Raw genomic sequence first — 113,931 nt, forward strand, 5'->3', positions numbered from 1 at the left:
CCGCCCACGTTGATGACGGCGGCCACCGCGGCGTCGCCGAGGCCGACCTGGTCCCCGTCCTGTTGGCGGGGCAGCAGCTGGGCTCGCTTGTAGAACAAACCCTTCTTGCTCTCCACCTCCTGCGGGTTCTCCACGGTCTTGAAGTGGAAGGGGGTGAACTGCTGCTCGTTGCTTCCGGCCAGGAAGGCCACCTCCTGGTACATCACTGCCACTGTTGCTGGGGGACCCTTACCCGCACGATGAGAGATGGGACGGTGGCTTCACAGGGAACGGTTCCCATTCAGCGACACAGCATGTCTCTGCGGGACAAAAAAAAGAGTCAACATTCAAATTTGCTTCATCTCAAGCAAACCTTCAGGTAAAGTCAGTCCATGAAAGGTCTAGAAGCGTCCGAACGCCTCAATCCAAGTCCCCGTCGGTCGATGAAGAACCTCCGATACCTTTCTGACGTCCAAACTGGGACATTCGATGGATTATTGTGCCTCGCCACTCTTTTAAGGCCCGGACACAATGCTGGTTATCTCTAGCAAAGCTTCAGGACAAGTCAGTCCATTAAAGGACTTTAAACACATTCCAGTTGAGTTGCCGACATTGGTGCATCCGCTCACGGAGGCGATCAAACCGTGAAGACCCACGTCCAGGACAAGTTAGTCCATGAAAGGTCTAGAAGCGTCCGAACGCCTCAAACAAAGAACTCGTCGGTCGATAAACAACCTCCGATACCTTTCTGACGTTTAAACTGGGACATTCGTGTAATAATTGTGTCTCGCCACTATTTTAAGGCCTGGACACAATGCTGGTTATCTCTAGCAAACCTTCAGGACAAGTCAGTCCATGAAAGGACTAGAAGCGTCCGAACGCCTCAAACAAAGTACTCGTCGGTCGGTGGACAACCTCCGATTCCTTTCGGACGTCCAAACTTGGACATTGTAGTGATTATTGTTGAGTCGCCGACATTGATGCGTTCGCTCACGGAGGCGATCAAACCCGTGAAGACCCACGTCCAGGACAAGTCAGTCCACGAAAGGTCTAGAAGCATCCGAACGCCTCAAACAAAGAACTCGTCGGTCGGTGGACAACCTCCGAAACCTTTCTGACGTCCAGACTGGGACATCCGTGTGATTATTGTGTCTCTGCACTCTTTTAAGACCGGACCCAAGAAAGCCCGGACCCAATGCTGGTTATCTCGAGCAAACCTTCAAGACTAGTGCTGGTCGGCGACATCGGTGCATCCGCTCACGGAGGCAATCAAACCCGTGAAGACCCACGTCCGGAGCTGTGGTCCTGCAACATGTACCGAAGCTTTACTTTGAACTCTTAGTTTCATGCCTTCAGGATACGAGAAGAAACCCAGTCGAACCCAATTTCAGGAAAAAAAACATCAATAAACTCGATGAAAGCGATCCACAGAGTCCTAACATCATTGTTTTGTTTCACTCCTTTTCTTGTTGGACTGTAGAACAGAACACAGAAATAATTGTGCCGACAGCCCACAAGTCAAAACACTTTTCTCTGGACTCCTAATTGCAAAAAAAAAGATCCAAACATAAGCAACTAGATGTCAAATTGCAGATTGCATGCTGCGAAATTCATAATATTGTTGTTTTTCTTTTTACAGCTGGCTCTGAAATGAGACAATTTAGAGTGTGTGGGTGAATCAACCTCACAATGTTGACTTTCACACTTACAGACTAGAGGAAATTATCACCTTAATGCCACCGACTCGAGGGAAATAGAAAGTACAGAAAGGCCGACTCGTACCCAGGTTTTAGGACTAATTCTCGTATATTCTCGATAGAATATAAAAGGTCATAAAAGGTCGTTTTTTGCCGTTGTCTCATCACTTTCTGATCACACAATAAAATGTCTGTGTGTATCGACTCTTTTCACATCTTCAATTTCGCATTTTCAACACACCGAGGATGACTGTGCTGGCACCCGATGGAGCCGATGTGGGAGAGGTCGGGCACAGCATCACAACTAATTAGGAGCGGGACCCCCCTCCGGCTAGCCTCTATTGTGAGGCCAATCATTTTTTAGGCCACTTTCTCCGAAGCAGTGAGAGAGGGGTTGGGGGGGGGGGGGGGGGATATGCATCTCTGACAGCGACTCAGCAAAGTGCTTTTGATGGGAGCAGTTTATTGAGCATGACACGAAAATGGAAGAGCTCCACGGAGAGAGGCGACACGCCGAACAAGGCTTTTTGAATCATGGGAATATTATCTTTATAAATGCACCGGCAGCAGGGTCGTAGTCTAAAAGGTATATTTAGGTCAGTTTGTTTAGTCGTGAGTTGCTTTCTTCACTTTCTCGCTGAGCCAGGAGACGGTTAGCTTAGCTTTAGCATAACACTGGATCCTGTTGGTTGAATCGATACAAAAACAAAAGTATTAAAAAACGCAAAGTTGCGGTTTTAAAGCAGAGGTAGCAGCTCTTTGTCCTAAAGCAACAGTTTTGTGAGCTTTAGAGGAGCTGGAAGGCTTTTAAAAAACCTTTTTTAAGAGTCATGCTAGCTGTTCCCCGGGACAGCCGTACTTAATGCTAAGCTACGCTAACTGTCTCCTGGCTGCAGCTTCATATTTACAACACAGAGTTTATCCCAAGTGGATTGTTTAAGGAAATGGGCAGAACAGGTAGCTACGCAACGTCTGGTCGGCCTTCAATGAGGTCACTTGAGTCGGTTGGAGCTGAAGACGGCAAGTTAGAAACTGGAAAGAATCTGGAGGAGCTCAGATGAGCTCACCTCACCTCTAAAGTCATCTCCTTATGCATAATTATCTCCTGATAAAGGATAAATGATCTTATTTCTGTTTGAGGCTAAGGGCTCAATGCTACTCGCATAACACACAGAACTACAGGGGGTGCGTTGCATTGTGGGTAATGCACAGAGGCAAGATTTTGACTATGAAGAAGATGTAAAACAAAAAAGTCGATATATCCGGTGTGATGGATTCTCGATGTCAGAGGAATGCGATGCTGAATCTGTGTATTTTATGCATTTTATCTCACTGTTATGTTTTTCTGAATGTAATTGTCACAAATATTTCACTGATAAAAACAGAATCTTCATTTGAGTAAATATGACACGCCTCCAGTGTTTGTGGGCGTGTCTCTGGGTTTCCCCTCGTTGTCTTTCTGATTCACAGTTCACGTGGTTTTTTCTACGCCTCCTCGAGTGTAAACGACGCTTTAACGGCGCAACGGGCGAGTGAGGAAGATGTCAATCAAACGCTGTGGGGTAAACACACAGGTGGAGGTGAGCTGGGGACTCTTTAAATCTCACACAATATGTTTTACGTATCGGGGGTTAATAATGTGGCTGAACGCTCTGATGACGCAGTGCAGGGATTCTCAATGTTTTTGGCCCAAGCAGCATCTACTTTTATCTACATCACAGGTTAGAAGTTTCGTGGAGACTTTAAGTTCAAACAAAGTGCAATTTTTTTTACATTTGAAGGATTTCGAGCCGTAGAAGTAAAAATAACCTGGTGTTTCCCGAGAAAGAAACATTGGTCTGTACCCCTTTACTAATCTTATATTTTTTCTATGTGCCATCTTCATTTACTCGTACCCAGTAACATATAGACTGATATGTGACTGAACGAAAGAAAACATGTTTAAATAACGTAAAATGTAAAAATGATTATAATAGCCCAAGTGGTTGCAGAGTTACTGCCTTTTTAGTTTGGATGTACAATTTTCGGAGCAGAGGCCTAAAAAAAGCTTGGTGCCTAAAAGGTTAAAAGCCGCATTTGTCTTTAAAAATCAACAAAATCGGGGGAAATCGAATGCAGGTGAGGATTTGAAACTCAAATGCTTTTTTCCCCTCCGAATTTAATAAAACCAGGTCACTAATGCAACACTTTACTCCTTATTAAGTGGGATAAGTGGGATTTTTAGAAAAACCAAAGCTACCATTTCAAGTGCTCTACATCCCTCTCACCCTCATTAGGGGGGGTAAGTGAAGCGTATTAGCGCATGTTTTCCTCTCATCCTCAACACAACACATTTCCTGTTACTGTGACCCTGAACGCCTCATTGTGTGTTTCAGACACTGGATTTGTGACAAAGGAGTCAACAAAAAAAATAAAAAATCTTCCAAGGTGGATTCTTTCCTTTCATCAGGAATAGAATACGTGGACAAATGTGAAAATATTATTTAAATGCCTCTTTGCATACATCTGCAGCTCGTCCCACATCCACTCTTCATCCACTCTCGTCTTCATCCGTGTAAAAAGAGAAAGATACAAGGGATCGAAGCGGAAGTCTTTTCGAGGGGAGACAGAGCTCTTGAACTATCACCTGACCGCCTCCTAATTCAGACTGATTGGGTCTCTGTGCTCGAGGGCGTGAGGACGATCGAGCAGCGCGGCAATCAGCCCGAGAGAGAGAGAGAGAGAGATAAAACGATTTCATGATCTGGAAATGACGCAAAACATCTTTCTTTCTTTCTCTCCATCTGCAATAATCACGGAGGCAGCACTTCTCACGACATGATCACATGCGTAAGAGTCTGAGGGCCAGGGATGAAGAGCACCTTTCAGACTGAGTCACAGGAAGTGATGGTGTTGTTCGACCAGCTGGGGCTTGTGTCATGAAAGAGATGAGATGCTTTAGGACAGATTCAGCTCGCAAATGGATAAACAGTGTGAATCTTAAACGGGCTGATCGGGGTTTTGATCCAGAGTATTTCTATGATCTCAAATCACAGGATTAACTTGAACCCTAAAATCACCCTGAAAATCAAAAACACATGTTTTCCTCTTGCTTTCTATCAATCAAAGTTTTGCTGTGAGTTGTATATATATATCAGGCATGAGAATCCCTCACCTTTCGGCGAAATTCGCCGTTTTGAAACCAAAATAGGTGACTGACGTGAATCGTGTAGATCCGAAGTTTTTGTTTTGGGGGAAGGGGGGGGGGGTCAATTGGCCGGCCGGCGTTTATGAGATTGGAGTGGGACACGGAGAAAATGTGGAGTGGTGCTTTTCGCAATAGAACATCTTTGATGGGCACGTGTCGCGTCTCGGCCAATCAGCGTCAAGATGTCTTCAGCGTTTGGTGGTTTAGGTTAGCTTGAATGTTAGCCCGCTATCTGCTGCTGTCACGCTGCACGGTGTAGCGATGCTAACAAAGTACCCGTACGTTAAGAGCGATGTGATTTAGCATATTTTTAGTATCGATACTTCATTAAAAGAGCGATCAGAGCGCACGCGCTGCTCCGTTTCGAGCTGTCTGCGCACACTACGCAGCGAGTGCCGTTAAGTGGCGGAATTTTCGGCTTTAAAAATTAAAATTAAAAAAGATGCCAGAAGTGAAATGTTTAAGTTCAGTCTGTAAAGTTCTGTTTCTGTAACTCTCCAGCTGCTCATCCTGATGAACTCTGTATCATCTGGTCAGATACAGACTAACAGTCTCATAGTGATAATCAATGCTATGATGGCTCCATGTAGTTTCATTAATATCTTGTAGGCTAATACTAATAATACTGCCATTTGTTAAGTGTTGAAAAAGTTGGTAAAAAGTGAACCATACAGATATTTTATTTATTACTATTATAGATCAATATACCAGGATCGTATTTATGGTACTGTTTTATGGTATTGTATCAGTATCATGATATTTATGGCAGGTATGGCATAGATTAGAACATACGTGTCAAACTCATGGCCCGCCAAATGTGGCCCGCCACGTCATTTTATGTGACCGCATTCTTGTGTCCTTAAGATTCACTTGTTGGTTCATAATTGACTGTAAAAGGGAATATTACTAAATAGTTGTGTTGTGCATACTGTGATATTCTGAACACTCAGGTTCAAACTGCAACATCTTTTCATTAAATACATTTGAGAAGTTAAAAATATCCCTCAATTTAGGTCTCAGCTTGTCATTCAGGGGTGATAGTGCGTCCCAAAGCCAGACCAGTGGAGAACCACTGCCCAAACCAGTGGAGAACTACTGCCCCAAACCAGTGGAGAACTACTGCCCCAGACCAGTGGAGAACCACTGCCCAGACCAGTGGAGAACCACCTGTCTCAACTGTGAAAAAGCTTTTAACAAAGTTAATGCAATAATGTTTGTTTGATCTTTGATAAAGTAATGTGGGTTAAAATAAATATAATTAAATTAAATAGATGTATTGTATAATATTAAATACATTTGCATATATAGTTATACATTTATATAAGTACACCTAAATAAACAAACAAATGCAAAGACAGTTATTTAACAATATGTTCTGGAGTAGTTAGAATTATACCGTGTTAGTGACAACCGCCCTTTGAGGGCAGACATGAGGCGGATGTGGCCCTCGGTGAAAATGAGTTTGACACCCCTGGATTAGAAGATCGTGACAACCAGGTAGAGGCAGAACAGACTCAAGGAACAGACTCGAGGCTCAGCAGAGCACAAGACTTGAAGACTTGTTCACGCCAAAAAAAAAAGGAAGTTGGTTCATGAATGACTATATTATATACAATATTACTATTATTATAGGGCCCACTGACTTGGTGTCAGAATGGAGGAACTATAGATTATCATACAACGTCCAACATCGATGTTCGTGGAAGTCACCAGCATCCCCCCACCGCGCCTATCCTTCTCACCTTTTTCACCCCTGACCCGTTTTCATGCCTGATATATATATGTATACAGGACTGTCTCAGAAAATTAGAATATTGTGATAAAGTTCTTTATTTTCTGTAATGCAATTAAAAAAACGATTCTGGATTCATTACAAATCAACTGCAATATTGCAAGCCTTTTATTCTTTTAATATTTAATATTTTTTAATTGCATTACAGAAAATAAAGAACTTTATCACAATATTCTAATTTTCTGAGACAGTCCTATATACACATATGTATATATATATATGTATATTTATATGTGTGTGATGAGCAATATGAGTGATGACAGACCCATATCTCCAAAACATATATATTTATACACAATATATATATACATATATATACACAGTATATATATATATATACGTATGTATATACAATATATATATATGTGTGTGTTTTGGAGATATGGGTCTGTCATCACTCATATTTCTTATCGCTCTGATAAAAATACCTTTTTTTAAATGAAGCAGCTGTGTCCTTATTCCAAAGTCTTGACCCGGTTCCTCCTGACAGTCCACAGACAGCGAGTTGTGTTTCACGGAGGGAAGAAAATAGTTCCCGACATGAAGGCCGACGTCCTTACGGCTCACCGCTCCAGAACTATGGCGACCGGGACCTAAACCATCTCTAATGGCTTCTCCCATTTTACATCCAGCTCTGAACCTCCAGTGGTACAGAGTACCGGCCTCAAAGTGAAGAATTAAAGCCCGACAGCTACAGCGTCCATCAGGACGATAAAAACACGTCAAGAGCTGCATGTAATACAAACAAGTGTGAGATAGGGGAGGGCGAGATGAACCGGGTTGAATAAGTTGCTGGAAGGGAAAAAGGCGTCTGTTCGATGCTGAGAGGATGTGATGTGAGCGCCGGATATCAGAGAGTTTGGAGATCACCGACGAAGACGAAGGAAACTAAAGAAAAACACAGCCGAAGGACAGCTGCCCTCTCTCTGCACTCTCCTCTCTATTTCACATTTGTTTTATGTGTCTTTGCAACAAACAAAAGAACAACAACAACAACAAGTGCAGCTTCCCCATCATGCAGCTCACCTTCAGGAGGACACACACACACACACACACACCTTAGACTCAGAGAACAGACTGCCATGTCCTCATTAGTTCATCCTCTCTTGTTTTGAAGGGCCCACCGGTGCAGTGGTGAAGGAGAGCGCTGGCCTCCACATATCAACAGGTTAATGTGAGGAGGGGGAGGTGGGGAGGATGGGGGGGGGGGGTGTTTGTATATAGTGCAATCCATACGAGAATAAATAAAAAAGCCTCTAATGAAGATGGAGCTCCTCTACTTAGACGCTGACAGGTGAATGTTATTGATGGAGAGGTATAGTGTGGGGGGGGGGGGGGGGGGGGTTCTCGGGAATGCTTTCCAAACAAATTCGATGACATTTAAAGAGATTTGAAGAGGAGCAAGTGTTTGGGAGTCAAACGCAAACATGTGATGACAGGAAATCCCTTAAATGTAAGGGAGCAGCTGCCTGGAGGGGAAGGGGGGACGACATCCCGGGAGGAGGAGATGGATTTAGTAGAAGAGGAACGTCTGGGAGCTCAGAGTCCATTCAATAATTATTATTATAGTGAATAACAAATATGAGGACGACAAGGAGGTAATACGTGAGAATGATGAGCTGCTATGGCCCCTTCACACCCCTGAAAAAAAACTATTCCCACCCATTAGTGGGGTTATCGAAGCAGAAGCCAGTGATGCGACTACAAATAAACAAGCAAATAAACAAGAAACACACTCAGACTCACGCGGTGTGCGGCGGAGCTCGCGGGTCCGCAGCCCGCGACGCGCGGCGCGGCGGTGGCATGCCGGGAAGTTTTCCACGCAGATGTTCCGGGGGCTCGATCCTGCGCAGAGTTTTTTATTTTTTATTTCAAGGCTTAAACATCCAGGATGTCACCGCGCAGCCCCCCCCAAAACACCCCGACTCGGTCCACGGGAGCCGCCAAAGAGGCAGACGGACAGACGGAGGGACAGACGCGTTACTCCACATCAACACAGTCCGACCGCTCCGCTCTCCATCAGAGACGACGTGGCAGATGTTGCAGAGCAGGTTGTGTGTGTGTGTGTGTGTGTGTGTGTGTGATGGTCACACACACACCCGCCGCTCTCACTGAGGTGCGTCCGGAGCTGCGCGCTCCGCGGTGCGCTGCGCTCAACTGCGTCTCTGGGAAGCCACGCAGGCTTCAAGTCCAACCCGCCCGCTTCAGGGGGGCGCGGGGGGGGGGGGGCGGTATGTATTTCACCTCTCTGTTATGGGATGCGCATGAACTCTAATTATGTTTTTCTTTTCCATATCTGCTTTTTATTCCTCAACCATGGCACCAAATTCTGCTCATATATATATATATATATATATATAAATAAAATAAGTTGATCGGAGACCAGATATTACTGAAACTGAGCTGAATGCAATTTTACTTGCTCATCACATTTGCTTCCCAAACAGGAAAAGAAAAGAAGAAAAAAAGAAAAAAACATGAACCCAAAGTCAGAGTCAAGCCACGCCCAGCTCACCCAGTGGGCGTGGCTTCGCTGATAAAAAGCCCGTTTTACTGGCTTGAGCTTCCTCTCTGGTCCTCAGCTCCGGTCTGTCAACACCACGTCTGCTTAATTGGAAATGAGAGACGGCGGAGAGACAATGATTTGGAGTCTGATTGATGGCGAAGTAAACAGCGCTGACGCCGGTGGAAAGCGTCCGTTTCCAGGAAATCTGCTCTGCCAACAGCGCGGGGAGCTGCGGATGGGGGGACGTAAAGAAGAACGTCCCTGGCCAATAAAAAGGACGTTTTCACGAATTAAAATTAGGTGGTTTGTTTTCAGGGTCCGAACCAACCCGCCAACAACATGACGCTGGTAAACTATCACGCTGAACACTGGCCACGCCCACAAGTGTTGCTCTGTGGGTGTGAGTTTGACCTCTGACCTCTGAGGGATTTTTTTTTCTTCAAAAAGAGGATTTCCCAGTGATGTATAGATACATATATATATGATATATACACTACCGTTCAAAAGTTTGGGGTCAACCAGACAATTTGGTGTCTTCCTTGAAAACTCACTTTTATTTATCAAATGAATTGAAAATTTAATAGAAAATATAGTCAAGACATTGACAAGTTTAGAAATATTGATTACTATTTGAAGTATAAATTTTGTTCTTCAAACTTCAAGCTCAAAGGAAGGCCAGTTGTATAGCTTATATCACCAGCATAACTGTTTTCAGCTGTGCGAACATAATTGCACAAGGGTTTTCTAATCAGACATTAGTCTTCTAAGGCGATTAGCAAACACAATGTACCATTAGAACACTGGAGTGATAGTTGATGGAAATGGGCCTCTATACACCTATGGAGATATTTCATGAGAAACCAGACACTTCCACCTTGAATAGTCATTTACCACATTAACAATGTATAGTGTGTATTTTTGATTAATGTTATCTTTATTGAAAAAACAGTGCTTTTCTTTGAAAAATTAAGACATTTCTAAGTGACCCCAAACTTTTGAACGGTAGTGTACATATAAAAGGAGGCTGAGTAACTGGTCGGTCCTGTCCGGCTTCAGAGCGGAGCCTGGACCTCGGAGGCCTCCAGGAAAGAAAGATGTGAGAGTCGTTTAAGGTAAGTGGAAAAATGTCCGTGACTCGAGTCAGAAATGACCCACATGAGAGGACTTTGGGGAGAACAGACCATAAAGATTTGATAATTAGCCACCCTTTAAATTCCGGGGGAAAGTTAATTGGACTTTTTTTAAAGGAGCGAAGGGAAAACTCACACGGCCGGCGGAGAAGAGAAACCCTTCGGATGTCCCCTGGAGGAGCGATGAACTCGTCTCGTTGTTGCCGTGTTTCTACTTTTAATTCTCGCTCACATGAAGTCGAGAGATCCTCCCTGGTCTCCTAATGTCTGCAGACAGACGGTATTAATCTGCCCTCCGTTCCCTTGCACTCCTCCCTCCCTCTCCCTGTGTGTGTGTGTGTGTGTGTTACTCAAGGCGTTTTTTTCGCTCACTTGATGAAATGAAACTGGAAGTTCGCTGTTGTGCAAATTCATATTTAATTCAACCATTCTGAGTCAGGCAGCTATTTTAGGTTTTTATTCTCGACGTGAAACACTTGCATCGGCTCGCCGAAGAAAAACAGAAAAATACACACACACACACACACCTGCAGGAAGACGCAGTGACTGGACCGTGGGCAACGTGCGGCTACATACCTGCGATTACGACACAACGGGATCCATTGCCTCTCAGGCCTGAAACTGTCCTGGAAGCACACAAACATATATACAATGATATGAACTTTTCATTGTCTAATTGAGGAGGAGGAAGAGGAGGAAGAGGATTAGAAGCAGAAAGAGAAGGAGAAGAAGAAGAAAGAGGGGGAGGAGGAGAAGAAGAAAAAGTAGAAGGAGAGGGAGAAGGTGAAGAAGAAGGAGAAGAAGAAGAAAAAGGAGAAGAAAGAGGAGGAGGAGAAGCAGGAGAAGGAGAAAAATGAGAAGAAAGAGGAGGAGGAGAAGCAGGAGAAGGAGAAGAAGAAGAAAAGGGAGAAGGAGAAGAAGAAGGAGAAAAAGAAGAAGAAAGAGGAGGAGAAGGAGAAGAAGAAGGAGAAAAAGGAGAAGAAAGAGGAGGAGGAGAACCAGGAGAAGGAGAAGGAGAAAAAGAAGAAGAAGAGGAAGAAGAAGAGGACAAGAAGAAGGAGAAAAATGAGAAGAAGGATAGTGAGAACGAGAAGAAGTAGAAGGAGAAGAAGAAAAAGGAGAGTGAGAATGAGAAGAAGTAGAAGTAGAAGAAGAAGAAGAAGTAGAAGATGAAGAAGTAGATTTCAACAATTTTTTGGGCTAGTTGAGCGACAGTCTTTCCACGTATCCCGTGGCAACAGAAGTAAACCTCACGGGTGTCCACGTCCTCCTGGTGGGAATTAACTTCTAATCACAACTCCTTGTTGTTAATATTAATGCTTTCCTCTCAGTATTGATCAAATCACACATTTCTTTGTGAAAGGCTCTGGATGGGATATCGATCCATGACCCCTTCACAGATGGTAGTTTTTTCAAGGTGCGCCGTGGCTCAACCTGAGCGAACATGTTTCAGCCTCATGATTATGAGATGTCGATATGAGACGCTCACCTTGTGGACGACCTATATATATGTATATATATATACATATTTATATCTATATAAATATATAGAAAACTTACAAAATAAAACAATTTAAATATATATATATATGTAAATAAATATTGTATATATATATTTAAAACATTTGTTTATATAAATATATATATTTAAAATGTATATATCCATTTTTTATCCACATCATATTGATATATATTTATATATATATAAATAAATAGAAAAATTACCCAAAAAAATGTATATATATATAAATATTATTTTCATATATGTATATATATATTTTAAAATCTTTTATATAAATATATATATATTTAATATATATATATTTATATAAAAATGTTTTTTGAATCCACATAATATTGATATATATTTATATATATATATATATATATAAAGTATGTTGCGCTGCGCTCCAATTGTTGGGATTCATTTGAAATCTGGAATCAATCATTTGAAAGCTACAGGTTGAATAACGCTTTTCTTTATAATTGTGTGAAACAATGTTTTAAGACATATTTTTTCTTGTCAAACCTTCAAAACAGGTTTAATAAAAACATGTCATCACTCTACCAAGTATTGCAAACCAGAGTCCAGCGGCGCAGCAGGGACACAGAGATCTAATCTGTGTGGATGAAATCTGTCAAACATAATGACATTTAAAAAAAAATTCTTCTGAAGACCGCGGTGAGAAAAGTGGTAAATCGAGCGAAAGCACGATGTGGATCTGAAAAAGATAAACGCTCCCAGGTCTCTCAATCCAGACGTCGACCTTTCGGCTGCGTTGACCCCGGTGAAGACATTGTGTTCCTCACAGCCGTCATCACGGGACGACCGTCTTTAGAAAAACACATTCCTCCCCTTTCAGACTCTTTCCCCCTCAAATGTCACTCAACTATAAACACGAGGTGCGTTCAGGAACTACCAATCGAGCCCAGAGCGGGAAGGTGATTACAATGCTCTCGTTCCACATTTAAAGCTGCACGAAGGAGAAGAAGAAGTAGGAGGAGGAGAAGGAGAAGGAGAAAAAGGTGGAGAAGAAGGAGAAGGATGAGAAGTAGGAGAAGATGAAGAAGAAGAAGGAGGAGAAGAAGGAAGAGGAGAAGAAGAAGATGAAGAAGAAGGAGGAGAAGAAGCAGGAGAAGTTAGAGGAGGAGAAGTAGGAGGAGAAGGAGAAGAAGCAGGAGGAAGAGGAGAAGAAGGAGAAGCAGGAGAAGAAGTTAGAGGAGGAGTAGGAGAAGAAGGGGGAGAAGAAGAAGTAGGAGGAGAAGGAGGAGGAGGAGGAGAAGGAGAAGGGGGAGAAGAAGGAGAATAAGTAGAAGGAGAAGAGCAAGGAGGAGATCGAGGATAAGAAGTAAGAGGAGGAGAAGAAAGAGAAGAAGGAGGAGGAGGAGTCTTTAAAAAAAGAATGTTCTCCCCTTTCACAGACTTTTTTCCACCCTCACTTTTAGAGTCTTTCATTAGTTTTGGGCGTTTCCTCTTCATCACTCACTTCCTCTCCTCTTGGCTCCTGCTGCCTCAGGCACTTCCCTCTTCCTGGAAGTGCTTCCTGGCAGGATGTGGTCAATCAGTCGAGCAGCGCTGAGTTTATAACAAGGTAATAATCCTGCTCTGATCCCCTGAACCAATGTGTGACCTCATCGCTCCACGCCGTCAGGGGGCGGAGCCAGACAGCTGTGATAACGTCTCCTTAAAGGATGAAGAGCGTCGAGCAGCCTCCTCTTCCTCTGAGGCCAGACCTCACTTCAAATAGATTTTAAATAATGCCTCATATTACTCGAGCTGGTCCGGCTGCAGCGATGACATCATCACTCAGTGCACAGGAAGTGGATTCCTCTGAGTGGCTGTTTGTGGCTTTCATGTCAGCGAGAAAACAACAACAACAACATGATGTTGAGGTTGTGGTTCAGTTTAAGTAACAGAGTAATCTGTGTTGTTGTTGTTCTTCTCCTCCTTTTTCTCTTCTTCTTCCCCTCCTTCTCCTTCTGCTCACTTTCTTTCTTTTCTTCTCCTTTGTTCTCTTCTTCTCCTCCTTCTTTTTCATCTTCTTTTCCTTCTCCCTCTTCTTCTCTTTCTCCTCCTCCTTCTCCCACTCCTCTTCCTTCTTCTCCTTCTCATTCGTCTTCTTCTCCTTCTCCTCCTTATTCTACCACTCCTATTCCTTCTTCTCCTCCTCCATATTTTTTCTCTTCTTTTTTCTCTTCTTCTTCTTCTCCTTTTATAAATCTTTTACAAATATTTTCAAAGCGAGGATGACACCCTCTTAATGATGGCGCTCATACAACTCAAATTGGAATCGAGGATGATTTCTTTTGATTCGGAGAGAGAGAGAGAGGGAGGGGGGGGGAAGAAAGAGGGGAACATGTCCGAGTGCCCAACCAGGAAGGAGAGAGAAAATCTCCGGCCTCTGAAGAGTGTGTATGTACTTCAGCTGAGGTTCACACACACACACACACACACACACACACACACACACACACACACACACACACACACACACACACACACACACACACACACACACACACACACACACACACACACACACACACACACACACACACACACACACACACACACACACACACACACACAGAGAGAGAAAAGGGGAGTTTAATGCGAAGAAATTGTCTCAATAATTCTCATCCTGAGCTTTTAAAGATGTATTTTTCTTAAATAAGCAGATTGCCGTAACAAGATAACCATTTTTAAACAAGCTGATTTTATTATAAGAATTATAATAATAATGTCACCCTATTAGCAGATGATCTATACGTTTGTCAACAAAGATTTTGGGACTCATTCGTGGATTTTTGTCGTCATAATAAAATGTTTGCGTGAAAATAACTTGAAATTTAGATTTAAAATAAATATAAATGACATATAAATATAGATTGACCAGTGACGTTTAATGTGCTGCAATAATTTGCAACATATCGTATAGGCGCCATAATCCCACGCAGAGAGCGGAAGTGGCGCGTGCGTCGGCTAATTGGCGTCCGCTGCGACATTCACGCGTCGCCGATTCATCGGCTGCCTAGAAACCGGCCGACGAGTAACGACCGGTCCCATTCACATTGGTTACTATGGCAACCTTCAGCTTAACCTCCGACACAACAATAGGAAACGTTTCCCTCTCATAACACGACCGAGTCGACGCGGGTTTCTGTGAAGCACGGATAGCGCGAAACGCAAGCGGCTACAAGGAACTTCCATTTTTTATTTTTATTTTTGATCAGCTGTTGGACGGATTACCGTGAAATTTGACGCATAAATTCAAGGCGTCATGTTGTATTGGAGAAGTCTTGAAAATCGCTAGTTTCAACTCTTTTTGCTTCTCGACATCGCCCCCTGGTGGCCACTAGGAAGAACGCACATCTAAGACACTTCCTCGTCGTCTTCACTTTTCAGAACCGGAGATTGCGAATGTTTATAATACTCTGAAGATCAGTTTGATTTAACATGGTCACACGGAGGGATATATATATATATATATATGTATATGTGTATATACATATATACACATATATATATGCATATATATTTATACATACAAATAGAGATATATATATACATACATATACATGTATAATATACATACATAAATTGTTTTATTTTGTAAGTTTTCTATGTATATATATATCTATAGAAATATATCTCCATATATCTATATCTATGTATATAGTATGTTTGTCCCCCTCCCAGCCTGCCACAGCGTTTGGGTTTCATGTGTCACTCGTCTGTCCCCGGCTGCAGGAGACGTCTCATAACTGGGGGGAGCTGAGCTCGTCTGTCGCACAGCAACACTCAGGAGGGCTCTTAAGCCGACGCCCCCTCCTACCGTCACCTCCTCCCACCTCCTTCCCATAATGGACGGGTCTTACATTTATAGCCCCATCATCAGGTCCAGGTGTTTCCCATCCGATCCTTAATGGGTCTGGTCTTGAACTCAGCTGTGTTGTGTATTTAGTGCTAAAGTGCAGACGGTTATATAACGACGTGGAGGCTGCAGCTTTGAAGAAGATGAGCAATAGTTACAAAAATATAAAATATGTCTCGAATACTTCCTCTCGTGTTCTTTTTAACAGGCCAGTAAAACAGCTTATTTGCACTGAGGTGTAGAGAACTATGTAATGAACACGTGGTCATAAAATGTTCTTTTATAGTAAAACAATAACTCCTGCAGTCATTGAGACAATGAGGAGTAATACTTATTACCCGGTAACGTCCGGCTTTCTTTCTGGTTCATTAAATCTGTTCTTTTGGGGGGGGGGGGAAACTGGTTTTATGAATTCTGTAAATCAAAAAAGTGGCACAGAAATGTAATTTAAATGGTATGACTTTTTTCTTATACATTTTTTTTAAAGTTTTCAGTTTTCTTCTTTTTTATTGCGTAACTCCGCGGATGAATCGTCCTGCCGGTGCACCTGCTGCTCGTTTTGGAAAAAACGGCCCAAAAAAGAATACGAAAATTAACTTTCGCTAAAAGTTCCCGTGATATAACAATAACGAGGTCGCTATCCCAGCTGCTGTGTGAAATTATAATTAGCGACATGCATCACCTCCATGATTATCTCATTAAAATATCAGCCGTCTAATCAAATCTAAGAATTGTTCATGTCATCAACGGGGACAGGACGGAAACACAGGTCATATGAACATCATATTAGAAAAAGAACATTTCCTGCTCCCTTTCGTGTCAAATTGCTCGTTAGCGTAATCATCAGCATCATCACGTTGCATGTCTTTTTTTAGGATGGCGATGGTAAGAGGAGAGCATTATGATCGGGATCTGTACGAATGGGATGATGTTGCTGATCTCCCGGATGCAGATCCTGGATTTTAAAGGTCACCTGGAAGGCGATGCACAGCCGGCTCGTCACGGAGCTGTCTAGTGACCGGCTCGTCCACATCGGTGTTGAGCGCCGTCACATTTCACTGCCACCAATAATAACACACGAATAAATCCAGCATGCTCTGAAGGAAAGACAGCATCCAGGGAACAGCCTCTATTTTTTTTGCCATTGTCTTGAAGCCATTGTTTGTTTTTGTCTCGCCAAATCCTTTTAAATCTGTTTATTAGGCTATTAAAACCATCTTGTTTGGTTCTTGTGCAGAAAATGCAAAAAAGAAAAGAAAAAAAAGAAAGCCGAGTCAGCAGTTTTCGGTGAAGTTGTTCCAAAAAGTGAAATGCAGTGACAAACTTTTAAAGAACAAACACATTAGTGTGCATTGCAATACAGTTGAAACTAGAACGGGCACTCGGTAGAGCGCATACCTTCGCATATCACAACATTGGGCATTGAATTATGAACATTTTGGCATTAGTTGCATGCCAATTGGATATAAATTGCCCGCGCTATGGTAAAAAGAAGATTTTGACCTATCAATGACCTTGACCTTGACCTTTGACCCAATCGATCCCAAAATCTAATCAAATGGTCCCCGGATAATAACCAATCATCCCACCAAATTTCATGCGATTCGGTTTAATACGTTTTTACTTATGAGAATAACACGCATACAAATAAATAAATAAATAAATAATGCGAAGGTAATAATACGAGTGTGAAGACAAACCGAAATGCTAATGTGGATATTTTAGTCTAGCTTTAATATCTCTTTGCAAAGCTCCCGTGGCGTTTTGGAAATCCCAGTTAAATAAACAGAGCATAAAGGTTATGTTTACTTAAGAAATAAACGGTGTATGAAAAAAAAAGATGTTTTTCTAAAAAAGAAGCGGACACAAATACCCCGGGTATTACCGAGCGTTGTATTTCTGGAGGAGCCGGAAATTAACCGAGGTGTGGGATTTTGATTAATATTGCCAGTCACTAATGAGTCATGACCGGAGAGCTGCACGCCGGCTGATGAAAGCGCGATAACCCCGCGAGAGGCGTCTGATCCGAAACGCTTAGTCATGGCGATCCGATGCTATCGAGCGGTGACACACATGTACCGACAGTGAAAGATTTAAAGTCGATATTCATATTAAACGGTGGGTGCAGTGAGTCAGAACCCTGCGTTGATATCTGGCAGAGAGTTAGATGAGAGGATTGATTCCACTAAATATGAAGCTGGGGCCGGGGGTCGATTAGCTTAGGTTAGCGAGCTACTAGCACCTCTGAAGCTCACTAAGTAACTCCTTCAAAACCCGCTTCAGGGGCATCACCACCAGACTGGAGACTCTCAGATTAATGTATATATTTTAAATCACATGTGGATTTAACATAATATGTACAGATGTGTTTCTCCTCTTCCTTAGTCTTCATGCTAAACTAAGCTAGGCTAATCCTCTACCGCGCATAGATATTGCGCAGACACGAGAGCCGCGTCTGTCTTCTCGTTTATCGCCGAGCAACAAGGAGAAAAAAATAGGGTGGCCTACCCCCCCCCCCGCCCCCCAAAAAATATGACCCCATACCTTCAAAGTGTAAGTGGTGAAAATTCTCAATTTGGGCTAAAAGACGCGATATCCAGTCGCACCTGATTAGCATTACAACGCGAGGTTGACCTGGCCCAGTTATCTGCTCCACATTTCTGACATTTTGCACATTCGTCTTAAAAATAAGTGCCCCTCGTTTATTTTTGGAACTTGTTAAAAACTGAACTTTTACTCTTTACTTCATTGACCTGTTTTTTTAAAAGCATGCGATCGTCGCGCCTCGTCTTCAAAGTGACCTTCAGCGGGAACAAAGGTCAGCGTCACTGTTGTTGTTTTTTATGTCGTACATACGTGTTGCTGCTCTGTTGTCTCTAATGTCTGTTTTTATATTCATCATGCTATTTGGAAAGGGGGGGGGGGGGTCCACATGGGGAGTCAAAGGGTCTAGAACACAGGTGTCAAACACAAGGCCCGCGGGCCAAATCCGGCCCACCACATCATTTTATGTGGCCCGACGGCTTGAAAGACATTTGATTACCTTTTCTTCAAGAAATCTAAGACAAATATCCTGTGCTTTTATTTTTGAAGGTTTCAAATTAAATGGATTTATGTTACAATATTAAAGAAATGTTATTATGTACAATATTTCTACACTGAAATAAACAATAATCAAATGCAAAGAGTTATTTAGCAATATTTTTGAGTAGTTCATACAATATTTTTGAGTAGTTCATACAGTGTTACAGTTACAACCGGCCCTAAATTATTATAGAACAAACAATAAAACATCAACTTATCCTCTTCTTTTTCCTTTGACCGGCTCGGCTTCAAAGATCAAAGGAGCCGCCTTGTTGTCGTCTCTTCTTCTTCTGCAGTATTTCAGCGCCACAACCTGCTGCATGGACACACACTTTTAACCTTTGACGATTTCACTACATGTTGGGTTGTTTTTAACTATATTTGATGTTATAATACAGCGTATTGATCGAAAACATCTTCACATAAACTTACCAAAATGTTGTTGCCTAAACCTGACTGAGTTTCCTGTGAAAACAGGAAGTGTATAAAAAAAGAAAGAAGACCAACTGAATGATTACGTGATTTTTAACTGGTGGGATATCATAGAAACCGCATATGAATGAGGATTCCTCGGTATCAGACACACGGCTTATTTATGATGACGGACGTTAATTGTCATGGTAACGGTCATAACGACAATAATGGTGACCCTCCATTCATTTAATAAATGTAAATCAGTTTTTTAAAACTCGCTTCATGGGCCTAGGAGGGTTTTTAACTTTGTGAGGATCATAAATTGACATAAAAAACAGCTGCAAAATGGAAATTAATTTAAATTTAAATGTGGTCCTCAAAGCAGCCGCTGCTCCTCTCCGTTTATCGCTGTTTGCTTTTGGCTTTTCAAAAGGCAGCGGATCACGCTCTCAATAGACTTCATGACCGAGGTGCTTCCTGTTGTGTGTGATCGGCGCCACACCGGCAGCCCCGTTGCTATGGCAGCATGAGACAAACATACATCCAACACCACGGGTGTAAATACAAAATGTCTTCCATTCGGATTTCAGAATCAGAATCAGAATCAGAAACAGGTTTATTGCCAAAGAATGAATGTTTTCACAAACAAACGAGGAATTTTTTTTGGTGGAAGGTGCAACATTTGGACATGACAAACAACAATCAACGCAAGGAGGGAGGAGGAGGAGGAGGAGGAGGAGGAGGAGGAGGAAGGCGGGAAGAAGGAGGAGAGGAAGGTGGAAGAAGAGGTGGTAGTCCAGGGGGTGACAGTCTGTCAGTCCGGGTCCATTGATGAGCCCGACCCGCCTCGGGATAAAGCTTTTGGTGTGGCGGAGGTCGTGGCCATGATGGACGCAGCCTCCTCCCGAGGAGGGACTCGAACAGGAGTGTCCAGGGTGGGAGGGTCGGCGACAATCTTTCTGGCCCGCTTCAGTGACCTGGAAGTGAACAGGACCTGGAGGAAGGCAGATTGCAGCCGATAACCTCTCGGCCGAGCGGATGATGCTCTGCAGCCTGCGCTTGTCTTTGGCTGTGGCTGCAGGGTGCCAGACGGTGATGGAGGAGCAGATGATGGACTCAACGATGGCCGTAGAACTGTACCATCATCTTCCTGGCAGGTTGAATTTCCTCAGCTGCCTCAGGAAGAACATCCTCTGCTGGGCCTTCTTGGAGATGGAGCCGATGTTCAGCTCCCACTTGAGGTCCTGGGAGATGATGGAGCCCAGGAAGCGGTAGGACTCCACAGCGTCGGGAGTCACACAGGATGAGAGGGGCGGGTGGGGCTGCATTCCTCCTGAAATCCACAACCATCTCCACTGTCTTCAGAGCGTTGAGCTCCAGGTTGTTCTGGCTGCACCAGGTCACCAGGTGGTCAGTCTCCCACCTGTAGGCGGTCTCGTCCGCCAGAGATGAGTCCAATGAGGGTGGTGTCATCCATGAACTTTAGGAGCTTGACGGACTGGTGACTGGAGGTGCAGCTGTTGGTGTACAGGGAGAACAGCAGAGGGAGAGAACACAGCCTTGGGGAACCCGTGCTGGTGGTCCGGGAGCCTGAGACGTGTTTCCCCAGCCTCACGTGCTGCTTCCTGTCGGTCAGGAAGTCTGTGATCCACCTGCAGGTGGAGTCGGGCACGTGCAGCTGGGAGAGCTTGTCCTGCAACAGGGACGGGATGATGGAATTGAAGGCAGAGCTGAAGTCCACAAACAGGATCCTGGCGTAGGTTCCTCGGGAGTCCAGATGCTGGAGGATGTAGTGAAGGGCCATGTTGACTGCATCGCCGGCAGACCTGATGGCGCTGTAGGCGAACTGCAGGGGTCCAGGAGTGGGTCGGTGATGGTCTTGAGGTGTGACAGGACCAAGCGTTCAAAGGACTTCATGACCACAGAGGTCAGGCGACGGGCCTGTAGTCATTGAGTCCTGTGATCTTGGGTTTTTGGGGACGGGATGATGGTGGAGGCCTTGAAGCAGGCTGGAACGTGGCATGTCTCCAGGAGGTGTTGAAGATGTCGGTGAACACCGGAGACAGCTGGTCAGCACAGTGCTTCAGGGTGGAGGGGAGACGGAGTCCGGGCCCGCTGCTTTGCGGGGTTCTGCTTTTAAACAGCCTGTTGACTGCTCTCTCCAGGATGACGAGGCGTCGCTGAGTTGATGGAGGGTGCTCCAGAGGTGTGAGCCCCTGATGGGCTGGGGAGGGTGGGCTGATGGTCTGTGGCTTGTTGGTGGGGCTGTGGGGATGGTCTCAGGACTGCTCCATTGTCTTTCAAAGCGGCAGTAGAACTCATTTAGCTCGTCTGCCAGAAGCACATTGTTCATGGAGTGGGGTGATTTGGGCTTGTAGTTGGTGATCTGCCTGAGCCCTCTCCAGACAGAAGCAGAGTCGTTTGCTGAGAGCTGCTGTTGCAGTTTCTCAGAGTACAGTCGTTTAGCATCTCTCACCGCCTTGCTAAACCTGTATTTGGACTCTGTGTACAGGTCCTTGTCCCCACTCCTGAATGCCTGGTCCTTCTGCAGTCTTAGCTTCCTGAGCTCCGCTGTGAACCAGGGTTTGTCGTTGTTATAACTCACCCTGGAGCTGGATGGAATACAGCTGTCCTCACAGAAGCTGATGTAGGAAGTTACAGCCTCTGTGTACTCATCCAGGCTGTTGGTAGCAGTCCTGAAGACATCCCAGTCAGTACAGTCAAAGCACGCCCGTAGATCCTCCAGAGCCTCACTGGTCCACTTCTTGAACTTCCTCACCACAGGTTTGCAGAGCTTTAGTCTCTGCCTGTATGAGGGAATCAGATGAACCATGACGTGGTCAGAGTTTCCCAGTGCAGCTCGAGGGACGGCGTGATAGGCCCTGCTGATTGTTGTGTAGCAGTGGTCCAGAATGCTCTTCTCTCTGGTAGGGCATTTAATTAACTGTCTATATTTAGGAGTTCGTGGCTGAGGTTTCCTTTGTTAAAATCCCCGAGTACAATAACTAAAGAGTCCGGGAAGGTCCGCTCCACACACCGTATCTGTTCAGCGAGTGTCTGTTGTGCCTCGTTCACGTTCCCCTGCGCGCATGTAAACTCCGCCAGGATGAATGAAGCGAACTCACGTGGGGAGTAGAAGGGTTTGCAGTGGATGATAAAGATTCCAGGTCCGGCGAACAGTGCTGTAGAATCACCGTTACGTCGTTGCACCAGCCGTTGTTGAGGTAAAGCAGATTCCTCCACCCTTTTTTACCGGAGAGCTCCGAGACCCGGTCCGCCGAACAGCTGGAAGCCAGCGAGCTGGAGCGCAGAGTCTGGTATCGAGCCACTAAGCCATGATTCCGTGAAACACAGAACGGAGGATGAGGAGAAGTCTCTGTCTCTCCCACCAGCAGCTGGAGTTCGTCCAGTTTGTTGCACAGTGAGCGGACGTTGAGAGAAATATGCCCGCAGCGCTGTACGAGATCCCGTTTCCGTAGCCGCATAAGCGCCCCGAACGTTCCTCTCCGCCGGCGTTTCACCACGTGGGCGAAGGTGAGCACACCTTTTACAAAAATGTCCAGTAACTCCACAGAAGTTAAAAACGTTGGAAGTAAATCCGCTGGAGTTGTTCCCCTGATATTCAAGAGCTCCTCTCTGGTGAAAGAGCTCTGGGAATCCCAGCAGAAAACAGTATTTAAAACGAAAACAATAAAAAACATCGCGCACCAACACACCGAGGCGACCTTTCGTGGCGCCATCAGAATAAAATGTTGGGCGTTTTCAAACCTGCAGAAACGAATCTCCGCCTCTTCCCCCTCTTGTGCGTCTCCGACCTCTAAGTGGTGTGTTGCGGCGTGTGTGCGCTCCTGTGACGTCTCGAGTGTAATGACAATCAGGAGAAAGCATGGCTGCCACAAACGCATCGCACCAGAGAGGCCTAATGGTTCTGCGCGTTATGATCCCCGACGTGTGGAAAGAGACTAATGGGCTTTTATCTGGAGGACAATTTAATGTTCGGAGAATACTGGAAGCGTGTCAGAAAAAAATAGAACAATTTAAACCATTTGTTTTTTGTTGTTTCTTTACTTAGAAACATTTTTTATTTGACGAAAGTATCTTTTCTCTCAAGTAGGAAATAAGACTTTACAAATATTATACAAGTCAGTTGGTTTGATTAATACTCAAATCACCACAATGCACAATCAGAAAGGGGATGACTGACAGCGTCAAAAAGAACAAAAAGATGGAATAAGATCATCTAAATGTAAAGATGAAATCGTGAGGAAGAGACCCCGGTACACGGGAGGTTCGAGATGGAAGCGTTTTGATTGACCTCCTAAAATGTGTGATACGCGGCGTGGTTGTATTTACCAACCGGGGTGGTCCGAACCCAGAAGGAGGATTCAATTTTGGAGAAAATTATATTTATTTTGCTCACCTCAAATGACCAAAACAATTTTTTTTAATAAACTACCCGTTCAGTTCAGTTTGAGTTCCATATTGACGTTTAGACTTTTTATTTTCTTGTAACACATCAGAGATATGAAAAGATGCATAACCTTAAAACAAGACTATCTGAATTAAGAGATAAAGTGAGAGTGTGTTTTTGTAGTTTGGGGTAACTCACCCTGAGGGGTCACGGGGCCTCACGCTGAACCCTGGGGAGGATGAGCCTTTAAAACTTCTACAAAAACTCAAGAAAATTAGACAAAAACGTGGATTCAGTTGTGGCGACGCGGAGCTACCCACAATGCACCACGACGCCATCAAGCGTACAAACACATTCAAACGTCTCGATCTGCTGGTTTTGCATTTACGACCTGGAGGCCCCCCCAAAAAAAAAAAGTAAAACTGGAAGTCCAGAGTAAAAATATTTAGCTGCACACCGTGAGAAAAAATAATAATAATTCCAATAACTCTTTGGCATGAACGACCATTTTTATAAGTTTTCATTTATCTTTTTACCCGTCGATATAAAAATTGATAGAAAAAAAGAAAAGTAAAAACAAACAAACAACAACAAAAAGTATCAAATGTTACGCCTCCTGCTGTTTATCTTACAATAAAATGTAAAACATCAAAAATGTTTAACGCCGAAAAAAAGGCCATTACATCATCAACGCTACAAGAAGAAAAAGAAAAAAAAACTACGCCTTTATTTACACAGCAACACCATCATCTCTGTACAGGACATTCATCGTTCTCTCGGCTCTCGCGCCGATTCCAGAAGCAGAAAAATAGGATTCCCCCCCCGATACCTCGTCTTGGAGCCGATGTTCGGAGTCTCTTCATTTCCCACGTCACATAAAGTCATTGAGCTCCAGGTCGAGGGCCGCGGCCATCTCGTCCGCCTCCGAGCTGCTTCCTCCGCCTTCCTCGTTGGAGTCCTTGGACGACTCGTCGGCGGATACCTCCCTCGCCTCCTCCTCTTCTTCCTCCTTGTTGTCGTCCTCTTCCTCCCTGGCTTCATCGTGCTTACGCTTGTGGCCCCTGGGGGACGAAGACAAAGACGAGTTAGAGTAAAGGGAAGCGTGCGCGGCTCGGACCTGCGGCACGCCGCTGCTCCGCCGTGGAACAAAGACGGGCGGTTAAAAAGTCGAATTTAACAAAAAGGTCAAAACTCGAAATCTTTAAAGATTAATTATTAAAAAAGATGTGTTAAAAGTAGGGCTGTCAGCGTTAACGCGTTAATCTATGCGATTAATTTGGCCGCGTTAACGCACTAAAATATTTTAACGCAATTAACGCAACTTTGTTTACTTCCGGTGTTCGTTGAAGTTTTTACACTCAAACCGAGTGTCAAACCGCAGCAGTACGGTTTAACACTGTTTCCGTTTTTAAAGCAATTATTTCTCCGCGAAAATAAGGAGCAGAAATCAGTTTAAACTCGTGGATGAATCAATCGGGTTTCCTCCTGCTCCTCCTTCCTCCCGTCTCCCCCTCTGATACACAGAGGAACGGAGGGGCGACGTGTCGGGTGACGCGGCGCGGAAAGAACTCGTCCCACGAAACCTTCACCGTGATTGGTCAATCCGTTTGTCTGTCAACATTTTGGGGAAAAAACAACCAATGAACACTCAGTAAATCACAAAGGACCTCCCACCTCACAGGTAAGGCTCATTGGCAGCCTGTCAGTCAGAGAGCAGAGAACACGGCAACAGGACAATGAGCCTCATTGAATAGAGCTGAGATTGTTCTGGAATGTTTGATGTAGAACACGTGGGGGTGTGTCATATGCAAACGCCTTTAAAAGGTGACATTTTTTGTGTGTGTAAAATGTATAAAATGCCCCCAGCCTCCAGAGGGTTAACGTGACATATTTGAATGTCAGTCAGTTACCAAGGCCACTGGTTCTGCTGTTCAGTGTTAAAGATGACAGGACCAATGGGGTCTCAATATACTTCTTTTTTTTTACTAATCTGATGTTTCACTGAAGAAACAATTTATCATCCACAATATTAAATACCTCGCTGGCACTGTATATGTAGGAGCCTCTTTGAAAACACAGCTCTGTGTGAAGTTTGGTCTTTAAAAAGAATGAACTTTTCACTTTTAATTGCGATTAATGAATTTCAAAATGTGTGATTAATTAGTTATTTTAAAAAAATCGATTGACAGCCCTAGTTAAAAGTGTTAGAGACGTCACAGAACGAGATTCTAATATCAGGATTATCATCAGCAGAAATATCAGTTTTATCAGAATATAGATAAAACACCAGAATATGTTGTATCATCATCATAATCATCATCATCATCATCATCAACTATATCCAGTTAGTTTGTTATCATGTACCACTTGGCTTCTTAAAAATTATTTATTATGTTTAAAAATGAAGTTATGCAGAACTACACAGACAGAGAGAGACAGTAACCCCCCCCCCCCCCCCCCAGTTGGTGATATGAACACCTGCAAGATTCATTTGAAGTCACTTTGTAGATATCCGAAATGCTGCCAATTAAAAAAGGGACTTTTGTGTTGGATATATATATATATAAAACTGGAATGTTCCAAAGCGAGAGAGAGATTATATTTTTCAGGACATGATAGATATCGTGTCTTCTGTAGTCAGTCATCTTTATTGTCAATTCTTTCTGAAGGAATGCCGCTTCTAAATAATAAAATAATAAAATAGGAAGTGGACGTTGTTCCACCCGGCAATGAGACACCGAGCTCTCGAGACACGGTGAATGAATTGAGTTTAATAATGAAATAAAAGAGCAGAAGCAATATGGTACCCTCGCTAGTTTAAGACGATATGAAAGAAAGGGAACAACTCGCTGTACTTCCTCCTCCATCATCTCCATCAATGTAACAGCACTTCGATGGTGAAGAGCAGAACAGTGGCGGAGGAAATAGGAGGAGCATAAAGGACGAGATGAGGTGGTAACACATCCACATTGTTACATTCCTCTCATGAAACAACGGGGTTAGCCTAGCTTAGCATCAAGCTTAACATCGTGGTTAGCCTAGCTTAGCATCAAGCTTAACATCCAGCCAGACAAATAAAATAGTGAAATAAAGCCTCCAAACTCTTTTTAAGTCGACCAACTAACTCGTTGCGTCTCGTTTGTTTAACCGGGAAGACAAACGGTAAACATCGTTAAACATTTAGCTACTTTCCCGTCATATCTGGTGACTTTCAAGACAATGTCTCTCTCTCCTCATGTCTATATTTAAAGTGTGTGGAACCGGACGAACGTTTCAAAACAACGAGTAATCCCCGAGTGGCAAAACCGTTGTCTCACATGGCCATAAACACGCCATCCCTCTCTCCGTGACGCGGAGCGGCTTATTAGCATGACGCTAATGAGGAGTGTCGGTGTATTTTCCTCCCGTGGTTATTGTGGAGGACTGACGGGCGGCGGCGCTCTCATTAGGCCGCGGTGACGGCTCTGCCCCGTCTGTTCATTAGAAGGTCAGATGTCGGCTAATGTGAGAGCGGCCCGGCGACGCGGCGGGCGCCCCTGTGGACCGCGGGGGCTCAGACCGCCGGGTTTGCTGTGGAATCTGAAGAGGCTTCAATTACTCCGGAGCCTCCGGTCAGAGGCCGAGCGGGTAACGAGGATCTCATTCGGCGACGGCGTGAAGAAATGAGGCGATCCCAAATGTTCACGCCATCAGTGACACTGTGCAGGTCATTGACACTGAGTCATTGCAGTGTTGTGTGTATATATGTGTATATATCCATCCATCCATCCATTATCAATACCGCTTATCCTCATTAGGGTCGCGGGGGCGCTGGAGCCGATCCCAGCTGACATAGGGCGAAGGCGGGGGACACCCTGGACAGGCCGCCAGTCCATCGAGGGCACATATAGAGACATACAACCATTCACTCTCACATTCACACCTATGGGCAATTTAGAGATCAATTAACCTGACGGCATGTCTTTGGACTGTGGGAGGAAGCCGGAGAACCCGGAGGGAACCCACGCTGCCACGGGGAGAACATGCAAACTCCACACAGAAGGACCGCCTCGACCGGGAATTGAACCCACGGCCCTCTTGCTGTGAGGCGACAGTGCTAGCCACTACACCACCGTGCAGCCCATGTGTATATATATATATAAATAAATCAAAAATAAATACATATCTGAATATATATATAAATAAATCAAAAAATAAGTAAATATCTGAATATATATATATATAAATAAATCAAAATATATTATATTATAACAGGCGTCACCCTGTTATAATGGTAGGGGAAACACTGGAATATATATATATATATATATATGAAACAAAAATAATAATACAAATAAATGAATATATAAATAAATATATATAATAAAATAAAATATATCAAAATATCAAAACAATTATATATAAATAATAATAATATCTAAATATATTCACAGAATAATAATATATATATAAATATATATTTAAATATACACATACACTAATAGAGGGGTAAAAAAAACCACATTCCCACTGCTATTTCCAAATATTAATAGTTGAGACAGCGGGGGGGAGGGGGGGAGGCTCCTCCGCTGCTTTGCGCCTCGCATCATTTCATCCAATCTAAATCTAAGTCTATTAATCCAACCGCCCACATAAAAACCAACTCGGCGAGACACTTCCACCATGTTCACTCACGGCGGTCTCCTCATCGAGCTTCAGTTGTGATCCACTTTTATGAGATCGTGCTTTTTATGTGCCGATAAATTGCACTGCAACGAAAATGGGGGAAGAGGGCGGGGGGGGGGGGGTTCTTATTTAAACAAACGCACTTTAGATAGATAAACTTTAGATTTAAATAATCTATAAAGAACGCTATTGTTTTGACATAAACGTTAACATTTTACGACTTGCATTTTCATTTAGATACTAAATAGTTATTATGGTTCTGAATTGTTTATTAAAACAAACTGATGAAGTGATGGCAGGAGGAGAAGCAGCGCAGAGAAAGAGGATTTATTTTCATTCTGGGTAAGAATTAGGGACCCATCCATCCAACATGGGGACAGATCGTGACCTTATTAGGGGATTTGCCCTTCAACGCCGTCGTTATAGTTTAACACGCCGCCGCCTCAGTCCCCTTGTTTGAAGTGGACGAGCCAAATCCCCAAAGAGGAAGGTCACAAAGCAACTCTGAAGTCCCGAAAGCCGGAGACACGAATCAGGAAGCGGCTCGACAGGAACAGAAGGTGTCGGAGTCGAGAATGGGGCTGTCGAGGACAATCGGCCATCGCAAAATAAAAATGGCTTCGACCGTTGCCAGAGCGTCTGCTGCAGCCGCCACCTCGTATAAATAATTCACCTTCCCCCGAGAGAGCACTTTAAAGGAAGCGGCTGTTAGAGAGACGCAAGAGGCACAGCGGGCCGACTCGTAGGGGGGTAAATATTTACGCAACTATGTATAAAAAAAGGACCTCAATTTGGGGCTGAAAACGGGGACAAAATGTCCCGATGTCCAACGACATGTTGTGCTTAAGTGTCGGTAGTCAGGTGTCCGTTACTATGGAGACGGACGTCGAGGCCACCACTCGGAGATGTTATCATCTCTTTGCACCACCGGAGTGTGATTGCATGAGGACGACGCCACGGAGCGCCTGAACGCATCATTACAGACGCACAAGTGTTACGGAACGGCTCGCAGAAGAAAGGAAAACAGACGCCACGAGTCGAGACGCACTTCTACGAGACGGTGACGCCGGGGGGAGCGTGCAGATGGCGGAAGACCGTTACAGATCGGGCTGGACGGGGGGTTTCATCTGGTCATGCAGAGGACGCATCACTTCTAACTGAAGTCTGAGGCTGTGAACTCCAGCAAAGGCCTCTCGCTTTGGGGCTGCAGAGGAAGATGAGGAGAGCAGAAAGAAAGAGACTTCAAACGCTTCTGACAACTCTGTTCGCAGCCGGAAGGAAGGAGGGGTTGAGGGGAAAGAGGGAGATGGAGGGCAATAACGAGTGAAGGAGGAGGAACCCGAGCGTGGGAATGAACCACATAATGAACTCAACTTTCGGGGACTCTAATCGTCTCGAGTTTCCTGCAGAGTTTCTATCTCCCGTCGTGGGAGGGTCAACATCCGATGACCTCATGGAGATCAAGAGATCTCATTGGAACAATGACCACGAGCACATGTTGAAGAGTTAGAAAAGGCCTTGGCTGTCTCTGGATGAGTCGTGGGGTCCATATGTAACTGTTAGTTATTAGAAGTAGTCTACAAGGGGATAGGGATACGACTCAGCATTGCCCCCCATTTATCCCATATCATACGCAGCAGATGCGTCGGTGCAGTAGTCGTGAGCCGTAAACCTCCCCGTTCCTCACGCTCCATATGCGGCGAGCTGATAAGCGAGCGCCGTCACCTTTTAGTGTACACCTGTGTGGTCAAGGAGCCAATAGACAACCAGAGCGGGTCAAAGGACGTTCCAAAGCGGATGAACTCATCGGGAAGCTCACGTCGTCCCCGCTCATTAAATATGAGTTTCTTTCGTTGCTTTGGGGCTTTCCAGCTCCATTCTCTGATGGGAGAACGTAAAAAAAACCTAAATCGTTGGGTAATCGCACGCTTCACTTAATTCACGCGTTCGTTCATCGGGGAGCCACTCGGTGGTCACATGGTCAAAGTCGAGCCGCGTTCAGGGGACGTGGTGAGAATCTAGAGTTTAGAAGGGCTCTTACACTGGAGCTCTCCGGACTCTTGGTCTCATATCAAAACACTAGATCCTACAATTCAGAATAATGACGGAAATGTACTGTACACTACATCACTCAAAATCTACTTCCTGTATCACATTTGAAATGATCATTGGCAACAGAAAACCCACAAATAAGTAAATACAGCCAATCGACTCGTGACTCCTGCACTTCGAGCTAATCACTCGACAAAATCCAGACTGTCTGCTGTCCTGGCTCCTCATTGGTGGAACGAGCTCCCCACTGACATCAGGAAGTCTCGACAACTTCCGCCGGAAACTTAAAAACACATCTTTTCCGACTATATCTGTATCAAATAAATTAGCACTTCAGTGGCACTTAAATGACATTTACGTATGGCACTTGTATTTTGACTGTCTTGAAGAAATGTTACTTTCTGTATTCTTGTTGTTCCGAGTTTTTACTCTTGGTTGTTGAAATTATTGTAAGTCTTGTATGTGATGTAAAATACATGTCAAAGGGCCTCATGAGTCATTCCAAAGCCTTTTGAAGGATTGGCGAAGCACCCCGTCGCCTTTTTACGTCACACTTCGATTCAACATTTGGGGTGTATTTGAACTTTGTAGTCATCGAAATGCTCCGGCGCAATTATTACTGTCCCTATCGCCGTGGAGCTGAATGAACTCTGTGAGGGCGTTGGTCTCGTGTCAAAGTAAAGTCTCACAAGCCCGCCGCCTCTCTCGCACCGCTGGGCTTCGTTTAATCGGGGAGCGCCGGGATCATCGGCGTGCTCTCCGGGGGGGGGGGGAAGCCGAGCAAACGCGGACCGCCCGCCGGCGTTCTTTTAAACCCCCGTGTTACCCGGCAGGCGCCGCTCCGACGCGCCGCCGGGACTCGGGCGTCGGGCTTCGCTGTCGGTTTTAACGGGACGGCTTGTGTCCCGCGAGCCGGAGCGAGACGAGACGTCTTCTCCCGACGCGTCGCTCGCGAATCTCTCGGTGGCTTCGAGAAGCTGTGATGTGGTCGCTCGTAGTTGAAGGGAGAACACAACGTTGGAGCGAGGAGACGAGCGAGGAGACGACTGAGGAGGAGCACTGAAGAGCTGTTGGCAGGGTTCTTACACATTTTGACCAATGGATTTTTTCTATGACTTTAAACCAAATTTCCATAACCAAACTGAAATCTCGGTATAAACATGAAAAATTTAGAAAAATGTACGTGGGCTTATATTTTGAGCGTCTTTCTTTAAAAAACATATTCAATCTTTCAAACTCGGGCTTAAATGAACATGTGACTATAACACATTTCCATGACTTTTCCAAAACTTTTAGGATTTACGTTTTTTTCCCCCCCCATGACTATTCCAGGCCTGGGAGTTACAATTTTTAAATTCCAGGACTTTTCCAGGTTTTCCATGACCGTGCGAACCCTCTGTTGGGCACTAACGACGATGCACGTGTGCTAGTTGGGCGTTGATGGGCGGGGCGACAGTTTTCAACCGTTCCTCATCAGTCGAGGGGAACCACAGGACACTCCTCACACAACTCACCCCCCCTCAACTCATCTGACAGCAACTCCAACCAACTGGAGACTCTTCTCCAGGCTACAGCTGCACGAGAGTGTTTGTACTTGGAGAAACAGCAGCAGCAGCTCACTTAATATATAATAATAATATAAACAGCATCCTGCATTATTTAGATATGCATCAGATGAGAGGAAACATTGTTTATGGTGCCGTTTGCATCACACTCCCCTGCATGAGTCCCAGCTGTAATGGCACAAACATGTGATTAATCTGCTGCCTTCACAAACGGAGAGAGAGACGAAGAGGGGGAAGAATAAAGACGCCGCGGTCACGTCTCTCTACGAGTTGGAAACGGCGTCCGTGAACGCAAATGGAATCATTTGAGCTCATAGTGGGGCGATAAAGGGCTGTTAAGGCGGTCTTTAGGGGTCCGATTCTTATTAACAATTACCCGCATCGGGGCCCTCGGGGAGAGACGTGGTAATTGGAAAGCGCATGGAGGCCAATTTACAATAAAAAGGCATTTTCTTAACAGTCCTGCAGCCTTTTGCCGGTGAGCTTTTCCACGCACCAGATACTCAAATGAATGCACCAAATAATCACGTATTGCGTCATCATGTATTGGGTAATCAGGCGGCGGATAGCGTGATCCCTCCTGGTGGAGATTAACGAAAAAACACCCTTGGCTTGCAAATTAATTATAAAATCGGCTAAACATTTTTTTTAAACACAACAATATATTAGAAAGTCCTTAATAATGGTCTGAAGGAGTGGATTATCAAATACAATTTGTTTTTTATGGATAAAAAAAGTTACCCTGCGGAGTACCATTTTTAGCTTTACCCGAAAAAATATGCAGAGGGTGGAAATACTCCCCCCCTTCCCCCGCCTAAAATCATGCATTTAGTCAATCTCAACGACCCGAAAAAAAGTTTTTAAATTGTGAATGAAGACGTTTGCCGACTCGTGTTCGATCGAGTCCGAGGAAAGAAACCAACGAAAAGAGAATAATTCGAGAAATTTAATGCGGCGGAATTTGTTTTTGGCTTTCGTTCAAAAGATAATTGTTTTAAATAACCGGAGGATCCAGGGGAGATTAAGACCAACAGTAATTATTACATAACTCCGGGAAAAGGAAATCGTGTTTCACACCGAATGATGAGAAAGCAGAGAAATGAGGACATTTAATGAGCGCGTGGAGTCCGGCCCGACACACAAGGCCGCTCCGGTAATCCTCAGCCACGCGAGAGCGACAGATATCGGGCGGGAGAAGAAGAAGAGAAGAAAATAAAACAGGAGAATATGCACACAAAAAAAAAAAAGGCACTAGGGTGGGAGTGACGGCAGACCGAGAAAGAGAGACTTTTATCTCGGTCAAAGCGAACGCCGCACAAAAAGGCGGCAAACGAGAGAGAGGAGATTTAAAGCCGTGAGATTTAAATAAATTGAGGTTTTTTTTGCGGTTCTATACGGAAAAACAACGGCAGAAAGCTTTGAGATCTCGGTGAAGTTTATTTTTTCTCTCTCCCTCTTTTGTTTCTTTTGCTATCTGATTTTTAAAAAGGTGTTTGAAACAAGTGAAATTTTAAAAGAACTTAAAAAAACTTTATTTTTTTTCGGTTTCACTGAATTAAAAAAAGAACGTGACAAAACATTGTATTAAATAAATAGAAAAGAATATATAATAAAAAAAATATACAAATAAAGAAAAGAGACATAAGTAGAACATGTGTAATAAATCAATAGGGGGTCATCAATCGCTCTCTGATGTACGTGGACTGCCAGGCCTTCACCTACAGTGTGTATTCCTTTTAATTAATCTTTATTTAAATCAACATGTCTCTACATGTCTGTGTGATTTTCAATATTTCCCCTCTGCACTTAATTGATCATAGTCTTTTGGCTGGCTGTGTGTTTACATACATTGGGTACGGAAAGTATTCAGACCCCTTTAACATGATCACTCTGTTTCATTGCAGCCATTTGCTAATATTAAAAAAGTTCATTTAATTTCTCATGAATGTAACTCAGCACCCCATAAAGACAGAAAAAAACAGAAATGTTGAAATTTTTGCAAATGTAGTAAAAAAAAAAAAAACTGAAATGTCAACATTGTATTGTGTAGATATAAATGTAAGACAAACTAAAATGAAAGACTACAACTAAAAAGTTGTTGGAGTCATCGGACATTAAAAACATCTTTTAAAAAATCGAAGATGTTGGCAAATTGTCCAGTTTTACCAGGTCCGAACTGGAGGTGTGGAGCGGAGCGCTAACCCGATAATGCGAGCTGTCCAGAGAATATAGGGGGGGGGGGGGGGGGAGAGAGAGAGAGAGAACAACTCTAAACTTGCTCTCCTCTGTAGGTGAGCGACAGAAGCTTCCCTTTAACGAAACGAAAGGAAACACGAAATAAAGGGTTTACTTTCTTGACGCTCCCGACAAGCAATTTGACTCTAATGACTCTCGGCTGCCAGGGAGAGCGGGCCGCACTCGCTTCACTTATGTCACGACGCCAGCACGAGAGAGAGAGAGAGAGAGAGAGAGAGAGAGGACGAACGCATTAAAACCCGGGCAGTAGAGCTGGTGGAGAGAGGTTTTTTTCTAATCCAGACACTTTTCAATTTGAACTTTGTGATATTGGGCTTTATGACAAACTGAATTGAAGTTAAAATGAACTTGTAAATTAGATTTAAAAATCTAAATCCTCGTCAGACATTAGCCGGTGGGGTTCCACATGGCTCCGCCTCTTATGCTCTCCACACAAGACTTGTTTACTCGTATCCAACTAGGGCTGCAAGTGACGATTATTTTAATAATCAACGATCTGTCGATAATTTTTTTAGATTAATTTCGGACAAAAGAAAATGTTAGACAAAGAAAAAAAAATGTTCGAAAAAAGAAAGAAAATACAATTTATATTATTTAAGCAAACAGAAGTGACTTTTGGCTTGCAAATTCATTATTTTAAATAATTATTAATATATATATTTTTAGGAGAATGTCCTTATAACAATAATTAAACATGCATGAGTGGATTATTAAATACCAGCTCACAGAGCAAACTCAAAATACTCAAAACATCTCCGCGACTCATTGCGTGGCGGAATAAATGTCGCGACAACAAATCGATAATGAGCTTCATCACCAACTCTTACAATTAAATTGTATTGATTCGTTTGCTCCAACGTGATTAGCCGATACAACTCGGGGCCAAAAAAAATAAAAGAGAAACCAGAGCGCCCCGACACCAACGCAGGGTTTCTGCAGGAGAATTAAACTATTCAATAAAACACAGAATGCAGTTTAATAAAAAATACAAATTCAAGACCGAAAAAGCACAACATGGCCAGAGAGACAAAACCCCGTCTGCCGCTCCGCACACGAGCTTTACACCATGGTGGACGCCATCATCTGATAATGATACCTAATCTATTCTTATTTCTTCTCCTCAGTGGACATGAAATACAAAATGCAGAGCTCTGCTATAAAAGAAAAGCGCCGCGAGAAGCCTCACGACGACTTAACATCCACGTAAGAGCTTTGATCATTCATGTACACGTTGTGCAGAGTCGGCACAAACGCTGAAGCCGCTTCCCCTCCGACGACAGCGGTCCATTTGGTCGAACCCATTTCCAAAACGTGCCCGCGGGTTTATCGCCGTGGCAACGAGAGCATCGGAAGCGGGCGTGGAACATTCCCCCGACCGAGCACCTTCCTGGGTCCTCGGGTTTCTTTTCCTTAGCTGTATTTTATGAAGAGGAAACTCTGCCGAGTCAGATTCGCCAGTTATTTATTGACATTAAAGAGCGTCAAGAACAATAACCGTCAAATCACGACCCGATGGGGGAGTAACTTAAGACGTGAGTCGGGTCAGAGGAGTGGGGGTAGAAGCTGAATGAGACACGGTCAGCTGCAGTGAGAAGTCACGACCTTTTAACGAGCTGTAAGCGGAGTTTTAATCTATTTAAATAAATAAAAAAGGTTCTTACTTCAATCCGGCTCGCAGGAAATGGACAAAGAGACTAACAGAGAGAGAGAAAGAGAGAGACAGAGAGACAAAGGGGGAGAGACAGAGAGAGACAGAGCGAAAGACAGAGAGAGACAGAGCGAAAGAGAGAGAGACAGAGCAAAAGAGAGAGAGAGAGACAGAGGGACAGAGAGAGAGACAGAGCAAAAGAGAGAGAGAGACAGAGACAGAGAGAAAGAGACAGAGCGAAAGAGAGAGAGGGAGAGAGACAGAGCAAAAGAGAGAGAGAGAGACAGAGCGAAAGAGAGAGAGAGAGAGAGAGACAGAGCGAAAGAGAGAGAGAGAGAGGGAGACAGCGAGAGAGACAGAGAGAGAGCGAGAGAGGCCCCGGGGGACGTTTCATTAACACCATGAATATGTAGTACCGTATTTTTTGCACTATAGGGCGCACTGGATTATAAGGCGCACTGTCAATGAATGGTCTATTTTCGATCTTGTTTCATATATAAAGCGCACCGGACTATAAGGCGCATTAAGCGGGAAAAAACAGTCAGATAAGTCAGTCGATCAAACTTTATTAAACGCGTTCACAATAATTCTCAACATTATTCAAACGTTAATGAGCGTATTCACAATAACTACCAACCTTATTCAGTTGTATTTTGGGATCCTTATACACACACTGTAATATTATGGTGAAGCACAGTATTGTAACGGACTGAGGGAAATGTTATGTCCGGATGTAACTGAACGTCTCACGAGCTGGTAGCTGTGAGGCGTGTCTGTGATTGGACAGCGAGTGATGTTGTTGTGCGTGTGTTGTGTTCCGCGGGTTCGGAGCGGAGCTATGACCCGGAGCAGACGTGAAGCTGGTTTTGAGGTTTCACGGCGGTTTGTTGTCGTTTTGGCGAGGCTACGCCAACAGTAGCTTGTTCTATGTTCCTTGAATAAACACCCTATAAGCCATCTACGTCTCGTAGCGTTCCTGACCCAGGGTCGCTACAGTATGTATTACTCCGCGACGCTCCTGGCTACGGTAGCCGTAATGCTGCAAGCGGTGCGGCTTTGTAGTTTACCAAAGTCGTACTAAAACATTTTGATTTAGCGCCGTGAGCGCCTTGTACCACACAAAATCGCTTAGAGGTCAGTAAACAAAACCAGAATTGATCCATATATACGGCGCTTCGGATTATAAGGCGCACTGTCGTTTTTTGAGAAAATTAAAGGCTTTTAAGTGCGCCCTATAGTGCAAAAAATACGGTAAGTCAAAAAGAAGACTTCATGCCTCGCTGCACTTTGCATCCTACGAGTAACGAGCGGGCAAAAAAGCTGAGTCAGCGGCTTCTATTCAGGAACTTTAAAAAAAAGAAATGTAAAGACTCCTCAGATCTGAGGGACTTTCAGTCGTCAATTACCGACGTGAGCGGAGACGTTTGAATGTTCTCCACCGGAGCAGACGCTTCACGTACCTGAGCTGTGGAACGATTTCAGGTTTCCAACCCGGCTTTGGAAAAATCAGCTTTATTCAGGGAGAAAGCTCAGATTGTAAAAATACTTCTAGTACATTAGCATATCCAGTAGTTTCTCAAATAAATGTACTTAATATAACTCGAAAAGCTTGAAAATATGATTTGACATCTTAATCCTTATATTGGCACCAAAAAAAAGCAATTTTAAACATGAAATGGTTTAAATGTTCTCTCAATATTAAAAGAAGATAATTTTATGGTAAAATATACTTCTGTCGTGTTTTGTGAAAATGTTGAGGAGAGGGACCGTCCTCCGTTTCTCTCCTGAAGGTTTCTTCCCCCGTTTGGAGGGAGTTTGTTAGTTCGATGTGAGGTCAAAGGTCAGGGATGTCGTGTTTCAGTAAATGTGCCAGAGTTAGCCAAGAGGCTATTTTTCATCTGTAGTCCCAAAGCGTGGAGCGTGTACAGGTTGTAAAGCCCTCTGAGGCAGATGTGTAATTTGTGATATTGGGCTCTGCAAAATAAACTGAATTTAATTGATAAGAGAACATTCTCACACACACACACACACACACAGGGCGAAAAAAAGAAAAAAAAGAAGAACGATAAACAGATGAAAGTCATTTTGAGTTTGTCTTCCCGACTGGGATTTTTTTTTAGTGAGGTGTAAAAAAACGATAAACCGAAGATGTGTTTTTTTGCGACTGCGTCTAATTGCTGCCCAAGTCACGTGTGCGTGAAGCAAAAGCACATTGTGTTAATGTTATATGTATATACATATATAAATAAAAAAAGGTCACTGATGGAGAGACGGTAGTTAATGAAGGCTTCCCGCCGCACCTCTGCATCTGGCAGCCAACACATCCGTAATGTGACGGACTAAAAACACGCCATAATTGGCACCGCCTGGCCGGCGGCTACCGGAGTCATGGGGGGGCTATCGTTTCAAACAAGAATCTTCACCAATTAGAGGAGAAGAGTCCCTCAAACCGAGCGCCTGTTGGTCTGCGGACGCGTTCGCTCCGTGGCGGTGAGGAGGAAACGCTTCCTCACTTCCTCCAGCGTCCTCAGCCGGAAGCCTACGCCCTGCTCCCGCGTCTGCAGGCTCAGAGCGCCTCGTGAACAGAGCGTGGTGATGTCACACTGCTTTTTTATAAAAATACCCACCCACCCCCGCCCGACACCTCGTCTCATGGTTCTCCCCGTTTTTCTGTTTTCATGTCGTTACCGTGGTTCTGTGATCGGCTCCCATTGGCCAGAAACTTTCTTTTTTTTGAAGGAAAGAAATACAAATGTATTCATCCTTTATTCCAGCTTATAAAAAAAGAGTCGGCCTTGACGCAAACGTCGTGGTTCGAGCCGTACGACGTGGCTTTTAAATCTTTCACTTTTCTCTTGCTCTCATGTAGCATGTCAGGCCTTTCAGCGGCTTTGCTTACGAGGTGGAGAAGAGACGAGGCGCTCGCCAGATGTGCGTTCATTATTGACGTTTGAGAATTCATTTGTAACCAGTTGCGGAAAGAAAAAGAAAAAGGAAGAAAACAGAAAGAGACAGAAGGAGGTGAAATATGGTCGGGGGAGGTGATGCAGAGGAGCTCCCGCCGGGGCCTCGCAGTGGCTTCGGGCTGTGATATTATTAGACCGTGTCACTGGTGTCCTTCAATCCCCACGGAGCCAGCGCCGCTTCAGGCTCCGCTCATTAGCAGCACCCAAAGGGGTCGGGCCAGGACTGACCCAAAGTCAGGAATAAAAAGGAGGGAAAAGGAGCATGGAGCTGCTGCCTGGTCAGAAAGCCAGACACCCCCCCCCCCCAACAAGGTATTCATTAAAAGGTGAAGCGATCAGAGCCGTGAGGCTGCACATGGACTCACGGACTGGAACCCGTGGCTCAGCAGTGGGACGAGAACCCGGGGGGCCACGGGGGCCGACGTAACATGATCCGCCCCCTTGGTTACTCACCTTTTAACAAATGACCTGCTACATTAATTACTGAAATCATTCACGAGTCATTTAGAATGGTTCCTGCCCCCCCCACCCCCATTAAATCGTTGTTGCATGTCGTTTGAACATCTTCCATATACACGTACAGCGGGTAGGGGAAGTATTAAGACCCCTTTAAAATGTTCGCTCTTTGTTTCATTGCAGCCGTTTGCTAAAAATCAAAAAAGTTCATTATATTTCTCATGAATGTTCACTCAGCGCCCCATCTGGACAGGAAAAAACAGGTATGTAGAATTTTTTGCACATTTATTAAAAAAGAAAAACTGAAATTCAATTTTTTTTTAAAGAAGAAGAAAAAAGGAGACCATTGCAAAGCTTTCTGCACCGCCCCCCCCCCGAATCAAACTATTGCATCATCTAAACAACACAACGGTCACCTGGAACAAATCAACTGCAACCGTCTCGTTTATTCATCCTGTGCAAAGCTTTTGGAAAACGTTAAAACTGTGAACATCTAACCTGGCTCACGTTGCAACAACCGATGAAACGCACGGCGCCGTAATCACTCCGCCGGTCGATGACGGGACGCGGAGAGCTTTGCAAATGGCTTTTTTACCGATTACGGACCTTAGATGTTACAAATGAGAACCGGCACACGTGCGCACGACGAGGAGGTTACGCTTTTCAAATAACTCGGTAACACAGTTTTGGAAAAGGTAAAATAGATTAAACTAAAGCTAAAAGCTCAAATGTGTCTACGCACCAATACAAACGGTTCCCTCCTCTTCCCGGTAAAGATAATGAACGCCCTCTCTTCGCATGCGGTCTCTTTTCTCCTGCATGACAGAAACTGGTGTTTATATTTTTAATTATCGCACTGTGTTTATTGCCATCGTCTATTGTTGCACCACCCGCCATGACACATTCCTTGTATATGTAAATATACATGACGATAAAAAGGTTCTGATTCTGAAAAGGTTGACGCGAGTGAGAAGATATCAACTTATCACTCATTATGTCATTGTGTTGTGTATTTATTTACAACACAGTTGTGATGTGTTACCGTATTAAATCTACTGCATACATCTACTAATGTTTTTTTGCCGATGCATCGTTACATTTTATGCAAGAATTAAATCACGACTCGATTGTTATTACAAAGAATCGCCGAAATTCTCATTTTTAGAGTAAATAATTGAGCGTCTGTGACACGGGGACATGTGCACATGAGTCACGGTGGACACATTTTTCGGAGTGTGATTCATTCAAGGAATCAAGATGCCAGCGAGCGAGAAGAAGCCGATGAAGACTCCGGTTCATTAAAATGTATTCAAAGAGCAAAAAGAAAGACGTGAAGCAACGACTACCTGTCGGATACAGAAGGGTTCAGGCGTGGAGGGGCTTTCCCTTTTTACTGAGGACCCCACATCATTCTAATTATTGCCAAACAACTGTGTGTGTGTGTGTGTGTGTGTGTGTGTGTGTACGTGCGTGTCTGTATTACATTTCTTTCCAGGGAGCAACACAACAGTCCTGATAACGAGAGATCCGTCTTTAAAGAAGCCACTACAGGTGTGTGAGGCGAGTCGTATGTTGTAACCATGACGACGACATCAAGCCCAAATAGATATCGAAAAATATACATTATGCAAAACGTCAAAAATAAGAAGAAAAGGGTGCAACGTATGCACAGTTACAATGCAGTAGCTGTAGACATGCACATTTGAGTGAGACGAAAAGTGTCTACTCAGCGTGTTGATCGGTTGCGAATTTAAAGAAACTGCAAAAAATGAAAAATGAAACGACTGCACGGGCGAATATTATAGTAATGATAATAATAATATTCTCTGGCTGCAGAAAAGAGGATCAAATAGCCCGTCGCTCCGCTCTCCTTCGGCGTGGAGAGACTCCCGACGCGTTCAGAAGTCTCCGACCGCCCGCTGTCGGTTTCGAATCGGTCTCCATGGCAACGGACCAGACCGTCTGGCATCACGCACGGTTTTATGAAGTGGCGTGTTTATGATAATAGTCGGAGAGGAGAAGGAAAGACACACACGGGTACATTTATTTCAGGGACATTCGGCGTTCCCCCCCCCCCCCCGTTTCTTGCCGACTGCGTTTAAATAAAGACGAAAAATACAAATGGAGTGATGTTGATATCTGTGTAAGTTTCACCTAAAGTCCCAGAAGTTGGAGCGTCTTGAGCTTCCGTTTTGGTTTTAAACATCTCATGTGATATTAACCCCAAATATTCAGTCGAATAAGCTGGTAGCTCTGGAGTTTAGAGACGGCTGCATGCACTCCTCGCTACTACCCTCGTCTTCCTCCTGATCCAACAACAGGTGGAAGGTGTGGAAGTAAGTAAAGTTAATTTATTTTTGCTTTTATCACAGACAAAGTGTCACACAGTGCAGTAAAGTAGTCAATTAAAAACAATTTGTTGATAAAAAAGGTGCCAAAACATTTCAACAGTTAAAAGAGCAAATAATAGACGGTGCAAACGGTCCTCCGTCGCACCTTCTTGCGCTTAACTCTAGGCCCGCCCCCTTTTTAGTGGTCCAATCAGATCTGTAGGAACTGTACACTCAGTTGTTTCCCTGTGAAATACGTCACAGTACGCGACATCGGTTTCACCGGGACGTCAGGAAGGGGCGTCGAGACCGGTGTTTTTCAAGCTTTTTTGAGCTACGGCACATTTTTTGACAATTTTTTTTTTTTCGTGGCACCCTAACACCGAAAACAATTACAAAATCAGTCAGTTCGAAGTCTGCATTTTTCTTTTTTAAATATTTCTCCATCGTCGCTCTTCACCACAGCCTCTCCACTACATCATAGCTTAAATGTTCAAGTAATTTGTGCGTTACCTTCCGCCACGGAGGAGTATTTAAATACCAAGCCAGCCGCTTTATTACAAGCTCAGACGCTCAATGATGGCACATCATTTTGCGACAAATAAATAAGATATTTTTTGAACCTATTAAGTTAAAGTGGACATTTTTGAAATTTTTTGAAAATCCCTGGTCTAGACGGACGGGTTCTGAGAGGAGTTCTGCCTCACCTTTTCACGCCGGCCTCACCGGACGCCGTCTGGATCGTCTCCTCCGCGGTCACCGCCTGAGGGCCGAGCTCTCCTCCTGGTGCTGATGATGATGATGCTTCTTCTTCTTCTTCTTCTTCTTCTATCTGTCCAGCTCCATTACCACGCTTCTCGTTCGCTCGGCCCTCACCTTCGTTCTCGCTCTCCTCGTCCAACATGTCGTCCACCTGTTTTTTTTTGAGGAACGCAGATTCCAGTTAATCAGCTAATTAAATCTGGAAAGTGTTTTTCTTCCTCACTATAACAATTGGGTTCCATCACGTCGTGTAATCTTGGAATTTAAGCAATTAAAGACCAATTAGAAGATCGTAAAAAAGATAGTTATTTCGTTACGTTTAGAAACCCACAACATAAAAACGATTTCTAAGGATCCCTTTTAAAGGAATAATTCTAAATTTTTGGCTATACGCTTATTTCCTTCTTTGCCGAGAGGTAAATGGCGAACCTGTTGCGGCCCTCATGTCTGTACGGTAAATATGAAGCTACAGCCAGCGGCGGGTTAGCTTAGCACAAAAAAATGCAAACCGCAAGCCGCCCGGCTCTGTCTGATAAACACAAATAAAAATACACATTTAAAACCACGACGTGTCATTCTCATTCTGGAGTCAATAAACAAGAAGCAACATGTTCATCGATGAGTTTCACAGACACTGGTACAGCGTGTCATGGCATCACCGTTTCTAAATGTCCTAGAACAGATTTTGGGGCCAGTCAGTCACGCTCTGAATGTAACCCATACATGTGGACACCATATTATAACCTGTGCAATAGTTATGTCCAATACAAGGAGACAAACTATGGGCTCAAAGGCACTGGAGGGCTACGGTAATAAATAATATATTGATCGGGGGTTGATTTAATTGGTCCTAATGTTTGAGAGGCTGGGCAATTTAACCATGAGAAAAACATTGGTGGAGGACATTCTGCGAGCAACCCGGCGACCTCCCCCAGCTCGTCAATCTTGAGCAGCTCATCATTGACTCTTCCCCGTGGAGGTATTGATTATTGAGAGCAGGTCGGCCAATTGACAACCAACCAATCGATGGAAAACGTGAGGTGAATGTAGCCAGAGAGAGAGAGAGAGAGACGTCTCAGGATGTGTTGGTGGTGGTGTGTGTCCTCCAATCCCATTGGCTGGATCACATGTGAATGAGAATGACCTCTCAGGGCAACAACAGATTACAGGCTGGGATACACACAGGGGAGGACATTTACGCATTTTTTTAGGGGGCAAACTTTGCCCCGACTGACTGAAATCCAGGGGCATTTAAAAAGAAATTGGAGGCAAATAATAAATATTCTTATTTAGTAGTGCTGTGAAAAATAACGCATTAACGCGTTATGATTAAATTACAGGATTAATTAGTTTTTAAAAAATCCCGCATTTAACGCATGCGCAGAATGAGCTTCCAATCCGTCTGTTGTTGGTCGTCTCTAATCAGCAGCATGTCATTCTGTCTCTACGTGTCGCGTTAACACGACTCCGATCTCCGTCTCGCGCGCGGCAGAGCTCCGATGCTGGCGCGCGCACTGGTGAGCAAGTTATGTGCCTCCCTGTGTATAAATGTATATATGTGATTAATCATGATTAATCCACAGAAACCTGTGATTAACCTGATTACAAATTTTAATCGTTTCACAGCCCTATTATTTAGACTTAAAGGATAATAGCAATTGTCATAAAAACGGCAATAATAAGACTATTAGTCAATAATAAGAATATTAGTCAATGATAAGACTATTAGGCAGTAGTCTTCAGATTCAAAGTACAGAAAACAATCATATTCAATTGTATTCTTACTTCTTTGTGATTATTTATTGTTATTACATTTTTTTAACAACTATTAACAATTATAAGTTTATTGAATTTGTTATATAAAATTCAAAATTATATATACATATATTTTTTGTTGTGTACCTACCTAGTACAGGCAGTACAGATTAGACACACACAACAAAGAACAAAAACAAAACGCTATTAAATTATCAGAATTAATAGAGGAAATTATGAGGTCATTTTTTGCCTCTCCTCGTGATATCAGGGGCAACATTATATTTCTTAGGGGCGGTTTTGCCCTTTGCCCTGCTGGATTTCCGACGCTGGATACACAAACCGGGCTTTCGTTGGCTCCCTAATGTTTTCCGACACAAAAAGTGAGGAGAACTCACATTTCATGAAACTTTAAATTGTCAAAAACACTTTGAGCAAACGGGTCTTTATGTGCAGAAATAGAAGAATACAAATAAAGGACAAAAGTCCATTTCGCTGATACTTTTCCTCAGGCAGTGGCATAACGATGCTTTCAGAACACAACACATATATATATATATATATATAAAAGAAAGAGCAAAACACAGGTATCTGAGGAGTCTTTATCTCCCGCTGACAAATACCACTCGGTCCAAAATACACGCAGCAATTCCAGCCTCTGAAGTTGCCCGTCAGCAGGGGGTCGCAACCATCACAGAAATGGTGCGTTAACAACCGCAGCCATCAGCGTCCCTTTCAATGGAGGTAATCAACAACAACAAAAAGGACGTGGACCTTTTTAAACGCACATGCACGGCATCCACTCGGGTTATTACCGGCCTCAGAGTTTAGTACGAGTGTGCTTCCAGCGCACAGAGTATACATATTTAGGAAAACGCTTTAGCTGTTAAAAAAAGGCTCTCAACACAACACGGAGAGCAATAATACAGCAGCACACGACTCTTATTGAAGATACAGCAGTGACGTCTCCGAGTGCGTTGCAATTCGGGACAAACAGCGAACACTTTAAAGCTCTGTTGGCAATATTTCCCTTCTAAACTCCGGTACACGGGCACACAGTTTGAAGTCAAAATGTCTGGAGGTTCTTACTGAAATATTCATTTGTGGCGAAAGCGGCCGGCAGTCATTACATTTTTTTAAAAGTGAAAGCCAGGCAATTAGGAGGAGTCGCCGAAGCCCGGGGGCGACGAGTCTCGGCCGGAGCCGACCGGGGACGAGAGCGACCGAGTTCCCGCCGCGTCGCACGCCGAAACCGAACGTATCGACGCTCATCGTCCCGAGCAACTTCCGTTACTCCACGAGGAGCTCGCAGGGATAAATACACAGATCGCAGATTCCCGCTGAAGGGGGCGGGGCTTAATCCCGCTTTAGTACTCCACACTGCCAAAGGGTAGTCAGGGGTGGTAATAGTGCAGACAGTTGATTACTGCATGGAGCAAATGATTGGTTATTTAAATGTGGACCGAGAGGAAGAGAAGAGATTTCAACAAAATTGTAAATCGATGCATCGAAAAGCCGAAATACGACGCGACTACCGAGTCCCATCGCGGAGAAACAACCGCAACGAGAATTCACAGCCGTTGACGGAGGAACTCAACCGGAGCGTCTTTAGAGGACAGGAATCCTGAGACCGGAAGACATTCTGTTTGTCTTTTCACCATCGTCTTAGAAAAAGGGTTTTACACAACGCTACACTGGAAAAAAACGAGAATTTTGGAAAGGAACAGGCTGGACACCTCAAACGGTTCAGAGGAGTTTGCTTTTCTTTCATTTTTTTTGGTAATCAGTGGCATACTTTTCTCATTCTGTATGGCTTAGAAAACCCTCCTGATAGAATGGATGCCGCCGTCAGGTGGCTGAATATTCCCCGCGCTCGTTGTCCCCGACAACCTGAAATATCTTCTCGTGTTTCGGGGACTGGAGATCGAGTTCTGGTTTGGGTTCTGCACCAATTTGCTGGTTGCGTCGTACAACTCACTGCTTACTGATGCATTCTGGGCATTATTAATCGTTTCTGTTCTTTCTTTTTATTGGCAAGAATGCCAAAATACAAATTAAATCCAGTTTCTTATACGTGACAATAATCTGACGCCGTTCTATCGGGCACATTACATAACAGCGTCACTTCCCAGCCTACTTATCTGCTCTGCAAGGCCTTCACAAAAAGGATTCTAATCCCCGAGGACAGCGTGACAAACAAATGCAATTACCGCCCGAGCATGTCTAGGTCTTCTTATCTTCTCATCGGAGCTCGGGGAGTGAAGCCCGACGCCGCCTCGCAGTTCGAGACCCACGCAGACGCTTGTCATCCCCAGTAAATTCAAATAGATATCTCACCTCGCACGTGTGCGATCGATACCTGAAGGCGAGCTGATATCGAATGTGACTGATGAGTAGCCGGGTCTCCTGTGAGGCCGAGCTTTATGAGCACTGACCCCACATCTGAATCTACAGCTTCATCTACATATATATAAAAATAACATTCACAACTAATCTGCTCATGTAGCATCTGGTTTTCATTTCATTTTGAGGGACGGGGCAGTTGAAAAGGTTTGAATGAGGCTCACATCAAGTTAGAGTTGATCGAAATGGACAAAATCAAAGTAAATATTTTAAAATGGATTAAATTTAATGCTATGGCCAGAGGTCAGAAGGAAACAGTCAGAGTTGAGTCTGGTAAGCCAATTGTACGAAATAGACAAAATAAAAGTAAATATTTAAATTGGCAAATATATATATATATAAATAATATATATATACATTTTATATATAGAAAAATGGAAGCCTTTAAAAAAAAAAAAAAAAAAAAGAGTTAAAGAATTAGTGTTGCTTGAATTAAAAGAGGCTTTTTTCTCGTGTTTTAACTCTGAAGAGGTACGTTGGCAGTAGACCAATAAAGAAACTTCAATCCTGGGTCACTTGGACACTTTAATCAGTTGACGGTTCGATACACTTTTTTACTACCATGTATATATATAAAAAAGGCATCCCAATAACAACTGATTAAGTGGTGATAAGCATTTTGGATTCGACATCAAGGAGGGATAATTTGTGGAAAACGGTAAAGCTCTGTGCCGAGAATTTTAGTTTGGAGGCAACATGCCTTCAATTGTATTTGAATACATTATAAAATCATTCCGATTGGTATTTTGTACCCACGATGCAATGCCGTCTTTTAATGAAAGAGGTCAAACTCTAAAGAGCGGAGAGCTGAAATAGAGCCACAGCACATGGTTTACTTCTAAAATAACCCAAATCCAAAAAAAACTTAATGAGGCAGTTTTACCTGCAAGGGTTGCTAAACCCACGGGGCTTTAATCACCACCGTTTGGCCCCGTCAGCAGTTTTTAGTTAACTGTGTACGATGAATAGCAAACAACTTCCTGAAGACACGGTGCAACTTCTGTATCGCCGAGGTCTGGTGAGGTCGAGAAGAAAGTCGGCTTCGGTTACGTATTGAAAAGGCCGGTCTTACTTAGTGTGTGTAGCGTCATCAGTAAAATAAGCTATTGTTCTCATGCTCACTGGAGAACAATAGCTACTGTAGCCGGCGTGGCGTCACATATAGAAAAGAGAGAACACATTTTGTATATGTATATAACTATATGTAATATGACAATAAAAGTATTTCTTTTTCTTAGTATTAGCTTTCTGGCATCTTTTAATTTATTTAATTTATTTTTAATAAAAAGCCAAGGACAGTCTGCAAAAGCTGCACGTCGTCTGTCGGCGCCGGTAAGCCCAGCCCCCTGGTAAGCCCCGCCCCCCCTGCAGTCAACGCGTGCAGGCAGCCTGACATGGAGCGGCTCTGATCGCTATTTTAAGTATCGATAAAAAAAAAATATATATGCAAAACTGTGTTGATTTGAGCGTACGGGTACCGCGGTACCTTTTTAGCATCGGTACACCGTGCAACTACACGGAGCATCCGTTTCCTGCCAGATAATATCCAACGAATGACCGACAGTAGAAGCTATAGGGGCGTGTGGCGTGTGGCGTGCGGCCAGTCGCGGGCGTCACTCAGCCAACAAGAGAACAGCAATTTCCCGGTAAAGGTCAGCCGGTCGCTACACGGACGTGATTCTTTACTTCTTCTCCCGGCCAACTGGTGCGCATGTTGCTCCAGGTAAACTGACACATACCTGCGTGTAACCACCGGTGACATTTAACATGTACGGCGGTCAGCCACGACTCAGACGTGCACTTTGTTCCAGCCAATTAGGATCCTTCACGTGGCCCTGAAGACCGAGAGTGGTTGAAACATCACCGGCTGCCCTTTAGCCGAGGCAGCCCGAGGAGGGTGACATTTGAAAATACAGTGCGTCTACAAAAGAAGTCACTTTCTTTACGTTTTATAGAGTACAAAAAGGTGTTGGACAAGAATGTAGTTATGCTTACAAGAAGTACATCACGCTTTCCCTTGAAATACCACCAAACTTGAGCTTTGATGGTGGGAAATGTCCCAAATCACAAATATATGAACCACGAATATCACACGGGGCTCGCTCCATCACAGGTCTCTGAAGGCAGAGCCACTTATCTTTGTGATTTAGGATTTTAGGCTATTCAAAATAAATTTAAATTTAAAAAAAGAAAATGAATTAAATGTAATGCTATGGCCAGAAGGAAACAGTCAGAGTTGAGTCTGGTGAGGCAATTGTCAATAGACAAAATAAAAGTAGATATTTAAACTGGTAAATATATATTTATATATATATATATATATAAATACACATTGAATGCACAAACTGAAAGCAAAACAACCGTATTTTTTTCATTTCTTTCTTAAAAAAAATAAAATTATATTGACTGGAATTTGTCGGAGTTCAGTCCAGTCTTAACGTGTACAGATTGAGTTTCACTCACATAACAATTTAAACATTTTAACATCTGACATTTTCATTTGTAATATTTTATAAAATTAAGAAAAATATTACACCTTGGCAAAAAAGAGGAAAAAAATTAGCGATGCCTGAATTAATATCGGGCTATTTTATCATTATAATTATTTATTTTTTACATTAACAGCTGGGACAAAACATGATTAAAATCTTCACTCTAAATGTCACATTAACACCGTAAGTGCTGCTGCTGTGCTGCTAAATTAACATGAGGTTGGCCTTTAATTAAAAATAATTGCTGCCATGCGATTACTAGTGCTTCTGCACTCAAGGAGTGGGTCCTTGTTGGTGCAAGATGAGACGCAAAAACAATATTGTGTTATCCATGTAACAAGATTTAAAATAGTCAAATACTCCGGCGGTTTTTTAAACCTCTGAATTTAACCCATGCCGAGAATTTAGGAGCAGTGGGCTGATCCACTTCAGGACACGTTGACATGCGGACAGGAGGCGCTGGGGATCAAACCGCCAACCTTTTGAATCAAGGACGACCCGTTCTGGCCCCGGAGCCACAGCCGCCCCATTTAGTAGACAAATGACCACATTAGTGGCATTAATTACTCAACCTCTTTCATAAGAGGTTAACCCGTACAGGATTAAGAGACCTCTATAATCTGGTCGTAAAACACACATCATAAGTGGGGACAAATCGATTTGAGATCAATTATTAATCCCAGGGTTAATACACATGTTGACCAATGGAAATCAACTAACTAATATATATATATATATATATGAAATACATATTAGATATATATTATATATTTAGATATATACTATATATAAAAAAAATACACATTATATATATATAATATGTATTTTAGATATATATATATTATAATATTGAATTCCAAAGCACACAGTATTTATATATACATTGTGTAAATTAACATATGAATATAACACATTTCCATCATAACTTTTCAAAAACTTTTGGGATTTACATTTAAAAAATGATTTTTCCAGGCCTGGAAATAACAATTTCAAAATGCCAGGTTTTCCATGACCGTACGACTACTGTAACCAATATCCATAAACTGCCCCTAGAAAAATCCACAACGCATTAAATTCATGCGTGTGGTCAACGACGACTCAAAGACATCTTTTCCATGAACAAACATGTTGTAAAATGCATGAAAAAGTGAGAAAATGTCAAATTTATACTAATAATGAGAAATCCAAAGCGTACAGTAGATATCGTGTAAATGAACATGACTTTTCCAAAGAATTTGGGATTCCAGGACTTATCCAGGTTTTCTATGACCGTAGGAACCCTGTAATCCATATCCATAAACTTCTCCCAAAAAAATCCCGAATGCATTAAATTCATCCGTGTGGTCAAAGACGTCCTTAATACAGCGTATAGGTAACATTCGGCTGACTCGTATCATCAAATAAACAAACCAGAGAGAAGCGTATTCGTCCTCACCCCCTCAGCTCTAAATGCAGCCAACCAACAAACCCGAACCGACCTATGATATGTGTATGTGTGTGTGTGTGTGTGTCGTTTCCCAGATTAACAATAGAAAAACAAATTCCAGTGTGCTTCCTGCTGCGGCCGTCATGTCCAATCGAGACAAACACAGAGGTGGTCTTTGGAGACGCGCTCCGCTATTGGCTACCGTGAGCTGCACCGAGAGAACGATGACCTGGGTGGATTGTTTCCATCTGCCATCGAGCAAAGGGAGGATCACTGGGAGGGACGGTTGACCCGGTGGTTTATTACACGGAACCATCGGAGAAGATGTTCCTGCAAACCGATTTTTGGAAAAGGGCACGTCGCTTAAAATTAATATATAAATACTTGGCAGGAGATGGGATGAACCAGAAGAGCGTAAACATCCCATCGAGACGAGTCAGTGCAGTTGTTTGCTCTTTCAACAAAGACATATTTTACAGTTCTGATATCGGTTTGTCGAACTGTGGGGCGCGTCCCTCTAGTGGGGCGCCAAGGCATTACAGGTGGGGCGCAAGGGGAAAGATATGCAGTGCAAAAAACGGTTAATTAGACCCACAATAAGTAATTAGACCCAAATATTAGTTATTTTTTTGCACAGATAGAACCTTTTTTGTATTCTAATAATGTGATTGAAAACATTTAATAATTTTTTTTGTCTGATGGAGCAATCTGGTTTAATTTAAAGTGATTAGAAAGTAATTATATTATTTGAAAAAGCACCAATGGAGGAGTCCAAAAAATGTCAGCGTGGACCATTTAGTTAAAATGTCGTAGAGGTGTGAACATCCTTCTTCCTCCGAAGTGGAGCGCGACACAACAAGTTTGAGAACCTCTGATCCACGCCAACATCTTTAGGAGCCGCCATTGTTGTTTGCCCTCTGTGTTGTTTCTTACACACTTTAAGCCCCGCCCACAGCCGTCGGTAGCTCCAACACCGTGAACTCTTCTGTTTCTGATCTAGTTTAAAAAAGAAAGATTCGTAAAAATTATTTTGATTTTGTTTTTTATCGTGAGCAATCGAGTCTTTCCGGAGACGATGTTTCCCCGATGACGCAACAACATAATCGGTGTTGAAATCGGATAAATCGTTGAAATAAACACGCACAGCTAACGGCTCGTGTATATTCGGCGGGCGGGTGACATCCTTTAGTCGTTCCAAAAAGCAATGAATAAATAAATAAATAAAAATAAACCGCCGTGACAACATTCATGCTTCATCAAAAGAGTATATATAAGCTTCAACCCAAACACAAAGACACTTTTTTTCATCATCAGCCTCTTGAAATCTGGGGAGATATGGATTTAAATAAAGAGCAATGCGTCTCCTTCAAACATAAATGAGTGGGAGAATAAAAGAAGGAAAGAAGAAGGTCTATTCCCAGAAGAGGCGACGCTCAGCCTCAGCCGTCGCCTGCAGCTAACGGATTACTAAATGGAGTTATTAAGGGGGGAAGATGTTGAGCTTCCCCGGTTCGTCATCTACAGCGTGACGAATCACACGGACTGTTATTATATTTCCATTATATTCAATTAAAGTTCCACTTACAGGAGCGTTTGCTTAAAGGACCTCCAACCTGTGGTCCGTCTCACGCAGCATCAGAAACACAGCAGGGCAAAACTGCCCCGAAGAAATATAATTTCCCCCCCGATATCACGAGGAGGCAGAAAATGCCCCCAATAATTTCCTCTAATAATTATGATAATTTAATAGGCACTTGTTTTTGTTCTTTGCTGTGTGTGTCCTATCTGTATTGCCACTACTGCACACACACAAATCAATAAATATAATTTTAAATTATAAAAAAAAGAAATAAATAAGTTATACTTGTTTATAGTTGTTAACAACATTTAATAACAATAAATAACCACAAAGAAATAAGAATAACATTGAATATGATTTATGTTTTCTGTTTGTATTGTGTTGAAATAATCTAAGAACTTTTTTAATCCGTAGACTACTTCCTAATAGTCGTATTATTGCCATTTTTATGAGAATTGCTCAGATACTGTAAGCCTAAGCCCTATTTCTTTTTAAATGCCCCTGGATTTCAGTCACTGGGGTCAAAAGTTGCCCCCGAAAAAAGATGTACATCCTACCCTGACCTCACGGTTTAAGGAGAGGAAAAGGCTCCTTGAACTAAACCAGCAACTTTTAACTTTTTAAAAGGTTGAGCATTGCTGTATATTTAAATGACATATGTATACGTCCGATACCAGATATCAGAGAATCTCAACGTATTTTCTACACAGTGATGTCATCCATTGTCACTGTGCTTTTCATATAAAGTAAATCAGATTCATACCTTTTGAAAGTCATTTGAAGGGGAAACTAAAAATATTTTAATGGCAACGCACCGATGACATCCCGGAGATGAAATGACGACCAACACGTGCTCGTCACATGTCGCGTCCCACGTGAACGATTCATAAAGCTCTTTCTTCAGAATAATCACCTGCAGAGGGGCCCCGACAGATCCCAAGGATCCACTTTGCACATCCCCCCCCCCCACCCCTCCCTCTGATCATGTATTAGCAGAATCCAGACACCATTAAGGAGTATTATCTAAGCGGGAGGTTCAGTGCAGTCAGACGTTAGTAATCGCTTCACCTGGCTTCGCAGAGCGCAGACGGGTTTGAGGATTTGTATATCGAAGTCGGCCGGGTTACGAAACTTTAAAGACGCATCAGAGTACAAACAAATGACAACACTGGCAGTCAAAACAACGGCATGCAATGACGCAAGAGAAAAACGACGCACGTTTCCTTAAATTCATATCGAGTAAACTGACCACCAGAGCAGAGCAGACGGCTCGCATCAAGTCGGGGTGAACGAAAAGTCCGAGGACGCCTCCGGAGGTTTTGAATCTACACAAAGCGAAGGAACGCAGCGAGTCGTCCGATAATCGAGACGCTCGCTGCGACAAAGACCGTTTGATTGCTGTGGCGCTGTGTGGCCCTCCAACGCAAGGCAATAAAGATTGCAGGTGGATGCAATTATACCCCCCGCTGGGAGGAATGCAATGGAAATGTAACAACAAGAAAAGCCACACGGAGAGCCACTGCTGAGACGAGATGGTTTGATTGCCTTGGAAACCATGTATATAACACATATATACACACATATATATACATGTATTATATATAGTAAATATATACATAATGTATATATATTAATATATATATAAAATACATGTTATATATCACATATATATATAATAATATTTATATATAATATGTATATATATATATAAATATTATTATAATATATATATCCCGGTATTATATACATATATATATATATACTATATACAGGACTGTCTCAGAAAATTAGAATATTGTGATGAAGTTCTTTATTTTCTGCAATGCAATTAAAAAAACAAAAATGTCATGCATTCTGGATTCATTACAAATCAACTGAAATATTGCAAGCCTTTTATTCTTTTAATATTGCTGATTATGGCTTACAGCTTAAGAAAACTCAAATATCCTATCTCTAAATATTAGAATATCATGAAAAAGTATACTAGTAGGGTATTAAACAAATCACTTGAATTGTCTAATTAACTCAAAACACCTGCAAGGGTTTCCTGAGCCTTGACAAACACTCAGCTGTTATAATTTTTTTTTTTACTTGGTCTGAGGAAATATTAAAATTTTATGAGATAGGATTTTAGAGTTTTCTTAAGCTGTAAGCCATAATCAGCAATATTAAAAGAATAAAAGGCTTGCAATATTTCAGTTGATTTGTAATGAATCCAGAATGCATGACATTTTTGTTTTTTAAATTGCATTACAGAAAATAAAGAACTTCATCACAATATTCTAATTTTCTGAGACAGTCCTGTATATGTATGTATACACAAACACACAATCTTTCATAGCTTTTCTTACAGACCAGCCTGCTACCGGTGTGACGTATGATTGCACATAGAAGGAATCTGATTTAGCGATTGGTCCATAACAATAATCCCAACAGTATGAAGACATAATCATCACGTGCATCCTCCTTCTCTCCGTGAACAAACAAACAAACAAGCGGCAGCAGGCCGACGTACCTCTTTGTCCATGCTCTCCAGATCCTCCTTGCACAGCGTGTACAGCGGCATCGTCTCCGACATGCTCTGCTGTCGCGTCGGTCGAGACGGTCCGGGCTGCTCGTCGTCCTGCTGGTACTTTGAAGGTCCACTGTGGCAACGGATGAGCATTAAAAAAAATGTTAAACACTCTGAATGTGCAGCTACAGAAAGACGCTTTGCATACATCGATTTACGTGAAAATAAAAAGGGTCATTGTCTTTAGAATTAATAACAGGGTTCATACACGTGTTGACCAATGGGCTTCTAGGACTTTAAACCAGATTTACATGACCAAACATTTTGTGAAATCTCGGTGTATACATGAAAAAGTGAGAAAATGTCGTATTTAAACTAACAATGAGAATTCCAAAGCAGACAGTTTATAAACTAAAATGACTCAAATGAATGAGAGACAATAGTTTTGATTAAAAGAATAAACATTTGTCTTTTCAGTAAAGGTGCGTTCACTTGCAGCGCGGAAAATTTGCACTGCGAGTATTGAGAGCGTATGTAGGCTTATATTTAGAGCGTCGTTCTTTTAAAAGCATGTTAATTATTTAAAACTCTGCGTAAAAGCACATGAATATAACACATTTTCATGACTTATCCCCAAAAATGTCGGGATTTTTTTCCCCCAAAGACTTTTCCAGGCTTGGAAATAACCATGTTTTAAATTCCATGAATTTTCCAGGTTTTCCATGATCGTACGAACCCTGAATAAAAAAGGAGTGCCATCTTCACAGGAATAGCAAAGGGGAGGAACATGCATTTGCAAAACACTGAATATGCATAATCAGCACTTTCTCGAGGCCGGGAAAAAACGACGACGATGGGGGAAACGTGAAGTCTCTCTCTCTCTCTCTCTCTCTGAACGCCCATTAGGTGGTGAGAGGACCGCTCCGAGTTTCCTCCTCAGCTTAATTGAACAGATCTTTTCCGATGATTAAATCCACGTTCACGCAACTCTCTTTGAAACTCCACCGTGCCTCCATCTAATCCAGAAATTTATGTGGGCTCCCGTTTATATTTCATGCGTGCAGTTATTAACTAGTTTAATCATAAACACGATTCATGAGCGTGACGGTCGAGTAAAAGAAAAAGGGGAAGAATATGGATAATTTAGCTTTTAATCCTCTGGAGTGTGAAGAAGAAGAAAAAACGACAAACAGATACACAGAGAGGAAAACACTTTTCCCTCGAGCTCATCACAAAACGAAGGGGAAGATCGCGGAGGCGACTGAGGAGCCGTGAGGCCTCTCGCGCAGCTGCCACGTCACTCTGGTCAAACGGTGGGTGAAGGTCAAATGAGGTCATGACTGGAAAATCAGTGGCTGAGTTTTTAAGCCCCAAGTCCCCCAATTGGGCACTTTTTGGACATTGGACAAAATAATTTAAAAATATATATATTTTTTTTAAATCAACCCAAAAAAGGGAGGAAAAGAAATAAAATTAAAATAAAATCATACAGATACAAATAAAACATCCATAAACAGGACAAACTGTATAATGCCGTTCTCGTGGCTGGAGGAGAAATTCAAACCGCCTGCTTCAGTTTTGCGTCCTCATGACAAGAACCCAATCTTACAGAATATTAAAATAAGATGTCATTGGGTGGATGTGTCTATCATGAATACGAGAAACTATAATGATTTTTAACATCAAATTAAAGAACACAACTTGCGCTTTAAGAACCAGTAAACCATGTCAACACAAAATAAAATAATCCTTAAAATATCATGATCAGAATTATGGCCCACTCGGAACGTTTCCGGAACTAGCGACAAGTAGCTACATGGTATCGGAAAAAGCGAGATGTTAGAAAGCAAGAGGACTTCACACAGATTCTGAATATCTTTCCAGAATCCTTCTGCACCAAAGCATCACGGAGGTATGAGCCAAAGAACGCAGCCACATGCATCGCTTTAGAATCAGTTAATGCTGCTTATTTTTCTGGATTAGAAGAATATAAAAAGATTTTCTCCCATAGATTAAAATCGACCTATGTTCCGTGTATGTCCCTTTAAAGAAGAGTATTTTACACGGTTGTCGGGTCTCTCAAAAGCCTCAACTGAGCCAACAGAGTGATACGAGGTATTTTTATGACAGTGTTTGTATGTTTTTTTTAAACAACAAGTGACTTTTTAACTCTGTGTCCTCGTATTGTATTTTTATATATTGTTGTTGTATTTGTTGCTTTATGGACTCATGAGTCCGGAATAAAAATAATATATATATATCATCTCCCTCTCCATCTAGTTGTATAAAGTAACCTGAGTTTTATTAGGATGTTATTTACAGATGGAAATAGAAATCCGACACAAATTTGGGAGCTACGCTACACACTGTGCCACCCAATGCTATAAACAATGGCGACAATAAAACGCCCAGCTGGGAGGTTGTTATGGAGCCTCAGTTATAGACGACTCCTGTGTTAAGTCACAGAGCGTTGAAACGAGGCCCAGAGGACAAATCAATACATTTAGGATCTGTTGTAAGCCTTTCTGCAGTCTATACATACAACAGAGAAGCAGCAGCAGCATAACTCACTTTTAAGAGCATTATTTATTATTTTAACTCGTAGTTCTGCAGCCACAAAGGGTTTTTCTGGTTCTACCAATTCTTCAATCTTCAGTTTACCCACAACTGAGAAGTAATGCTGTCGAACATGGTGGAAACATAGAAGTAAAGGTTTGAGACGTTCACGGTACAACGATCATCTCAGAAAATATGTCACCTTTTTCAATCTAGTATACACGTAATCGGCACTATAGCATGTTAAATATACTTCTAAATGAAGCTTTTAAAACAATGGCCTGTGTCTATTCACTACTAAAATATACTGTAAGTCGGAGACTGCAGTTACCAAACGATATCTTTTAATCTAAAATGGGACATTGTGTTCTCCAGTGGGATCAAACATGGATGCTTTGAGTTATCGTGACACAGCACGACTTGGCAGTTCTACTCGGCCTGTAAGAAACTGTTGCGTAACGTCTGGTGTGGCTCCAGAGGAAGCTCGGTTATGTCATCCGGCTCGTCTCGTCTCATCTCGGGGCTTCAAGTTTGAAAGACACGATGCATTTACGCGGCCCGGGAGAACCCAATGTCCATTCTGGGACGTGCAGTTCTGCAGAAGTGTGTTGGATGCCTGAAAGTCAGGACTTCCTGTTTTCACGCCTGGGTTCGGTTAAAACCGTCTCAGACTTACTGTAATTCTCATTCCATGCCGTGATTACACAAACCAAAATCCAAAAGACCTGCGTGTGTCCCGTAGCATCCTCACTTTAAAAACCCTCACTACTTAAAGTGAGCATAAAAGAGGAACATTATATAAATTTTTTTTTTTTAAGAGGAAGTTTCCTATCAGTATTTCATCTTTATATTCCACGTCTCCAATGACGCGTCCTACCTGAGACAGGACTGCTCTCCGGACCCCGCTCCCTGGAGGTAGGACGGCGGCCGCGGCGCCTGGGGCCCCCTGCGGTTCAGCTTCCCAGTGACGGGGTCGTAGGTTCGGACCTCGGGCGCTTGGGGAAGCGGCCTGTGCTGGACGGGCGCCGGCTGGAAGACGTGCGTCTGCAGCGAGCCGTGGAGGTCGGGGAACGCCGTTGGACTGTTGCTCCTTGAACAGGCAAGAAAATGAATGAATACACGATTTATTAAAACGTTGAGCGCAATATCGGAAGTATTTCCCCGAGTTATCCGATCTGAAGTTCTGAGGCTCATTTGAAGAACTGCAGCTCCATCGGCGTTTTAAAAATAATCTTTAAAAAATCAGTTGAAAGCTGATTGGCTCGTATGACTTACTTTTTATGGTGTTTATGACTTAACTTTAATGGTATATATAACTTTTCTTTTAATGGTTTTTATTACTTTTAATCGTATGTATTACTTACTTTTAATGTGCTGGACTGTAGTTCCACATTGTGTGTATTGTGTGTTCTTCCACATACACTGTTGTGTGTCTTATCGTGTACCGTTTATTTGTTTGTGTTATTTATTGTTTAATGTTTGTTTTTGTTTGTTTAATGGTTGTTGTTGTTGTTTAATGGTTGGTATCGTTTTTGTTTGTTATTGTTTAATAGTTATTGTTTAATGGTTGTTGTTGTTTCATGGTTGCTATTGTTTTACGTTTTTTATTGTTTAATGTTTTTTTTTAATGATTGTTGTTGTTTAATGTTTGTTATTGTTTTATATTTATTATTGTCTGTCACGGGGCTACAGATGCAAATAAGCTGTGTAGCTACAATCTGGTACGCAGCATCAAATGGTGACATTATGTTTTAACTGAACATGGTCCCTTTTAAATAAAGATAATAATAATAAAAATAATACTAATAATGATAATAATAATAATTTGAACTCCTTTACTGTGGCATCTTGGAGCAGTCCTCCTTCAGCGGGTACAGCTGCTCCTCCACCCTCTCCCAGCGCTCCAGGCAGCTCCACAGCCAGTCGGGGTTGACGACGTGGAGGTGCTTGCAGCCTTGCGCCTGGCGGACCTTCTCGGTGCCTTGGAACAAGACAAGAAAAATTAGTTGTTTTTGTTGACCGTACGATCAATTTAACGTGGGTTTGCTGACTAATTCAGATCGACGATCAGATGTTTCTCTTCCGAAGGAGAAAGTAATTGCCGGGTCGATACGTTTAGAAAGATAACGATAAGGAAAATGTCTCTTTCGGAGTCGCTTTCTTCTCAGCCAACCCTGATGGTTTTCTCAGGAATCCAGAGAGCCGTGTTGTCTTGTTTGGTTAAACCCGCAGAGAGCTCCTGCTTGAATAAGTCATATTGATGTTCGGCACAAAGGCGCCAAATTGAATCCTTGAAACGCGAAGACGTTTTTTTTACACGATTACGCACACGGTTAAAAAATTAACCTTTTGTCCTCCCGGCCAACCCGGCTGTTAGAGGACAGAAACGCACCAGCACATCTCCATCGACGTCGTGGCATTGTGCCGTAATGACATCAACTGTGTGACGAGAGCGGCGTGAGGTCATGTTGTGGCAAAGCTTACAAAATAATCATCAAGAAATATTGTGGAGGGTTAAGAAAACAATCACGGGTGACTTGTTTGGGAAATTACTTATATACACACATACATATATATTAGGGCTGTCAATCGATAAAAAAAATTAACTAATTAATGGCACATTTTGAAATTGCGATTAATTCATCGCAATTAAAAGTTAAAAGTTCATTCTTTTTAAAGACCAAACTTCACACAGAGCTGTGTTTTCAAAGTGGCTCCTACCTATAAAGTGCCAGCGAGGTATTTAATATTGTGGATGATAAATTGTTTCTTCAGTGAAACATCAGATTAGTAAAAAAAAAGAAGTATATTGAGACCCCATTGGTCCTGTCATCTTTACCACTGAACAGCAGAACCAGTGGCCTTGGTAACTGACTGACATTCAAATATGTCACGTTAACCCTCTGGAGGCTGGGGGCATTTTATACATTTTACAAAAAAAATTAAATTCACCTTTTAAAGGCGTTTGCATATGACACACCCCCACGTGTTCTACATCAAACATTCCAGAACAATCTCAGCTCTATTCAATGAGGCTCATTGTCCTCGCGCCGTGTTCTCTGCTCTCTGACTGACAGGTTGCTATAGAGCCTCACCCGTGAGGTGGGAGGTCCTTTGTGATTTACTGAGTGTTCATTGGTTGTTTTTTCCCCAAAATGTTGACAGACAAACTGATTGACCAATCACGTTGAAGGTTTCGTGTGACGAGTTCTTTCCGCGCCGCGTCACCCGACACGTCGCCCCTTCGTTCCTCTGTGTATCAGAGGGGGAGACGGGAGGAAGGAGCGGAGGAGGAAACCCGACTGATTCATCCACGAGTTTAAACTGATTTCTGCTTCTTATTTTCGCGGAAAAATAATTGTTTTAAAAACGGTTAACAGTGTTAAACCGTACTGCCGCGGTTTGACACTCGGTTTGAGTGTAAAAACTTCAACGAACACCGGAAGTAAACAAAGTTGCGTTAATTGCGTTAAAATACTTTAGTGCGTTAACGCGGCCAAATTAATCGCATAGATTAACGCGTTAACGCTGACAGCCCTAATATATATATATACACACACACACATATATATATATACCCATACATACACACATATATATATATACACACACACACACACATATATTTGTGTATATATATATATATACACACACACACACATATATATACACACATATATATTACATATTCAGAATCTCACTGATTAGAAATGAAAGAACTGAGGGATAATATTTTAAATTTGTCGGATTATTTTAAGGAAAACTGCTAACATTTATGCTAACATAAAATTAGGAGTCTTTTTATTTAGTTGCAAATATGTATTTTCTTAAAGTTAATGATACAATATTTTCCGTAATCTTGAAATATGAGCTCATTTTAGGGTCATATCGTTTACTAATAAACTGAATAAAGTAAAGCAAGGCAGCTGCTTTCAAAAAGCCTTCTTACATCCATAACAATGAATACCGTAATAGTATTAATTTATAGTGAAGACATGTAAACCCGTGAGTTCTCACGTCGAAACGTTGCTCTTCCAGCAGCTCGTTCCAGATTAACTGACCTATCGCGTTGCCCCGGTTCCATCCGTGGCTGATTTTTTAAATTCTTTTGCCGAGTGATTGCCAAGTGCTGCTCGCAGCAGAGAGCCGGCTCCCACGGCAACGATGCCACCTCACGCGCTTGTTTTTGCAGAAGGGAAACTGGATGGGTCGCAATTACAGGCGAGAAGCTGCTTCGCCCTTTTTTTATTGCCACGGGTCTTGATTGCAACTTGTGGATGACGAGAAAGACTACGACGACACTCAATGACAGTAAAACGCTTTTAAAAAATCTCATATCTACACAGCAAAACCTTTTGCAACGATCACTTTAGGCTTCTGGATATAATCGTGGGCTCTGAATGCCAAACTAGCCTCCATAGGAAACACTAATCGGCCTTCAAATGGCACTCGAACCTCGCAGAGCAGAGAACAGTTTTTTTCTGTCTATCAAAAGGGTCCAATTACAGAGAAGCAGCTGTCTCAAGCAACTCTGCATTAAAAATCAATTGTACGCTTAATTTAAAGCTCATTTATTCACTTTTGCCCACCAGCAAGCATTCAAAAAAATTCGTTTTTTTATCAGCATGTTGGCATTCGGACTTTCCAAAAACGATATTTTCACTGCGGTCAAAAAACCTCCTACTAACTTCATTTGGAAACCTCAATACATAATAAACTAGAATGGGCACTCGGTAGAGCGCATACCTTCGCATATCACAAGATTGGGCATTGAATTATGAACATTTTGGCATTAGTTGCATGCCAATTGGACAAAAATGTATTGTGCTATGGTAAAAAAAAGATGTTGACCTTTCCATGACCTTGACCTTTGACCCGATTGATCCCAAAATCTAATCAAATGGTCCTCGGATAATAACCAATCATCCCACCAAATTTCATGCGATTCAAGAAGATGTTGACCTGTTCATGACCTTTGACCTTGACCTTTGACCCGATCGATCCCAAAATCGAATCAACTGGTCCCCGGATAATAACCAATCCCACCAAATTTCATGCGATTCGGTTCAATACTTTATAAGTTTTGCGAATAACACGCATACAAATAAATAAATAAATAAATACACGGCGATCAAAACATAACCTTCCGCATTTTCAATGCGAAGGTAACTAGAACGGGCACTTGGTAGAGCACATACCTTCGCATATCACAAGATTGGGCATTGCATTATGAACATTTTGGCATTAGTTGAATGCCAATTGGATAAAAATTGACCGTGCTATGGTAAAAAGAAGATTTTGACCTTTTCATGACCTTGACCTTGAACTTTGACCCGATTGATCCCAAAATCTAATCAAATGGTCCCCGGCTAATAACTAATCATCCCACCAAATTTCATGCGATTCGGTTTAATACTTTTTGAGTTATGCAAGTAACACGCATACAAATATATATAAATACACGGCGATCAAAACATTACCTTCCGCATTTTCAATGCGAAGGTAATAAATAAAAGACATTTGATATAGTTCTTGCTTGGTTTGAACCATTTTCTTTAGCTCTGATATTTGCAATAAGTGGCTGAATATCCCATACGTCACCTTTAAAAAATAGCCCTTATCTTAATGACAGATAACGACGCACCTTTTCTTGACCCCAATCACTTCTGGAGTGGCTGACCTCTCACATGCATTAATTGCGATGACAGCGCGTGTTCAATCTCAATCGTCTCTGCTCAGTTGAAATTTTGGACGAGGACTCAGACGGGTCAGAGAAAACACTCACGGTAACTCTGGAAAGTCCTCAAAATGCAATCGGCATCCTAAAAAGATGATTTAATGAATCTGTGTTTGAGATTAATACCGCGAAAGGTTTAAAAAGATCCACAGACCATTGAACGACTACACATCCTACCGCGTGCTCGTTCGGCAGCATACATACGTTTCTACGTACCGGCTCTCGCTGCGATGAGATGCGTCGTCCGACAGGCGTCTTCGGCGTTGAAAACCAGAGTCTTGCCGATCTTGGCCCCCAGGGCCTTGGCGTGGTAGTACTCGCGGGTCTTCTCCATGGGGTAGTTGGTGGGGTACAGGCCGCTAAACACGACCGTCGTGCCCGCCAGCGTCTTGCCCTTCAGCTCGGGGGCGATCTTGCGGATGTCCGGCGTTTCGGGCGCCTCCTTCTTCAGGTAGGTCTCGTACCGCGCGTAGTATTCGGCGTGGATCCTCTCCAGCACTTCCTCCAGGTAGATCAGGTGGTCGTCCTGGTCGACGTCCGCTTCGTCGTCCTCGTCCTCCTCCCCCTCCTCCTCTTCTTCCATGCTTTGGTCCAGCAGCTCCTCTCCCATGGTGACGCCAGATTGTTCGCTGTTCTGCGACTCGGTTTCCGGCTCCCTCCGGTCCGAGCGGCCGTTATCCAGCTCGGGGTCCGGGGGCAGAACGCCCGACGGCTCTGCCGCGTCGGAGACGGTTTCTCCTTTCCCGTCCCCGTCGCCCGACGCGGCTCCTTCCCGTGCGGATTCCGTCGCCGACTTGGCTTCGCCGTCGCTCTCCGGCGCGGGAGCTGTCTCTTTCATGGAGTCATTGTCACTGTCGCTGGAGAGATCAAACTCCAAGTTATTGTCGGCGCTGTCCGGCGCCTTTCGTGCCACCAGTGTCCTGTTGCTATCGTCTTCCTTTGCGTTCGGTCCGTCGCCCACCCGAGTTTCCCCCGACGCCACCGCCGCGGTCTCCGCCACAGTCTCCGCCACGGTCTCCGTCGCAGTCTCCGTCGCAGTCTCCGCCGCAGTCTCCGTCGCAGTCTCCGTCGCAGTGTCCGCCACAGTCTCCATCGCAGTCTCCGCCGCAGTCTCCGCCGCAGTCTCCGCCGCAGTCTCCGCCGCAGTCTCCGCCCCTTTACCGCGTCCCGACTCATCCTCCACGACCCCCGAGGGGTGTGTCCGTTCGTCGGCCGGCGCTCCCCGGGTAGACGTCGACGTCGCGGACTCTTCCTTTCCGGAAAGGCCGAGGTCTTTCGCCCTCTTCTTGGGGCCGTTGTTCGGCTCGTCGGCGTTCGACGTCCCGGACGGTTCCGGGCCGTCCGCCGGTCGACTCGACGGACCTCCTGCTGGAACAAGACAGAGCGAATCACACGGCGTTCAAGGACACTTGCGTCGCGGCCGATGGGCGAGGCAACGGGAGGAACGGGACCCAACAGAGTCGGCGGGAATTGACCACCACGGAGCTCCAGAGTCTTCAATAGCAGATCAATAACGATGAAGTATTAAGTGAATATATTGTAGGAAATGATTTAATAAAACAATTATTTGCTAAATCAAGAAATGTGTACAGCTCAACATGATAACATCTTAGTCATTTGGTCTTTCCTAAACTTCTCATCTTTTCACAAGGTCACATTTCATGATGTTGGGTCACCGCCATCTCTCCTCAGCCAATCACATCTCTTCGCACCCTCTTGAACGAGCAAGCTCAATAACTGCAACGAGAAGAAGCCCGCTAGCACCAAATAGCCGGAGCAACAACAACAACAGTAAAAACAACAACAACAACGTCAAATAATCACGTAAACAGATTGACGGAGAATCTCAAGACCACATTTTGTCCTTTTTGGGGCTTCATACTTTCGCCACGTCTGAACCGGTGGTAATGTAAGACTCGTTTAAAAAAACTCCCAACAAGCAATGATGCATTTGAGAAAATATAGAAAAAGAAAAAAATCAGATTTAGATAAGATAGAATCCAGGATAAATGACATTTAGATTCCCCCCAAACTATTTGACAGAATATGACCTCACGAGGAGTGAGAGCTGAGGCCCTCGTCATCGTGCGCTGAGCAGTATTGCATTCTGGGAGGTCTGGGAGCTTGCGAGTACATCCCTCTTAAGTGACAACCTTCTCAACACGTTCTCCCCGAGACATAACTCAGATTTGAGTTGCTCCGGCAGCTCGCTCTGGGAACACGGAGTCGATCCAGAGCAAGTGGCTCTATTTGAGCGTGAAATGAGATTATCAAGTGATACCCCGTCGACAACACCGAGTCTTCCACAAGATGGGGGGGGGGGGGGGGGGGGGGGGGCGTATTGATACCGACACAAAACCTTTCAATAGTGATGTAAAAAAACAAACCAACAGGCTTTTTTTATTTTCGTCTTACACGGTCTGCAGCATCTGAATATGAAGAGAGGCCGACAACCCGCAGGATACGATAACAAAGATTAAGTGATGGACCATCGCAAGCCAAACATGCTTGTATTCTGCACTAGTAAATAGTTTTATATTAATATTATTACGCGTCGTGTGACGCGGTGGTCGCTCGCAAGGAATTATAACGTCAATACTGTGTTTACAGCCACAAAATAAATAAGAAGATTAAATAAAAAGGGCAGTTTTAGGTTGAATCAAGTGTCGTGTCCATGCTTCACTTCCGGGCAACATTTATCATTTTAAAAATGTATATTATGTAATACTTTACACACGCCACATGTCAGTAACGGATGGATTTGTTCATTAAAAAGAAGGTTTTAAACGTTTTAGAAATGCAATTGCAACTATAAATAGTGTTACTGCAATAAAATTAAAAAAATAGAGCAACAAGAGAATTGCTGATTTAGTTAAAATCCTTTATGCAAATACTTAGCGGCAATCACGTGACGGAGATTACGAGAACATGTTTAAACTATTTGACTCGCAAAGCGGCGTGGGAGTCGCCTCAAGTCCAGTTTGTATTGGACAAAAAAATATCTGCGTTGGGCAAATTGAAGCAAGTGTTTTAACCACATGACCCTCCTTTATTGATGTTGTTCAATGCATCAGCGACACAATGGCCGGTGCTGCGCCCGGCAGCAGTTGTAACATGCGACGAGTACAACCGCGACTTCTCAGTAATTGATGCAGCAGCCTGAGAGTGGGTGTAAATGAAGGAGCCCGACAGAGGGTCCCCGAGGAGATGCGCTGGCTGGCTCCGAGCAGCTCGTTTCCTGCGATGATAATGAAGAGGATAACAGTGTGTGTTGGCTGCGGAGGGACAGACAGAGGTGACGGCGGCGCCGCCCTTTAAGACGCTCTCTCTTGGTTTATTGACGGGTGCGTTTGATTTACGGCGAGGTCGGTGGAGAGCGGCGCGGAGGCGCGGAGGCTCGTCATGTCAACTCGTCGGTGCAGCGTTGATGACTATTTACTGTCTGGGTGCAGCACGAGAGGCTCTACAATAAATGATGTGACCAAGAATAGAGTTATCTTTTAATATATACATATATATATATATAGTGTGTTTGTATATATATATACATATTATATATATATATACACACATATATATAAACAAATATACATACACACATAAATATATATATACAGACATAAATGTTTATACATATATAACTGATAGTCGATTTTTTAAATCATAAATATTTCTTTCAACTGTTAACTGATGGCATTAATTGATGACAATGACTGACAGTCAGCAGTTAATTATTAAAATCCCTAATTTACAGATGATATATGTTGTACATGCATAAATGTACAAAACTAAATCCCACGCGTCGTCCACTTATGTGTCACTCACTCACTCGGTGGTGAGCATTAATAAGAAAGGAGACTTTTCATCACAATCAAGATAAATAATTAATAATATAAGTGGGACTCAAGTTACGAGAGTTCTCCAAAATCTAATCTGTAAAGAGCCTAAAGCATCACCAATTAAAACATACATCATCAAAAAATTGTAATGGCGTCTCCCTATTGCAATCCACTCGCCGTCCGGCGGCTGCAGTCCGGGACTCTGTGTGCCGCTGTGTCACATTCAGCATGAACACCATGAACTTCGACGCCACCGGACCGACTCGCCCGTTAACCCGAGATAAAAGTGCTCCGCCCAGGGGAGCGTGTGGAGTTGAGTGTCACATAAACCGCGTAGCAACTTCGTCCTCAAAGGATCTTTCAACAAAAGCATCACCGCGTTATCAAAAGGTCGCTCTGCGGCAAAAAATAAATAATCAAAAGCAAACAAAACAAACCAACCGCACGACTTCACGACGGCAGATATGGGATTACTTTAAAAAAAGCAAAACAAAAAATATATTCATCCTCTTTTGTGAAATGTGGTACGATGTAGAGAAGATATTCACGCACATCAACGTGTGTGTGTGTGTCAGAGCAGATATCCTGATACACGGATTAACTCGTGGTTCCTTTAGTACGTCGGAAGGTTTTTACTGGAGGGAGAGAACCTCCAGCTCCTCTGAGCCCCGATGCAAGAGGAGGCTCGTGGACCTCTGCTGCACATTAGTCATCATGACATGCGGTCGCTCTGCAGTCCAATAATATTAACGATGCTCAGAGGAGTCGTTTCTTCTTTCTCTTTTTTTCCGTGACACCAAGGAACATAAATAAAGAGATGGGATGGATTCAAGTGCTGCACCAACTTCTGTCAGTCAATGGATTTGATTTCCCTCGCGATGAAGACGACAATCGCCTCAAGAAGTTATCCGCCAGAGGCGGGATGGCTTCATGTTCAGAGAAGAAGAAAGAAGGAAGGAAAGTAGAAGAAGAAAGTAAAGGAAAGAAGAAGCAAGACGAAAGAAGAACAAGAAGAAAAAGAAAGAAGAATAAAGAAGAAGGAATGAAGGAAGGAAAGAAGAAAGAAGGAAAAAAGAAGAACAATAACAAGGAAGAAGGAAGGAAGAAGAAAGGACGGAAAGAAGAAGAAAAACAAAGAGAAGAAAAAGAAGAAGGAAGGAAAGAAGAACAAGGAGAACAATAACAAGGAAGGAAAGAAGAAGAAAAACAAAGAAGAAAAAGAAGAAGGAAGGAAAGAAGAACAAGGAGAACAATAACAAGGAAGGAAGAAGAAGAAAGGATGGAAAGAAGAAGAAAAACGAGAGAAGAAGAAAAAGAAGAAGGAAGGAAAGAAGAACAAGAAAAACAAAGAGAGAAGAAGAAAAAGAAGAAGGAAGGAAAGAAGAACAAGAAAAACAAAGAGAGAAGAAGAAGAAAAAGAAGAAAGAAAGTGGAAAGAACAAGGAATGAAAGAAGAACAAGAACAAGAAGAAGAAGAACAACAACAACAACCAGTCTGTACCTTTCTTGGCCATCTGAGCTTCCCGTGACCCGGGGGGGGCGTTGATGTCCCCGATTCCCTGGAAGTAGATGTACTTCTTCACCGTGATGAGGTTCGGGGCGAACTTCCACACGTCCTCCCGGTCGTCGATGATGGAGACCATGGCTTCGCCGCACGGGAAGAGGTTCCTGTCGGGGGGGAAACACGAGGACAGGAAGTGAGACCCGGTGAACACGGAGGGCGTGAACCAAATGTTTAATGTTCATCATCGAACCAATATTTGTATATTTTGCCGGCGGGCGTCATCGTCGGCACCGAGAGAGAAGAAGAGAAACTCAGGAGCTCGTCAGGAAAGACGGAAACTATTTGGATAAATTCACTGCTGCCAACAAGCAGCGTGGACGAGTGACTGTGGGTGAGTGGTTAGCAGGTCTATCTTTCAATCAGAGAAGGAAGGAAAGAAGAAGAAGGAAGAAGGATGGAAAGAAGAAAAGGAAGGAAAGAAGAAAGGATGGAAAGAACAAGCAAGAAGAAAGAAGGAAGGAAAGAAGTAGAAGAACAAGAAGAAAAAGGAGGAAGAATAAAGAAGAAGGAATGAAAGAATAAGAAGTAAGAAGAAGGAAGGAAAAAAGAAGAACAGGAAGAACAATAACAAGGAAGAAGAAGGAAGGAAAGAAGAAAAAGAAGAAAGGAAAGAAGGAAGGAAAAAAGAAGAACAACAACAAGAAGGAAGGAAAGAAGAAGAACAAGCAAGAAGAATGATGGTTATAGTTGGTTCAATATGGAAGATGATGATTTATGTTTTTATTTTTTTAATTAAATTTGTTCTCTTCCTTGTCTGATTGTTCGTATCGTTGGTTGTTATGTACTTTTTATTTATTCGTTGTTGTTTTTGATTGTCTGGTGTAACTTGTAAAAACTTAAAATAAAATGATTGAAAGAAAGAAGAAGAAAAAGAAGAAGGAAGAATAAAAAAGAAAGAAGGAAGAATAAAGAAAAAGAAGCAGAACAGCAACAACAACAAGCGCAAGAAGAACAAGAACAGAAGAATCCCCGCCCTAGTCGATGTGCCCTTGAGCAAGACACTTAACCCTGAATAGCTCCCTGTAGTCTACGGCGTCTGACTGACGTGATAGTACGTCTCTTTGGATAACAGCGTCAGCTGAACGACGTGTGATGTAACAGATGGTGATGTAACAGATGGTGATGTATCCTCCACCAGTCGGCCCCGTCGTTACCCGACGAGACCGACTGGACGTGTTCTAGAGACTCGGTTCCTCCGGTACCTCAGATTCCCCGTCTTGGAGAACGGGTCGATGCATTCGTCTCGGGAAAGGATCCGATGAGAGAAGAGCTTCTTTTCAGGATCCAGAAAACCTTTTTAAAGAAGAAGAAAGCACAGGAAAAGAAAAGAAAGTGAGCTTCATTCAACGGAACCCGAGATGATGAAACTTCCTCTCCGAGGTCACAGTGGAGACCGTGCGTGGGTTTATTTCATTTGCACTGCAGAGGTACACGCAGCGAAAAATAAACGCTTGTTTATTTTCCCGCGACACATTAACACAACTGTCTTAGAAACTGTCTGAGAAAAGAACACAGCCTTGCCACCCATCTTCACCCACCCCCCCCAGAGTCTTCTCAGAGAAGCAGACATTTAAAAACTCTTCACGCTTTTCATCGCTACGTCTAAAGAAATGCGTATATGTATTCGTCCTTGGAGGGAGGGAGAGAGAGAAAGAGAAGAGAGAAAGAGAAGGAGAGAGGAGAGAGCGAGAGAGCTCTCCTTTCACCAAAGCAGCAACCTTCAGCGCTGAGAAAAATGATGCCAGGCAAAAAAAATGCCAGAGTTATGTTTTGTTTGCTTTAAAAGTTTTAATGCAAAAATAAAAACTGCCCTAACGTGCATTTTTAAAAAGTAGCACCACCGCTACATTAAAGAAAAAGAGTCTGCTTGCAGAGGGCACACCGAGATGCGAGATGCCCAACATACGTCGACATGTGAGCAGACACTTCCCCCTCATGGACAGTTACAGGAAGTACAGGTGGAACACTTCAGACACCAGAGTTTAACCAGATTTACATGATCAAACATTTTGTGAAATCTCGGTGTAGACATTAAAAAGTGAGAAAATGTCGTGTTGAAACTAACAACGAGGATTCCAGAGCATAGAGTATATCACCTTAAATGTCTCAAATGAATGAGAGACAAGAGTTTAGATTGAAAGAAGACACATGTATGTCTTTTTAGTTAAAAGTGCGTTCACTTGCAGCGTGAAAAAATGTGCGCTGCGAGAGTTTCGTTTTAGGGGGATGGAGGTTCAGGGTTCAGAAGAAGCTGAACCAGAACACAGTAACAGGAAGATAAAACTATTAATTCCTAATTAATGACATAATCAATCGAAAGAAACAATCAATAGATAAAAGTCCTGGAGAACCTGAAGAGGCTCAACAATTACTGATGATTTATTTCATGATGATTACCTGTTTGTTGTAATTATGTATGAAAAAGCAAATTTCGAGCGTCAATCTTTTGAAAGCACATTAATTATTTAAAACTCAGTGTAAAAATGCACATATTAACACAACAAATGTCCAGGGCTTTCCTAAAACTTTGGGGATTTTTTCACCCCCCCAGGACTGGAAATCTCCATTTATAAATCCCATGACTTTTCCCGGTTTCCCAGGAGAGGCTCTGCGAGTGCGATACCTGCGATGGTGTGGGCGTAGAGGCGGCTCCCGAACGTGAAGACGTGCAACTCGAAGAGCTTGGCGATCTTCTCCAGGAACGCCTTGCAGTGCGGCCGCAGCCGCGTGTGCAGCATCGGCTCGCCTCGCCCCAGCTGGAAGTGGAAGATACCCTGAAGGGGGACAACGAGAGAGGGAGGAGTCAAACCACGAAACACAGTCAGGGACTCAAGGTCGGCTCTTAAATGAAAAGGGAAGATTTTGTTTAATAGGAACTTTCGTTAAAACTTCGAGAAGCTCGAGCTTGAGCCCGTTCACAGACCGGGACTCTGACGACGACAGCGTGAACTAGAGGCGGAGTCATTCTACGGAGGCGTTGCCGTGGCGCTGGCAGACGGCCGTTTGATGTCGCTCAGGAGAAATATTGTGAAAACTATCAAAGTATTTATGTTCCTCCCCCCGATGGCCACGTGAAGATGGAGTGAAATGCAACAGGAAACGGTAAAGGAGGGGATTCCATCGACTCTCCGGGAGGAAGTTTACGTTGTTGTTGTTGCTCCCAGTTGGTCACATGACACGTGGATTAAATAAAATGAACGAGAGAGAAAAGAAGAAGATGAAGAAGGGAAACAAAGAAAGAAAGTGAAGAAAAAGATCAAGAAGAAAGGAAAGAAAGTTAAAGGAAGAATGTAAAGATAGAAAAAAGACTAAAAAGAAGAAGAAAGGAAAGAAAGAAAAAGAAGAGAAAGAAAAGACCAAGAAGAAATGAAAGAAAGAAAAAGAAAGACGAAGGAATGAAGAAGAAGGAATGAAAGAAGAAGAAGAAAGGAAAGAAAGAGAACAAGAAGGAATGAAAGGAGGAATGAAAGAAGAAAGGAAAGAAAGATAACAAGAAGAAGGAATGAAAGAAAAAGGAATGAAAGAAGAAATTAAAGAAGAAGGAATGAAAAAAGAAGACGAAGAAAGGAAAGAAAGAGAAGAAGAAGAAGGCAGTGGGATAGAGTAATTGGAGAGAGAGAGAGGTGAGGACTTGTTGAGGCATAGAAGCAGACCTCTGGGAGCAGCTCGTGTTCCATGAAGTCCTCTCCACACAGACTGATCTTCAGCTGCTGAGGAAAAGACTGGAGAACGCTCGGCGATAAAGAATCAACCAGAGGACGGAGAAGAAGAAGAAGTGGGAGGACATGGAGCGGCCTCGCCAGCCCAGCAGAGAGGTGAGATTAAATAATACTAATACCTTGTTGGACATACGCTGGCAGTGCTGCTCCGTGGTGTGGATCAGCGTCTGGTCCAGGTCCACCATGAGGACCAGCTTCTTGTTCCGGTGCAGCCGCTGCTGGTCTTCTCTGCCCAGCTGCTCCGCTTGCTTTGGGAGGGAAGAGAATTCAGGAAAAACCCAGAAAACCCCGAAGCAACCACCACATGACCATCAATTATGCGTATGTTACTGTATATATTATACTGGTTTAAGCTCCCTTAAGATATTTTTAAGTTGCGTGTTTAAAGCAACACAAAACTTCATTTACAACAGAACCAAAAACCCACTGATTAATATATTCATGTCTTTATATTAGGGCTGTCAGCGTTAACGCGTTAATCTATGCGATTAATTTGGCCGCGTTAACGCACTAAAATATTTTAACGCAATTAACGCAACTTTGTTTACTTCCGGTGTTCGTTTAAGTTTTTTCACTCCCCTGAATTTCAAACCGCTGCAGTGCGGTTTGACACTGTTTCTCTGTTTTTAAAACAATTATTTCTCCGCGAAAATAAGGAGCAGAAATCAGTTTAAACTCGTGGATGAATCAGTCAGTTTCCTCCTGCTCCTCCTTCCTCCCGTCTCCCCCTCTGATACACAGAGGAACGGAGGGGCGACGTGTCGGGGGACGCGGCGCGGAAAGAACTCGTCACACGAAACCTTCACCGTGATTGGTCAATCCGTTTGTCTATCAACATTTTGCGAAAAAAACAACCAATGAACACTCAGTAAATCACAAGGACCTCCCCACCTCACAGATAAGGCTCATTAGCAACCTGTCAGTCAGAAGCCAGAGAACACGGCGCGAGGACAACTGAGCCTCATTGTATAGAGATGAGATTGTTCTGGAATGTTTGATGTATAACACGTGGGTATGTGTCACATGAAAACGCCTTTATAGGTGAATTTACATTTTTTTGTAAAATGTATAAAATGAGCCCAGCCTCCAGAGGGTTAACGTGACATATGTGAATGTCAGTCAGTTACCAAGGCCACTGGTTCTGCTGCTGTTCAGTGTTAAAGATGACAGGACCAATGGGGTCTCAATATACTTCTTTTTTTTTACTAATCTGGATGTTTCACTGAAGAAACAATTTATCATCCACGATATTAAATACCTCGCTGGCACTTTATAGGTAGGAGCCTCTTTGAGAACACAGCTCTGTGTGAAGTTTTGTCTTTAAAAAGAAGAAACAAAAACTTTTAATCGCGATTAATGAATTTTAAAATGTGCTATTAATGAGTTAATTTTTTTTAATCGATTGACAGCCCTACTTTATATATAAAAATGTCGGGGACAGTATGATAAAAACTTTTTACTTTTTACAAGGACATAGAAATCATGAAAATGTAGTCTCCGACAACTCAGATAAAAAAAACAAAAAAAACGTGTATGTAATTCATCGGATTATTGTACAATATTCTCAAGTGTTTGATGACATATTAGCTGCATCATTTAAACTTGACATCGATTTCTTTTTGGCGGGGAATGGAATGAAAAGAAAATAATAATAATTTAAACTTGAGATCGATATAAAACTTCCACCTAAAACCGACTGGTATCCATTACTATGTTGTTATCATGTGTTCCAGCTGAGTTGCGTGTTTTGATTACTGTGACAAGATTTTCCACCGTGAAATTCTCAAAATTACCCAGGAGATTATGTGCAATGAGGATACAAATGTAAAGCATTGATTGAAAATCAATTGTATATTCTTTTTATTTTTTTATTCCTCTGTATATATATATTTTTATCTCTTATCTTTAATTTCCCCACTGTGGGACAAATAAAGGAATATCTAATCTAAAAACGTATATCATTTATTGGGGATATTTTGCAGATTGAGGGCACAGAGCTCCAAATACCATCTCACCCCCACAATTTATTCTTATTTATTTTTAACATTCCGGTTTTAAATTAGAAATCTCCCGTCTTAATGTTTTCATACATGTTTTGACCTGTTGCTGATGCACTGACTGATGAGTCGGCAACTTAATTTCGTTGTATGTTTTTTACAATACCGATAACCATCCTTATCTTCTCTCATCTTATCTACGGTGTACATACGGGCGGCCCGGTCCTGCATGCACCTGCATCACACCACTCACCTCCGAGCTGACCATCAGCTCAGGGACACTGTGCACCATGGAAACGGTTGCTGTGGAGATGGGAGTTTGCTGGTTCCCATTCTTGTCTTGCAGCCTGAGAAGAAAGAAAGAAAGCAGAAGAAAAAAACCGAGTGGGAGTTTATGCGTTTTGTGCTTTCAGCATCTCGTAGGTCCTTGAACATCGCGACTGAATAGAATAGGGGCATCCACAAAGAATCCAACTTCCCGTGTGCCTTTGAAAGCATCATTTCACCCCACAGTGACACCTTTAGCACTCTGTTTCTTTCAATCTATTAAATGCAGCTCGTCTCAGATTATAACCGACAGCTGTACATTCATACGTCTCCATCGAACCGACTGCAGAGTGTGAGCGCTCCATTTAACTCTCTCTGTCTGATCTCTGGTGCCACCTAATGGTGTCAAATAATACAGAATCCATCAGGAGTACTTTGGGGTCAGATCAATCAAATCAGTGTCAATGCACAGGAATGTCAAATCCGTAAAAATAGAAATTATTAATCAGTTAAAAATGGAATGACCTTGAAAGGTGTCATGTGACTATGTGAAATTGTAAGCATTCATTTTGACATTTTTTTGGTAGAAACGTTTTTGCAATCAGGTCCGAGTGCGAGCGAAACCATTATCTTATTACTATTATCTTATCTGAACAATTCTGTTTATGTATACTAAAAAGTAAATAAAGAAAGTGTGTGTGTGTTAGGATGTCCTTACTGAGTCAGGTCCTGGCCACATTCTGCACATAAACCCTTCATTACTATTGGATGGCTGCATTCTTCTATTCGGACGATGACCCCTCTGGAAAACGAAAGAAAACAAATGTTAAGTGTAAATACATACGTTTCAATAAACCAGTAATAGTGTGTTCAATAGTCCCATTTTTTGGCAGGTGTATTAGATGTTACATGTTTATATCACTACACCTCATAGATTAGCCGTCAGCCTGGATGTTTCAAGGCCCCCCCCCCCCCCCCCCCGCAAAAAAAACCCACATCGCTAACAAAACAGTCCGCATGGAACTACGGATCGTATCATATCAATACAAAGTTAATAACAGAGACTTCACGCAAAGGCTCTGGTTTAGGGGCCCCCTGAGCTCATGGGCCCCTGGTGCCGGTAGGCTCGTTCGGTAATCCATCCCTGAGTAGGACTATTGGGGCCCTGTTACTGACATGAATGACTATGAATGACTTAAGCCTAGCATATACCGGCTACGGCGCATCGTGTCATATCATCATATTCATATCAATACAATGTTAATAACAGCGACGTCACGCGCGGAGGCTCTGGCTCAGGGGCCCCTGGGCCTGGGCCCGGTAGGCCCGTTTGTTAATCCATCCCTGTCTGTAGGTCCTCCATTCTGGTGATCGGGCCCTATAATAATATTGTGTATAATATGGTCATTCATGAACCAACTTCCTTTTTTTTTGGCGTGAACAAGTCTTCAAGTCTTGAGCTCTGCTGAGCCTTGAGTCTGTTCATTGAGTCTGTTCTGCCTCTTCCTGGTTGTCACGATCTTACCTGCCATAAATATCATGATACTGATACAATACCATAAAAACAGTATACCATAAATAAGACACTGGTATATTTATCTATAATAGTAATAAATAAAATATCTGTATGGTTCACTTTTTACCAACTTTTTCAACACTTAACAAATGGCAGTAATATTAGTATTAGCCTACAGCAAGATATTAATGAAACTACATGGAGCCATCATAGCATTGATTATACACTATGAGGCCGTTAGTCTCTGACCAGATGATACAGAGTTCATCAGGATGAGCAGCTGTAGTTACAGAACTTTACAGACTGAACTTAAACGTTTCACTTCTGGCACCTTTTTTTATTTTTTATTTTAAAGCCGACAATTCCGCCACTTAACGCCCCTCTCTGTTAGCGCTGCGCAGTGTGCGCAGACAGCTTGACACGGAGCAGCGTGTGCGCTCTGATCCCGCGCTCTTTTAATGAAGTATCGAGACTAAAAATATGCTAAATCACATCGCTCTTAACGTACGGGTACTTTGTTAGCATCGCTTCACCGTGCAGCGTGACAGCAACAGATGTAGCGGCTAACATTCAAGCTAACCTAAACCACCAAACGCTGAAGACATCTTGACGCTGATTGGCCGAGACGCGACACGTCCCATCAAAGATGTTCTATTGCGAAGAGCAACACTTCACATTTTCTCCGTGTCCCACTCCAATCTCATAAACGCCGGCCGGCCAATTGACCCCCCACCCCCCTACCCCAAAACAAAAACTCTTTGGATCTACACGATTCACGTAAGTCACCTATTTTGGTTTCAAAACGGCGAATTTCGCCGAAAGGTGAGGGATTCTCATGCCTGTATTTTATATTAATTATCTGATTTATTTGATAATTTTAATTTAGGATAGGAATATATAAGCATTTTTGCTTCTACCTATACCTTTTCAGTCTTTCTGTTTTATATATTATATAGAATGATATTGTATTGTATTGCAATGATTGATTTAATAAAATACACAACAACTAAACATGTTTGAATCAACAACAATAAAGAGCTCGGCACACAGTTGCTTTGTAATGACCTCTTTTTAAACATTACTTATAGAAAACCTTTTGCTATGCTATACTTTTTGATTCCATTTTGCAAATTCCTCTTCTTCTGCTGCAGACTTACGTATTTCTGTCACACATTTTTAACACCGTTTTGATATTACTTTACATATAATACACTAGTATTATATTATACACGCAGCAGGGAAAAATAAAAAAATATTATAATACACTAGTATTATATTATACACGCAGCAGGGAGTGACAGAGCCAGGTGTAGAAGTTCACATGGGGCCCCTAAAGGCAACAGAGGTACATCAAAGGTGTTGAATCAAGAAGTGTGACTTATATTTTTAAAAGTATGCTGAAAAGTACATGTGCCGGTATTCTGAAATAGCACGTGAGCAGGTAAAAAGTAAAAACAGGCTTTACAACGTCCGGTTCAGGGGGCCAGTCCTCTACCTGTCAAACTACCCCGTCTCGTACACGTTTTAAGCACGCGACAAACGGCTGCGTCAAGCCAAACAAAGCAAGACAACTATTGACGCTATTACGCCTTCAAATTAAAAGCGCAAAAGAAAACATGTTAGCCACAGGCAGGATTACAAGTTTCATCGGACTAACAGTTAAGACTACGCGTAATGCCTGCTGACGTTTTAAAGTCGGTCGTCACGCCCACTTTAAGAGCAAGAACTATAAACGCGCGGAAACAAACTATCCAAAATAACACCATTTTATTTTGAAAGTTTCGGCCAAACGCCCGCTTGTTTATTTTGACCGGCTTGATTTACGGCCAACTGCACAGGCTAGCAAGCAAGCTAATGTTCCTTAGCAACATTAGCTGGTTAGCTAGCTCACGTTACACCACAAGTGGAACCCATTGACGGCGAAGCGGCTCCGTAACTCCAGCTGACATGCTGCCGGTCGGCTGACTCACCCGGGAGGTATGACCTGCCCAAGTTGACAGCACAGCTCCTTGACGACTCCAGCGCGGTCCGATTTCACCTTCCTCTCCGGCAGCCTGGTGGCTGCCTCTGCCCCCTTCTCCTGGGGTATCGGGACGCATAGCGCGAGCACCGAGTCCAGGTTCACGTGAGAACCGGGTTTGACTTTCCACTCGAGGAGCCGGAGAGGGAGAGCCCCCTTCGGCCAGCGGATATCTGCCACCTGCACCGCGGGGCCCTCCGCAGCTGCTACGCCGCCACCGCTACCACCGCCACCGCCACCACCTGCAGGAGGATCCTCCATCTGTTCTGCACGCTCCAAGTACCCCGGGTGTTTTATCAACACACTTCAAACGTATCCGGTAGATCTCGCGACGCCCCGTGTAGCATTAAAAAACCCGCAAACCGCGAGCTGTGAGGAAAAATTAAAACAAATGTGCAGTCGGTTTTAAACGCAGCCGCTTCCAGTCGGCTATGTTCGCTCTTCCCGCCCGTAAACAGGAAAGCGCAACACTGCAGCGACACGGGTCGTCGCAGCATCCGGTCGACCATGCAGCCAAGTTACGCATTTTTCAGAATAAAATACACCAAATGTGCGCCATGCGGTTTATCAAAATCGTTTTCAGAAATAAAAAATGCATCACATTAACTATTTGGAGTGTTTCTTTTGGTCCGCACATATGTTTATTTTTCTGTGTAAGTGGATAGCTTTTATTTTGAAGGTCAATCCACGTTTCCGGTTCGCTCTGAGTAAGTGTGGCCTCTGACAGCAATAGAAAGATACTACTACTTTACTTTATTGACACTGCACATGGACATTGTTTCTCTACAGCAGACTTTATACAACAAGTAACGCAATATTAAACATAACAATGCACAATATATACAACATATAGAATATAATAATATTAAATTAACTAACGCAATTATAGTGCGAGATGTAAACAAACAAAAACAAAAATCAAAAACAGTGTAACGGTGATATGGTTGTGTGACCTAATTGGCCAGAGGTGATTTATTATAAATTATTTATTAAATAGGTATCTAGAAACTAACATACTATATTGTAAACATACATCCCAACAAGATCTGTTTAAAGGACCAAATTAACTCAAGCCATAGCTCTTTACTTATTTTGTGTTTATTACAACTTCCCATAATACTTGAGATGAAGACTTCTGAGCACATGGAGATAACTAACTGATGTAAGATGACATACTACTCACGTGTCTCTATCTGCTTTCAGTTATTTGCCTTCAGAATGTTGTTTAACGTGCATTTTAATGGATTATCATCTGCCAAAGTGAGGCACATAAACATATATTACTGTAACAGACATCACGGTCATGCCGTTATTAATTGTGCTTGTCTCCTCTAGGTTACTGTCAGTGATGAACTCTACAAGTTGGACAGTTGGAGGAGGAGAAGAAGGAGATGAATATCAATAATTCGTCGACCCAGTGCGTGTAATCGAATAATGACGGGACCCTGCTACCAGAGAGTCCACGATCAAGAAAGATATCTTCGAAGTGCGCATGTCCACGCGCGTACTTTACATACTTCAACGGACATTTCTTGTGTTGCCGGCAAAAACAAAATCGGATAATTTCCTGGAAAATTATGGAAGGCCATTTCTGCCACTTTGATGAAAAAATAAGGATCCTGCAGTAAGTCATTATAATTTCTTGCTATCATATTTATGACCTACTATCTCATTATTATGACTTACTACCTCAACATTATGACTTACTGCCTCAATTATGACTACTTCATAATTATTATTTGGCATTTAATCATTTAAATCATACAAAATCGTCAGACCTTATGAGCACTAATAAAGATCCCAACTGATGTCTTACGAACAAGAATAAAGCGAAACCGGAAGTAAAGTAGGTGGGAGTCATCCTTCAGGCTCTCTCGTCTTTTCTCTTCGACTAGCCCCGCCCATTGGCGAGGGGCGTCACCAGTTGTGGAGTGACGTTGCTCGCCGGAAAGGGCACTTTGGATGTGAAATAATCACCGCGAGCAGACGCTATTTGTATTACTCCAGGAAACATGACAGGAGACACCACGCGAGGGGTAAATTAACAATATTTCTGAACTTATTTTGTGTTGCTGTTGTTGTTGATTTGTTTGATAGTAGCATTAGCTAAAGTTAGCTTTGTCGAACCGACCGCCACTTAACGTGAACAGAAACGTTACTTTACGTCAGTGTTACTGGTCGTCTTAGCAACAGAAACCAGCGAACTGATGCGTTATGTTAAAACAGCATAAGCTGTATGTGTGTGTATGTTTGTGTGTGTGTGTTGCGGTGTATTTCGCAATATCCCGTTGCTAATTTTAACGTAAAGGTGATTTATAAGCTGTAAAGACGTCACGTATCGAGCAGCTAACACGTGACTCGCCTCTGGAGCTGCAAAGGTAAACCCTCGCGTGAGTGACAGGGAGCCTGTTGGTGCTCAGGTCCCTGAACATCACTCTTCTTATCTGAACATCCATTTGCCAGCACTGGAGACATGTTGTCCCTCAGTCAGCGAACAAAAAACAACGAAGCATTACTAAGCTGGTCGTGTTGACCTTGATCTAGACCCTTCCTCCCCCTCTTCTTCTTCTATTTCCAAGCACACACAAACCCACACATGATGTTCCCCTGCTGATTACTCGGTGTCCTATCTCTGGCGTGTGAATCAGGCTTGATATCAAATGTAGATGTTCAGTCACCTTTTTTATTTCTTTTTAAGTTCCTTCTTGTCAATATTTTGCTGATTTTCTCTGCTTTTACACTCTAAAATGAATATATATATATATATATATATATTTAGGTTTAAGGCAGGCTGGTCCGTGGCACATCTCCAGGGAGGTCGTTGAAGATGAAGGCTTCGGGGACAGAGTGTGTGCGTGTGCGTCTCAAAAGGCCCCTGCTGCGTTTTGGGGGGTCTGCCAGGCGGAGGTCTTTCATGCGGCTTCAGGGGTTGAGACCTCCAGTCCGAGTCCAGCCGCTAAATCTTTTCGATGTTCTGGACTTCAGGTCAGATTAAGCGGCCGGCAGACGTCAGCTCGCGCTTTTGAAAGAAACTCGGTGCTTTTGGCTTAATGATTAATCACCAAATGAATCAATGATGATGTAATCAGTAGAATTGAGAAGTCATCCTAACGCAACGTGGAAACTGTAAACTAAGTGACAGGAAAGAGACGATTATATAACTGATACAGGCGTAATAATCCAGTTATCCTCTAAAGCCGAAAGCCAGAGGGACGTTTGAGTCCCGCGTTGTTTAATTTCTGCCTGACTTAAAAGACTTTGTACTCTTTTTTTTCTTCTTTTTTTCTCCGAGCTGCGCTGATAACTGGGCTCCGGTTGCGTCATCCCCCCGTCGTCGCCGAATGTTTATTTCCGTGTCACACGTGAGCTCGTACGATCGGAGGGGCGTAACTCTTGAAGCTCGCCAGGTTTTTTTCACATTCGATGTTCCAGTAAATTAAATATTTGGAAAAATTTTAAAAACAGCGCAAGAGTCCAGAGTTCACTGGTTCTCCTGGTTCTCCTGGTTCCAGAGACTTTAACCCGACGATCGGACGTGGAGCGTCGATCCAATTCAGTTTATTTTGTAAAGCCCAATATTACACATTACAAATGTGTGATATTGGGCTTTACAACTTGTTCACAGAGACTTCCCTGACCTTTGACCTCCCATCGGATCAGGAAAAACTCCCAAATCCGGTCTTCTTCTTTCCCCTTGTTCCAGCTCCGCCTGTGTCTGCGTCACATGGCTCTGCTCCGGCGGCGGCCGCGTCACGCCGCGTCGCTCCACGGACCCGGGCCCGTCAGAGCCTTCGGCTCGCCGAGGTACCGGTAACACTCCGCGGGGCGAACTCCCCGCGGCCGCCGCGCCGCTCCGACGTCTCCGTGAACTCATTTAAAAAATGTTTTCCCCCTGCCTTTTTTGTTTTCTTCAGGGAAGGCGAGCGGCGCCGCGGCGTGTTGTGGAAGACGCTGGTCGGCGCCGCCGTCGGCGTCCCCGTGGCGCTGGGCGTCCAGTACGCTGCGTCGGAGCCCAGAGACCGGAGGAGGACGAAGGTTCTGGTGGAGGGCTTCGGGAGATTTTGCAGGTTTGAGATGAAATCCACGAGAGGAGGTGGAGGAGGAGGAGAGTAAGAGGACAGTAGGAGGAGGAGATGAGGTGGGGAGGACGGAGGAGGAGGAGAGGAGAGTAAGAGGAGTAGAGGACAGGAGGAGGAGAGGAGGAGGAGGAGAGTAAGAGGAAGAGAGGGAAGGAGGAGGAGATGAGGTGAGAAGGAGGAGAAGAGGAGGAGACGGGAGGAGGGGAATAAGAGAGGGAAGGAGGAGGAGGAAGAGAAGGAGGAGGAGATGAGGTAAGGAGGAGGAGGAGGGGAATAAGAGAGGGAAGGAGGAGGAGAAGAAGAGAGGAGGAAGAGAGAGGAGGAAGAGATGAGGTGCAGAGGAGGGGGGGCGGAGGAGAAGGAGGAGGAGAGGAGGAAGAGAGGAGAGGAAGAGAGAGGATGTTTCTTCTTTCAAGAGTCACATTTTCTCACTTTAATGCTGGGTCCATTCTTCTTATTCTCTTTTTTTTTAAAGTTGTAAATGTTCCCCAAATCAAAATGAGGTTTTAATATCTGATGATTCTGAAGTCTGGATAATTAACTTAATCAAGTTAACTTCACTTGGAATGAGTGCTGACCCCCGGAGAACACATGCGGCAGTGAAAGTCTGAACACTGGATGAGCCGGACTAGTTTACAGAGGCGTTTATAATATAATAACATGAATCCATTTAATTTGAAACCTTCAAAATAAAAGCACAGGGGAAAAAAAAAAAATCTTGAAATTAAAATAATGTCTTCCGAGCCGTCATGGGGGGGGCCACACAAAGCGACGCGGCGTGCCTCGTGTTCGACGCTCACAAGCTCCCGTCAGGGAGTCGAATCCAAGCCGCTTGAAGCCCCGCCCCCCTTTGTCTGCCCTCAGATGTCTCTCTGTGGGAATGTTCATCTCCGTGGATTACTGGTGGACCACCAACGTGTCTCTGCGCGGCCAAGATGAGGTAAGTTCTCGGACGGGTTTTGTGGGCTCTCCGCCCGAACCCTCCCGATAACCCCCCCCCCCTCCCCCCGCCAGAGCAGCCCATCCTACTCGGCCGAGCTGTCCGCCTGCCACCAGCGGGCGGCGGCGTGCATGGTGGAGGGCGCCCTGAGCAACGGGGGCATCTACATCAAACTGGGCCAGGGCCTGTGCTCCTTCAACCACCTGCTGCCCCCCGAGTACATCCGCATGCTGCAGGTCCTGGAGGACAAGGCGCTGACCCGGCGGTACAAAGAGGTGAGCACACACACACACAGGGCCGGGTGGGCGGCCCCCCGGCATGTGTCATGATGGCGCCCGTGTCTGCCCCAGGTGGACGCTCTCTTCCAGGAAGACTTTGAGAAAACCCCCAAGCAGCTTTTCAAGGAGTTCGACTACGAGCCCTTCGCCGCCGCCAGCCTGGCGCAGGTCCACAAGGCCGAGCTGTTCGACGGGACGGCCGTCGCCGTGAAGGTGAGCGCCGGCCCCCCGCGGTAGATGAGTCTTCTGTCTCTCCCCCCCCCACCGTCTTGGTCTTTTTGGTCCCAAACTGCTGGGCATGTGGTGCGTTCAGGTGCAGTACATCGACCTCCGGGATCGGTTCGATGGCGACATCCGGACGTTGGAGATCCTGCTGGACTTTGTGAAATTCATGCACCCCAGCTTTGGATTCAGATGGGTTCTCAAGGTCAGAAGACGGGTTCTGACCCATATATATATATATATATATCTGTGTTTATATATTTATTCATATATATATATATTTATTTATATATGAATATATATATTTATTCCTATATATTTATTTATTTATAAATATATATACATATATTTATATATATCTGTGTATATATATTTATTTATATATGTGTATATATTTTTCCATATATAAATAAATAGATTTATTTATAAATATATATATATGTGTATATATATACATATATATATAGTTATTGATTTGTGCTCTACTTCCTCCAGGACCTGAAGGGCACACTGGGTCAAGAGTTGGACTTTGAAAACGAAGCCAAGAATTCGGAGCGGTGTGCAGAGGAGCTGAAACACTTCAGCTTCGTTGTGGTTCCCAAAGTCTTCTGGGAGCAGACCAGTAAGGTGAGGTCATCGTCAGCGGCAGTCAAATAACTGGATGTCAGAATATTTAAATTTTTTAAAATGTTCTCTCTCTCTCTCAAAGCGAGTGTTAACGGCAGAGTTTTGCGTCGGGTGCAAAATCAACAATGTGGAAGAAATCAAAAGACAAGGGTTGTGTCTGAAAGACGTGAGTTGCCGCGCCGGCGTCTGACATTTCGAGAGCGCAGCGTCGCTGTTGAAATGTTTTTTTCGAATCTGAAACACGACCGTCATATGTTCCGCCCTGCAGACCGCCGACAAGCTCATCCGAACATTTTCCGAGCAAATATTCTACACCGGATTCATCCACGCCGACCCTCACCCTGGAAACGGTGAGTGAGGAACGGCTGCTGTTCTGTAAGTTGTCCACCAGAGGGCGCTGACCAGAACACGGCGAGAAATTAAAAAATGTCCGTGAACAAATTTAAGCGGATCCTCATCATGTTTATGTGTGTGTGTGTTTAAAGAAAAACACCCATATAAGCCTGTCCTCAGCTTTCAAACGCACAACGTGAATATTATTTATTTTATTTTATTCATTAAATTTATTTTATTTTATAATTTAATTTATTAAATTTAATTTATTAAGTTTAATTCATTCAATTTTATTTATTACATTTTATTTAATTTTTATTATTAATTTTATTTATTTATTTTATTTTATTTAATTAATTAAGTTCTTTGCTTCTGCAGTTCTCGTGAGACGAGGTCCCGACAACAAGGCGGAGTTGGTGCTCCTGGACCACGGCCTGTACGAGTTCCTCAGCCAGCAGTGAGACATCTTCTTTGTAACCAGGAGAAGCTTCTTTGTTGTTGTTTTACCCGTGACCTCTGACGGTGACCTCTCCCGACCTCCAGTGACCGGGTGGCTCTCTGTAAACTGTGGCGCGCCGTCGTCCTGAGGGAGGAGGCGGCGATGGAGAAGTACGCCCGCGCGCTCGGCGTCAAAGGTGAGCGTCACGCGATCGGGAAAGAAAAAAAAATCCAGCCGCCGTTTACGCGGATTTGCCGGTTTAAACGTATTTCGACGCCGCTTCCTGTTCCCCCGACTTCCTGTCTGCGCAGAGTACTTCCTGTTCTGCGAGATGCTGCTGCAGCGGCCCATCAACATGCGCGAGCTGGGCCTGTCCAACGCGCTGAGTCGGGAGGAGACGACCTACATGCGCCAGATGGCCAGCGACCGCTTCGACAGCGTCATGCAGGTGCTGAAGGAGATGCCGCGGCCCATGCTGCTCGTGTTCCGCAACATCAACACGGTGCGGAGCATCAACATCACGCTGGGGGCGCCGGTGGACCGCTACTTCGTCATGGCCAAGAGGTCAGTGCGGGAAAATATCGGGGTCACTCATGGTTAAAGTGCTTTTTATTACCTTCGCATTAAATATGCGGAAGGTTATGTTTTGATCGCCATTTATTTATTTGTATGCGTGTTCCTCTCATAACTCAAAAAGTATTAAACCGAATCGCATGAAATTTGGTGGGATTGGTTATTATCCGGGGACCATTTGATTAGATTTTGGGATCGATTGGGTCAAAGGTCAAGGTCAGGGTCATGAAAAGGTCAACATCTTATTTTTATATCAATTTTTATCCGATTGGCATGCAACTAATGCCAAAATGTTCATAATTCAATGCCCAATCTTGTGATATGTGAAGGTATGCGCTCTACTGAGTGCCCGTTCTAGTTGTAATAGTACGGCAAGATTTCAGAGCGAGTCTTTTCTTCTCGAGCAAACGTCTTGTCAGACACGTCTAATAACCAGTAACAGCCTTCTCAACCCTCCTGTTATGTTCGTTTCTTACATACAGCCGTGATGTTCCCGGCTCAGTTTGACCCGGTTAATGTTGAATCATCCAAAAGTGGTCAGAAAATCCTAAAAACTATAGTTTGTACCTCATCAGCAATGACATTACTAACAATTAAATTGAGTTATTCACCCCTCCATAGATCAGAGTTCAATCAGGAGAACTTACTCGTTTTAATCAAAAATACATGTTCAAACATTTGTTTCGGTACATTGAAAAGATCTGAATCTAAATTGCATTAGTCTACCATATCATGTATTTTCTCCTACATTTTATCTGCATTTTGTAAGTTTTTAAGTTTTACAACTGTTGTCCCGATTATTCAGTTGAGACGCAACATGGGAGAAAAGAAAAAAACTCGGTTGAGAAATCAAATTAAAAAAAATTCTCCCAAAGCACAAAATGATCAGAAGATATAACGACATTAAAACTGAAGATTACTTCGCTTCTCTACTTGTATTTCTTTACACATTCGTATTACAACGCTCTGGGCTCTTTTTCTCATTTTAACAGGAGTGTCCTGAACTCACCACGAGGTTCACAATTTAATTTAGCATTTTACAATAAATAAAGCCGTCGGGAAACTGAATCCAGACCTTCATGTTCAAAGAGGGAGTTTCCCCTCGTAAAAGATGGCGTCCCCTCTCGTCCTCTAGTGCGGTGCGCGGCTGGGGGAAGATCCAGGCGGCGAGCACGGGGCTCTTCCCCCGGCTCTGGGTCTTCCGCTGGGCGAGGATGACGTGGGAGGGCCTCAAGTTCGAGCTGGCTTTGAGGTAACGACCCGTTTTTAGTTTTAAGTCGATGACGCAAACTGTTATTGTGGGATCAGGTGTGACTCCTCCTCCTCCTCCAGGTGGGAGATGGCGGCGATGAGCGCGACGCGCTCCTTCCTGGGCCTGCTGTCCTACCTCGGTCTGGTGTCTCTGAACGCCGAAATGTACGAGTACCTGAGGTAGTGAACGTCTCGCTACGACAGGAGCCGAGAATGAGGACCCCCGACCTCACGTGGGCATGAGCCTGGACTCTGGTTCCAGACGCGAGTCCCTTTCATCAGAACCAGAGCAGTAGAACTTAACGGCCTCTTGTAAGGCTTTAAATTCAAAGATCGTGTATATTTTTCTTGTCAGTTTTCAGTCCGCGGGTTATGTTTTGAAGATGCATTCAGGAGCGTCGAGTCGATGCGTAAACGTGCCTTTCGCCATAAATAATACAAACCGCACAAACTGCAGCTTCGACGCAGACTATAATTTATGTGTGTTGATGACGCTGTGCTTGGACCTATAAGAACAGCCGCCTCACCAAAAGCATTTTAAATTATTTTAACCATGTTAATAAAAATGTTCTACCTCTTTAAAAAGAATCGTTGTCTTTGTCGCTCAATAAACACACACACACCTCGAGTAAATTACTTGAACAGGACATATTTTAATTTTTTTTTACATTTACATTTTTTAATACAAAATATCCTAAGAAAACTTGGCTGCCCTCTTTTTTTTCTTTTCGTTTTTTTCCTTCGTCCAAGTAAGAAAAACTAAATCAAGTGTGCACAAAGATGGCCATAACAAAACGATTCGTATTCTCTCCATTCGATATAAAACGGCTTTCAGCAGACGAGAAGGTGGGACCTCAGAAATGAGCCGTGACTCGGTCGACCTCCAGAAGGTCGTCCAGGATCTGGTGGAGAGGGGAGGACGGAGTGAGAAGAAGGGAGGACAGCGTGGGTTAAATGGCGCCGAGGCTGCTGCACCCCCTGCTGGCCCCCGGCGGTACTTACGATGTCCTGGGTGGTTCCGATCTTCTTGGCCAGCTCGCTGCGCTCCATGGTGCTGAGGTACAGGTACTTGTTGAGCAGCTCTCCGTCCAGGATGTTCCGCACGGCGTTCTGCAGGGTTCTCCTGTCGCTGTGCAGCATCCTGGAGGAAGAGGAAGAGGAGGGTCAGGTCAAACTCCCGCTGCATCCCTGTCTATGTGGTCTGGGTGTTGGGACCTGAAGGCCTTGGGGTTGAGGCCGGCGTGGTGCGGCAGCATGCTGTTCAGAGCGTTCTGCAACATCAGCAGACGGCGGTACGTCTTCTCCTGCATGGGGAGGAGCATGCCGACGCCCCCGTCCAGGGTCGCTATGGAAACGAAGAAGAAGGAGAGGAACGTTCAGTCCACATTTAACATGAGCCGGAATTTAGATTAACACAAAACACCCCACGAGAGGATGTTTTTAACACCAATGGAATTCGGCCAATCGGAGACTCGCTGGCTGAATGTGTTTGGAGCAAAAATGTTTAGTGAGTGATGGATTCAGCAAAAACAAAATCACGAGGTGGTGAGACATAGAGAGAGTGTGAAGGGGGTGAGACATATAGAGAGTGTGAGGGGGGTGAGACATAGAGAGTGTGAGGGGGGTGAGACAGAGAGTGAGGGGGTGAGACAGAGGCGTGAGGGGTGAGACAGAGAGCGTGAGGGGGGTGAGACAGAGAGTGTGAGGGGGGTGAGACAGAGAGTGTGAGGGGGGTGAGACATAGAGAGTGTGAGGGGGGTGAGACATAGAGAGTGTGAGGGGGGTGAGACAGAGAGAGTGTGAGGGGGGTGAGACATAGAGAGTGTGAGGGGGGTGAGACATAGAGAGTGTGAGGGGGGTGAGACAGAGAGTGTGAGGGGGGTGAGACATAGAGAGAGTGCGAGGGGGGTGAGACATAGAGAGTGTGAGGGGGGTGAGACATAGAGAGTGCGAGGGGGGTGAGACATAGAGAGTGTGAGGGGGGTGAGACATAGAGAGTGTGAGGGGGGTATCCTTCCTTGCCTGGCTTCCTTCCTTCCTTCCCTCCTTCCCTCCCCCCTCCCTCCTCCTCCCTCCCTCCCCCTATGAGCCTCTCCACATGATGACCCACCGAACCAGGTGATGTGCTTGTTGTCCCAGGTCAGCGACTTCTTGCCGCCGGCATCCAGGGCTCCTCGGCACGGCATGCGCCAGAACGTGTTGATGTTGGCGCCGGCGTTGAAGTCGGCTCGCCGCAGCAGGCGCATCCCCCCGAAGCTCTCCTTGGCTGCACACGCCACAGAGCACGCCGTCACGTGACCGCCCGCCACGTGACGGCGTGCAAATAAAAAATAAAAAGGGGGCGTACCTTCGGGTAAATACATGTAGATGCAGAGGTTCTTGTCCCGATCCGACACTGAGAGGGGAAACAGAGAACAGAGTTGACGACGCCGCTGACAGATTATTATGTAATCTGCTTGGCGGCGTCACGCCGTACCCAGGAGGCCCAGCTGGTTGTTGTCCACGATGAACTCGATGCTGTAAACCTCCAGCGGCTTCGCGTCCTGTCGGCGAAACACAAGATGAAGCGATACTCGACGAGCCGACGAGCACGCCGCGGTACGTGAAATGAAGCGATCCGATTGGTCGCCCCTCCCCCCTCACCCGGCTGACGAGCGACAGCGTCTTGCTCTCCTGCTGGTAGCGGAACAGCGAGACGCTCTTCATCAGGTCGGCGGCCAGGATGAAGTTCTTGATGCTGAACATCTGGTGGATGTAGAGCTGCGTGTCGATGAAGGCCATGCCCGTCAGCTCGTTGTCCTTCAGGACCCACAGGAAGATCTGCGGGAACGCGTGTGTGTGTGTGTGTGTGTGGGGGGGGGGGGGGGATTAGAACCTTCATTTACACACATGTATTCATTTATCTCCGGCCGGTGTGTGTTTGTGTTTTTGGGAGACCTTCTGGCCGATGGCCGACACCAGGTAGCCGTGGCATTGGCACAGCGCCGTCACCGGCCCCTTCTGCTCCTTCTCGTACAGAACTTTGAACTTGTTCTTGGTGAGCGGCTGGCCCGGCTCCGGCACCACCTCGATGATGTCCAGGATCACGATCTGAGGGGAAGAACGGCGGCGAGAAAGAAGAATAAAAAGTTACAGGGCGCCAGCTCCCGGGTTCAAAGTCTGCGTGGCGCCTGGCTGAGCTCGTGTTTGAGTAGAGCGGCGTTTCCATCGAGGCTGCGGCCAGGAAACTGGACTCCTCCCCTTCCCCTCCCCCAGAGGGTCGAAGAGCAGCCGGACCCCGTGACTCACCCGCCCCCTGCAGGTGACCTCCTCGCCCTGCATCAGGCAGGTGCCCGCCGTGATGTAGCCCTTCAGGCCGGACACGGTCTCCTGGCTCCTCAGGGCCACCGTCTTCATGCAGGTCACGTGTTCCCACTCGTCCAGGTCGAAGCTGATGCACGCACGCGCACACACACACACACACACACATATAGACACACACAGACACACACAGTCACACAGATAGACAGACACACAAACACACACAGACAGACACACACACATATACACACAGTCACACAGACAGACACACAGATAGACACACACACACACACACACACACACACACACACACACAGTTTTGTGAAATCTCGGTGTAGACATGAAAAAAAAGTGAGAAAATGTCGTGTTTAAAGTAAAGTAACAATGAGGATTCCAGAGCACAGAGTATATCACCTTAAATGACAAAAAAAAAGAGAGACGATAGTTTGATGAAAAGAATATAACATTCATGTCTTTTCAGTGACGGTGCGTTCACTTGCAGCGCGGAAAGAATAGTGCGCTGCGAGTATTGAGGGCGTATGCCGGCGTATACTTAGAGCGACGTTCTTTTAAAAGCGTATTAATGATTTAAAACTCGGCGTGAATGCACATATGAAGAGAACACCGTTCCAGGACTTCTCCAACACTTTTGGGATTTTTCCACGCCTGGAAATAACCATTTACAAATTCCAGGGCTTCTCCTGGTTTCCCATGACCGTACGACCTCTGACCCACGCAGGAGGTTTCGAAAACAAAACCACTGAGTTTAAAGTTAATCGTTGACAAACAATTCCTAAACCCACTGATTTTTTACTTTACATTATTAATAATATAATTTAGAATAATTACTCTGGGGTGAGTAATGTTCACACTCCCAGCTTCACATCACATTTGACGGTAACAAGTTACCCGACTCAGAATCACGTTGGAACACATTTAAACGGGTTTCCCCAGAACAGATGCGGAGACGTCTTCACACAGTCGGCCTCGGCGAGTCAGAGAAGTGAACGTGGCGTCGACAGCGGAGGATAAAGTCGAGCTGGAGTCTCACCGCGTGTTGGGGATGGCCTCCCAGCTGACGGGGGAGATCAGCTGGATGGAGAAGCGCTCCTGCTGAGGGTTGATGTAGCGATCGTCTGCAGAGACAACAACAACAACAACAACAACGTGTTGTCTTAACTGTTTTTAATGTGTTGCACGGCGACCTTGAGTGCCCTATAAAATAAATGTATTATTACGATGTGTCCACATGTTTGTGCGCGGGAGGAAAAATCAACAGGCAAAGTCGAAATAGTGGTTGAAGTGCTTTAAAAAAAATATTTGAAAAAATATTTAATGTATGAATGGCTAGAAATGAATAGAAGTTAAAAGAAATAATAACTGATACACAGTTGAAATAGTTATCTATAATAATAAATGAGTAGTAAAGACTAAACACGTGACTCAAATGAAGACGGACCCGGCGTACTGCGTGAAGTCTCCGAGGTTACACACACTTTTTTTTGGGAACTATTTTAGTCAAATGTGACGATCGTGAAAAAAAAAGTTCTTATCGCTCGACGCCTGTGGGCGGAGTCTGTTAGTGAGTAAGTAAGATTCATTTATATCACAGACAAAGGGTCACAAAGTGCAGTACAGGAGCCAATTAAACAAATTGACAATGACAAAACGTGTGTGTACATGTGTGTGTGTGCGTCTGACCTCGATCTATGGTTTCGAACTCCTTCTCCTCTCCCGTCATCCGCGGGATGCGAGTGCAAGTCTCCTTGACGCTGGTGCACACGGCGTACACCTGAGGCCAAAAGGCACACGGGAAAGAGTTCACATCAAAGACTGATCCCCTCAAAGCCCCCCCTCCCCTCCTCATTGATTCTCTCTCTCTCTCTCTCTCTATCTCTCTCTCTCTCTCAAACTTTTCAAAGCCGACTCGATCCGCACGCTTTTATATTTTGATCGCGTTGAGCGAGCGGCGGCGCGCGAGGCTCCGGGGGGAACGCGCCCGCGTCGGCCTGAGTTTGTGTCACGCCGCCGCTTTTGGGGCCTGGCGGCGCCGAAGTGGGAGGAGCCTTGCCTTGGATTCCACGTGGTAGGACACGAAGTGGACGGTGCAGCGCAGAGGAATCTTCCTGACCGGCCAGGGAGCGTCGTAGGAGAGGTAGGTGGGCAGCACGCTGATCCTCAGCTCGCCCTGAAGAGGGAACACACACACACACACACACACACACACACACACACACACACACACACACACACACACACACACACACACACACACACACACACACACACACACACACACACACACAGATACACACACACACACATAGACATATAGACACACACAGATACAGACACACACACAAACACACACAGACACACACACACACACATAGACACACACAGATAAAGACACAGTCACACAAACACACACACATATAGACACACACACACACATATACACACACAGACACAGTCACACAGACAGACACACAAAGACACACACACACACACTATGAACAACTGGATATAAGTGTCTCAGTCTCGAGATTCTCAGACGAGTTGAAAGCTTCTGAAGAACTCCTGAACTCCGGGTATTAATCATTATAATCAGAAGAAAAGGGAATATGAATCCTGAGTATCCATGGAAACCGTTGGTCACCTGCTTGTTGAAGTACAGGAACCCTTTGGGGCAGTTGATGTTGTGGAAGGGAGCGAAGGACTCGATGGAGCCGTCGATGGTCATGGGGTGGAGCCTGATGGCGCCGCGGGACGTGACGAGCATCCAGTGAGGAGACGGGCCGCAGATGAACACCTGAGGACCGGGGGGGGGGGGAGAGAGTCAGGAACAGAGAGAGAGTGTGTGTGTGTGTGTGTGTGACGGCCTCCTTACCCCCGAGTACCCGGAGATGTCCTCAAAGTATCGGAACCTGGCGATCCGACTCTTCGAGGGCGCCGCCTCCTCGACGCCGCCCTCCGCCTTCTTGTCCTTCTTCGGCTTGCTCTTCTTCTCCCTGAAGTTGATGTTGTGGGGCACCTGAGCGTCACGCACGAGCAGCGACAGGTTAAGACTCGCACGCGGGGGACCGGACTCTTCGTACCCTCGTCTTCATCGGTCCGAAGCGCCCCCCCCCCCCCCCCCTCACCTTCTTGAAGCGCACTTTCAGGTTGTTCTGCGGCTGCTGCTGGTCGTACGAGAACGCCTCGTAGATCAGGAGCTCCTGTTCCACGTGGACCTGAGGGACGCGGGGGGGGGGGGGGGACACACACGTCTCGTTACGCCGCGACGTCAACGTCGTCGTCGTCGTTTGTGTTTCCCGTCGCCGTGGCGCTCACCAGTAAATAGGGTCTGCTGCGGTTGTAGCCGAGCGACACCAGAGACACCTCCCTGACGAGCGGCAGGTCTCCCTGACGCGTCACCTCCTCTTTCTTCCCCTCCGCCCCCTGCGCCGCCGACTGGCCCGACGAGCTGTCCACCAGAACCCGCTGACCCACCGGGAAGTTCTTCACCAGGAACACCAGGCGCCAGTCTGGGAGCTGGTAGATCTGGAGAGAATTATGTATATTTAAAAAGGTCCGTGAGGCCTAAGCGCCGCGTGTCCGTCCCCCGCGGCGCCGCCCGCTCACCTCCATGACGCCGTTCTCCCGGCTGATGATGCACCAGTGGCTCGGCTCCGCTTTGCTCGAGCTGCCGTCGCTCCCGAAGAACCCTTGGGCGCCGTAGCCGCCGCGGCCCATCTCGTCGCGTCCGTGCGCCGCGCTGGCGTTCGATTCCCCGTACAGCATCTCCTCCTCGTCGTCCACTGTGTTACTACACACACACACACACATGTATACAACGTCATGGATGAACAGGGCGTGTGGCGGCTGCGTGTGGCGGCTGCGTGTGGCGGCTGCGTGTGGCGGCTGCGTGTGGCGGCTGCGTGTACGGAGGCGGCGCCCCTCACCTGAGGTCGTGGATGATGGTCTCCGTCTCCGGCTGGCTCCTGATGACGATGACGTCCTCTTTGGCGAACGAGCCGCTGCTCACTTTGTTCTCCGTGGTGAACATGCCGCTCACGTCCCGGTAGGCGCAGAGCGCGATCACGCGCGATTGCTGTCGAGTGAAGAGGCGGGTGTTTTTAAACGTGTTTTCGTGAGTCTATTTCTCGAAGCGAGGGGGGGCGCAATAATGCCGAGTCACTTTTAGCCCGTAGGCTTGACATAACGACGGAGGAGGAGCCTCTCCTTCCTCTCCCCTGGGCGAGAGCGAAGCCAAAATATCTCGAGCTCTGTCCGCCTTCTTCATCGTCGGTCCGCGCTCTGCAGCTGCGAGTTTGTCCACCAGGGGGCGGTGTTATCGGCGCGTACTCACGGTGGGGATCTGCGGTTTCTGCAGCGCCAGCCGGTGAGTCTTGCCCATGTACGTGTCGGTCTTCAGGGCGAACATGGTGACGACCCCATCGGCGGTCATGATGACGACGAAGGGGTCCGCCACGGAGCAGTGCACGATAGGAGAGCCCAAGTCCACAGGGATGAAGTGGAGCTGTGTGACTGAGAGCGGGGAGAAGAAGAAAAAAAGGAGGAGTCAGGGAGGCAGGTCGCCGTCACGTCGCTCTAATATTTCTACACGTTTTCAACAAGCGTCTTTATTTCACCTCCTTCCAGTAGCCGGATCCCCATGGGGGAGACCTGGATGATGTACTTGTTGTCTCCGATGTTCCCAGCGAACACAGTGGGGCCTTGGGTGGCAAACCCACTGGTGTCCAGCTCCATGATCTCCTGACCCGTCTGGAGGATCTGCACAACAACAAAACAACGAGATAAACAAACGTACATCCAGAATGCAGAACAGGTTTTTTCTAGTTTTCCCCCCTGAACACCGCGTATTCCATCGTTTCTTACCATGGTCGAATCCTCCCGGCTCAGAATGAGGAAGCCGTGCTTCTTCGTATCGTCCTCCAGAGGAGGATCCGTCTTCTCCTTCTCCTTCTCCTTCTCCTGCTCCTCTTCCTCCGGCTTCTCCTCTTTCTCTTTCTCTTTCTCTTTCTCCTTCTCGTCCTTGTCCCGCTCTCCCTCTTCGCTGTCCTCGCCGGTCTCCGTCTCCGCCCCGTCCTCCGAGCCGTCGCTTTTTGCCGCCTGAGAACAAAGAGAGAAAGAAACTTACGTGAACGGCCGGGAAGAGTGAGAAGACGAGCAGGAGAAGAACTTCAAAAGTACTTTTTTCTCTTCCTTGACTTCATTCGAGATGACGGTCCACATGTCATGACAACCTGGCAGCTCGAAGGTGGTGACCACCTGGGGTCGGATGCTTCTCTGAGGACAGAAAGGAAGGTAGTGTAAGCAGATGGTATACTATACACGTAGACACACATTTATTTATATATTCATATATATATATTCATATATATTTATAGATATATATTTGTATATATTGTTATCTATATATATAAATATATATATAGATATTAATATATTAATACAATAATAATAATAAAAATATATATTTGTATATATTGTATATATATAAAAATATATATATATAAATAAAATAATGATATAAATATACACACACACACACCGTACATGCTGGTGTTACAAATATGTTTTACCTGGAGCACAGACAGCGCACCGTTTTTGCCGTAGCCAGAACACAAAACGACCTCCAGGTCGGGCTCCGGGTTGCTCTGGAACTATGGGTAATATGAACATCAACACGTCAGAAACCTCAAAACACAATGTTCAACAAAAGGTACGTGAGAGGCAAAAGACCAAAAAGAGGAGCGCTACAGAAAGTGTCTTAATGTGTATACCTCTTCAGACAGGAACGCGGGCTCCCCCATGGAGGCATCTGCACACGGTCCAATGTTGAGGATGCTGTCACACACCTGCGTCAAAACACAGAACATCAAATCATCCACACAGGCAAACAAGAAGAAAAACAAATTAAACTTTTTTCTTTATTGTACCTCGAAGGAGTATGTGGCCAGCTGAGTGCCGGACTGGGCCTCACTGCCGTACACTTCGATCTCATCAACCTCGTCTGGCCAAACAAAGTTCAGAAACATAGGTGAGCAGATACAACACACACACACACACAACTGTCCTTGCAACTCAAACATAAGCAGCTAGAACCCCCCCCCCCCCCCCCTTCCATATAAAGCTGCTAAAATGTAACAATAATACTGAGGCACTTTACACAATTGCGGGGGAAAGACACAGACACACACACACACACACACTTTAAATTGGAACATACCCGTCCAGTTGGAAGATTCGACCCTCTTCTTTTTATTTGGCGGTTCTTCCTGGAAAACGATGCGCAATAAATTAAGTTTCCAGTCTTTCCGCTATCATTAAACATCAACTGTGGCAATATCTGTATGCAATATTGTCAAATTTAACAAAAACAACTGAATTTAAATAGAACTAATAAGCATTTAAGACTAAGATATTTGCCAAAATGAGCACGTCTGCAGTGATGAAGACGGTCAGAATAAACGAGAATCCTTCCGAGTGCAGTGAGCTGCACTTCTTTACTCGACTCTTCTCATCTCCACGAATTGCTGCAACTGCACGAACGCAACTCAAGCGAAAAGGAACGCCGTCGCTTCGCTGGTTCTTCACCGTTTGAAAAATACACATTTAATGCAGACCCCAAGTCGTACCGGTTTATCTTTATCCATCTCTTCGCTCTCCGGGTTGTCGGCGCCCTCCTCCGGCGGCGTCTCCTGAAGCTTCTCCGTGTACTTCAGGAGCAGCGAGTTTCCGAGGCGGGAACCCAGGAAGAGGTAGCCGGGCTCCATGGTTACCATCTGGAGGGGGCGGGGCCAAGAGGGTCAAATATGAGGATACATTCTAACAACTGACAAACTGTGGAGATATTCAGGATTTACTTCAGCCAGATATAAGAAAAAAACACCGGTGGCTTTTGGGTAAAGTCTCAAGTGATTTTCACCCCTGAGGTTTCATCTCACTGCTCATATATTTTGGGTGTAAAAATCTTTTTCTGTGCAGGTCTTTAGATTTAGAGTTCCTGAACTTACGCAGGTGGTCAGGACGCTGGCGGCGGCTTTGTCAAAGTGGAACGCCCGGACGCTCCTCATGCCGTCAGTGATGAGGGTCAACACGTAGCTGCAGGACAACAACAACAACAACAACAGGAGTCAGTGACGAATCGTAAGCCGACGCCGGTTGTTTGTGTACATTCTGGTTGGCGACGTTACGACGACTCACATTTCTCCTCCTTTCAGGGAGATGACCATCTTGTCGTAGTTAATAAAGTCCGACTGGGAACAGTCGAGCGTGATCTTCACCTCGTCTTGCATGCCTGGGGGAAGACGAGACATGTTGGGGACCAGCACGGAGTAGTGTGTGTGTGTGTGTGTGTGTGTGTGTGTGCTTACGCAGAGGGAATGCTGTGGTCCCAACCGTCTGGGAGTTGAGAGACACTCCATACGGGGGGACACTCTGGTTCAGGTACAGCAATGAATTCACAGCGAACACCACCACGCCACCTAGAAAAGATACACACGTGACACAACGGCAACGCGAGAGTCGACCGCCGCGTGGAGACCGAACGAGAGGCTTCTCCGAGCTCACCGATTGGCTTGGGGACGGGCATGACCTGCGTGCAGTCGAAGGGCAGATTACTGAGGGACCAGATGACGGGATGAACCTTCTGCATGATGTTGAGGGAGATGGCGACGATGCTGCAGGTGTCCTGGCGCACAGCCACACGCCTTGGCCGGAGGATCAGAAGGTAAACACGTCAATCAAAAGGAACCGCTGGGATTGAGTTTGTGGTCGACACATCCCGCCGGTCGAATGAAAACAACAACAACGACAAAGAAGTGGTTGTTAAAAGCGGACTGAGGTGGACTGACCCGGGCCACGTCTGGTTGGGCTCGAACAGGATGAGCAGCGTGGGCTCGTAGTAGCCGTGAAGGAACTTCATGTCGATGATGTTGAGCAGCTTCTCGTCCAGCTCGCGCACGTCGATGATGTAGCTGGGTAGGAAGCTGGATTTCGGTCTGGAGACGGAACGCAACGATTACACGGACATGAGTATTTAAAGCGGTCCGTGTGAACTTTGACAGCGGCAAGATTAACCCTCCTGTTACCTTCACATTTACTAACATATTTTACCCGTGGTGTCAATTTGACCCCAGCAATTAAAACCTCCAGAAAATTATTAGAATTTATATTGTTTCCCAAGTTTGAGTGTCACTTTATGTTTGTTTGTTGACGACCTAAATAGCCCTTTAAATAAATAAAAAAGTTGATATTTCTTTTCCACAGTGAAAAACAGCCTGGGGTCAAATTTACAAACGTATAAGTTGTGTACGGGACATTGAAAACATTTCATCATGTGAATTTTAGGTTTTTCCAATTGTCCCCAATAAATTAGGAAAAGTCTGGAAATATGGGGTCAAATTGACCCCAAAGGTAACAGGAGGATTAAGGGGGACATTTTTTTGAACCGAATGCCAGTTTAAGTTACACATTCAAATGGGGGCCACGGCAGAGTCTATAAGACATTCATGAGCGGATGGCGAACTGCAGGCGCACCCTTCTCCAACGCCGCCCTCCTGCTCATCCGTCAGGGTGTCCTTCCTGAACGGCAGCACCACGAGCTGGGTGCCGTAAACCAGCATCACGGCGCAGCGATTCTCGGGATCTACGCGGACAATTGGAATATGTACGTTCTGTACAAAACCATCCTGAAAGGGTAAAAGAATAAAGAAAGAGTTGCAAATTTGCTGAACAGTTGGCCAACATTTACTCTAATTTAGACGGATAAGGCGACTGAACGCGTGTTTTCTCTCGCTTTCTACATACTCGGAGCTCCGGCTCCTCAAAGTAATGGAGGGACAGAGTCTTGAGGTCGTGTGTCCCGGGGTCGTACTCCACTACGGACAACTGGTGGAAGAACAAGCACAACCACGCTCACAAACACAATTTGAAGCAGTTAAAAAAAATATATATCATAATAATAGTCGGGCAGTTAGACACAGCTTAGCCAAGGATACCTTGGCGTCTTTGAAGCTGAGCAGCAGTGCGTCTCTGTTGGCTCCCACAAGCTGCACACTGGCCATGGACATGATATTCCCAAAGAGAGAAAAGGATGCCACCTGCTCCAGCTTCTCCTTACGGGATTTAGTCTCTGTGGGATGAGAAAAGAAGGAAGTTGGAGCACGAATGAACTCATTGAAGGTGATATCATCAATTCGTTGTAAAAAAAAATTGCGACCTCTAGACGCACCTGAAGACTTGTCGGCCTTCGATGTACTCTGAAATGACGACGTACATGTTACACACGCGTCACAGAAAGCTGCCAATGCCTTTATTTTAAAACGTGGTGCAATTGAAACCAAACCGAGGCATAGTTTACCTCCACATCGTGAATAATCCTGTAGACGTAGAGCTGAGACGTCCCGGCGACCACCAGATTCTTCTCCTTGCTGGAGATGAAGTTGCAGTAGACTGAAAGCTCCACCGCAGTGGGGGTGTGTACTTGTCTGTACACGGCATACATCCTGGAAGGGTTCCCTCAGCATCTGACAGGTGAGAACAGACACGTCAAGATGCCCCAACATCACCTTTTGAGAGCCACACCGACCAATAGAAACTATGCATTTACTCTCCAACTATCCAAGGTATTCTGGACTGGCTGGTGGAAACTGAAGTTTTAAATATATTAATAATAACCTACGTGCCAAATGTACTATTACAACCAATCCCCCCTTTTAATAAAGCAGTGCTTTATTTTGAAAATCAATGCATTGTTTTTAATGTCGCTAAGCTATCCTTGTAGTACTGCCCATCTGATATTTATATACATCCAATACATGTTAATGCTTTTAGCTGGACTTTCATACAGCCGGTTAAAATACGTATATATGCATTAATGCCATTAATATGAAAACATGCTCCCAAACGTATAGTTTACACACACACACACACACACACACAAAGCAGCGCTAAGCATTGGCAGCTAGCTTGATGATTAGCTTCCCCTTAACCGTGGATAACGTTTAATGACACCCGTGAGAAGCGTTCCGCTCCTCGGAGTCGATGCTCGTCGTGACTAACGTGTTCCCGCCATCTTCAGACAAACAATCGGGCGGAAAAGACGGTAACGTTAGCAACCCGCGAACGTTCTATCCTTAGCTAGCGTCTTAGCTAGCGCGAGCGCAGCGCGTGCACATGATTGTATTTCTCCCTTCTTTTTTTGCAAATCTTGAATTAAACTCGTCAACGTACCGATGTCAAACACGTTATAAGAGTCTGAAGCTTTATTGTCCCTTCTTCTGTTAACATTTAGGGTGTCATAGTTTGTGGGTTACTAACTTAAGCTAGCTGTCCGCGAGACAGCAGTTAGTTGGACGGCCGGTTGGTTAGTTGTCGTTTTGTTGTCGCTGTGGAACTCTTCTTCGTCTCTTTTATTTCCGGGAGAGCAGCTGCTGCGAGGTGGAACTGCTGCCCCCTGCAGGTAGAAAAGCGCCAGGTCACACAAACTATCAGTATATTTAAGTGCAGAAGTTACTTTTTAAATTATATTATAAATAATAATAATGTTACAATACCATTATGAATCAGTTGCATACTGTAATGCTTTGGGTTGCAGTTAAACTATATATTTAAAATAGAGAGGAGCTGGTTGGTAGGGGACTACTTCACTTACATGTTCCTTTTAATTTTTTAGGCCAGACTTTCTAACTTAAATTTTTACTAAAGCTCACAAATGTCTGATCCCCTCCAAAAATATCCTAAGAAAAGCCTAATGGCATCTCGTTTAACCCTTGTGTTGCCTTCGGGTCAATTTGACCCGATTCAATGTTTCACCCTTCTGTCTCCTTCGGGTCAATATGACCCGATTCAATGTTTCACCCTCCTGTTGCCTTCGGGTCAATATGACCCGATTCAATGTTTAACCCTCCTGTTACCTTTATATTTACTAACATATTTTACCCTTGAGGTCAATATGACCCCAGCTATTAAAATCTCCAGAAAATTATTAGAATTAATATTGTTTTCCAAGTTTAAGTGTGAGGTACTTTGTTTGTTTGTTGACTCCCGAAAGAACACCGACATTAAACATTGAATCGGGTCAAATTGACCCGAAGGCAACACAAGGGTTAAAGAAACTTTATTCTTCTTTCAAATAATGCTCTTTCTTTTCGAGACTGCAAAATGTTCATGTTTAAAACAAAAAAACAATATGATTTAACAGTTTGTAATAAAAAGAGAAGAAAAAACATCTTTGGTAGATATACTCCCCAGCAGAAGTTAGACATAAGAATTTGCAATGATCACCACATGTATTTTTGCACACAAGTCCTAACTCACAGATTATGTTGTTTTATTAAAATAATACACGTCTCAGAATTCCATAGTGAGCTAAAAGTGTCAGTGATGGAAAGCTTAACATTTACAACATGTATAAGATAGCTTACAACTCAGAAAACAAAACCAATGCATGACGTTGGGGACACTCGTCGTCATTTCCAACCAAGACCCAACTGTCTTCCTTTTTGAAAACAAAGTTATTATTTCCGTATAACGTTTTGTTTTTGGGTGGAGCGGTGGACCTGTGTCTGCTATTCTCAGAATCTCTTCTCATAGAACTAAGAAGAGCCTCGACGCTTCAGGGGAACTCAAACCTCTGAAACCCACAAAAAAATAACCATATAAATCATAGTTAAACATATTTTATGTGCACAAACTCATAACCGGGGAGTGATAGGTTGCGTTCACCTCCTCCAGATAGAAGCTGGTACACGCTGCATCCAGCTTCAAATTACATGAAAACTTTGTGATGTCCCACGAAGGAAAATCAGGACCAACACAGGGCAAAGCATTCATGTTTGATTTCAAGACCATAAACACATCATATGTCAGATACTCGCTAGTTTAATCACGGAGATGAATCTCTGTACTGTGTGGTGCCAAATTCATTTTCTCTGCAGTAAAATAAGCTTCTCTTGATCAGACTCGACTAAACTGATCAAACATTCAAAAATCCGTACGCGTCGACATTTTAGATCATGAAAAGCTGCCGTCTCACTAGAATTATAACAATAATTAACCCTTTATTAACCACAATTCCCTCCGTCTCCCGTTGCCGCTCAGCGGTGGATCCTCTGGCACGTGATGAGATATTCGGGGAACGCCTGCGTGTCGTTGAAGATGACGAACATGGCCGGCTTGGTGATGTCGTCGGTCACGCTGTCGTACCGGAGGGGGATGCCGTCCGTCTCCTTCAGCGGGGCCGTCTTCATCGAGTGGCAGCCTTTGGTGTAGTCGCCCGTGAGGACCTTGGACACGAAGATGTACTTGTATCCGTCGGCGTTCGGGGGCGAGTATTGTTCCTGGACGGACAGCGCCGAGTTGACGGCAAAATACACGCCCTGACCGTAGACGGTGGCTGTGGGAAGCAAAAAGATCAAAGGAAAGAGCTTTTTATTGGCATTGTTGTTATACAACGAAACAAGAGATAGACAAGTACAGGGTAAAAAAATACACACACAAAAAAAAAGTACAAAACAAGATAGGTGTGTGTGCGTTTGTTTCCATAGTGCAATTGTGTAACATGTCTCAGTAATATTGTTACATTGTAGCAGCTCGATATGGAAGGGAGGGGTGTGTGTGTGTTTCTGTCCGTCTGTGTGTGTGTATCTGTCTGTGTGTGTGGTTCTGTGTCTGTGTTTCTGTCTGTGGGTGTGTGTTTCTGTCCGTCTGTGTGTGTGTGTGTGTATCTGTCTGTCCGTGTGTGTTTGTCCGTGTGTGTGTGTGTTTGTCAGTCTGTGTATCTGTCTGTGTGTGTGTCTGTCTGTGTGTGTCTGTCTGTCCGCGTGTGTGTGTGGCTACAGCTCTGGGGGAAGAAGCCGTTCCTCAGTCAGTTAACTGAACGATCGAGACGAAACAAAATGAAAACAGTGGCGTAAAAAAAACAACCCCAACAACAAAACACACCGTTCTTTCCAGAGAAGCTTCTGTTGAACCCGTGCACGCAGATCTCTTTCACGCAGGTCTCGCTCGTGCCGTGGTAGAGGGTCCGCTCGATCTCCGGGTACGTGGCGTGCTGCAGCACGCTCGCCTTCTTCAACTTGTACTGATTGAAGAGCAGGCGGTTCATGAGCTTCTCCACCTGTGGGGGGGGGGGGGGGGGGAAATAGTGTTATTATAGTTGCATCCAGCATCCATAGTTGCATAGCGTTTTGTTTTTGTTCTTTATTGTGTTTCCTCTCTGTATTTCCTGTACTAGGTAGGTACACACCAACAGAATCAATAAATATAATTTTGAATATTTACAAAATAATAATAAGTTATAATTGTTAATAGTGGCTTAAACATGTAATTAAAAATAACCACAAAGAAATAAGCATACAATTGAATATGATTGACTGATGTGTTTTATTTATTTGTTTTTTGTTCAAAAAATCTAATAAAACATTTTTACTCTGTAGACTCCTTTCTAATAGTCTTATTATTGACATTTATATGACAATTGCTCATATACTGGAAGCCTAAATAAGTATATTTATTATTTTTAAAACAACGGTTAAATGTTATTTCACAAGTTTCACAAAGTGCCTCCAATTTATTTTTAAATGCCCCTGGGTTTCAGTCAGTGATTGTCAAATTGCCCTCTAATAAATATGTAAATTTCCTCTCCTGATAACATCAAACACATCATTGTCAGTCCGTCCTTCGGTCTCGTTTCCACTCGCCTGTATGATTCTGATCTTGCTGTGGAATTGCTGAATGCTCTCGTAGAAATTCTTCACCACGTTCTGAAATTCGTCGGATTCCTCGTCGACCTTGGTGGCCTCGGGCATGTTGGACAGCAGCGAGTATTCCTCCTCTGTCGACACGGGAAGGGGTTAAGTGAATTAAAAATGGGGAGGAGCCAGCGAGCTAAGAGTCACGAGTTCATCAATTTCCACTGTGGTCCTTGATGGAGACGTGCACTTGAAAACAAATGGCTGAAATGGTGCATTCAGGTACATTGGTGTCTCGTCATTTGGTTCTAAACACTCGGAATCCCTTTACCTGGTACGTCGGCGTCCAAATCGCCCATTTCGGGCATCTTCCTGGAGACTTTCACAGATTTCCCAGAAGCCACGTTGACCTCCTGCATCTTCTGAAAGTTGATGACGTGGGGCTGCTCGTCCAGCAGGATGTCGAGCGTCTCCAGCCGCATCCTCAGCGCGTTCTCGATGAACACGGTGGCGTCGGGCGAATACAGGGTGGCGTCCGAGGAGTCCGGGTCGTGGTGCATCCACTGCACCGTCCTCAGGATGTCCCGGTCGGGCACGGAGGAGGCCATCCTCTCCAGCAGCAGCTTGACGTCGGCCAGCGCCCCGCTCACGTAGTCCTTGAAGCCGCACACCGCGATGATGGTGCCTTTGATGTGGACGTCCACGCCGTGCTTCCTCTTGATCACCTGCAGACACGTCCGGTGGTACTCGGACATGTTCTTCACCGTCCGGTGCTCCAGCTTCTCCTCCACCTGCCGCTGGCTGACCTTCTTCCCGAAGGCGATGTCCACGCGGATCAGGTCGCAGTTGTAACCCGCGAACACAAACAGCTGGAGGGTGCCGGCCGCCTCGATGGCGTCCCGTAAGCGGGCGCCCTCGCCCTTCGCCGCGTCGGGGCGCCGGTCGCCGCCGGAAGAGGCCGCCTCGTGCTGGCTCTTGGACAGCTCCAGGGCGTCTTTCAGCTGCCGGTCCTCGTCCTGCAGCGACCAGTGGCTGGACTCCATGGAGTACTGGATGGCCAGAGACAGCTGGGCGTCTTCTTCGAGGTCGCTGGTGTGGTAGAGGACGCCGCCCTGCAGCCGGCGCAACCCGCTCGTGGTTTCCACGAGAACCGAGCGATGGAAATCGTCCACGGCCATCCCGGAGGCGTCCGGGTCCGCGAGGCCGGCGGGCTCCTCCGCCGAGTACATGTCCAAGCCGTCCATGTCGTCGGCTCGGTCCGAATCGGGCGCCCCCTTCTCGAGCGCGCCATCGATTCCCGCCGCCTCGTCTAAAAGGCCTGCGAACGAGAAAAAGGAGGTTCGACGGATTGTTTTAGAAAGTATGAGAAATGGTCGCGGACGAGAGATACGACCTTCGTCGGGAGCGGCGTCGTGATCCGTCTGCATCGAATCGGCCTTCAACTCCAGAGGAGCGCCGTCCGGAGATGCCCGCTGGAAGTTTTTGCGGGACATCATTTCCCACGCGGAGACGAAGAAGTCCTGGAAATAAAAAACAATTCAAAAGCTTCTGTGAACGACAACTAAGTCGCAACTAGATTCTACGATGTCTCCGGGGATTCCGTGGAGTGTGAAAAACGCCTCCAGTTGTTACAGATGTTCGCCGTGTCTCGGTGGTTTTGCATAACTTAGCTCATCAACTACTAATCGAGAATATTTCACAATTTAAGATGTTTTTAGGGTAATTATTTCTGTGACTGGCAGCGGTCTCAAGCCCGCCGATCGGCCCGAGGCATCCCCGACACGAACCGTTATCACGTTGACATTTTCATCGTGTGGCAAGAAAGGAAGACACGTTTCTCCTCGTCGGGGAGGGCGAGGAATCCGTCACGCTGCGATAAGACGGGAAGCTAAGCGGCACATCGGCAGGTGATGTTTCCAGAACAATAAACCCAAGAAACAATAAGGAGGAACAAAAAAGGACAATATGAAAAACAAAAAAATAGTTAAGAAATTGTGTACATGAAATGATTTCTGTTGTGGAACATTTGAGACGTCAAAAAGTTGAAAAAAAGATTTTGAATTAATCAAATTAGGAAGCGTTTCAACAGTCCTCATGAACACTGAGACGAGGAAAAAACAAACTGTGTGTTCTCTCAAACAAACGGATGATTCTCACGACTGGCGTGTCCATCAGTCTTACAAATTGTCACGCTTTGTCACATAGCCAGCAGCGGTGCAGCTAATGGTGTGAAACCACTAGCCGGGGAGGACATTTACATTTTATTTAGGGGGCAATTTTTGACCCCACTGACTAAAATCCAGGGACATATAAAAATAAATTGCGGGCACTTTTTGAAACTTGTGAAATAACATTTAACCGTTATTGAAAAGTATTTAGGCTTACAGTATATGAGCAATTGTCATAAAAAATGTAAATAATAAGACTATTAGGCAGCAGTCTACAAATACAAAGTGTTTTAACAAAACAAAAACAAAAAAAACATCAGACAATCGTATTCAATTTTATTCTTATTTATTTGTGGTTATTTATTACATTTTTAAACCACTATTAACAAGTATAACTTATTCGTTTGCTTTATAATTCAACATTATATTAATTGATTTTTTGTGTGTGTACCTACCTAGTACAAAAATAAAATAAAAAATAAAACACTTTTAAATGATCAGGATGATCAGAGGACATTCTGGGGGCATTTGTTGCCCCTCTAGTGATGTCAGGGGCAACGTTATATTCCTAAGGGGCAGTTTTGCCCTTTGCCGTCGTGTTTCCGACGCTGACCTCTAGTATGTTTTTATTTATTTATATAACAGCATGTCACACACCATTTATCGGATGATTGCTCCGATATGCAAAAAAAATTCCTTGAAACATGAACATCGTTTTTTCGTGTGACGAGCGAGAGAACTGGCTAACCGAGAAGAGGTGTGGCCCCAAAGGGGAGCCGTACGTTACCTGGTGTGGCAGGTATTCCCAGGGCACGAACTTCTGCCTGATGTAGACCGTGAACTTCGTCTCCATCTCCTTCATGATCTTCGTGCACTCCGACTCGTTTAAGAACCGCGTCACCCCCGGCGCGTTCACCGTGATGGTCCTGGTGCAGATGGAGGACACGACGCCTTGCAGCACCTCCTCGGCCATTTGACACGTGGTGGCGGGGCCGTGGAGCTGCCGGGGGGATTCACAAAAATGACAACGGGGGAAAAAAGATGAAAACAATCTGAGAACTTTAAAAAAAAAAAAAAGGGGGGGCAACAAAAATTTAAAGAGACAGTAGCTTGAAAAGCAAACATTCAACCCCTGGTGCATCACATACCTTCAGCCCACAAACGCCCTCTGCTTCCAGAGGGATGATGGACACCCGGTCCATGTCGGCCAGCAGCTGGTGACAGTGGATCTGGATGTACTTCAGGATGCCCGGCTCCATCGAGATGACCGTCTCCCTTTCGATGGGCGTGGTGAGAAACTGCACGATGGCCGCCTGCTTCTCGCCCTCCATCCCTTTCAGAGTGCACACGTCGACATTGCCGCCTCGTTCCGACACCTTGACGGTGGAGAAGCCCAGAGCCTGCAGGAACTCGGACCACTCCCTGCAGTACAGCATGCACTCGTTCTCCGAGTCCACCGCGATGCTGAGGCGACTCAGCTGGGATTTATAAAAGCTACACGCCTGGTGGGCGGAGTCCTGGGAGAGGGCGGCGACCACGACGGTGGCGTCGGACACGGTGTACGTGGCAGGCGACCCGGCTTCAGCCCCGGCTCGCAGGAGGTGCTCTTGTACCTCTTTTCTCGCGAGGAGCTGAGCCATCTCGGACTCGAGGGTGAAACGACACTCGGCCATTTTGCCAAAAAAGTCGGAGACGGCGCCTTTGATCCGCTCGACCAGTCGCCCGTCGGTCCCCGCGATGTGCACGCCGCCGTCTTCGATTCGGACGGTGACGTTCGGGTGGGCGTTCTCGGTGTCCCGTCGGAAGGCGGCGAGTTCAAACAAAGCGAGTTTCGCCGGGTCGGCGACAGGAACGCGACTCGATATCGTAGCTGCCGCCTCCGTCTGCTCCTCCATGACTTCCTCGGCCTCGTCTACCGCCGGTTCGCGGGCAGCGAGAGGCCTCGAGGCCGACGGGGAGGAGGCCCGGCGGTCCGCGTGGACCGCGACGGGAGGACTCGTCTGCATCGGCGTGTCCTCAGAGTTCCTCTCGGTCACGCGTCGGCTCCCGATTCCAGAGTCCTGCGACGTTAATCTTCCCGCGGGTAAGAGGAAGTCAAAGTGCGGCCTCACGCCGAGATCGGCGCCCTCCAGTTTGTGCGGGTGGTCGAGAATCGGGCCCACGGCTGTTCAAAGGAAACAGACATTTGGATTATTAAAAGAAGCCGGAACAAAAGTAAAAAAAAAAAAAAGAGCTTGTATAAAAACGAACGTACATTCGTAGTTGACGAAGGACACCACGGCCGTGCGATCGGAAAGCATCGTGACCTCCTTGACCTTCTGGTCGCCACCTCGCCGGCTCTCAAAGTACAACGCGAGCAGGTCCGGAGTGGTGCCGGGCTGCAGGTTCTCCACCAAGACGGAGTCCGTCGGCTCGGCCTGTTCCAGACTCACCTCGGCGCCGTCCAGTTTCCTCTTGGAGATTTTAGCGCGAAGGTTTTGGAAATCTACAAATGCCATGATAGAAATATTTGGAAGCGGTACAAAAAACTGAATGATTTTTTAAAAAATTAAAGAAAAGAGAAACATGCATGATTAGTCCACCTTTGGAGAGCGGTTGGCTGAGGGAGATGAGGATGAAATCTCTCCCCGGTGAGGGATACAGAGTGTAGTCCGGCATGTTCAAGCCCATCAAGTTCTCCACATAGAGCTCTATCATCTCCGTGCTGGTGTCGGGGTTGATCCCCCGCAGCAGCAGGCGATATTGGTCCTTTGAGGCGGGCCTCCTCACACACAGCTCCACGTTATGCAGAACGTGGTGCCCTTTCGACAGCACTCTGGCTGCGTCTGTCAACGTGATCCCGAAAAGAAGAAAGAAAAAAGGTATAATTAGCATATATTTCATGACAAATTGAGAGACTTGTTCCGTTATTCGTCGAAAATTTGATTTTCTGATTAGCACTGTAATGCTTTGTTCCTACTTCAGTGTTCTGGGCTCTTTAAAGTAGTTGTGTATGAATAATACTGTAGATATCCTACACCATTGTTGACGATTATATCATTTGTTGATGCAACTTATGCTTTAATTTTTTAAAGAAATGTGTATGTGAATATGAAAGTTTTTTTTGGTCAAAGTTTATCAGATCCACAAATATTCCTGCACATATTTGCAAAAAAATCCTCCCCCCCCCACCGCTACAAAAATCCTCTGTTTTCAACTCGCCTTCCGCCTCTTCAAACACCAGCACGGCGCGGTCGCCGCTCTTCTCCACGGAGACGAGCGGACCCCCCCCGGAGCGCCGCTTGTTCTCAAAGTACAGAAAGAGCAGCTCCTCGTCCACGGCGGCCGGCAGAGCCCGCACCTCCACCGTCCTGCTCTCCGGGCTTTCAACGGGCATTCTGAAAAACATGAGAACCGCAGGGAGGCCGTATTCATACCAGTTTGAGTGGTTCTAAACATGAGTTTACATCTTTTAGTTTGGGTCAGACCGATCCTGGAACCCATCCGTCCGATAACGATTTAGCCTCTAGACCAGGGGTGTCACACTCATTCTCACCGCGGGCCACACCAGCATCATGCCTGCCCTCAAAGTGCCGGTTGTAACTGCAACACTGTAGAAACTACTCAAAAATATTGTTAAATAACTCAATTTGCATTTGATTATTGTTTATTTGAGTGTAGAAATATTGTACATAATAAAATGCCTCTAATATTATAACATAACATCCATTTCATTTGAAACCTTCAAAATAAAAGCACAGGATATTTGTCTTACATTTAAGAAAAGGTAATCAAATGTCTTTCAAGCCGTCAGGGGCCACATCAAATGATGTGGCGGCCCGGACTTAGCCCGCGGGCCTTGTGTTTGACACCTGTGCTCTAGGGACTACTGACAATATCTCAGGTGTAAAGGAGGTGTAGCGAATATATCTGTTGAGACTTGAGAATGGAGTAAGAGTTGAGAGATAAGGGTCTCATCTGTTCTGAAAACATGCAGATACTTTACTTTTTTAAAGCTAATAAAAGCTAAGCCGTTGTCAGATGGTAGCCGGTGTGTTTCGGAGCTTATATATTGTCAAATATGCATTATTTTACTTTCCATTAACTGCATGTAGACTCTACTCAAGGAATGCCATTTCATTGCAGCTCAATCCCGTCAATATTATATATATTTTTTAGTATATACAGAAAGTTGCCATTTAAAAACAAGACAATTAAATGCACTGTTGCTTTAATTTAACATTTGACAATGAAAAGGATACTTCCGTTTAAATCCTTAAACATATGCCACACGTTTTGTGATACGTATTTACAACACAATTATTTACTTTTACTCCAGTGAATGTATTCACAGAAGCAAAACAACCACCTTTTTCTTATTTTAAATGTAGTTTACGGTCGCTAATGAGGATCTGTGCACGTGAAGTACCCGGGTAGTGACTCACAGCCCGGATATGAGGCGGACAGGTAGCTCCGGGCCCTCGCAGCAGCTCGTTACATGTACAGGTGGTGCATTTACGACATGAACAATGTCCTTCAACAATTCACCAACAGTTACGGTCTGTTGTTGTTGTTGTTGCTGTTGTTCAACGGGAAGTTTACCTGAAGCTCGCGTCTAATGTTCGGTCGTTAGCTCGCTAGAAAGTGAAACTAGAAAGTTAGCTCGCTGCAGCTGCCATGTCGGAAAAGCTGTTTTTTCTTTCTCCCCCTCTTCGTTTTTTTAAGTGCCCGTGGGGTTTATTCACGTACTAATAACACGACACGCTTCATTAATGTGTTCGCGGCTGTGTTGCTGCACGACTTACCTGCCGCTAAAAGGGAAACATTTGCTCTTAAAGTCGTTTCGCGCAAACAGGTTGAGCCAGAGACTCGAGGACTTCCGTGTTGTGCTGCTCGTGTCGAGCGGGGGGGATGACATCATCGGCTTCACGATTTAAAGGGGAACGCACATTTATTGAAGGGGCGCAAGGCCAACGTGACCCCCTTCAGGCCTGAAACCCTGACCCCTCAGGGGATTACTGACATAATTAATTTGACTAACTGACTTCCCCCCAAAACATTTGTATTTTTGCATTTCCTTTATTATTTAAAATATTAAATGTAAATGACCTGCCCTGCTATTGTATTTAATTGTATTGTATATATGTAAACATGTTGCTGCTCCCCCTGGGCATTAATAAAGTGCATATGTTATCTTATTCACGAGCTTAAATGTGTCGTTTTTCATCTTGAATTTGTACTTCAATAGACTTTGCATTGCGTATATAACTACTATATATCGTCTACATTAAACATGTTTTCATAAGTGGTGTCTTTTGGGATATGGGATTAATTCAAAGGTTCTGTAAAAGTGAAATATAAAATTAAAGAAGTGGATCTATTGTCATCTGTGTGAGATATATGGTACTGCAGATGCTTTTATTAATTGTCAATTAAATTATAACTGTGAATTTGAGGGACGTAAAACTCCCAATCATACTGAAACAGGTTCTTTCTTTCTTTCTTTCTTTATTCTGAGGTCTGATGTCTGATGTCAGATGTCAGATTGATTAATGTGCCATGCTGAGTATAGAGTGTGTTCTTATACATTGGATGAGATATAAATAGAGCGGTGGCTGAGCAGCCGTCACGCGGGTCAGTGATTTCTATAGTTCATTTCAATTTCATGCCATTATTATTAACTTATACATATAATTAGTCTGCTCAGCTGAGCATTTAATGAATGTAATGCAGCATGTAAAGTGCTTTAAGGCCGAGCTTCAAGTCAGTGACTTTAGCCTTCGAGACGCTCTTTTTATATTGCAATAACTTTTGATGTTTGAAAGAAGTTTGGGCTGTTTACTCAACGATATAAATATATATCTAGTGGATTAAAAATGTAAAACAGGATAAAGAATTAATAAGACGTCTGATTTCTGATTCAGCAACCACACTAATTATACTAATTTGTGAAAAGGAACACAATTCTCCGACAGCAGCCTGAAAACAGCTGCATTGTGAAATCAAGCTGTGATACGCTGTAATGAAGCAAAAAATAAAAAATAATTAAAAAGCAAAGAAATGTGCAGCGGCACGCAGTGCCAAGTCTGCGGGGATAACAACTGTAGCGTACATTTTAAAATCTCATTTAAGCTTTCAATTTAAAAAGTCAAATATCCCGCTGCAGCAGTTTACCGTTCATTATTTATATTTAGTGTTGCATTACGATGATTTCACACCATGTGTTCACCATGTGTTTAATATGGATTATTTTCAGCAAAAAAACAACTAAATATTGATTTTTCAAATGAAAAGAAAGAATAACCTCAATAACCTGCTGGCAGTCACACATTTCTGTTATAAGTCTACAGTTATAGTGATCTTGAAGTTTATAGAAACAATTATTATGCCGACATGTGATGTATTTATCTTCAAATAAAAGACATCTTTCATTGAATCATCAAATTAAATAATTGGTACAAACTATAGCCATCTATAGTACAGCTTCCCAAAACACACAGACACACACACACACATATATATATATATATATATATAAATATATATATAGCTGTATATAATCAGTGCATGTATATTTATATATTGTATTAATATTTATTTATACGCTTCTTCCTTCTTTTCAATTATTTAAACGGAAAAACTCCAATTATTTATTTTCTGTTTCACTTTTGGAGTTCACTGACAACTGAATAATTGAATAATGCAAGTTTTTCATTATCCATCCCTCCCACACAAGTCAGGATCAAAGACCTGAATAAAAAATGTCTTTGTTATGGTTCATGTAACTATACAACCATTCAGACCTCGACTGGATGGAAATAAATACACATCACGGACGCGTTAATGTTTTGAAGAGAGGTTTAAAAGGTGTCTGTTAGTGTTGTCTTATAATGAGGTCACGTGGGATGCTGATTTCGTCCACTAGGGGGCAGTGTCTCCTGTCGTCTTCAAGGTGGCCTTCATGGTTTGATTTGAGTATAAAACGTCATGAAGACGTTGCATCTTGTTTCAACAGGGAGCCAATCACAGCCCCGAGCTGAAGGAGTTACAATATTCAAGAGCAGAAATATTTTGGGTGAAAAAATGTAAAAGTCAAACAGTTCAGCAAATGCAAAGAATGTTTTAAAGCTTTAAAAAAAGTGGGTGGTCAACGTGAATATTTGAAAAAAGGCCTTTTCTAGAGTTAGTGTTTTCGTTTGAGGCGCCATTATAGGTTTTTTTTTAATCTTGAAGAACTATCTAAACAAATGGTTCTTTAAAGAACCATTTCCTGAAGGTTCTCCGTAGGTTATTTGAAGAACTCTTAAAGGAAATGGTTCTTTAAAGAACCCTGGTTTAAAAGGTTCTACGTGGAACCATCAATGGTGCCATAAAGAACCTTTTTTGGAAGGTTTTTTGAGACACCTTTAGGGAATTAAAATAACTCTTTAAGGAAATGGTTCTTTAAAGAACCCTGGTTCGAAAGGTTCTTTGTGGAACCATAAATGGTGCCTTAAAGAACCTTTTTTGAAGCTTCTTTTAGACACCTTTATAGGTTCTTTGAAGAACTCTTTCGGAAAAATGGTCTTTAAACTAACTGTAGAGGTAGCCCAGCAGGGACAAACCAAACCCTGCTGGGCTCCTGTAGAACTGCAGGCTCCAGGAAGAGGAACCGGCTCCGTGTGATATGAACAATATGAAAGGTTCATTCTCAGGTAACAAAAACACAAATATTCTTATCTTCATGTGATCATACGCTAAAGGAAACACACTTCTATACATTTCTGCCTCAATGATACGCACTGTTCCTTTAAATGTTGACACCGTTCACACAAATAATGACATTAACTTGTAAAATGTTGCTGACAAATGAAGTAATACCAGTGCAAATAATTACAGTACAGTGCATTTTGATGGTAAAAAAACTCCATTCAAAGGCACTTGAAACCTACTTTTTATTATTAATATATGTCACAATGTACATTAGAAATTTACATGATGCATTAACAGGATTTTAATGATAAGGCACCCCTGTATCGGCTATAAAATATGCCCGATATTCATGACGAACATCTATAAACTTTCAACAAGAACCTGGTGTTTGTGTGACTGATGAAAACCTCATCGGCGGCGTCGCTATATATATATATATATATATATATATATTTTATGAAAATAAAAATGATCTGTGACCCTTACGCTTCTTGAATGTGACCTTTGAAACTGTGCTGATCGCTGCTTGTACTGCTGTGGCAACACTGGAGGCTCATGGGTAATACGACCTCATGACCTCAACACTTTTTCTGGGAGGGATTTCAAATTCAACAAATGATTACAAGACGATACACATAATATTTAGAATGTCAACAAATCAACCACGGATGTTAGCATCAACAATTTTGG

General features: G+C 44.2%; 4 protein-coding genes and 1 pseudogene across 7 annotated transcripts; 1 reads left to right on the forward strand and 4 right to left on the reverse strand.

The window, feature by feature from the left end:
- The window catches only part of LOC130198203 (potassium voltage-gated channel subfamily G member 2-like), a 22,884-nt pseudogene extending 14,102 nt beyond the window's left edge, over positions 1-8,782 (reverse strand).
- Positions 8,783-24,177: 15,395 nt separating this feature from the next.
- On the reverse strand, positions 24,178-78,474 carry ctdp1 (CTD (carboxy-terminal domain, RNA polymerase II, polypeptide A) phosphatase, subunit 1). 3 transcript variants are annotated; one of them, XM_056418796.1, is made up of 13 exons: positions 77,608-78,474; positions 74,840-74,923; positions 74,108-74,201; positions 71,977-72,105; positions 70,762-70,912; positions 69,341-69,431; positions 68,076-68,242; positions 62,952-64,100; positions 58,838-58,979; positions 57,876-58,088; positions 54,446-54,575; positions 42,221-42,426; positions 24,178-24,636 (listed from the first exon to the last, which is right to left on the reverse strand). In XM_056418796.1, exons 1-13 carry the CDS (start codon positions 77,916-77,918, stop codon positions 24,447-24,449), a joined length of 3,057 nt encoding a protein of 1,018 aa, XP_056274771.1. In that variant the 5' UTR covers positions 77,919-78,474; the 3' UTR covers positions 24,178-24,446. The 3 variants fall into 3 exon arrangements, with proteins under 3 accessions (XP_056274771.1, XP_056274762.1, XP_056274779.1); XM_056418787.1 differs by having other exon boundaries at positions 62,952-64,103; XM_056418804.1 differs by lacking the exon at positions 42,221-42,426 and having other exon boundaries at positions 24,533-24,636; positions 62,952-64,103.
- Positions 78,475-79,588: 1,114 nt separating this feature from the next.
- On the forward strand, positions 79,589-86,987 carry adck5 (aarF domain containing kinase 5). Its single transcript, XM_056418815.1, has 15 exons — positions 79,589-79,693; positions 81,361-81,461; positions 81,572-81,724; positions 82,601-82,676; positions 82,751-82,951; positions 83,027-83,167; positions 83,268-83,381; positions 83,672-83,803; positions 83,886-83,969; positions 84,072-84,153; positions 84,515-84,593; positions 84,680-84,771; positions 84,887-85,139; positions 86,284-86,400; positions 86,481-86,987. Exons 1-15 carry the CDS (start codon positions 79,670-79,672, stop codon positions 86,581-86,583), a joined length of 1,752 nt encoding a protein of 583 aa, XP_056274790.1. The 5' UTR covers positions 79,589-79,669; the 3' UTR covers positions 86,584-86,987.
- Positions 86,988-87,028: 41 nt separating this feature from the next.
- cpsf1 (cleavage and polyadenylation specific factor 1) lies at positions 87,029-100,098 on the reverse strand. 2 transcript variants are annotated; one of them, XM_056418763.1, is made up of 38 exons: positions 100,029-100,098; positions 99,070-99,235; positions 98,941-98,968; positions 98,708-98,841; positions 98,517-98,597; positions 98,247-98,398; positions 97,562-97,708; positions 97,278-97,417; positions 97,082-97,192; positions 96,912-97,005; positions 96,722-96,809; positions 96,344-96,490; positions 95,935-95,983; positions 95,645-95,718; positions 95,489-95,563; positions 95,288-95,368; positions 94,896-94,991; positions 94,581-94,814; positions 94,334-94,475; positions 94,051-94,229; positions 93,644-93,792; positions 93,324-93,507; positions 93,033-93,242; positions 92,843-92,932; positions 92,590-92,733; positions 92,359-92,511; positions 91,771-91,887; positions 91,401-91,491; positions 90,751-90,835; positions 89,688-89,829; positions 89,337-89,489; positions 89,043-89,219; positions 88,876-88,942; positions 88,747-88,794; positions 88,510-88,665; positions 87,615-87,744; positions 87,402-87,540; positions 87,029-87,301 (listed from the first exon to the last, which is right to left on the reverse strand). In XM_056418763.1, exons 2-38 carry the CDS (start codon positions 99,211-99,213, stop codon positions 87,254-87,256), a joined length of 4,479 nt encoding a protein of 1,492 aa, XP_056274738.1. In that variant the 5' UTR covers positions 99,214-99,235; positions 100,029-100,098; the 3' UTR covers positions 87,029-87,253. The 2 variants fall into 2 exon arrangements, with proteins under 2 accessions (XP_056274738.1, XP_056274732.1); XM_056418757.1 differs by having other exon boundaries at positions 99,942-100,090.
- A 713-nt stretch (positions 100,099-100,811) lies between these two features.
- Positions 100,812-110,482, reverse strand: parp10 (poly(ADP-ribose) polymerase family member 10). Its single transcript, XM_056418776.1, has 11 exons — positions 110,355-110,482; positions 108,772-108,947; positions 108,153-108,395; positions 107,825-108,055; positions 106,719-107,734; positions 106,358-106,570; positions 104,796-104,922; positions 103,734-104,720; positions 103,412-103,545; positions 102,654-102,828; positions 100,812-102,105 (listed from the first exon to the last, which is right to left on the reverse strand). The coding sequence occupies exons 1-11, from the start codon at positions 110,468-110,470 to the stop codon at positions 101,807-101,809; spliced, it is 3,717 nt and encodes a 1,238-aa protein (XP_056274751.1). The 5' UTR covers positions 110,471-110,482; the 3' UTR covers positions 100,812-101,806.
- Between the last annotated feature and the right edge of the window lie 3,449 nt (positions 110,483-113,931).

This window comes from Pseudoliparis swirei, chromosome 1, assembly GCF_029220125.1.
Source record: "Pseudoliparis swirei isolate HS2019 ecotype Mariana Trench chromosome 1, NWPU_hadal_v1, whole genome shotgun sequence".
Classification (NCBI taxonomy): Eukaryota; Metazoa; Chordata; class Actinopteri; order Perciformes; family Liparidae; genus Pseudoliparis; species Pseudoliparis swirei.

Excerpts from the sequence above, each read along its gene's own strand:
- ctdp1 (XM_056418787.1), bottom strand. The coding sequence starts at position 77,918 with ATGGAGGATCCTCCTGCAGGTGGTGGCGGTGGCGGTGGTAGCGGTGGC. Across the intron at positions 74,924-77,607 it reads GGGCAGGTCATACCTCCCGG|AGGGGTCATCGTCCGAATAG; the intron begins GTGAGTCAGCCG and ends TTCGTTTTCCAG. Across the intron at positions 70,913-71,976 it reads GCCAGCGTATGTCCAACAAG|GGTATCTTCCACTTCCAGCT; the intron begins GTATTAGTATTA and ends GTCCCCCTTCAG.
- adck5 (XM_056418815.1), top strand. The coding sequence starts at position 79,670 with ATGACAGGAGACACCACGCGAGGG. Across the intron at positions 82,677-82,750 it reads CTCTGCGCGGCCAAGATGAG|AGCAGCCCATCCTACTCGGC; the intron begins GTAAGTTCTCGG and ends TCCCCCCGCCAG. Across the intron at positions 82,952-83,026 it reads TGACCCGGCGGTACAAAGAG|GTGGACGCTCTCTTCCAGGA; the intron begins GTGAGCACACAC and ends TGTCTGCCCCAG.
- cpsf1 (XM_056418763.1), bottom strand. The coding sequence starts at position 99,213 with ATGTATGCCGTGTACAGACAAGTACACACCCCCACTGCGGTGGAGCTT. Across the intron at positions 98,842-98,940 it reads GAAGGCCGACAAGTCTTCAG|AGACTAAATCCCGTAAGGAG; the intron begins GTGCGTCTAGAG and ends CTCATCCCACAG. Across the intron at positions 87,302-87,401 it reads TCGGAACCACCCAGGACATC|ATCCTGGACGACCTTCTGGA; the intron begins GTAAGTACCGCC and ends CCTCTCCACCAG.
- parp10 (XM_056418776.1), bottom strand. The coding sequence starts at position 110,470 with ATGATGTCATCCCCCCCGCTCGACACGAGCAGCACAACACGGAAGTCC. Across the intron at positions 106,571-106,718 it reads AGGGCGTTTGTGGGCTGAAG|CTCCACGGCCCCGCCACCAC; the intron begins GTATGTGATGCA and ends TCCCCCCGGCAG. Across the intron at positions 103,546-103,733 it reads TTTGGACGCCGACGTACCAG|AGGAGGAATACTCGCTGCTG; the intron begins GTAAAGGGATTC and ends CCGTGTCGACAG.